The sequence below is a fragment of the Glycine soja genome, chromosome 15 (assembly GCF_004193775.1).
Source record: "Glycine soja cultivar W05 chromosome 15, ASM419377v2, whole genome shotgun sequence".
In the NCBI taxonomy this organism is placed as follows: Eukaryota; Viridiplantae; Streptophyta; class Magnoliopsida; order Fabales; family Fabaceae; genus Glycine; species Glycine soja.
In genome coordinates, this window is record NC_041016.1 from 44,276,281 (window position 1) to 44,420,459 (window position 144,179).

At 33.2% G+C, this 144,179-nt stretch overlaps 5 protein-coding genes, 1 long non-coding RNA gene and 1 pseudogene across 7 annotated transcripts in view; 3 read left to right on the forward strand and 4 right to left on the reverse strand.

Annotated features, from left to right (window-relative positions):
* Positions 1–2,104, forward strand: part of LOC114387916 (protein NRT1/ PTR FAMILY 5.4-like) — an 8,711-nt gene extending 6,607 nt beyond the window's left edge. The window contains exon 5 of the mRNA XM_028348182.1: positions 978–2,104. Within this exon, the coding sequence (XP_028203983.1) occupies positions 978–1,860 (883 nt within the window). The 3' untranslated portion in view covers positions 1,861–2,104. The remainder of the gene's footprint in view (positions 1–977) is intronic.
* A 16,131-nt stretch (positions 2,105–18,235) lies between these two features.
* On the forward strand, positions 18,236–20,410 carry LOC114387470 (annotated as a pseudogene).
* A 3,370-nt stretch (positions 20,411–23,780) lies between these two features.
* Positions 23,781–29,452, reverse strand: LOC114386341 (pentatricopeptide repeat-containing protein At5g38730-like). The gene is made up of 3 exons (XM_028346332.1): positions 29,299–29,452; positions 25,994–28,304; positions 23,781–24,170 (listed from the first exon to the last, which is right to left on the reverse strand). The coding sequence occupies exon 2, from the start codon at positions 28,176–28,178 to the stop codon at positions 26,415–26,417; it is 1,764 nt and encodes a 587-aa protein (XP_028202133.1). The 5' UTR covers positions 28,179–28,304; positions 29,299–29,452; the 3' UTR covers positions 23,781–24,170; positions 25,994–26,414.
* A 40,480-nt stretch (positions 29,453–69,932) lies between these two features.
* On the forward strand, positions 69,933–75,310 carry LOC114388313 (neurofilament medium polypeptide-like). Its single transcript, XM_028348732.1, has 5 exons — positions 69,933–70,127; positions 70,243–71,447; positions 71,955–72,027; positions 73,844–73,982; positions 74,511–75,310. The coding sequence occupies exons 1-5, from the start codon at positions 70,038–70,040 to the stop codon at positions 74,522–74,524; spliced, it is 1,521 nt and encodes a 506-aa protein (XP_028204533.1). The 5' UTR covers positions 69,933–70,037; the 3' UTR covers positions 74,525–75,310.
* Positions 75,311–79,193: 3,883 nt separating this feature from the next.
* Positions 79,194–92,512, reverse strand: LOC114386196 (the record flags this gene model as incomplete). Its single annotated transcript, XM_028346179.1, has 6 exons — positions 79,194–79,380; positions 82,811–82,875; positions 87,761–89,020; positions 89,342–89,398; positions 89,552–90,796; positions 91,952–92,512. Coding segments are annotated over 6 exons (3,375 nt in total), but the record flags the coding sequence as incomplete, so codon positions are not given.
* A 3,695-nt stretch (positions 92,513–96,207) lies between these two features.
* LOC114388310 (flowering time control protein FY-like) lies at positions 96,208–117,150 on the reverse strand. 2 transcript variants are annotated; one of them, XM_028348727.1, is made up of 18 exons: positions 116,740–117,150; positions 114,936–115,027; positions 114,749–114,817; positions 114,482–114,586; positions 113,639–113,734; positions 113,464–113,546; positions 113,263–113,334; positions 113,088–113,185; positions 111,342–111,401; positions 111,187–111,247; positions 111,022–111,109; positions 110,396–110,459; positions 108,782–108,860; positions 106,186–106,275; positions 105,456–105,541; positions 104,609–105,102; positions 102,870–103,106; positions 96,208–96,458 (listed from the first exon to the last, which is right to left on the reverse strand). In XM_028348727.1, exons 1-18 carry the CDS (start codon positions 116,957–116,959, stop codon positions 96,417–96,419), a joined length of 2,136 nt encoding a protein of 711 aa, XP_028204528.1. In that variant the 5' UTR covers positions 116,960–117,150; the 3' UTR covers positions 96,208–96,416. The 2 variants fall into 2 exon arrangements, with proteins under 2 accessions (XP_028204528.1, XP_028204529.1); XM_028348728.1 differs by having other exon boundaries at positions 114,745–114,817.
* Positions 117,151–128,507: 11,357 nt separating this feature from the next.
* LOC114386565 lies at positions 128,508–130,567 on the reverse strand. Its single transcript, XR_003661111.1, has 4 exons — positions 130,412–130,567; positions 130,186–130,316; positions 129,294–129,418; positions 128,508–129,217 (listed from the first exon to the last, which is right to left on the reverse strand). It is a non-coding gene; the product is annotated as an uncharacterized LOC114386565 (long non-coding RNA).
* Between the last annotated feature and the right edge of the window lie 13,612 nt (positions 130,568–144,179).

Here is a 144,179-nt window from a genome sequence, read left to right on the forward strand (position 1 = left end):
TGTTGAAATTGTGGTGGGAAGAGTAAAGTTTGTTGAATAGTTTTGATTAAATTTTTTATGCTTATATTTATAATATGCTTTTTAGTTAGTTTGATGATAAAGACATTGAGCAAATAAGTTAAATTTGAGTTTTTTTGTTAGGGAAGGAGAATAAATATAATGAACATATATATAATCAAAGTCAACTATCTTCTTAAAAGGAATAAGGAGGTTTTCCAAAAATTTCTGCTCTTCTGAACTGAAAAGGTGTGCTTTAGAAGATAACGCACATGTAATTATTGATTAAAAAAATAGCGATTAAAATTATAATAAATATTAAATGCATATATATAGTAAATTTGAAGTTAGTTGCAATCATGGTCATTAGTATACTTTATTAATTATCCGAAATACACTATTCTCACTTTAGAAAAGTGGAATCCTTTCTCATACTCACATGGTAAATGTTATTATATGCATGTAAGCATTTTTAATATCTCGTGTTAATAAGGAGGTCTCTCTTCCTCTTTTTCTTTGCATCCTTAACACAAGAACAACTTCTATGAACAACAGAGTATTTATACACAAACTAATCAAATGCATAGATCGAATAATATTAAAATAACCATAACATAGGTTTCAACATAAGGCTTTAACATAGACTTTACCACCACCTAAAAATAATAGACTTTCATCATTATTTAATACATTCTAAGTATCTAATTAGTTGTAGCACTCATACAAGAATTATTCCCACAACACTTAATTACTAATAATCCATTTGGAGAATTTTTCTAGATAGCTTTTACAATGGAGTCAACTCTGAAACATCAAAACTCATGGGGGCCACACTAGGGTTGGGTCTATGGTTTTGAGTTGATACCAACAACAATTCATTGTGGAACTACTAGACTCTCTTTTTTCCTGCCTTTTTGTTGCTTCAAAGTTGACACTTTCTATTACCACATCATTGCTAAAACGAAATTTAATTGCAACAGATTTTTGGACAAGGCAGCGATCATAGATGAAATTGATGCCAAGACGAAGACAAGAGACCCTTGGAGGCTATGTTCAGTGACACAAGTTGAGGAAGTGAAGCTTGTCCTTCGTTTGATTCCAATATGGCTAAGTTGCTTAATGTTCACTGTTGTACAAGCTCAAGTGCACACATTTTTCATCAAGCAAGGTGCCACAATGGTACGTACCATAGGACCACATTTCCAAGTCCCACCAGCATCGCTCCAAGGCCTAGTTGGAGTCACAATACTCTTTGCTGTGCCATTCTATGACCGTGTCTTTGTGCCACTAGCAAGGAAAATCACAGGGAAACCCACTGGGATAACAGTGCTACAAAGAATTGGGGTAGGACTTTTCTTGTCAATCCTTAACATGGTTGTGTCAGCACTTGTGGAGGCCAAAAGGGTTGGTGTTGCAAAAGAGAGTGGCCTAATTGATGACCCAAAAGCAGTGTTACCAATCAGCATTTGGTGGCTGCTTCCTCAGTACATGATCACTGGGATCTCTGATGCATTCACAATTGTGGGGCTACAAGAGTTGTTTTATGACCAAATGCCTGAGGCACTTAGGAGTTTGGGGGCTGCAGCATACATTAGCATTGTGGGGGTTGGGAGCTTTGTTGGCAACATTGTTATAGTTGTTGTGGAGGGTGTGACATCAAGGGCTGGTGAGAAGTGGCTAGGAAACAACCTCAATAGGGCACACCTTGATTACTTCTATTGGGTCTTGGCAGGGTTGAGTGCTGTTAATTTGTGTGTTTATGTGTGGCTTGCCATTGTTTATGTGTACAAAAAAGTTGATGAGGGTCATCAAACTAGTGACCAACAGGGTTCTAGCCACAAGAAATACAAACCTGGAGTGTGAGGGGAAAAAAAGTTACTGTTTGGCTTCTGATATATGCAGCGAATGCCAAACATACCAAGTCCAAGATGAGAGTTAAGTATAGATTAACATTGTAATTCCAATAAATAGTAATCTTAGTTGCATCTTAGAGAGAGAGGCTAATAGTTTAAAACTAGTTATATTTAGTTAAAACTATAAATATTTGAAGGCTTTCTTAAGCATTGTATAAAATCATTAGAGTTAATATATAATTTAATTCTGAAAATGACCATTTGTGATTGTTTAAGTTGACAACTTGAAAGGACTAATTTGTTAACAAATGGCATTTTGGGAAACCAATATTCATAGACTTACATTCTCAAGAACTGAGAAAATACAAATTGCTACTTTTGAAAAACCAAATTACACAACAATAATTTTAAAATGAAGTATATTGCAAAATTGGACTACATTAACATTAGTATTAGATATAATATTGTTATTCTTCAAGAGCTACGCCAATGAGTGTTTGAAAACAAGTCATTAAGATATGTTAACAATATTAATACTGGATATAATATTCTTCTTTTAAAAGTTATATTTATCAGTGTATTATTTAGACAAAATTATATTTTTGGTCCACTTAATTGTTTTTAATTTTAATTTTAGTCTCTCTTTAAATTTATTCACCAATTTAGTTCCTCAATTATGTTAAATGTGATTCCTAAGCTCATATTTAAATATTAATTATCATAAAAAAACGTTGATTGATTGAATATGAAAAGATACGTTCAAGAATTAATTCTAATATTTGTGTGTTCTCCTCCAATCAAAAATACTGCATGTTTATTAGTAACTTTAGACAACAAGAAATAGACAATAAATGGATTTGAAAAAGTTGAAATTAGATTATCAAAAAGTACATTAAAGCAACTCGATGCAACATATACTAAATGTGTGTGTTGTTCTCGTTTAAATTTGTGTTAAAATTGGACTACTTTAATCTCAATACTGATATTACATTCTTCTTCTGACAATTTTATTTTTTTTCAGAACTTAAATAAATGACTTGATCTAAGAAGACAATAAATAGACAATCAATATGTTTGGTATTAAATCACAATAAGGTGAAAACAATAAATGCGAGCACCCACTACCTAAATAACATACCTAATCTTAATATTTATTTCAAGAAGTAACATTAAAATAACATATTTGAGTTAGAGCTATAGTTATTAAAATTGGATAAGGCTCGATGAGTTGGGAAAGTTCCACCGGGACCCAATGTCTAGGGCGGTTGGTTAAGATGTAGGAACAAAAATATAAACAATTTGGTCGGGTTTGTTGAAATAATGACTCCAATTGAGTTTTCAGTTCCTATAACAAATTATTAACCGTTAATTATTGAATGATATATATAATATGTTTCTATAATATTTTTTATCTTGATAATAATATATAACTAATTATTATCATATTGATTATGATATAATATAATATTTATGTGTTTTATATTTTTATTAGAATTTTTATGGTTATTGGGAGACTTTTGTATTTAGTATTGGAAAACAATTTTTTTTAATGATAATACATATAAAATAATTATAGTAATAAATGATTATATAATATTTATAATTTGATCATGATAATAAATTTAATTTCTGAAGATAAAAATATGAATTGATTATATTTTATTAGATATATTATATTTTAATTTTTTAATGTGTATATCAAATCAATATAAATGATCCATCAATTAAATCTTTGACTCACTGATTTAATCCGTCCATGATGGGATCCATTTTCAGAATATAAAGGATATCTCAACCAAACTTGTTAGAGTAAGTAAAGGTATAGGCAACCAACCCAAGTTTAATTTTAAATTTTTATTATGAAACATGAGTATGAGAAGCTTTTGTATCTGCAAACTCACAATTTAAATAGTGTCGCGATAAAGAAGCATTTCACATAATGGCCTTTTTCAACCCTTTCTCACTAACTGTTGTTACTAATTATTGCATAGTGTCATATTAAACTTCACAAATTAACCTATATGTGACATTAGATAAAGCAAAAACCTAAAAGTTTTTGCGAAAACTGTCAATTATTACCCGCTCATGGTCTATGTTATTTTTTTTTTCTTTTACAGAATCTCTGTTAAAAGTTAAAACTATATTTTTCTCCTATTTTTTAATTTATATTGCAACCAATCACACAACTCTTTTCGCCATATATTCCGAACGAAACTTTTATCGTCAAAAGCTCTTTTATTTCACGAATTCAGATATTTTATGACAAACTAATTTCTTTTAATTCAATTTATAATCATACAAAAAAAAAACTCTAAAAAATATAAAGGAATCAAATCTGACATAGCTAAATTTAAAGCGTCCCTAGTAGGAGCATCTTTAACGGATACTTTAACGGGCAAAGCAAGTGATAATTGAGCAAAGAGACACGCCAACTTGGTTCCTACAGCTTTTTATGATTTTATCTATGTGCAGCTAAAAGCATAAAAAAGGGTGTGATATATATCACAATGGTTCTTAAAATTATAAACATTAATTAATTTCATTTCATTTCTGAAATTATCAAATGGCGATTATTTAAAAAGAGACTTTCATTGATTAATAACTTCATAAACTAAAATGGCTGTCACTTAATAATTTAAGAAATTAAAATAATATTTTTATAATCTTAAAATTAATTAATTTAGTTTCTGAACTAGTTGCAGATGTTTTATATTATTAAAAACTTCATAAACTTATCAACAAATCATTACTTCAACTAAAACTAGACTCAAATCCTTTAATTAAAAGAGAAAAAAAATTATACATTAATAATATAATTTTCTTTTACCAATTATCAATTAAAACACATTATGTAGGGTAAGTTTAAGTTCATTAATTCTTAAAATAATTTAAAAAAATATTTATAATAAATGAAAATATAAGATTGTTTTACATTATTCGTATGAGCATTAAGCTATAACTAAAATTCATTCTCAACTTTTTTTGATTTAAATAAATAATCGACAAAATCACGAAATGGTTCATATTAATAACATAGTTACCGAAAATACAAAAGATAATACATCATTATTCTTATTTTCTTCCTTCTTTATTTTATTTCCTTTCAACCATATATTATTCAGACCATACCTTCTCTCGCAGAATTTTGAAGAATTTCTTACCGTAGACCCTGGTTCTTCCTTCCTTTGGGCATGATAAAGGTTAGTGACGAACGGTTGAAGTAATTGGAAAGACACTCAAAGTCAAACAAAGGCTTAAATCAATGGTGACAGACTGACAGTGGCTGCCACAATTGTAAATGCCTCAAGGAACTTTGGAGCCATATTTATTCCAAGAAAGATTTGTTGGGAAAAATGTAAATATCACGTTATCTAAAAATAAAGTCAAAGCCAAATTAAGATATATAAATGAGGAGTAATTTATATCCTTCTAACTAATTTTTAGGGTTAAGTTAGATGTAAATCCACATTCGTAAGATTCTAAGAAGATTAATTAAACTCTCTACAATGGCTGCATATATAAAAAAATAAAAAATACACTCTATAATGACTTGCTCAGCTTGGTCCAATAATTTCTGAAATTAAAAAAAAAATGGCTTGCTATATTTAAAGTAATCAAATGACTACTATTATTTTAGAAATCTTAACCGTTATTTAGTAACTTCATTAATTAAATAATAATAATCCCTTAGAATGTATTTGAATGAAAATAATATTAAACAGAAATTTTGTACTTTTTAGTGGAATGTATATCTTTTAAATTTTATTTTAATTCAAAAAATTTGATTTTGTTTTCATTTCTAAATCAAACAACCATTAATATTTTAACTGAAAAATAGAAATATTTTGTACAATCTTTCAAAACTTCATCAGATATTCTAACAAGAAAATAGATTATGGGCTGATAACATTAATAAATTTTATATTTTCATTTATCTACATAGTTCTTTATATAAAGTGATGGATCAAGAAATTTTAAGTTGTGGAAACAATATCATGCATACAAATTTTCGGGAACAATAATTATATTATAAATTATTTTTTTAATTGCATTTCAAATTATAAGAACAATTATTTTTTTCAACTATGCATATATTTTATACTAAGAAAAAAAAATTATAATATTGTAAGAGATTGTTCTTTTCTATTACACCGGTTGACTTTTATCATAATTAATTTAAAAATTATATAAAAAATAAATTATAATTAAACGATGATATAAAATAATTTTATAATATTATAAAAGATTGTTCCTTTCTAATTTCTATTATACCCAAATCCGTTGACATATTTTTTCTCTGACAAGAAGCTAGGGCAAAAGTAAGGGGCAGTAGTACCCTCAATATAATGACTCCCACGTGGGTAATCTCACGTGCGGCGAACCATATTGGCACGTGCAGCTTCCTCCACAGAAGAAACAAACCACTCCATGCATCATGCACATGCACTCCTATAAAGGTGTCCCAATGTCTCTGAGTTTCTCTTGTCAACAGGATTCCCACCCCTATTTTAATTAATTTTTCATATTGCACAATATTTTATTTGCTATATTATTTTATTTATTTTTTGGCTTTCATAAAGTGGCACAGCTTTCTCCACCTTTCAGAAGCACATGGACAAAAGTGTCACCATCTATGTTGGTCACATGTCACTACACTAATCTTTGCACGGAGAATAATTTTTTAATCTTTTTCATAGTACAATGCATCCTCCTAAATCCTACTTATTACATAGGAAAAAAAGTATTAGATTATTGTTTATCTTATCAAAACATTAAACTTTATCTAGTGTATAATTTAATATTTCTCTAATGTTTTAGTGTTTGTAGTACATATGAAGTCAACTACCAATTCGGGATATCTAAGTCGGAAGTTAAGATTAATTCTTTATTGAAATTTATTTAATATATTGACATTTTTTCAAGATGTTTCTCTATACACACCTCATGGAATTGAATCCTTCAACATATATTCGGGAACAAAATATATCTTAGGAAAAACGTAATAAATTATTGTCAAGACATTAAACTATATCTAATTTATGTGTAGAATTATTTATTTAATATGAAAATTTGTATTTCATTTCCTTCCTGTGTAATTTTCTTATAGTTAGTGACGACGATCAGGGGTGAATCCATACTAAGAAGGTAGCAGGAACCAACAATTAAATACAATATAATAAATTTTATACCAAATTTTTATAATTATATATTTCAAAGCATATATTAAAATAATAAGATAAACTAAACATTTTAAAAAAATATGCATATCAAATATCAATTCCACATGCCATTAAGAACTTTCATAAATGTTATAATAAGAAATAATATTTACGTTAATCATATAATTTTAGGAAAAGGTTCTATTAATTTTGTTCAGAAAATTTATTAAATCAACTTAAATTATGTTATAAGATGGTCTTTTATGAGAATAATAATCAATATCTATAAGAAAATTTTTCTTATAAACCGTTGAATAATAATAAGAAAAGAAGAATGCTGCATGTGACAATAGTCATTCTGTGTTAGTAAATTTTGGCAAACCTACTGTACATCCAATATCTGATTTGCTTCTCCAAAAATTACATTAACCTTATCTAAACATGTGAACTAAAAAATATACAAAGAATAGTGTTAAATAAAAAAAGAATAATTTTTTTATTTGTGTCTCAGAACTCAAACTGTCAAATTCTTATATAATATTTATCAACATGTCCAATTGGTAAAAGTTAATAAATAATCTTTAATTTTCAAAATAAATTATCAAGGGAATGCTAATAAAATTGTTTGATATATTATTTCAAATAAAAATAATGAATTATAAAAATTAAAAAATATTAAAAGTGGAAAATTGTACTCAAATATTTTATCTAAAAAAAGAATATAATTATCTTCACAATGAAGATCATAAAAAGATATTGACTTAAATATATTTTTTATACTTATAATATATTTCTTTCTCAATTTGCTTTCCAAAAAATATTTTTTTATTTTTTTATCTGACAATTTTAAACTTTTATTTTTTATACCTACCATTAATTTAAGTCTATTAAATAATGACATTACACTTAGTTTATCATATCTTCATTTTTAACTTACTAGTCTAATGTTAGATACAAAAACAAAAGTTTGGAAATGTCATATATATATATATATATATATATATATATATATATATATATATATATATATATATATATATATATATATATATATAATATTATCTTCACAATAAAAATTATAAAATCGAATCAAACAATAATTTTTTAAATATAAGAGATAAAGACATTTAAATATTATATTCATTCCAAAATAAAATAATTGTTCTAATTTTAAAATAATATATACAATAAAAAAAATTAGAAAAAGTTAATGAGGAGGGAAGAGCAAGTCCCCCGGGACCAACGTAGGCTTGCCCCTAACTACAATCATGCAACATGAACAAGATCAATTTGTAATCCACGGGATTAGAGAGGATACCTATGATTTCTGATCCAAGCAAAAAATCATATCTAATATTATTGTATGATTCAATATTAGTAATCTATAAGAAGTTCAAAGTGTTTAATTTTTTCATGTATCTTTCGACCAAAATTTAAAAATTAGTCTCTTGAAGTATAAAGCTTCACCTAAGGGAATAATCTTTTTTAATATTTTCATACATACAAATTTGGAATCGAATTCAATAACTACATGGGAACTAAAATTATTTATCAATCATATCACACTTAGATTAAATTTGTTGAATTTAGAACTATATAGAATAATAAAAAATTATATGAAATGAAACAATAAAAAGCATAGAGAATAATCAGATGAGTCCAATCCAACTTCTTCAGGTGCTAGGATTAAGTGTGAACTTTTACATATTCAGTTGAGTTTGACAATGTAAGTCGATTTTTACTTAACATATGGTGACCACTTCCCCTTGCAGCTAGCCTAAGTAATCAATCTCATGAAATGTGAACACTTGTTGGAGATATTCGATGTTGCCTCCGAACAAGGTCCGAGATATTCTCGCAAGGTGGTCTTCTTTTTCAGGCAGAGCAGAGATTGGTGGCGAGCAGTTACTGAAGATTTCAGCGGAATGACCGTAAGATGTCATAAACGCATAGTGACACATTTATAAGGACATTCTGTGGTGGACTGAAGTAGGATCCGAAAATGAATTGCATCCAAATAGTGAACTCATTTAACTTGTGTAAAAACTCAAAAATGGGTTCAACTCATGATTAATCAACCACACTAACGAGTAAAGAGACTGGTTGGATTGATGCATTTGATTTTTTTTTTCGTTAAATGCTTTTATGCATTATTTGGTTAAATATAACTTTTTTGTTATTATGAATTTTTTTTATTTTGCACTACGTTTATTTAATTCGTGATAATAACTTGTAGAGAGCATTTGTGTCAAGGTTTAGTACCTTAATATTCTTGTGATTGTAACATTATGCTTTGGCTTAAATGATCTATATTTTATTTATTTATTTGACAAATTAACTTATAAGTTTTTATTTTTTTATTTTTAAAATTTTTAGTAAGTCAATCTAACCCAACCCAAAAATCGATTAAGGTTGGATTAAGGTTGGATTATTTAATTGATTCAATTCAAAATGAATTTAACTCAAAATGGATTCAACTCAATCCAATCTATTTTTTTTTTTACAAGAGTATGCATAGCATTTAGTGAGAGGGAGTGGTGTTGAGTCCAAAGTAAAAAAATTCCTCAAACTCAAAGAACACTTATTTAAATAAGAAGTTGAACCAAACCTATAAGATATGAAATTATATTTTATTCCATTCCATCAATCTTTCGAATTAATAGATTGAGTAAGATCAATTATTTTCACATCTCTAAAAGTGAATTGTGCAGGCTCAATGACCCTATTTGAAAGTGTTTACCTATTTTGAGAGTTTTATGCTATGAATTTATTCTTAATTGAGGTATGGTTTTGTGTTCTAGGATATATTTAATTCACCCTGCAACTGAGACACCTCCTACGAACTTCCACTCAATTACTTTTATGGGCCTTTGAGTTGACTTATATTCTGGGTCGAGGTGAATCAGCTCTGTGGATTGGGCTTACGTTGTCCAATCAAGAACAAAATCCACCTATTTGTATTACTCACGTTTAATGCTTTTGCGGTTATTGTATCTCCGTAGTAAGGAGCTGTTAAATATTTATAAAAATAAATAAATTAGTGTAAACATTGAAGTCACCGAGACATTTAGTTTCATGCTATGAAATACGAATACTTTCTCTTGGTGTTATTATGTTAGACATGTTTATAACATGACACATCTTAACATTTGTTTAACACTTGTGTGATACTTTTTATTAGATATTTAATTTAAAAATTATTTTTTGTTAGTTTAAATACTTAAGTTGTCACATTTACACTATTTATACACTTAATAAACATGGAAGATTGATTTAAAAAGATGAATATACCATTTATTCAAATATTTTGTTAATTGTTACTCATATTCATTTCATTAGAGTCTCTCTTATGTGTGTATGTGATGTCTCATGTCCTAGATTTTAAATATTAGTCATGTCAAAATGTTAGTATCAATGTCAAAATTCGTGCTTTATAGGTTCCATGACACTCAATATTTCTATATTTACCTATGACTCAACACCAATGTCACAGTTAAGAAAGGGGACTCAAATTGTTTGCTATCTCATTTTTCATTATAGTCGTTGATCTAATTCAATTATGTAACATTCATTTTAACGTTTCTCACCAAAATTTTAACTTTGTAATAGTTGTTGATATAATTCAATGTGATCTAATATTAATGAAGGATTATTAATTTTTAAAATTAAACTTATATATATATATATATATATATATATATTATAAAAGATAATTATGATTGAGTGTCTTTTGATTTACTCTTTTTATTAAATAGAAATAGATAAAACTAATAAAACAAAAGATAATGTAGTTACTCTAAAATAGTATTTGTTATGGCCTCTCCATTTGTATTGTTATACTGTCCCTTCTTAACAATAATAATAATAAATAATGATATACAATTTTGATTATTCTAAATGAGTGTTTAATTTATGATGTGGTAGATCAAATCAAATATTCAATATTATCACATAATTAAAATTAATACCTTAAAAATCTTTAAAAATATTACTTTAAATAATTAAGAACTATATCTATTTAATAAAAATTATACTATTTTAAAAAAAAATTAAAAATGTAATTTTGATAATAAATGTATTTAAAAATTATTACATATTAACATTATATCAACAATAAATAAAATAAATAGAAAATTTTAATAATTAATATAGTATTATATATTTATATTTATTATTTTGGATTCTTTTTTAATTTATACTTTTTATATAATAAAAATAGATTTGAAAATCAAAAATAAATGTTTGATTATGTTTTTTTTCCCTTCCTATTGATTATGTGAGTGAGAAATGATATAAGTGCCAAATTACTCACACCATTTTTAAGTTTTTTTCTTTCAGAACCATTATTATGATTATGTATTTTAAAAGACTCATATATTTAATGATTTTAGAATTAATTTAATTATTTTATTTTATATTTTATTTATACTATTTAAATTTTAATATATATGAAATATATAATTTATAAGGAAATATTTGATAAGTTACTTTAATAAGTGATAGTATTTGATATACTTTATTTATAATGATAACGGAAAAAATTGACAATCAATGTGCCTAATTTTAAAAAATACATATGATACTTAATTTTCATTTATAAGGAATTGCTTATACTAAATTATAAAATGATAACAACTTTATTTTTTTTAAAATATTTTTATAACACAAAGGATTAACAAATTTTAATTTAAATAATTATAAATTTATATTTATTATTTTTCTTTTGAATTTATATATTTAGGTATTACATCACTATTGTTACTTAGAGAAAAAGAACAAATCATGATAAATTTCAAAATACTTAGTGTTTTTAAAGATAATATCTGCCTTTTTTAAAAAATATAATTAATTTTTTACTCAATTTTAATGTAATTATATTTTATATGATACTATATATTTGAAAAATGATAAATTTATTTTTTACATATATATATTTAAATAATACTAAATACAAATAATACTAAGTACAAAAAATTTTAAAATTTGTAATTTAATTAAACATGTGTATGGCAGAAATATAAAATTTAGTAAATATGTAATATTTCCTTTTTAGGAGAAGAGTAAAACATTTGTAAATAAAAAGAAAAACAGAGAATTTGGGAATTGGTAACCATAACATTGACCATTGTTGTTTTCAATAGTTGAGTAGTACACATTAGTTAGGAGGTTGTCAAAGGTTGAGATTTAGTCATGCAATTAATTAGTTAGGCACATAACAATGATATAAATGGGTCTATCTTATCATCGGTGGTTATATTTTATTAGATTAATCAATACAATGACATACTTTTATAGTTAAAATCTAGTAAGATTATAATGTGTTATTTTTTCTTTGGCGGAGCCATGAGCTCATGGATGCCATCGCTCATCTATGCTCCTTGCTTGGAAAAACATGTCACCGCTAATACGGCTCCATTGATGCCTGCAAACTGAATCGTCCATGAGTCTAGTCCTCATTCGTCATTGGTTCAAATGTTACAAGGCTTTATTTGTTGATGATAATTGATATTCTATTGAGATGATGTAGATGATGATGTTGAGTTTTAGAATTCACAAAACTTCGTCTACTGCAAAAGTCGCAACCCCTTCTCTTGGCTATTTGAATTCACACAAATCTTCATTCACACAAATTTTGTTTATCGGCTTACAATACTAGTAGAGGTGTTAGAGACACTAAAAACTGATTTAACATTCACGCATTTTCATTTCTGGCTAATTTGTAAGTATTTTTTTTCTCTCACACACACAATCTCTCATGCTCCACATCTTGATTGAAGCTTTATCTTATTCTAGTCTAGGTTGTTGCCAAGAAAGTCATAATATTAATTTCATCAGTTAATGCACTAATGCTTGTAATAGGAAAGAAACATTTATAATGCAAGCTTTACTACAAATTTGTCTTGCTCATCTTGCCAAGGTTTGATTCCATCCTATAATATCATGCTTTGTTAAACTCATGCCTTTGTTTTACTCATGTTTAATGATATAAAAGCCAATTAAATGTCGATTGTCAACCCTCTTCCTTACAAAGCAAGGTAAAGATGATGAGAATTAAAAAGGTGCTACAGAAGGAAAACATTTGTCTAAAATAAGTTAAGATTGTGGGGAGACAGATGGGGTGGTCCAAATATAATTTCAATTTCAACTGGTGTTGCATAGCAATGAATAAGCCAAGAGATTATATACTTGTTATTTTAATATAGATTTATGAAATTGGCTTGACATCTTATGATTTTAATATTATTTCTACTATGAACTTAACTAGTCAACCTCAAGAGAATGCTTCCTATGAAGATGGTCAAGCAACAATGAAGTATTTTGTTACATTTATCCTCTATCTTCTATAATCTCAATTGGGATCTATTTTTTTACTAATTTAACCATTAGTTTCTATAACTTTACCATGTAAGCAAATTAATATATCTATATTTGATTTTGAACATTAATAATAGTATAATTTAATAGCATAATGTACTTCTTGAAAAAATATTTTGAAGAACATAGATAAACTTGCATGAGCTTCTACATTCGTATAAATTAAGAATGAAGTCTTCCACTTCAATCCTCTTTGTCAATTAATAGAGCAATGAACAATTAGATAATGTGAGAGTGGAGTAGGGATATTGCCCCCTAATTTGTATAGCACTAGTCTAGGTCCATCCATCATGAAAGATTATTAGACCCTACATCATAAGTTAGCGGGAGTGACTATTGAGCCATGCATACCTCCTTTGCTATTGGCTCTTACCTCTATGTGAAAAGATCCTTTTGCCCCCCTAATTCAAAATTCTTTGCCCTCCTTTTTCTTCATTCCTTTACCGGCACCCCACCTTCCTAGCATCCCTTTCCCTTGTGTCTCCCTCCAACGTCCTAAACACTCTCCCATCTCCTTCCCAACTCATTCCCTTCTCAACCTGCTCCCAAACCTTCACTTCTCCTTCCCTTCCCAAACCCTTTGTGCCCTTCTTCACATTCGCTTCTCCCTCTGGTATTTTTTTTCTCTATCTTCATTTTCTTTTTTTTGGCTGTTGAATGACACAATAGAATATTGATTTCATTGTGTGTTTTTGATAAAATATACAACAAAATCGTGATTCCATTGTGTATTTTTTTTACTTTTGAATGCCACAATGGAAACACGATTTCCATTGTGACTTTGTCCAGACACACAAAAGAATCGTGATTTCATTGTGTGTTTGGACGTACAAAGTCCATAGTAGAATCGTGATTTTGTTGTTTGTTGGAACAAATGCACAATGAAAACATGATTCTGTTATGCATTATGTTCATATATACAACAAAATCGTAATTTTGTTGTATATTTTGTCCAACAAGCTCACGATTTTGTCGTGTCTAGACAAAATACACAATAGAATCGTGAGCTTGCTAAACCTCAGAGTTGTGCCAAAAGGCATGAGTCATTATCAACTCTTACAACAAGCTTTGCAAGTATTGCACGAAGGGTTAGCAGTCGAGTGCAACTCAAACATACAGAGACCTAGGAAGAGGTTGCCAACAAGAAGGGTGGCAAAGGCGGTTGATCATGGTATTGAACATTTATTATTGTTGTTGTCTATTTATATTTGGATGTAGTGTCTATAGTTTTTTTTATGTTGGTTTCAAATATATATTTTTCTCAATTTATGTTGTGGTTGAATTACTTTTTTGTGTGTTCATCAACGGTTTAAATAACACACGTCTCATAATGTAACAACAATGGTCTCTTCATTTGATTCATAAAATAAACATCAACCACTAAAGAGACACTTATATTGACTTTTATTATAAAAAAAACAACTAACTTACGATTTTTATAAATTAAAAACATGACTACACAAATTTATCACACATCAGAGCAATGATCTCATCAATAGATCTTGGTTTTCCTAGTTTACATACCAGGATAAGGATTTCGTTTGGGGATCGAGCAAACATTGCATGCAACACAATTGGACCTTTGCTACTAACTTCCAAAGGGATGAAAAATATTTTTCCCACATCATTGTTGCATTTAAGCTCCATACACTCATATTCTATACAAGCATCACCTACATAAACAGGTTTGACGGTAAAAAAAAAAGGTTAAGTAAAATTATGCTACCTCCGATAACGTCCATAATTGTTTTTCTTATAGCATCAAGCGACATGTCCTTATTTATTCTAACGACTTTAGAACCACTAGCTAGGATATCAAACAATATCCCTTCAAATGATGAAATCATGTCACCATTGCAATACACAACAACAGATACATTCCATGTTTTCAACAATATGGTGAATATCAATCAAAGGTGTTGAGTTGCAACAAACTCCTATTGCTATTTATATTAGATGATCTATTGTTCTCTTATGACTCATAGAAACAATTGAGATCGAACCAACAAGATAAATAGTTTAGATTGTGTCTATATTTAATACAATTGGTATGCGCATAAAAAAATAGTGTTCGGTCAATCATTGCAATGTTGTAATGTTCAATCAATAAAAAAATACCAAATTCATTTTTAATTTTTTTTTTCAATTTAAAAAGAAAAATCTATTACAACAAAATCATGATTTTGTTGATCACAACACAACGAAATCGTGATTCTATTGTACTATTTAGGGTGACAAACAAAATAGCAATAGAATCATGATTCTATTGTGTTAAAGGGGTGCAACAAAACCATAAAATTGTGATTCCATTGCATTGTCTCGATAACAAAAAAATTGTGATTCTATTGTGTTGTGATTCCATTGCACTGCGACAAACAAAATAGCAATAGAATTATGATTCCACTGCAAGTATTGTCATACAACAAAATCAGGTTATGTTGTGCATGACCTACAACGGTACCATGATTTTATGGGAAGGATAGTTTGAGAATAAGAAAAGGGATCAGCCCCTTGATATGAACTAATAGCAATAGGAGTGAGGTCAATAACAACCCCAAAGTTAGCACATTAATTTACCATTGGGCCCAAACCCATGATGAATCACTACATTATATGAGTAAGAATATTCATGCTTCCGATTCAAACTGTTTTTCAAAAATAAATGAAAGAAAATGATTTTTTTTTAAAAGCACCAATCAATAGAAGCTTAACATTCTAACATACCACTAATAGCATGAAGGAGTATCTTAGGCACATCTAAAAGGACTTCTTGGATCAATAGATAGGGATGTCTCTAATGATTTCGTTGTGATTCAAGGTAAATTTATTTTGGTTTTCTTTTCAACATTTAAATTTCTATCTACATCCTGAAGTTGAAGATGAAAAATTCATTCTTTTGTCTTTTACAAAGTAATATGTTCAGTAAATATATAGGAGAGGTATAGGTTATATTTATAAAAATTCTTGTAGTATTCAAAAGACCTTTACAATAATGGAGAAAGAACTGAACTTGTAAAACTTAGGGTCATTTAGAGGTCTTTTAGTAGTCCAGATCATTAAATTCAATGCTGAAATTTTATATATGCGACTTAGAGCTTAGGGTCAGATTGCAAAACTTGAAGCAACTTGACTATTTTGGTTAAGAGTAAATACTGAAATTAGTTCTTGAAAGATTAGTGAGATATCAAGTCAGTACATTGGGGACAACAATTTAGTCCCTTAAAAGATAAAAAATAGACATTAATTTTAGGTGGGTAATTGTCTATCACAGGATTTCGAGCTAATGAGGATTGGAAGGCTATTAACAAGATGAAAAACACTTGCTTCACATGAAAACAAAAAACGAATAATACTCCTCAAACTTACGAGATAGTTATAGTTGGACTCAAATCGATTCCTGAGTCGTTTTCTTTTATCTGCCGAAGATATAGCATATCATCTCTTTATATATATATATATATATATATATATATATATATATATATATATATATATATATATATATATATATATATATATAGCATGTCTTATTTATTTTACTTTCTGATTTTCATAAAAAAAATAGAAAAACGAATCGCACTCAAATAACAATATTAGGATGGAAAATCATTGAGATAACATAGTTTTCCCCCAGTAAAGTTGTTAATGTTGACCCCTGAAGAGAATAAAAAAAATGGGGAAACAGATGAAGAGTTGGAAAGTCAAAATGAAAGAACTAACGCTGATTTTGACCCACATAAAATACTATGGTAATGCTCGGAGACTAAGCATAATTTAAATTTCAAAGAACAATAATTTATTGAAGTTTTATATTCAAAGTTTTAAATTGCCAATCACTATTGGTTGAGAGACTCTTGATATTGTGAAAAATCAATTATAAGTAGTAAATAATTTAGTGAAGTTATTATATTCAAAGTTTTAAATTGGAACTGTAATCACAATTCCTTAAAACTCTTGATATTGCAGAGAATTACATATAAATGGTAGTTAATTGTGGTGTTATCCAAAATTACACAAACCATTTTTTAAAACCACGATTATAATTAAAAAATAATTTAGTGAAGTTGTTATATTCAAAGTTTTGAATTGCATTGTAATCACGATTCGTTGTGACTCTTGATATTGCCAGAAATTATGTATAAATGGTAGTTAATGCGGCTGTAATTGTGGTCGTATCCAAAATTGTGCGAACCATTTTTTAAAACTTTGATTATAATTAAAGTTTAAAATCTTTGGTTAAATTTTCTCACTCGAAATATTCAACTGTACTTATAGGTACGTCGTTCAAGTACATGCCTAATTTTCCACCTTATTAAAGTTGTGTGTAAAGAAAATGTCCAAAAAAGTTAACCTTAAACGTATTGTGTATGTTTTCCATTTAAATAAGATTGTCTTTTGTAAAACCAACTGTGTTTCCAGATAAAAAAAAATTATTTAAAATGTGACCAGTAACCACCAAAAGAATAAGATAAAGAAAGTATATTACACAAAAAAGGAATGATATATGAATTAAAATAAGACAAATATAATAGAAAAGTAAAATAAGATGGAGGTATATGTTTCGAGGATTGGTTCTCCCTTGAAAAATTCTGTATGGTTTTGGTCCAAGACTCCTAGTTGTCCTTTAAAATTTGTAAAAGGACAAACAAGTCAATAGGAAATTATAATTCTTGCTAGTATTTCTAGTAAATGGGGTTAAGTGCAAAGCACTAAGCAGGTCATGCACATGCATGAATGATATATATAAAGATTTTTTTCTGTCTCTAAACAATGCCCTTTAGGTCTCATGAAAAGGCAAATGGAATGAAAATAGAAGTATTATCAATATTATAGTAAACCAACTCACCCCAACAGTTGCTTATCATTGGCAAAAGGGTCAAACAAAATAATAATGAACAAGTCCAATTTTTTAAATTTGGTAAAATTCCACCACCTCCTTTGCTTGTTGTTCAATTCAAAAATCAACCTAGAAGATCCTTGAGATTCTGGATGAAATCTGTGGGATATCGCTTTCCAAACTGTCAGATTTCCTATGAGGATTATGTATCTTCTTGATCATGATAGGTTCCCATTTAAAATATCACACTCTCATTCAACTCATTACATTATTCTTCATCTCTATCCCTCTTCCTTGTTCTCTTCTTTCATCCATTTTTCTTCTTCTGTTGTGGCTAGCTAGCACATAATATCTTCCAAGTTATTATGGCTATGACTGTAGAGGCTCAGTTCCATGTTTTGGCTGTTGATGACAGTATTATTGACCGAATGCTGATTGAGAGGCTCCTAAAAACCTCTTCCTTTCATGGTACTTTTTTTTTGTCCACTATTTACTTTATTTCTTTTAATATGCATTTTTATTGTTATACCGTCAAAGGTTTTGAAAAATGATCTGTCACCGTCACATTTATCTATAATTTTCCACAATAACAAAAAACGCAGCCAAAATGTGGCTGTGACCATGTTATAAAACCTTGATATTGCCATATTATCGAAGAAACATATGATATGAGCATGTTGTTTGTTTGTGTAATCATTTATGATATTTTTCCTTTTTCCTGAAGGTGGGATTTGGGGTAATGAATTTGATAACTGATATTTGATTCTTGTGAATATTTGTTGAAATCACAGTTACTACAGTGGACTCTGCCACTAAGGCCTTAAAATTTCTTGGTTTGGTTGAAGATGAGTTGAGGACTTTTGACACCACTGTTGCATCAGAAATTCATCAGGTTCAATTCTCTAACTAAATAATTACTCACACATATGCCCTAAAACATTTTTGTGGACAAGTTTGTATTAACCATTGGTTAAATTGTTCATGCAGGATGTAGATATAAACCTGATTATAACAGATTACTGCATGCCAGGAATGACTGGCTATGATCTGCTGAGAAAAATCAAGGTAGGCTTTCGTGCATTTACCAAGACTTTTTTAAGAAGCTTGTGTCACTTTTTTATTTGATTAATCTAGCTTCAATTTCGTTGAATCCTACCATACCATATGAATACATCACAGAACTTGGTCAAATTATGCACGATGGATTTGATTTTGCCTTTCCATCTTTTAGGAAACAATTTGAAAGGATATGATCTTATTTCTAAAATAAAAATTATGTGAATTTTTAGACAATTTTTTTTAAAAAAAAATTCCTTCTGACATCTTAGTTGGCATATTTTCCAAATTTCCAATATAACAAATCAAATTTGATCATGGCCATCATGGTATATCTTTGACAGCCTGTATATTCTTCTGCTTGATGATGTTAAAAAATAATATTAAGTTCCTTGATTTGCAGGAATCTAAATCTCTTAAAAACATACCAGTTGTGATTATGTCCTCAGAGAATGTACCATCAAGGATCAACAGGTGAGGAATCCTAAACTCCCAATCCAATACCAACTTAATTATTTTGAAATTTTCAAATTCACATATTATGGGGGCATCACATGGCTAAATTTGACTAACATGCCCTTTTTAAAATAAATAAAAAATCACATATTAGGGGTCATCACATGGCTTACATGACTTTTTTTTTTCTTTTCAAAATTTCAAATAAATTTTAGGGGGCATTACATGCCTAAATTTCATATTTGACTTACATGACATTTTTTTTTTTGTATCAGATGCTTGGAAGAGGGAGCAGAAGAGTTCTTTCTGAAACCAGTTCAACAGGCAGATGTGAACAAGCTGAAGCCACATTTGATGAAATCAAGAGCAAAGGAAGAGCAAGACCAACCCTTCAATAACAAAAGGAAGGACATGGAAGAAATCCATTCCCCAAATAAAACCAGAATAAAATGTAGCAGTTAAAATTGGTTTCAAATTAAAAATAAAAAAATTGATGAAACATAGGTAGTGCCTATAACATTTTCCTCTTCTCTCGCTTGCTTGGTAGTGAAAAGTTAGGCAGTCAATAATCATGCAAAAGGGATAAAGAGTACAAGTCATTTATGTAAATAGCCTGAGAAAGAATTCCATTCAATTTTGGTCATCAAATATCATTTCATTTTGACAAGTCTTTTTAATTTCCATTGTGTCCTTCATCAGTTTAACCTAAAACAGGCGCCTCAATTTTCTTCCTAGCTTCACTTTTATGTTTTTATTTTAATTAGAGTTTCTCCAGCATGTTCAAAATTAAAATTAAAGTCTATTTTGGATTGGATAATATTTACAATTAATTATAGATATAATCGACTATTGTTAATAAGTTTTATTTTTGGATATGTTACATACAAATAATTTTAAGATAATTTATTTGATTTTTTTTGGTAGATAGATAATTTATTTATTGATTACTTTTTTATTATAAAATATAAAAAAGGAATTAAATTATTTATAATAGTTGCTTTATATTTAAGTTAATCAATAGAGATAAAATAAGAAAACAAAAATCTTGTAAAAAATAATCTAGCTATTACCTTTTGATCAGAATTCTAAAATTTTGTTTTACTTAAAAAAAAAAACTATTTCCTTTTTTTGTTATAATCCAAAATACTAAACACATTGTAAACTGTAACAAAAAAATAAAAAACGCGTTGTAATGGTAAAAAACCTTTAAATGCAAATCTTTTAGCAGTTCTTTATTTTCTTTGGTTGGCGGTAAGAGAAACAACTCAAACAAGGAACGATATCACCACTAAAAATGCTTTAATAATTTGAGCAGTATTTTTATTTTTACTGTATTTACATAATAAAATAAGAAAAAAAAATACATATTCCGCAATATGTATTTGCACAATAAAATAAGAGATTTGTTCGTTACCACTAACGCCATAACAAATATCGAGCATTAGTGCAAAATAATAAATTCATAGAAGAAAAGAAGCATCAATTTTAAAAAAATAAAAAAAACTTTCTAAATAAGTTATCTTTTCAAAGAGTACAATAAAACAATGCTAATTTGAGATTATAGAGTAAATCAAAGTTTTCAAAATATAGAATGAAAAATATATCCTTAAAAATGCTAATCGGGAGTAGATCGATGTATGAGAAGCCAAGTAAAAATTAAATGCATATAATAGATAGGGAAGACATCAATGAGATAGGCATTGACGTAAATCACTAAGCTCTGGGATAACAAAGCAAAGAGGCATTATTTGATGGAGGTGAAATGAGATTTTGAACATAATGCGAAAAAAAGGACAGGTAAAAGTGAAATTGCATTATAATGCTAAGGATATAATATATGGTAAGAAAATATTAATTAATGATCTTTTATAAAAGTTATTAATTATGCTTGACATAAGTAATTAAAGATCTAAAATGAACTTTCACTTTTCTGATGTGGGTTTTAATCTCCTTAACATTACTTTTTCCATTTGCTGGACATCCCACCTTAGGAAGATCCTCTTATGCCTAGGGACTAATTGAGTGAAATTAGTTGTAGTTTGAACTTGTGTTCTAATCCTTTAAGGGGTCTCTGACTGATAAGTAAAAAAACAAAACCTAAGAAGCTTATAGTTTAAATACTTACAAGTAATAAGCTGGAAAAATAAACTAGTCTATGAAACACTTATAAACTAATCAAATAAGTTATAAATTAATTTGAATGTCATGTCAAGTACACTCGTAATTACAACTACAAGAATTAAATCCCACATAGTAAATTGCAATTAATAAAGAAAAGAAATTAGCAAAAAAGAAGGTTAAGGGTAAACCAAATAGTTAAAAAAATATTGAGAGTGTAAAGTCAAAGTTAGACTCAAAGTGAAGTAAAAAAATAATGAATGAATGAATGCTTTATAGTGCGGTGATATATAACCACGATCAAAGGAGTTACAAAAGAAGTGAAGAAAATTTAGATTTTACAAACGTAACTTAAAAATAAGAGATGAGGAAATTTAACTTGGTAATTTCATGTTTTTGCTTCTACATATGATAGATAATAGATATAGTGGGAAATTGGGAGACTGATATTTTGTTTTGGAGGAATTTTATAGTACTTACTTTTTATTGAAACATGATAATAAAAAGAAAGTGGCGTGCTTGACTTTATTTTAAATGCAAGTAATGAGTACTAGAAGGAAATGGTTCGATCGAAGCATGAGAGTCACAGCTAAATAAAAACGTTAAAACATACAAACTACATTAGTATGAGAAAATAAATTATGCATCCACATTGTAAAACAACCATACAATTATAAATTATTAAATATGATAAATTTATTAATTTTTATAATAATTATCTTAAAGATCATATTATTGATGATTTGTGATTAATTGATAATGTGAAATTACTTTATACATAATTACTAAACTTAATTACTAATATGTTTACAAAATAATTTACCTTTAGAAATTATATAAACTATATATTATAAATAAATTACGTGGCCTAAAATATGATTGAGTAAAAAAATCTTAACTGTGTTGAAGTTTTGAATTTTAACTATAAAATAATCTAAATTGAAATAAATCAAAAGGTAAAAGGATTTGAGTGTTATTACCAAACCAAATCAAACAACTTCAACTCACGAATTTGAATTGAAAAGTCATTTTTTTAGTTTATGACTTATTTAACTAGTTTGTAAAGAAACTTATCTAACTAGCCCATAGCATTTTTCTACATACTATTTGAACTTAAATCTTATTATAATTTTTTCATTTTTATTTTCAATATCTTAATAAAATTCTTCAATTACTGTTTCCTTTAATAAACTATAATTATCCAAAAATATATTTTTATCTACAAAATAAAAAATAGAAACAAATCATATTGTTATCTAAAATTGATATTTTTTTTATATAATTTCATGTTTATTAACTAATTAAATGTTTCTAATTCAATAACCTGGTTTAACTTTTAGTGAAAAACTAGTTTTCTATCTTTCAATAACCTAAATTAGTTTTATCAATTATTTTTAATAATAAAAAAATCATTCAAAAATTTTAAAGAACTAAAAAATGATGGTCAAATACAATGAAAGTAGAATCTAATTGGAGTTTAACCTTAAGTCGAACATGTTATTTGCTTTGAGAAAAGAGCTGTAGGCTCTCTTAACATGTTTTTTCTTTTTCGGGATAAACACAGTACTTCTTAGTTACGAGTCAAAGACTGATATTTTGAAGTAAAAAATCCATTTATGAAATTGATATCTCTCAACAAATGTTTCTTTATATGATGAGACCTGAAAATCAAATCCTTAACCTAGTACTTAAAGAACAAAATTATTTCTCATTCATGTCATGTTAGTCTCTAACATCTTCCTCTATTGATAGTTTTTCGTTTATTCAAATTATGCTAATTTTGCTTAAGCTGCCGTTATGTAACCCCCAAGGTGTCCTTCTAATCTGTGGTGGCCTTAACTTGAGGGGATTTCCAACATAAAACATAAAACATAAAACAAAATTAGGAATCATTTTTGCTTTTATGAACGATATTTCATAATAAGCATATTAAGACCAAAAAAAACTCGCACAGTTGTAATCATTGAATCTAATAAGCAACAATATTCAAAAGAAACTTTTCAAAATAGTGTTTACTATTGACAATTATATCACGCTTTGTTACATCACAATCAAATAGATGATGCAACACTCTGAGATACATTGAACGAAGGCAAAAGTGGCATACTGTTGATGCAAACTCTTTCAAGTTGAAATTCCGAAAAGCACAATATCTTGATTCTGAACGTGCGTTTGTCTCACCTCTGAAGTCCATATCATACTGGATGCTGCTTGATTTTGAGCGATCAACCACGTTCCACAGCATTTTAGGATGCAAAAATTGTATGATACTCAAGCCGATGTAACCTTCACAACTCGTTAAAATTCCTGCTGGTAAACCTGACAAAAATGTCTAATCTATAAATATTGTCCACATATTAAAACAATGTCTATGTGCATTGAAACCAACGTGCTTGATGTTTGTCACAATCACATTCAAACAAACATCTCTTTAACTTCATTTGTCGTTGTCAATACAGCATGTAATGTTGCAAGATCACAGACATAGTGGGAGTGTGCTCTTCTGTTGTTATCTTGCATTGCCTTCATTAACTCTTCCCTCTTTGCACTTAGTTTTCAATTGTTTTTCCCCAACAGTAACAAATAGAGAAGCCAACCTATAATAAATGGACTAAACCAACAACAACAACAACAAATTTTTTTATCTCACTAGATAAGGTCGGCTACATGGATCACACAATGCCATTCGGCATGGTTAAAAGTCAAAGTTTTAGAAAATTTAAGTCTGAGATCTCCATGATTTCTTCCAATGTCCTTTTTGGTCTCCCTCTTCTCCTAGTCCCTTTACAATCCAACATTCACTACCATATACTATAACTGAATAAATGGACTAAACCAAAGCAACAATATGAATTGAAAACACGGAGAAAGCTTCCTAGTAAACTATTCTTCCATTTCTTATTCATTCCCTAGTGTTATGCTATCAGCTTTAGTCCAAACACTTAAGGAGATTTGTTTTAATGTACTTATCGAGAAATTACATAAGTGGGCCCAACACCACGTCTTAACCCACACCCTTTGTATAAACCTTTTCTGAATATTTAACAGCAAGGACTTTTCCCCAGTACACCAATCTCTCTTTGTAAATTGAAACATATCTACCAATGTGTTAACACTCTTCACTAGACTCAGCCACATCTTGACCACTATGTTAGTGTTTTACTAGTTGTCACTTGGATCAGGCCATGTACCAAGCTTACTTTTTCCAAGAACCAATTCATGTGTTACTCACTGCTCCCCAGTCATCACTGGGCTGCGTGATCTGCTTGTACTATAATTGTCCAATCAATTCAAATCATCAACTCCGATACCATTTCTTGAATAATTGTCCAATCAATTCAAATCATCAACTCCGATACCACTTGTTCTACCATTAGGAGTCCAAAAGACGATCATCAGTCCTTCCACTTTATATGGTCCTAACTAACAATGTCCTCACATTCTCCCCTTGCCTGAATTCCCAACACCCAAAGGGAAAGTGATTCCTTCTTGAAAAGACTCTAATATAAATCCAAAGTCTGTGCTAAAGTTTTCTTGTATGATAGAGACTTAATACAAATGAACTATTGCAGATTTAGTGTCATAAAAAATTCTGTTGATATGTGTGCCAAGTGGCTGTCCGACTAAGAAATAACTGCACATTTATTTTTATGACACCATTAATCCACTTACAAATGAAGTAGGATTTCAAACATGTTGGGCGAATCTTGGGAGTGCCCTTAAAACGTGGACCAATTTCTTTCATAAATTTATTTAGGCGTGATCTAGGATGGCAAATTTTGATGGCAGCATCATATCTATGAAGATTTTGGTTTGTTTGTTGGAGTGGAACACTCAGACTTTAAAGAGAATATCTAAACTTATCTTTCACTAGATATGTTTGTAGAGAGATTGAGTACCTATTCTATTTTTCATGTCTTTTCTTTTACTTTTTGTTAAATTAGACTGTCTTTTGTGTACCCTTTCTCTCTCCCTCTTCCCACCCCAACAATAAAAACCAGAGAAGGAAACTATCGATATTGCAGTTCATAAGATAAGCTAACATTAAAATATAAAAAGTATAGAAATTATTGACACAACACGCATTATCATAGCAAGTAAAAATTGAAGTCCTATAATTATCCAAATCAAAAGGAAAATACCTGCTCAAGCACCTGCTTGATGATCATGATGACTTAGTCGCATATAAATAGAAGATGTGTTATCATCCCAATAAGCTAAAAATGCAGGGAGGGAGAACTTGGTGAAGTTCTTCAATGATATAGCCCTTTAGAAGAAAAGCTACAGTGATTGTTTCCAGTCACTTACCGTAAAGAGTCATATCTGTTATAAACAAAATGATGCATAAATATGTTTTAAAACAAGATGATTTATGATAGTTAACATGTAAGGTTTGTAAAAGGTCCCTATCATATATTTTCGCAAATCTCGATGATTTTCCAAATTCTAATGAAAAGTGAAAACACGAAGGAAGACACTGATAACCAGAAGCAATGCATTGGCCCTTGCAAACAAGTCTAGAAAGAATCTTCTAGATGTGAGGGTTCTTTCATAAGCATATCATCATATCAGCTTCTGCTGTATTTTATTCATTGTATTTCTCGACATCAGACCCCTATCCATCACATGATTCCAGAAGATCTGTGACACTTTGTTTTCATTAGCATCAGATGTGCTAAAGCATCTATAAAGTTTGACTGTTATCATCAACCTTCTCCTAGCCATCTCTTCTAGCATACTTGAGGCAGCACTTACATTCCCCACATTCCAATAAGCATATGCAATACTGGTGTAGATAACACTTTCACCTGATATACCCTTTCCTTCCATATGATAGAATAACCTTTCAGCACATTGAATCCTTTCTACCTTGCATGACCTTCTTATCAATGCCCTGTATACTGAAACATCAAGACAAATTCCTCTACTCAGAAACTCGTCTGGAAGGGCTAAAACTGCATCCATATTGTCTTTCTTATTGTAGCCATCTACAATCCATGAATACGTACAATAACTGGGGGTAAATCCAGCATCAAGCATGCTGAACATTAACTCCGTTGCACTTTCCAGCTCATTTGTCTTGCAGAACCCATGAATCAGTGCCTTATATGTAAATGGATCAGGTTTTAGACCAGCTTCTAACATCTTGTTCTTAAATTTCAAAGCTGACTTCAAATCTCCAATCTTGCAGTAAGCATTAATTAGTGTGTTGCATGTGATATTGTCAGCTTGAAGTTTCCTTTCACTCATTTCATTCAACAGTTTGTTTGCATCCCTTATCCTGCCATCTCGACACAGCTTGCGCAGAATTGAATTATAAGTAACAACTCCAGGGTACAATCCCTTAGCCTCCATCAGTTTGCACATTTTCAGAGCTTCTTCCAGTTCGTTTGTTTTACAATAACCATCAATCAATGTAGTATATGTCACATGATTGGGAGTTGCATTTTTTATTTCACTAAACATCCTCATAGCTTCTCTCATCCTGCCTTCTTTACAAAATCCATAAATAAGAGAGTTATAACTAACAATATCAAGGTTTATCCCCTCTCTTTCCATTCTGTTCTGGATGGATAAAGCCTCATAGTGCATACCTTTCTTGCAATACAACGATAACAAAGTATTGTATGTGAAGATATCCTGAAGCACACCCTTAACATCCATCTCATTTAATAACTGTTCTGCCCTTTCCACATCTCCTGATTTTGAACAAGCATGGAATAAACAATTGTAAATGTAAATATTGGGAACAACCCCAACTTGAACCATCCTCTTGTAAATTTTCCACACCATGTGAGTAACCCCATCCTTCAACAAGGAATTCAAAAGAACAGTACAAGCATGCAAATGAGGTTTGACTTCATGTAACCTCATCTGCTCAAAAACTTGAATTGCATCCTGTGTCATCTTTGACTTGGCATAATGTATGACAAGCCAGCTCAAAACTTGAGAATTAACTTCCTGGTTGTCATGAGTCCTCACCAAAGTGCTCAAAACTGAAGGAGATGAAAGAAAATCCTTGTGGGCAATTTTTTCAAGCACATGTTGTGCAGTTTTGAAATGCTTATGTTTGGTGAGGATGTGAATCGTGGCCCATGAACATTGCAAGGAATGGCTATAATGTGGGATGGAGTCAAGCCATTTGAAGAATGGGAAGGAATGAGAGAGCCCATAACCATAGAGTGAGAGCTGTAATAGAACCTTGTGAATGGTAGAGGAAGTGAGAGCAGAGGCATTCTTCACCTTCAACAGATTGCCCCAGTGACCCTTGACCACAATTGAACACACACTATCAACAAATTGGTTATGACTCCCAATCAAAACCATGTCTATTAATAATATGACCGATATGGCCCATTATTTTCATTTCACAACCATACTTTGGTGCTATGCTTGGTTTTCTTCAATTTGTTTTTCTTGCTCATGTGTTGCTTTTCACATTCTTTGATAACCCTGAAGAAGTGGAATGTCTCATTAAAATATTACCCAATAAGAAAGAATTAAATTAGCAAATCTTTATAATAAATTGAATGTTTAAATAGGTTGCTAAAATATTCTAATGGACTCTGAAATTAGTAAAAAAAATTAATATGTCTATACTAGTTGATGGTCGTTTGAATTCTGTTAATTGAGATAAATCTTTTAGCTATTTGTAAACAAAGCATTTACATTGTTATCTTTCAAACAAAAATGAAAAATCAGGCCTGAAAATGAGCTAAGATGAACAACTCATAGCTATTTAGCTTATATTGATACATCTTTGGTGTTAACTTTTCAAAAATAGCAGGCCCAAAAATATGGTAATCTTAGATACTTTCTCAGTTGCCAACCAAATGACACCGGACACAACGACAACTACAACAACTAAAGCCTTAACCCACTAGGTGAAGTCAGCTACATAAATCGTACTATGTTATTCAGCACAGTTAAGGACCAAACGAAACTGACACACTGCAAAAATAAAAAATAAAATACTACAATTTCCACTCTATCTTCGACTACCCTAATTATGTCTCAAGTTTGAGGTAAATCACAGTCTAAATCAATAGACAACACCATTCAAATACCCAAGATCCTCTATCAATTCATAAACGTCAAGACAAATTATCATTAAAACAACAACAAACAAAAAATTAGCCCCTGAAATTGCTTAGTGTAGTTCACACGGATGGAAAAGAGAATGCGTGGGAGTGGGAATGAAAAGCTAATAATTATGCAGGGAAGGGTAGTGACAGAAGTACACACATACTATACCATGCATCAGACAAACGTCATCTCATTTATCTCAGAACATTAATCAAACACAAGGTATGCATCTTATTCCATGTTTAAATCTCAACACAAAAGAGTGAACAGAAGCCTAAGAGTTCTTGCATTGCATTCATTACATCAATCAGCTACTACTACTAGCCAAGCAAACAACGAAACAGCGAAATTTGAAGATTACCTGTTTACTGAACGATTCAAAGCAGAGAGATGATTTGAATTGAAGAACGAGTAGAGATAAGGGAAAAGTAAAAGTAAAACCCAGGTAAGGGTAATGGCCGTTTGATGCGGTTTTGGTCGTAAAATTATCAGTCTAGCTTGTTATTGTTTTTCATGTGTTTATTTTAGTTTTTATAAATAATCAGAAATTGAAAACTATTTTAAATAGAATTCCTAAATTAAAATTAAAATTAGAAATCATTTTAAATATTTTGTTTATAAAATCAACTACTTCTTCTAAAATAAAGTAATTTTTATGATTGTAACTAAAATACAAATTAACTTTTATGTTTTAATCTTTAAAATATAGACTCAGTTTGTTTTCAGGTGGTGAAGATTATCAAGGATTTCATTGTTAGATGTTGCATCTATGTTTGGAGTCATATTTATCGTGAAGCCAATGAAGTGGTGGATGTGCTTGCCAAATATGATTTATCTTTAGATGGGGAGAGTAGAGTTTTTTCCATTCCCCAGGTTTTATTTATTTACAAGTTTCAGCTGGTGAATATATATTCTTTTTCTGGTGGGTTTTAATTTTTAGTTGGTGTTCCGGGGCTTTGCCCCTTCATTCCACCAAAAATATAATTATTAGATTATTTTTCATCAAAATTACTATTTTTTAAATACATAACAAACTAATTTATATTAATCTTTAACTTTAATTTTGAAAAACAAAAGATTTAAATAACTTCTGGTCCTTTTTGGTTTAAGTCCTAGATTTTTATTTTAATTTGTGTCTTTTAAAGATATTTTTGGCATGGTTAAAGAAAATTACAACAAAGTGAGTCAAGTGACCTTGAAAGGAGAAAACATCAATTTAGATGCCAATTGGTTCTCATATTCCACGAACTTTAAATTTTCTATGAATATGAATCCAGTTTAGCATAGTTTAGCAAAATCTTATCTTTTGCAGCATAAGTAAATTAAAAATAATCATGCTAACAAGTTTATTTAATTAATCACCAATGCAAAAGCCCACCACCACTTAGCCAAGTCCTAGGCTTAGAGAGAACCATATATTTTCCTAAGACTTGCCTAAAACTTGGGATCTTGACCAGCAGACACAGAACACTTTTGGGGCAAAGTAGTTCAACAAAGGAACTATTAAGGCATTTAACAAGTCTATTGGTTTGGTATATCTCCTAAAAAAATGTTTTAAGACCAAGTTCAGACTGCTCAAGAATGCCACTAAAGCCAAGCTTAAAGGTATTGCATGAAAGCAAGGTTTTAATAAAACAGTACAGAACGTGATTCCAGCTAATAATAAGTCAAGGTTTTTTGTGGTTTTATGATTGCAATTGTGACCACATTAACCAGATTTATCTGCAATTTCCCACAAATCAAGGATCCCAATGAAACCACAATTGTGACCGCAATATAATGATGCGGGACAGTAACACAATAACAAAACAACATACAATGAAAGTCTATCCCTCAAACTTACAAGAATCTGTGATGAGTAATACAAATATATGACAATAATGATAACGCTGCAAGTAGACAACAAACACTTGATTTTTTACGTGGAAAACCCCCTGTATGTGGGAGGTAAAAACCACTGGCACAAGCCAGTCAATCAAGCTCCATTATGATCAAAATAGGAGTACAAAAGAGTCTGGAACAAATACACAAATTGTGTTTGACAACCAGCCAAACAACCAAAACAACAAAATTACAAATAGAGAATGAAAAATCAGAAAATTTGTACACAGTACAAACTGCATATCTCCCACCACAAGCACTGAATCAAAGATCCAACATTCAGATTGAAAAATAACATGTCTTGAACTAGCTGAAAAAATTTCAGCCCAAATCCAACGGTTAACAAAGTCGCAAATGCGATTTTATGATGACTGTCCCGTGAAACTGTAAGATTGGCTTTTCCTTTTCTCTCTTGAAAGGTGTATTGTGCTCGAATGCTATCACACATACTTTCATTCAACTGATATTAAGACAAGTTGAAGGAGCACAAGTAAGAAAGCTCTGTCGATTTCTGTGTGACCCACGATGTTATACCTGGAAAGATCAATGCATTCTATTCAACCCATTGGAAAAAACTACTCACACAATACCAGCAACAGTATTTTGCTCAGCATGTCCTGGCAAATGAACATATTCAAACTAATGTCAGATATTTTATTATTGTCTTTCTTTATAGGCAATGTTTCTAACTATACCAAGTACCATCCTAAATTCTTATCAGCCACGAAAGAGCCTTCAAATATTGCAATCTCTAGCTCTAGTTTAAAGCAAAAGTTTAATACTAAAACAGTGCATTTATATGGATTTATATTATTGAGAAATTGAATAAGGAAAGGAAACTGAGCCCATAAAACCTTACAGTTCAATAATTAATGAGAATAATTGACGTTGAATGATTTTAAGATCCTATATCGAGGAACACATGATAACATGCAACTTCATTTGCCTTTGTGGAATTGAACAAACCTTGCATGTCAGCATTAAATCTGTCACGAGCAGTGTCTCCTGACTGTTTCCGCAGCAAAACTTTGTTGTGTGCTTACTGCATAAGAAAATATGAAAGTCCAGTAACTTAAAATTCTCTGTCACTTTCTTCAGATAAACACTACTGATTAATTATAATATACAACATGCCTACTTAAAACTTGAAAAAATTTATATAATTGCTAAGTGTTTTATTGTAAGAGCTAAGAACTAAGCTCCTCACAAAAGAAAAATAAAACTAAGAACTTAGATGCTGCATTAGTAAATAATAAAATCATTTATGTGACGAAGAGATTGTATAACATGAAAGGGATTCTCAAACAACTTGAGGTCCACCAGAGTTTTAACAAATTGATATTTCATCCTAAATTTCCTTCAGAAGATAGTGTTTTAGAAGATGGAGAACATTTGAAAGGCAGGAAGCTACACAGTATACCGTTCGCAGAAAGATAGCTATGATGAATAGTAGCTTCAGAACGTTCACTGGCAAAACAGAGAGACTGAGAATGAAACCCAGCAAGCACTGTAGATAGCTATTGCAGAGAGCAAGATTAAGTTCACCAGCACAAAAGGTACCCAATATATGATACCATGCAAGTTCCTGCACATTATCATTAGAAATTTCAGTTTGTGGAGTTTCATGCTTGTAAATTACAATATATGTAATAATCAATCACAATAAGCAACAAGTACCTGAAAAACATATCCAAATTACGAGAGAATATATTTATTAATTTATACAACATGGACATAGGAAAATAAGAGTTAGTCAAGGAATTACAAAGTCATTAATTTAAAAGGCAAGTCAAGGAATTGTTTGTTAGCACTTGCTTATTCATTGATGTATGAGCTCCTGCACATTGACATAGGAAAATAAGAGTTAGAGGCAGAATAATTATTGGTAATCAGTTTCAAGAATACCAATAGGTGAAGAGTAATGATTTACAGCTATTCATTTCTAAAACTATTGATATATTGTTGCTAGCAATTATTAATTTAACCCAAACATACTACCAACTTTCATGTTGACAGGTATTCTAAATTTCTGATGTAGCATGCAATGAGAATTTGAAAAAACAATCCTCATGGCCGCTTCTAAGCTTGTGATTCAGGTTTTATATATAGAAGATATATATGTATATAGATAGATAATTATGTAAAGAAAAATGCGGATGTGAGAACAAAGGGAATGGAAATACTACTTTAATGTAAATTTATCAAGTCCTGAGTTGAAATATACCAAAAACATATATCGAACTTGGTAGAATAATACTACTCAAAGTCATACGTTTGTGTTGAACCATTCTCCTTTAGCAAATATTACTCAGTTTAGGTGTAACTTCTGCCAGTGTTGATTGTTATCTAGAGTGAAATACTACCAATAAACAAGATTCTAATAGGGACAAAATAATAAATTTAAAGCCAAGTATTGCAAAAGCTCCAAATATGGATTTGAAATTCAAACACGTGATAGAGTAAGTACCTGATGAAACGTGAGACAAATATGAAAATCGTAGAGTGCCTCATAGAGAACTTCTGAACTTGTAGTTCATGTTATGTTATTATGTCATCAACAATACATACACATTTAATGTGTGCAATCTTCCCCCAATCTTTGCCTTTTGTTTTCTCGCAACACTTTATGAGTAATGAACAATTGCCTTCAATTACTAGAGTTGAAATGGATTTTGGCATACCCCCCTCTGGTAGGCATGGGAAACTGGGGCAGTCACTAAGACACAAATTTTGAAGAGAGGAGAGGTGGCATGAAAAATATATACAGGTACTGATCTAAACATGCAAATGAATTTAAATGTCATATTCAGATCAAACAGTGAAAGCTAAATAGCACAAGCGTACCTCCAGTCATTGCAGATCAAACACAAAGCGACGCAAACACGAACCCGTAGTCAGCTTTATTTTTTTCCTACATATGAGCCTTTGTTATATTATATATATATATATATATATATATATATATATATATATATATATATATAAGTTTCCGTATACGTTGTTCATCTTCTTCTTTCACCCCTCTGTTTCTCTCTCCTCCAACAGCATCGTGCTTCTCACTTTAAAGTCCTCCATGGATGCCTTTGGCGCTGCCACTTTCTCCGACTAGAATGACAGCGACGCCACGCCATGCTAGTGGTCTGGCGTCACGGGTGCAGACATCCCTGGCATGGTGTGGCGTTGCTGTCATTCCAGTCGGAGAAAGCGGCGGCGCCGAAGACATCCACGGCGGACTTTAAAGTGAGAAGCGCGATGCTATCAAAGGAGAGAAGAGGGATGAAAAAAGAAGATGAACAGTGTATATGGAAACTTTTACATATATATATATATATATATATATATATATATATATATATATATATATATATATATATATATATATATATATAACAAAGGCTCATCGGAAAAAGCATACGCTGGAACTTTTATATTTATAATATAACAAAGGGTCATATGTAGGAAGAAAATAAAGCTGACTACGGGTTCGTGCTTGCGCCGCTTCGTGTTTGATCTGCAATGGCTGGAGGTACACTTGTGCTATTTAGCTTCCGCTGTTTGATCTGAATATGACATTTAAATTCATTTTCATGTTTAGATCAGTACCTGCATATATTTTTCATTTGGTATCAAAGCATGGGTTTGAGGATAGGGACGTAAGTTTGTTAATGAACGTGGCAGAGATAAGGTTGAGCGTGGGAGGAAAATGGACCAGTTTCAGAAAACAAATTCCCAAAAAAATTGCAACCGGAAAAACAGTTGAAACAGAACGTGGGTCATCCGAAAATTCCATCCAAAAATTCCATCATTCTCCCACTTGGTCCATTTAACTCAACATCAACCGTAACAAGAAACATAATATATGAGTCATGGCGATAGGTCCTCTGATGATGAGTAATATCTTCCATGTACCACAATATATCAAGTCTCTCAATACTAGCTCTCAACTTAATGAATAAACCATATGTTTATTCTATATCTAAACCGAATGATTTTTCTCGAAATAAATAAATATATGCACAAATCCATAAGAGAAAATATCTAACTGAATAAAAGTTTCATTGAAAATAACAAATGTACATACAATGAAATTACATCATGGAACCAAGTCTCATTCGTACTACATGATCCTTAAAATTCTTTGGTGGCATGCCTTTAGTTAAAGGATCAGCAATCATCAACTCAGTGCTGACGTGTTCAATGACCACTTTCTTCTCTTTAACACGTTCTCTTATAGCTAAGTACTTGATGTCGATGTGCTTACTTCGACTTCCACTTTTGTTGTTTTTAGCCATAAACACCGCAGCAGAGTTGTCACAATACAACTTTAATGGCCTGGAAATAGAGTCCACAACTCTAAGGCCAGACATGAAACTCTTCAACTATACACCATGCGAGATAGCCTCAAAACAGGAAACGAACTCAGCCTCCATAGTGGAAGTAGCAGTTAAGGTTTGCTTGGCACTTCTCCAAGATACAGCTTCATCGGCTAACATAAAAATATACCTGGATGTTGATTTTCGTGAATCAACGCAACCACCAAAGTCTGAATCGGAGTAGCCAATCACTTCTAGACAATCAGTTCATCTGTACATGAACATGTAATCCTTTGTCCCTTGAAGATATCTCATCACTTTCTTTGCAGCTTTCCAGTGATCAATACCTGGATTACTCTGATATCTTCCCAAAACTCCAACAGCATATGCAATGTCAGGTCTGGTGCAAATCTGAGCATAAATAAGGCTTCCAACAGCTGAAGCATATGGAGTATTCTTCATGTGTTCCCGCTCAAAATCATTTTTTGGGCACTGACTCAAAGTGAGTTTGTCATCCTTCACAATGGGAGCTATACTTGGCGAACAATCTTTCATATTAAATCTCTCTAGAACTTTGTTAATATAAGTCTCTTGAGACAAACCCAAAATGCCTCGAGATCTTTCCCTATAGATCTTAATGCCAATGACATAAGATGTCTCTCCCATATCCTTCATATCAAAGTTCTTTGAGAGAAATTGTTTCACCTCATATAGCAAACCCTTATCATTAGTTGCAAACAAAATGTCATCCACGTATAACACAAGAAAACAAATCTTACTCCCACTGACCTTTTGGTATATACATTGATCCATAATGTTCTCTTCAAAGCCAAATGAAGTGATGACATCATGAAACTTCAGATACCATTGGCGGGAGGCTTGTTTCAAGCCATAGATTGATTTATTAAGCTTGCAAACTAAGTGTTCACTGTTAGTAGAGGAGAATCCTTCAGGCTGTTTCATGTAAACCTCTTCCTCTAGATGACCATTAAGGAATTCCGTTTTCACATCCATTTGATGTTACTCAAAGTCAAAATGAGCTACTAATATCATAATTACTCGAAAGGAATCTTTCTTAGATACAGGAGAAAAGGTCTTTGTGTAATCAATTCCTTCTCTTTGAGTGAACCCTTTGGAAACAAGTCTTGCCTTATGTCTCTCATTGTTGCCTTGTGAGTCTTTCTTGGTTTTAAAAACCCATCTACATCCAATGGCTTTTACACCACTAGGCAATTGTACGAGATCCTAGACTTGGTTAAACGCCATAGAATCCATCTCATCTTTCATGGCATTGTACCACAAGTTTGATTCTTTAGAACTCATGGCCTGTGAAAACGTTTCGGGATCATTTACAGCTCCAATGTTGTAGTCTGATTCTTGCCTATACACTACATAATCACTAGGAATCGATGTCCTTTTGACTCTAGTAGATCTTTTTAATGTTACCTCATCACTTTTCTTAAGGAACTTGTTGCTCAACCGGCTGTTCAATAGGTTGTTCAACATTATCTTGATATTCATCATCAATAACTTGATTGTTTCTAATAATTTGTGGATTTTCAATCATTGGTTGTCTAACACTTGTTTGTACTTGAGGGGTGTGAATGACAACCAATCTATCACTTGAGCTAGAGGGTTGAGCTTCATAGTGATCTTTTTCAAAAGCAATGTCCTAAAATTGATCACTCCTACTAATCAAGTCATTCTCAAGAAATTTTGCGTTTCTTGATTCCACAATCCTAGTGCTATGTGATGGAAAATAGAATATATACCCTTTGGACTTTTCAGCATATCCAATGAAATACCCACTAATAGTCCTTGGGTCTAGTTTCTTCTCTTGTGGGTTATAAACTCTCACTTCAGATGGGCATCCCCAAACGCGTATATGTCGCAAACTCGGTTTCCAACCTTTGAATAACTCGAAAGGTGTCTTTAAGACAACCTTGGTTAGAACTCGGTTTAATATATACACAGTTGTCTTTAATGCTTCAATCCACAAGAATTGAGGAAATTTTCTATTACTTCTCATACTTCTTACCATGTCCATTAAAATTCGGTTTCTTCTTTCTGCCACACCATTCTGATCCGGAGAACCAGACATAGTGTACTAGGCAACAATCCTATGTTCCTGAAGAAACTTCGCAAACAGACCAGGTGCTTGTCCATTCTCCGTGTATCTACCATAATACTCTCCTCCTCGATTAGATCTCACAATCTTAATTTGCTTTCCACATTGTTTCTCGATTTCAGCCTTAAAAATTTGAAAGGCATCCAAAGCTTCGTCCTTTGTACGAAGTAAGTAGAGATACATATATCGTGAATAATCATCTATAAAGGTGATAAAGTATTTTGGACTACTTGCATCCATATCTGGACAACAAATATCTGTATGTATGATTTCTAATAGGTTTGAGCTCCTCTTTGCATCGTTTTTAGACTTGTTAGTTTGCTTACCCTTAATGCAATTCACACAAGTGTCGAAATCAGCAAAATCCAAAGTACTAAGTACTCCTTCATTTACCAATCTCTTAATTCTCTCGATAGAGATGTGTCCTAATCTATGGTGCCACAACATAGAGGATTCCTCATTCACAACACATTGTTTAACCCTGGCAGTAAAATGCATAGAATTATAAGAAGCATCATTTTGCAATTCAATATAGTAAAGACCATCGAATAATGCACCAGAACCAATAATTCCAGATTTATTAATTAAACTAAAACCAGAATCCAAAAAATTAAAAGAAAAACCCAATGGCGCAAGTCTAGATACAGAAATCAAATTCTTAGAAAAACTTGAAACATAAAAAGTTTTTTCTAAACGTAAAATGAAACCGCTGCTTAAAACCAAATTGCATGTCCCAATGGACTCCACATGTGAGCTCATCTTGCCTCCTGAATAGATGTGCTGCTCACTTCCCACTAGCCTCCTTAGGTTTTCCATACCCTGCAAGGTATTAGAAACATGGATTGTAGAACTAGAATCAATCCACCATGTGTTATGATTAATACTAACCATATTAGATTCATAACAAACAAAAGCAAATGGAGTACCTTTCTTGTCCATCCAGCTCTTAAACTTTAAGCAGTCTTTCTTCATGTGCCTTTTCTTCTTGCAAAAGAAACACTTGGACTCTTTCTTTATGACTGGCTGAGCAGGAATCTTGTCTTTGTTTTTGGGTTGATCCCCTTTCTTCTTTCCATAAACAGTTAAGTTCACCCTTTCGCCCTCTTTCATAATTAACCTTTCCTCTTCTTGAACACACATGGTCATCAACTCATTAATTGACAATTTGTCTTTATGTGTGTTATAAGAGATTTTGAAGGGAGCATATTGCAAGGGCAGAGTACACCAAATATAGTGTACTAGGAAAGAATCAGACATGGTAACCTTCAAGGCTTTTAGTTGAGCCACTATATCCCTCATGCGCATGATGTGATCACGTACACCCTTATCCCTTGGAGCTTTAAGGATGAGAACTGCATTATAAGGGTGGTGGAAGGGCCTTATCAGATGTAATAAACTGATAATCAATGGCCTTCAAAAGATCCTTGACTTTTTCATGATAGACGGAACTACGGATACTAGCAGATATATTAGTCTTTATGAACATTACGAACAGATGATTATATCTCTCCCACTTTTCATAAAGATTGATAGCGTTTGGAGTGCTAGTTTCAATAATGTCTGGTGGCTCGTCTTTCCTAATAGCATAGTCAATATCCATCCAGCCTAAATGAAGGAGAATTCTTTCCCTCCAAACCTTATAATTGTCCCCTTTCAATTCGGGAATATCACACTTAATATCAGAAATGTTTGCAAATTGATTAACTACAAAGTTCAAGAATACATTCTCATTATTCATAATTTGAGACTCAATAAATTGTCATGTTTTACCAATGTAAAATATGTATTATTTCATGAACCTAGTGCAACTTGCCTGTGGGCCAAAGTCCTACTCAATTAGATTCGTACTTATGATAAAACTATCAAATTATGCTCCTTTTTCTCAATTCTTGTGGGTAAATTAAGAAATATAACCTGATATTTTATCCTAATTAATCATACAAACATAACAAAATTCCCGTGGGTATATTTTATCACATTAAATATGATTAATCACAACCAATGTTTTTTAAAATGTGATTTTTTTACACTTAATATATAAACCTAATCAATTAAAGATGCTCTAGCTATTCTTTAATTAATTAAATCATATTAATCACTTAACATTAATTCTTAATAAGAGCTAAATATTTACATAATATTCTAAATAATGTATACAAATTGAATAACATTGCATAAAAATATTCAAGATAACTTCGCATGTATAAAATCATAAAATCATACACACAAAACTTCAAAAGTAAATAAATAATATATGCATATGATTATCCAATATTTAAAACATATAAGCTCTTAACCGTTAAATTTAATGCATAAATTATTTAGCTTAATATTGCATGCTTAAATACCAAAATAAACATACAATTAATCTTAATAAATAAATAATTCAAACACACTAAAAGGCACTTAACAACTCATATTCAGAGACCCTTGTAGTCTAGTTTTTTAAGATTTGGAAACATTGCAATTGTTAGAGAAGTAAGAGAGATCAGCAGCAACCCTTGATCGAGAAAAGAATCCACTTCCACTTGTTTAACAATCAATGTAACGAGAGAGTTGTTGGTTCCCAATGCCTATTTCAATGAGGGCATAAGTTTGGAGCAATTGGAGAGATCTACAGATTTTAGGTTTGATGGCAAACTTCCATCAAAGAATGACTCCAACTATGGACAATCAACTATACATAGCTTAGCAAGAGATGGAAGGAGGACATGCATGCACGCAGGCAATGATTATAAATTCTCCAATTTCTCAATTTTAAAATAATCTAGCCTGGGTGCAGACAATCCTACACTAGGAAATGATACAAATCTAGGGCACTTCCTATAGCGTTTCAAGCCAAAAAATAAGGTGCATGCATATTGAAAATTTGATTTTTATCATTAAGGTTTAGGTGATTTAAATGCAAAGTGGAAGATTGCATTTTACTAGATGAAACTTAGTTGAATGGATGCATTGGAAGTTACTTTTGTTTCAAATTCCAAGAGAACTTATTTATTATAGTTGGTGGTAATCTTTAGTATAAATAAAGAAGAGATTTAGTGGAGAAACAACACATGAAGAGAGAGTGTGTGAGTAGAGAGATTGTGAAACAAAGTCACTTTGTTGAGAGAAAAGTGTCTTTGTGTGGGAGTGTTATCATTTCTTGTAACCATTGAGTGGGATACTCGAGTTTGTAGAGTGATACACTATTTGGGGTGGGTTAGAATCTTGTAATCATTTTTTTTACAGTGAAATACTTTTGAGACAGTTCCGTGGACGTAGGCAAGAGGTATCAAACCACGTTAAATTCTTGTTTTTGTTATTTGAAACCGTTTCACTAAAGGTACAATATCATAATATTAAAATAACAAAAGTTAAAATAACAAAACCCACTCCCCCCTAAACTTAAAACTCCTGAGACCTCCCCCCCCCCATTTTCCCAAAACTTATTTTTCTTCTTGTAGCAGCCACACCTCTCAACCCTAACTCATTTTCCCCAAAAATTTAATCTTTCGTTTTTTCACTCATCTCCTCCCATGGTTCTGAAATTTGCAAGCTTTTTACATCTTTGGGTTTTTCCAAGCACGAGGTGACAGGAAAAAGGGGAAAACACTATGCATTTCCTAGGTTTTTCTATTTGATCTCTTTAAGGTAAATGATCATCACCCATTGTGTTAGTTGAGTATTTACAATACTAATTAGTCATGGGTTGTGAGAAAAAGAGTTAGAAACTAAGTATTATAGATTATTGTGATTTTCTCAAAACCCTAGGTTTGCTAAAATTGGGGATTTTGTCTGATCCCTTGTTCTATTATTTAAATGTTTAGGTCCTATGGAAAATATAGTGGTTAACCTTCCCAACAACAGTGGAAAACGTTGATTGCGTTGTTTAGGTGAGTAGCTAATATACTTAGCGATATTTTTGAATTTCATTTTGGAGAATCAAGTGTACTTCAGATTATATATATATATATATCTTCGGTGAGCTTTGAAATTTATTTTGAGATTTTGATAATATATACACGGATGAATGTTGAACTATTTGTTTAATTTTATTTATGGTGAGTTCATGAATGATATTGTCGTTTGCTACAACGAAGAGATAATGTAGCCTATGATTTAAATTTTCATAGTATAATTATATTGACGTTTGCTACAACGAAGAGATAATGTAGCCTATGAGTTAAATTTTCATAGTATAATTATATTGTTGTTTGCTACAACGAAGAGATAATGTAGCCTATGAGTTGATTTCTCATAGTATAATGATATATGTCGTTTGCTACAACAAAGAGATAATGTAGCCTATGAGTCAATTACTCATAGTATATTTATATGTTCCGTTCGCTGCAACGAAGAGATAATGCAGCCTATGAGTTAAATGTCGTAGTTATATAATTACCGTTCACCACAACGAAGAGATAATGTGGTTTATGTTCACATGGTAGAATGAATGCTTGAGTTTAAAGTAATTATTTTGGATATCAGGTTATAAGAAGTTCTGAAATTTATATTCTTTGCGTACATTGATTTCCAAAAGCAAGTGTATTTTTGTTCATTATTTATTTAATGTCATTATAACATCTCTTGGGATGAAAAGACTCATGTAAATGGTGCTCTCTTTCTTGTCCGCTTTGTATATTATGCTCTCACTAAGTCCTTGTGACTTACCCCTCATTTTATTTCTTTTTCTCACATAAACAATAGTGGAGTAACTAACTTCCTGAGATTTGCTGACATACCCAGGAATTTGATTATCTTTTGGTAGGTCTCCATTGCGTTTGATGGATATTTTGTTTGTAACTCTAGTATAATGCAACTATAGGGGCTAGGGTAGTAATAGATTTAGAGAGAATTCCTTTATTCTAAAATTTAAATGATTCTATCTTATAGACATGATGAAGATGTACTTATGATCTTTTGAGACACTTGATGATTAGTAGTTATAATCAACTTTTTTATTGAATGGATGGAATGAGATATATGTATATGGATTTGTGGGAGAAACACAACTTCTATAAATGAAATCGAGTGGACTAAGATCCAAAAGAGGGTTGTGCGCACGATTCGGTTAGCCCTTGCTCCCGAGATAAAACACAACGTGTTGAAGGAGACAACACCGAAGGCCTTGTGGGAGAAACTCAAGAATATCTATGCGCCAAAGTCGCTAACCAATCGCCTTTGTTTGAAGATGGAGTTGTATCAACTCAAAATGGAGATGGGAGGAGATCTCCATGACCACATCAACAAGTTCAATCAGCTAGTAAGTCAATTGTTGAATGCAGATGATAAACTTTCTAATAAGGAGCAGGCACTATTGTTGTTGGCCTCACTACCAAGGTCCTTCAAAGTTTTGGTTCAAACGTTGCTTGTGGGAAGATCAACTTTGAATTTGGATGAGGTGACTGTCACTCTTAGAGAAAATGAGAGAATGATGAGAACTGAAAATGTTGATGATGAACACAATGCAATAGTTGTGGTGGTGCTTCTATTTATGTTAAAGAAGGAAGTTGCTATGGCAATGGTAAGTACTTTTTTTAGCTTGGTACAATTTACTATGGAAAGCCTTCTAAGACGTGGAAAATTACTTGTCACAATTTTACCCCATTCTCCCATATCCATGAAATTCAAGGTTTTTAGGGATGAAAATGAAAAAGAGCTACTCCCATAAAACTCATCACCAATAATAACTATTCCATCTAGCCTTATTATTGACAATTACTTGAGAGACGACAAGAGTCTAAGGGAAGGAAACAATGCACAATTTTTATAGTTTCTCAACTTTAAGTGTGTCAACATGGATAATGAATTATCTCCAAACCAATCTCGAAATTGTGTACCACCATAGTTGTAGATTGACAAATTTATCAAGTGTTTGGAAGGCTATAGCTTCTCAGGTACTTCCCTTTGCTTCTTGGATTCATCAAGGTTCACACCCCATTTTAACTTTAGCCCATGAAGAGTGCTTTGGTTTTAACATTTGTTGATAATGCATCTAAGGGATTCTCAATATTCTGCAGCCCTGAAATTGATAATTCCCCACGAAGGTTGAGGTCACCTAACTGCTGAATATTAGACTCCCTATCCTATCCCACATAGAATGAACTCATCGGTTGAAGATTGTTAAATTTTCCAACCATTGGAGTCTTTCTCACCCTAGTTCCACTAAAATCAAGATAATGCAAATTAATAAGTTCATGCAAATCCATGGGCAACTCTTCCAAAAATTGACATTTCCTCAACTTCAGGACTTGTAAATTGTAGGGAAAACATATTGAATCATGTAGTTTTTTTATGCTAGTATGAGAAAGATCAATATAACGAATATGTTTAAGACTGCCTATAGTGCCAGGCAACTCACTTATATTAGAATAACCAAACATAGAAAAGACACATATGTATTTTGTAGAAACAAGCTTCATGATGATGAATCAAGTTGATTCAAGTAGTTTTGATAATGACAAAGATGATGACAAAAAGCCCAAGAGAATGATTTCAAGATTGAGTCAACAAGTTCAAGATCAAGATTAATTTCAAGTTTCATGAGAAGAAATCAAGAAGATTCAAGAATCAAGAGAAGTTTGATTTCAAGATTCAAGAGAAGATCAATTCAAGATTCAAGAGAAGAAATCAAGAAGACTTCACAAGGGAAGTATTGAAAAGATTTTTCAAAAAACAAACATAGCACAGTTTTGTTTTTCAAAAGAGTTTTTCTCAAAATTTTCTAAGTTACAAGAGTTTTTACTCTCTGGTAATCAATTACCAGTTTCCTGTAATCGATTACCAGTGGCAAAGTTTGATTTCAAAAGCTTTTAACTAAATTTGCAACGTTCCAATTGATTTTGAAATGGTGTAATCGATTACAATATATTGGTAATCGATTACTAGTGTATCTGAACGTTGAAATTCAAATTCAATTGTGAAGAGTCACATCTTTTCATAAAATGCTTTGTGTAATCGATTACATGGTTTTGGTAATCGATTACCAGTGACAAGTTTTGAATAAAAAGTCAAGAGATGTAACTCTTCCAATGGTTTTCAGTTTTTTCTCAAGGTTATAACTCTTCCAATGGTTTACTTGACCAAACATGAAGAGTCTATAAAAGCAAGACCTTGACTAGCATTTTAATAACACTTACAACTCTTACAAAACTTTTGAACATCTCTTTGAACTTCTTCTTCTTCTTCATTTGCCAAAAGCTTTCTAAGTTTTTTGGTTTCCAAACCTTGTTCTTTCAAAACAAACAAAAGTGTGCTATATCTTTTCATTCTCTTCTCCCTTTGCCAAAAAGAATTCGACAAGGACTAACCGCCTGAATTCTTTTTGTGTCTCTCTTCTCCCTTTTCCAAAAGAACGAAGGACTAACCACCTAAATTCTTTTGTGTCTCTCTTCTTCCTTTGCCAAAAAGAATTCGACAAGGACTAACCGCCTGAATTCTTTCTGTGTCTCTCTTCTCCCTTTTCCAAAAGAACGAAGGACTAACCGCCTGAATTCTTTTGTGTCTCTCTTCTTCCTTTGCCAAAAAGAATTCGACAAGGACTAACCGCCTGAATTCTTTTTGTGTCTCTCTTCTCCCTTTTCCAAAAGAACAAAGGACTAACCGCCTAAATTCTTTTGTGTCTCCCTTCTCCCTTTTCAAAGAATTCAAAACGACACAGTCTGAGAATTCTTTTGATTCTTCCCTTTCCCTTAAACAAAAGATTTCAAAGGACTAACCGCCTGAGAACTTTGTCTTAACACATTGGAGGGTACATCCTTTGTGGTACAAGTAGAGGGTACATCTACTTGGGTTGTTGTAACTCCATCTCTTATGGATCAGTTCAAGTGGAGGGTACATCCACTTGGTTGTTCAAAGAGAACAAGGGAGGGTACATCCCTTGTGGATCATTGCTTGTAAAGGATTTTACAAGGTTGAAAGAAATCTCAAGGACCGCAGGTCGCTTGGGAACTGGATGTAGGCATGGGTTGTTGTCGAACCAGTATAAAACTCTTGTATTTGTCTTCTTCTTCCCTACACTCTTTAATTTCCGTTGTGCACTTTAATTATCGCTTTTACTTTTGGTTAAGTTTATATTTTTGTTCTTTACTTTCTTAACATTATAGTAAAAGCCTAATTGAATCTAGTAACATTAAGAAGGATAGATTTTTAATTAGTCAAGGTACCTTAATAATTAATTTAACCCCCCCTTCTTAATTATTCCGAGGCCACTTGATCCAACATATTTAAACTTGGAAATTAATTCATACATCAACATGCTAGACATCCACCTTTCGACATATTTTTGTTTTCTATCTAATGGTAGAAATGTGAGGATTGTTTTAGCATCATGTAAGCCTTCTAACCTGTTAAAAGAATCAAAGCCAGCTTTTACAATTGAAAAATGACGAGTCATTTTTTTATATATTTTGTGCTTCTTCATTTTCCATCTTGAAACAAAAATCCCCAGATACATATTTTATCAAGTCATTGAGGAGGTCATGCATGATAAAATGGTCTTTGAGCTCCCTTGATTGTTGAAAGAAAGACCTAGATAATAGATCATTGAAATATTGTTCTCCAACTTTTACCACACACTTACTCTGTTGAGGGCATTGCAAAACAATTTCAGCCATCCATAATAGGCATAGATGATTCTTTGCAAATGGAAAACCTTTTAGGATAATGGAACAATATGTCAGGCATCTCTTAAGATGAGAAGGAAGGTGGTGATAGCTCAATCTTAAAGCTAGGATAATATCGCTATCCTCTTTTGGTAAGTCCCATATCTCACTTGTCAATATACTTTCCCATTCCAAAATGGATGATTTTGTGTATAAAAGGCACCCAATTGTTTTCAATGCTAGTGGGAATCCAGTACATTTTTCAACTATCTTTGTACCAATCTCTTTGAACTTGTGATTTGTTTGAGGATTTTCATCTTGGAATGCATGTCTAGAAAATAATTGCCAACAATGATCATCTTGTAATTGCTCTAGGTGATGTATATTATTTGCTTGCATGGTTGAAGAAACTTTCATACTACACATTGTGACAAGAATTTTGCTTCCCCGAGCCCCATAAATAAAAGGAGTTTGTAGAGCTTCCCATTGCATATGATTTTCGTTCCAAGCATCATCCAAAACAAGAAGAAACTTAGTCCTGAACAATTTTTCCTTCAATTCAACCTGAAGCATTTTTATGTCTCTACCATCATTAGTTGATCCAGTAATTGCCTCGAGAATTGCTCTAGTTACCTTAAACACATCCAATTCATTTGGAATGCAGACCCATGCTTTGTTATCAAATAAACCTTCCATCCTTGGGTCATTATATAAATGTTGGGCAAGCATGGTTTTACCTATCCCTCCCATACCTACCGCAAAAATTATTGATAACGGCTTATCGTTCTCTGGTTCACAGATAAGCCAATTAAAAATAATTTCTTTATCATCATCTCTACCATATATAATAGTTTCATCCACCAAAGATGATGTTGGCAATTTTCGTGACAATTGCCTACCCAACCCAACAGCCGAACCACGTGTCTTTCAAACCTAGTATATACGTTTTGTTTGCAAGAGATTCTAAGTTGTCAAGGACTTATTTCATCTTTGATTCAATTTCTTTGTCAAATGAACTAACAGAAGCATTGAAGAAACCCCATACCTTACAAGTGCATGTCTAAGTCTGATTCTAATTAGATTCAGCTTCCAGTTGCATTTGGAGACTTGAGTGTCAATCTCATCCAAGAGATCCTCTACATCGTAAACTGCATTTTTTACCTCATCAAGCCACACCTTCACATATCAGTTAGTGATTTGCTTTTGCTCTGCATCATCAACCACTGCATTGATGGATAGCAGCATGATATTCAACCTCTTCAACAGTGTCTCATCGGGTTTTCTTCCATGAAAATAGTCCCAAATATCATTAGGAGCCAGCCTTTCAAATGCCATCCGAAGGAAAGAATAGAGAAAAGCACTACTAACACCAATTTAGTTGCCATATTAGTAACAAAAATTCAGAAAACAAGAAAGGATTGCTTTAATTATTTAAATATTTTGTTTTCTTTTCTTTTAAATATTTTTAAAATATTTTTTTTTCTACACGATTTTGGTTGTAATGATTTTATGATATAAATAGTAACTTATTCCACTCACAACTTTAATTGTAATTTTTTTAATTTTTTAATGAAAAAGTCGTAAGTTGTTCATGACTTTGGGTCTTTAAAAAAATTATTGCTTTAATTATTTTAATATTAAACAAAAAAAATTATTAAAAAATAAAATAACATGTTAAAATAAAAACAACACAATACATAAATATAAGTTGAACAATACAAATTAAGCATAAAAACAACACAACACATAAATTAACCACAACATGAAATTGAAATTTTACACAACATTAGATATTAAGTTAATTAAATGGAAAATTAACATAATTATGTCCTTCAGTTCTACACAATGAGTATTTCTTAGGATTATTTGGAATTGGTCCGTCAATCTCATTATATATACGACTAGTGGATGACCTTCTTGATGTGCCTCATCACTTTAAAGGATCAGGTATATTAATTTGGACTTGAATATCGAGGCCAATATTCTTCGCTTGCAAGGGAATGAAACTCATGCTGATAAACTTTATAAATGTTTTATTCAAGGTCAACATAGTCATGCCATTCTAAATTGCAAGAGACACATGATGCAATTGCATAAGATAAAGGAATTTGTAGTGCTTGAAATTCCCCAAAATCGCACCACCATTCTTTCAATCTAATAATGCATGTCATTGCTCGTTGCCCAGCTTGGGTATCTAACATCTCTTGAACCTCAAACTTTCTTGTCTCCTAAGTGTACATTTGAATGTAATGTGAGCTTGCAATGCGTCGATTTTCTTGTATCATCACAAATACCTCTTCAGAGTACCTATGTCTTACCTTTATCATATTAAGTATGTGCATCCCATTAGTAACAAAAAAATCATTTATTTTATGAAATGTTTCCTTCACTTTGGCAGTAATAGGTAATGCTCGTTCTCCTTTCAAAACAAAATTCATACACTCGACAAGGTTGGTAGTCATATGCTCATACTGTTTTCCTTCATTTATAGGCTTGAGTCCATTTACTTTTGGAATTTGCCTTAACTAATATGTTGCTCGTCAAAAATCTTATTGCAGTGTGAGCTACTTTGCCTCAAATCGTGATTTCCTCATCTCATATCCTGTTCCAAAAAATTAAACATAATAACTTGAAGCTAAATTGAACATTAAATAAATAAATAGAGGCATTAGGTACTTAAAAATTTACCCATATTGATCCCTTGTTTTTTTAACTCAACATTTTTGAACTCTCTATTAAAATTTAATGCAATGTGACGAATGCAGTACACAAAAGGTACATCCAGTCTTGTCCACCTAGCTTGTTCTAATTGCAAAGCTGCTAGCAAACTTGTTCCCCTATTTGATATAATGCATAAATTTGGCTAAGGTGTAACATATATCCTAAAATCATGCAAGAACCACGTCTAAGCTTCTTTTGTCTCACTCTCAACAATTGCAAAAGTGACAGGAAATATGTTTCAACAACCGTCTTGTGAAATGGCAGTCAATAAAGTACCATGGTATTTTCCTGTAAAAAAATGTGTCATCAACTTGCATAATCGGCTTACAATATGGAAAGCCTTTAATGCATGACTTGAAAGACCAAAACACACTATTAAGAACAAAAGTAAAGGAGTCATCATGGCTATCCTGAATTATACTTGATGTTTTGTATATGAAAATTGTACCGGGTAGAAAGAGTTGAACAACATTCATCCATCTTAGTAGATAACTATATGATTCATCCCAACCTCAAAATTATTTTTCAAGTGCTTTTTGTTTTGCTTTCCATGCCTTTTTGTAACTCACAAAATAACCAAAATGAGTTTGCCCGTGTGCAATTAAGGTTTTGATTGAGATACCAAGATCTGCCTTCACTATGTCAATAATATTATGAACAATTACAAATGAATCTAACCTAACATGATATTAAGAAATGAGTGAACATGTGCAAGTGTGAATACCATTTAGTTTCTTTATCTCCCACCTCTTTTGTATTTTGCTAAAGGATTCTCTCACCCTCCATTGACATCCATTACCATATTGTATACACTTAGTAACATACTTGTCACCCTTGTCCTCTTTTACATCATAATTAAATGAATGTAGAAAGTGAAATTTCTTAATGGCATGGATATTTGCGTCTTTTGATTCGAATGTCATGCTCTTGTAAAGTTCGATTCTAGCATCCATATTGTCACTCCTACTTTGATAAGGATTTGAAAATTGTAGATCTTCTGAGTTGACTATGAATAGTTTCAAAATATGGAGATGTTATAAATTGAGTTTGATTACTTGGTTCTCCACTATTGCGAACTTCGCTGTCCTCATCCTCATCAATAAAGTTACTAACATTATCCCTTATTATTGGAACTTCTTCAGCCATCTGTGAATAAAAACAATGTCTATTTAACATCAAATTATATTAACTAATTGATTAATATTTTTGAATTGCTAATTGACATTAAATAAAAACATACCTTCTAGGAAAAATGAGTGTGGATGATAGATTGTATGAAGAGAAAATGAGGCAAAGTAAACATGCAGAGAAAATAGGGCACACATACAGTGTATAAAGAGAGATTAAGGCACGCAACAGGTGATGAAATAGAAGAAGGCAAAGTCGTGTATGATGTCACGACTTTAAAGTCATGTGGCATGGCACGACTTTCTTTTTACAAAAGTCTATAATAGGTCACAACTTCAAAGTTGTGTGTGCAGGAAGGTCATATAATGGGTCATGAATTCAAAGTTTTGTGGCATGGCATGACTTTCGTTCAAGTGTGGCATAGGAAAGTGTATAATAGAGCACGATTTCAGTATCGTGGGGCACGACACAACTTTCATTCAAGACAAGTTGTGTGGCAGGGCACAACTTCCATTCGCAGACTGTGGTGTTGTATGCGGTTTACAGCAGCTCATGAAGAATCTTAAACTTGAAGAATCTTTGCAGGTTGCTAACACTCCTACTCGTGAAGCACCTTGAAGACCATATGTGATATGAATTATGTGTGAAGCACCTTGAAGAATCTCTGCAAGTTACTATTTGAAGACTAATCTCTATCTTTCTCCATTGAAGCACCTTCATTTTGCACACGTGAATCTTACTTCATTTTGTATTGTCTAATAAATTGAAACACCTATAAGCTATGAGAATCTGTCCATGCATAAGAATATTATACACATGAGAATCTTATATTGTGACTATAACATGTGGCATATACTATAAGAATCTTATGCATGTGATGATTGAATCATTAATCATTTTCTCTTATGAATCTAGTCACTGCCAATGTCAGTACATGAAGCCAAAACACTCACTAAGACAATGATCCATACACTATCAATGCCAATACTTGAGGAACTTCACGAGATCATTCTTTCTTTCTTACGACAACTTTCTTTCTCGCCTTTTTCACTGGCATATTAAGGTGAGTGACTTTATATTTTAAGTTTCTTACTACATCCTTCTTTCTCACCTTTGTCGCCTTTTTCGAGTACCTTGTGCACTTCTTTACTTTTTCTCATTAATTTGTGCAACAATGGAATATCCACAGCCTGAACCCATTGATGGATCGTTATTGAGCTTACAAGACAATCATATTTCCAATATAGTGTGGGATGACACATATAGAATGATTGGTCCAAGGTGTCTTTTTGTTTGGACTTTTAACAATCTAGAGCGGATAGACAATCGTGCCTGACACTTAATAAATGAAGCCGGTTTTGGTAATGTTATAACTATTGGAAAGATGGAAATTAATCATCATTTGGTAACTACCTTAGTTGAACATTGGAGGAGTGAAACACACATATTTCATTTCCCAAATGAAGAGGCAACCATAACATTAAAAGATGTGACTTTGTAGCTAGGCCTCAAGATTGACAGACTACCTGTCATCGGTGTCACTACTGGTGATGTATGTCTTGCTTGTCAGGCCTTATTAGGAGACATTCCGCCTGATAAGTATATCAAAAGAAACATGATTTCTTTAACATGATTGACAAAAAATTCCAAGAACTTTCTGCTGATGTCGTTGATGTTATGATTGCTCAACACACTAGGCCTCATATCATGATGCTTATAGGTGGATTTTTTATGTCGAATACATCAAGAGCCAAAGTTCAATTTATGTATATCTTTTTGTTACAAAATTTGCAAGCTGTAAGAAATTATAATTGTGGTGTAGTAGTATTAGCATCCCTTTATCATGGTCTAGATCAAGCAATAAAATCTATCCAAATTGATATTGGAGGATGTTTGTTTCTTTTACAATCATAGACGTGGGACTGCATTAAATGCATTGTCCCATGTATAGATGACTTGTCTGACAAAGAAGTTGAAAATGGACTTGAATTTCCTCTTGCAAGAAGGTATGGCTTATAATGTTTGTAAACTTGCTTAATTAGTTATCTTGTCATATTTACAATGACACATGTTTTGTTTCCATATAAAATAGTCTTTGTCGTTGAGCCACACAAACATTCTCACTCATGCAGTTTATTTGAGTCATATTTGATTGACTACATATGAATGAGGTTCATTTTTTATTATTAATAATAAATACTTATTTATGTTTTTTAAAATAATAATTAATAATATATTTCTTGCAGTTTTTGTTGAAACCTCACGACCAACCTCAAATAAGGCGATGGATTAATAATGTTGAGTTATATGCGATTGTTGGTGCAAAAGTCCCTCTATGTTTTCAATTATGGAATGACATGCAGTAGATAGGGTCTTGCGACAATTTACGCTACAACAAAATATTCCAAGTGACCCACCAAATCCAGATAAACTCCACGACATAGATATGAGAGGGAAAACAAATATGTTTTGGCCTAACCATCATCATAAGTTGTTTAACAAATGAAATAATTTGGATGATTATATAGTTCAAGGTCAACTTCATGGTGGTATTTTGCATGAAATTCATAATACATGTAGTGGTATATACATCAAACTAGACAATATATATCACACGGGGGGCACCACTTATCACACAAGTTTACTTTACAATTTTCCAAAATTACCATCGTATTGTTATTCATTAATATTTCTAACTTCATAATCCTTATTTTTTATTATTATCATGCCCATCACCACCATCAATAACATATGGAACCCAATGTACCTCTAGTATAGGTTTTTGGATGTATGCCTCAACATCACCAATCATATGCACAATCTAGTTATCAACCACCTAGCTTCTCTAATATATGCCTCAACATTCTGAACATATTTTTAAATTACCAGGATTCTTATCATATATGCTTCAATACCCATTTCAAGTTCCTTCCACTTTGAATGTTTTTTAAGGATGCTCGCAAATGTTTGCTATGATTTTCAATACTCCATCATCTGCATACAACCTGCCACCATCCATAAAGTTTGATTGTCCAACATTTGCAACTCAGATGGGTGCCATGTGCCATAGGGATGATGATGATGATGGTGGTGGTGGTGATGGTGATGGTGATAATCAAGAACTCGTGTCTTCACTCCAGCAACAAATGCTTACACATGTTCATCTTAGAACAAGAGGAGGAAGATGTCCTAGAACAAGAGGATAACAACCATCAGTAAATCAAGTGCAACAAGATGAAAGACCACTATTAACTGCTAAATATGAGTTATTTTTTATAATAAAAATATATTGAAAATATTTTTAAAAATATTTATTTAGCAATTATTTTTGTCTTAACTGATAGAAATTGATATTTTTATTATTTATGGCTTGCAGATATGAAAAGGAGGATTAAAAGAGAAAAAGATCGAGAAAATATCAAAAATATGAATAAGGAAGATTTTTAGCATCAGGCCCAAGTCCATTCTATGGAAGCAATGTCTTCCAAGGTTATTTTGATGATGCCAAAGAATCAAGAGTTAAGCAAATTCCAAAGATTCAAGAATTAAGAGAAGACTCAATCAAGATAAGTCCTAAAAAAGTTTTTCAAAAACATTGAGTAGCACAAGAAGTTTTCAAAAAATCATTACCAAAGAGTTTTACTCTCTGGTAATCGATTACCAGAATGTAGTAATCGATTACCAGTGTTTTAAAACGTTAAGATTTCAAATTTCAAGAGTTACAACTTGTATTTAAATAGTTTTAAATCATTGTAAACTTGTGTAATCAATTACACAATACTTCTAATCGATTACCAGAGCTTCTAAATGTTTTAATTTTCAAAATTTAAAATGAAGAGTCACATCTGTTCATGTGTAATCGATTACACCTTAATGGTAATCGATTACCAGTGACTGATTTCGAAAAATAAGTTTCCAAAAGTCACAATTCTTCAAGTGACTTATTTCTGAAGATTTTTTCAAAAGTCACAACTTTTTAAGTGATTAGTTTTTTAAAGAGTCACAATTTTTGAAGGGTGACTAGTTTTAAAGAAATTGCCAAGAGTCACAAACTTTAACTTGAGTCATCAAGAGATTATAAATATGTGACCATGGGATGAATCTTTTAATCTATCTTTACATCATCTCTCAACATCTTTCAACTCTTTCTACAGAGTTTTCTGATTTATTTCTCTTCATCTTTCTAAAACGTTTTTGTTCAAACACTTTCTTTTCCAAGAAAAGTTCTTTGTTCAAAAACTTGTGCTATTCATCTTTTTCATTCTTTCTCCCTTTGCCAAAAGAACATAAGGACTAACTGCTTGAATTCTTTTGTGTCTCTCTTCTCCTTTACAAAGTATTCAAAGGACTAACCGCCTGAGAATTCTTTTGATTCTTCCTTTCCCCTTAAGCAAAAGATTTAAAAGGACTAATCGCCTGAGATATCTTTTGTTTCCCCTTTACAAAGATTCAAAGGACTAGCCGCCTGAGAATTTTTTGTCCCAACACATTAGAGGGTACATCCTTTGTGGTACAAGTAGAGGGTACATCTACTTGGGAATTGTTATATTGAGAACAAAAGAGGGTCATCTCTTGTGGATCAGTTCAAGTGGAGGGTACATCCACTTGGTTTTTCAAATAGAACAAGGGAGGGTACATCCCTTATGGATCTTTGGCTTGTAAAGGATTTTACAAGGTTGAAAGAAATCTCAAGAATCGCAGGTTGCTTGGGGACTGGATGTAGGCACGGTTTGTGGCCGAACCAGTATAAATCTTGTGTTTGTCTTCTTCTTCCCTACACTCTTTAATTTCCGCTGTGTACTTTTAATTATCGCTTTTACTTTTGGTTAAGTTTCTATTTATGTTCTTTACTTTCTTAACTTAGTAGTAAAAGCCTAATTTAATCTAGTAATATTAAGAAGGATAATTTTTAATTAGTCAAGACACATTAATAATTAATTCAACCCCCCTTTCTTAATTATTTCGAGGCCACTTGATCCAACAAGTGGTATCAGAGCAGGTTTCTTGTAGAAAGTTTCACAACTTCAAGATTCATGGCCTCCTCAAATTCTCTGTTTCCTGAAAGAAACTTCATCCATAGGCCACCTATCTTTAATGGTGAGGGTTATCACTATTGGAAAACCCGAATGCAAATCTTTATTGAAGCCATAGATTTAAACATTTGGGAAGCAATAGAGATAGGACCTTACATACCCACCATAGTATATGCAAGCACTAGTACAACAACACAAAAACCTAGAGATAAGTGGACTGATGAGGATAGAAGAAGAATCCAATATAATGTTAAAGCAAAAAACATTATCACTTCAGACCTAGGAATTGATGAATATTTTAGAGTGTCAAAATTTTCAAATGCAAAGGAGATGTGGGATACTCTCCAACTTACACATGAAGGCACCACTGATGTGAAAAGATCTAGAGTCAATACCCTTACACATGAATATGAATTATTTAGGATGAACCCTAATGAGAACATCCAAAGTATGCAAAAAAGATTCACACATATAGTCAACCATCTTGCCTCCTTAGGAAAAATCTTTCCTAATGAAGATTTAATAAATAAAGTTTTAAGATGCTTAAGTAGGGAATGACAGCCCAAGGTAACTGCCATTTCTGAAAGTAAAGATCTTTCCTCTATGTCTCTTGCCACTTTGTTTGGCAAATTGCAGGAACATGAAATGGAACTCCAACGTCTCAACCAAAATGAAGAAACCGACAAAAGGAAAAGAAGCATAGCACTCAAAGCCTCCTCCTCAATGCAAGAAGAAGAAGAAGAATCAGATGATGAAGAGGACTTCTCACTCTTTGTGAAGAAGTTTCATAAATTTGTCAAAAATAGAAGAATGGAGAGAAGTCATAACTTCAACAATGAGAAAAGATCCCAAGAAGTTTCTCCTACACGTAAATGCTACAAGTGTAATCAACCTGGTCACATAAAGGCATATTGTCCCTCAAATGAGTCATGGCCTGAGAAGAATGAGAAGAAAAGCTATAAAGAAAGAAGATCCAAGAAGGCTTATATTGCTTGGGATGACAATGACTCATTCGATGGTTCGGAGAAGGAGATCAGCCTTTTATCAAGGACTATGAAAGCGATGAGAACATCTCTCAAGAAGATTAAGCAAAAAGCAAAAAGTCTGACTTCCATCTTTAAAGATCTAGACACTTGAATCATGAAAAACACTTGAATCATGAAAAAAGGTAACATCAAAATCATTCTCTTTTAAATTTAGTTGATTGAAATTTTTTTTCTTTCAATTAACTTGTTTATATGATGACTAACAATTTTTTTTCTTGATTGATTGCTATGTGCTTATATGTTTGATTGAGTTAATTTCTTGCTTGAAGCATGAAGATGATTGGAAGTTCAATTTTTCTGTACATGATGCCCGTCGGTTGGTTTGCACCAACCAAGCGGATATGATAGAAAGGTTGCTTGCCGGTTCATTGGCTCTTGAAAGCTACAACCTTCACTATCTTATTATTCGTATCTTACTCCCAAGATCTTCAAACCTTGCACAGGTTTCTGAAGAAGATCTTATAGTCATGTGGGCCTTTCATACCGGGCGACAAACTGATTGGGCACATTTAGTCTGGTATCCCATGCATAAGGCATTGTGATTAAATGCTCCTTTACCATATCCACATTTAGTCACTCTTTTCCTTCAACATTTTAACACCCCTCTTGATTCTGAACCTTATGTTCCAATCAAGAGATCTTTCTTGATCGGTGCTGCTGTGGTTGCGTCCTTTGGTTACCGCAAAGAGCGTGATGGCTCTTGGGTAAAAAAGGGTACTCAACCAAATGATGATGAAGGACAATTACCAGTTGAAGGGGACTCTTCTCTCCTTCAAAGTATTTTGGACAGGTTTGATGGACTCCAAACCTATGTTGGTGAGAGGTTTGATGCTTTGGAACAACAAGTGGGCATGCGATTCGATGCAATGGACTCAAGGATCACAAAGGTTGAAGAAGATGTCACCATCATTCACGACTGCCTTGATTTACCTCCACCACCACCAGTTTAGACTTTATTATTATAATTATATTTTGTTTCTAAAGCCATGTATTTGGCTATATGCGTATGACATTTGAACACTTAGTATTTTTAATATTTGCTTAGTATGACTGAATATTTATGGATTGTGATATATGACTATGTGGTTTAAATTTTAATTTGGTTTATGCCCTGCTTTATGAATGGTTTAAAATCTTTTATGTTTATTTTATAAAATATGCTTTGTGTATGTTTTAAATTATGTATGTTTTACGCACTTTGGATTCGACACTCGAACTTTCGAGTACTTTACTACTTGTGACAAATTGGTGCACTTGCCAACGAGTTAACAAGTTTTTGGCACCATTGTTGGGGACTTTGTTTTTCGTACTTGATTATTTGCATATTCCAATTTTAAAGCAATTATTTTTCACTTTTTTATTTCTTAATTTTTTTTACTTTCTTTTTTTCTATAAAAAAACTTTTTCTTGTGAGTCTATGCTTGCAGGGTGGAACCACAGAAGAACTTGATCCATGGGAGATCTTTTAAAGATGAAAGATATTTTCAAGAGGTGGACTGAATATCTTGACAACACACAATCAAGGGTCAATAACCTACTACCGGTAAATTGTGTTTTTTGTGGAGGAGAGCATGTCAATGACGACTGTCATCTCTACTCCATGAAAAATTCTTGGTGGGAACAGGAGTTACTCCCTTACAATCAATATGAAGAAGAAAGAACTCCTACTCTTGAAAGTGTGCTCACGGAATTCACGGCATACCATCCTAGCTCTACAGCCAATCAAAACCCAATGCAAAATCAGGAAATTCAGGTTGGCAAGAGCTACTCCATGGAAAATTATCAGTGGGAGCAAGAGTTACAACCCTACAATCAATATGAAGAAGAAAAAATTTCTCACAACACATATCTAGAAGAACTTGGTGTAAGACATCATCACACTATTAATTCCTTTTTTTTAAAAAATCCACTTGTAAGGTACTTTTAATTTAAATTTATTGTCGTTATGTTTATATTAAAAAGAAGTAATTTGTTTACATAAATTAAACAAAAACAAAAACAATTAATAATTGATAATATTACAAATAAAAAATAATTCACCACTTTTTTAAAATTAATTAAATATACCATTATAACTATTTTTTTTAATAATATTTAAGACAAAAAAACAATTTCCTATGGAAGTCATGGATTGAGTCACGACTTTGTTTTTCAATTATAAAAAAATTGAATTCACAAGGTTTATACGACTTTGTTTTTATTTTTGAAAAAAAAACTAAAGTCATAACTATTGAAGTGACTTCTTAAAAATTTGTGAGAGTGGCAAAAACAATTACAAATTCTTTTTTACAAAATTAGAACATCAAGAGTCGTTGGTGATTGGTTGACTTCAGCCAAAGAGTCGTGCATGATAATCACAACTTACCTCTGATCGGTTAAATTTTCAAAAAGTACCCCCAGATTAGTAATTTCTAAAAAAAAATTACCCCTATGTAATAAAAAGCCATAAAAGTGTTGTCAATAGTGTTAGAGAAAACAATAAAGTATCTATGAAAATATTTATTGATAAGATAAAAAAATTTACAATGTAATAATTACTAGTTAGGTAAGACGTAATCATTATTATGAGCAACTAATAGTATTGTAGAATTTAACTTTTGACTTCTTATTTATTTAAGAAATTAAAAAGAGTGGGAATGATGGTCTACCAGGGAATATAGATCTTTACATTTTATAGAATTAAAAAACCTTTTAGTTAGTCTCACATTCTAGTGGTATAGTCTTTCAAAAATTAAAATATAGCAATGAAAAACTTGTAATATTCAATCTTCATCCCCATATATGTGTGCTCTTGATGCTGGGATACATGAAAGATATAATCCAATGGTATTTTCAGACATTATGTTTTTTCTATTTCTGGCTAGGTGTATATAATTTGAACCTTATAGCTGATTCACATATGAACCGAGTAATACACAATTTATCAAGACACAATGTATAGAAATAGGAAGAAGCTAGAAGACAAGGAATAGCTAAAAAAGGAGAAAAAAATCCTTTTTTTTTCTATTGAGGGTGTGATGCAGGACCTAGTAGTGGACATAGAATGATTTCTTGACTGCATTAAATTCAACACAAGAATTAGCTTCCCTTCAAAGTTAACATAGCACACCCCCACAAATTGATCTATCTATTCATTAAAAATCTAAAACAACAACAGAAAACCAATTAGGGTAACTAGACACCACAATTATTCTTTTTTAGAAGAATAATGCAATCTCTCCTAAGAAACCTTGTGGTAGAATACCAATTATTCTTTTTTGGAAGAATAATGTAATCTCTCTCAAGAAACCTTGTGGTAGAATATGTCTACACAAAAATGATAGAAAAATTGTAAAAGATGTCAAAGTTAGATTAATGTTGAAAAGGTGAAATACTACTCTTTTCTTTTCTTTGGGAATGAGATTCCATCATGTTTTGATATCAAACCATCTCTTAGTTCTCTCAATACTAAAGTATATTTTTAACATCTTAAATTACCTAATCCATTTGAACCAGTTAACAAAAAATATGGGACGTGGCTCTTGGTTCTCTTTTTTCACACTTGAGACTCATAATTTAGTGTTTTCATTGGAGTTTAAATCCTTAACACACCAAAAATATCAATGATAGTTATAGTAGTGTTTGACATGCTCGTCGCTTAAGTGAGATATTTTTTGTAAAATTTTATCTTCTCCTCTGTTTGAACTAGTTTGAGCGGCCTATACCTCACATGAGCGAGGCTACATTGTAAAATTGTCTTATTTTTCTATAAAAGCTCACAAAATCATATTAAAAACCTCTAAAATCATAATTTCTATCTAAAATATATTAAAAAATGAAAACATAATGAATTTTATTCAAAACAAGGCCTAAAGTATACTAAAGTATCAAATAAGCATCTCAAATTACATATAAAAATACAATAAATTTGACATTTATCACACACCCCATAGATTATCCATCTACCTGTGGAATTGAACAAACCTTGCATGTAAGCATTAAATCTATCAAAAGCAATGTCTCCTAAGATTATTTCTTCAGCAAAAAATGTTGTGATCACTACTACCACTGCACAAGAAAATATGAAAATCCAATAACTTGTGTTCTCTTCTCCATCACTTTCTTCAGATAGCCATAAATCGATTATGGGTTACAATTACAATAGGCTTACTTAGAACTCGATAAATTTTATGTATTTGCAAAATGTTTTTGTAAGAACTAAGAAAAAAGATTGTATTAGTAAATAGCAATGTCATGTATATGAGAAAGCAATTGCATAACATGGAAATAGGAACATGAAAGGGATTTTCAAACAAATTGAAGTCCACTAGAGTTTCATCCTAAATTTCCTTTAAAAGATACATAATTATAAAATTTTGTATATAAGTAATACTTATAATTTATAACATATTGTAATTTTTGTAATTAGCCCTCCAATTTTTAATTTAGTCTCCATACTAACTCATTGGCTTTAAAATATGCCTAAAAACAAACTCAATTCATATGAATACATAGGTATTAAACTAGTTTTAATTAAGGTGTGGGGCAATCACTATAGTACCTAGGTGGGTACTATAGTACCCATCACCCATCCCCATTGAATTTTTAGGAGTAAATATTTGCCATGGACCCATTCCTAATAAACAAATATTTATCTTACCATTTGAGGATATTTTTACTAGTACTCATAAGGTTCGAGTATACTTTATCATTCCTAATAATGATGGATTTCCAAATAAGGGAGTGGGTTAGAAAAAAATGAAGGGAATTTCATTAGAATGACACAAAAATACATTGATATGTTCATTAGAATGACTAGAAATCAAAAGTAGTTTATAGACAGTGAAACAAATCCCAAGGGCAATCACTTCACAATTCCTCAAGTATGAAAAAGAAAACAAAAAAAAAGTTCATTGTCCTAAAATGGATTGGGATACATAAGCACGAGAGAGGCTTTTTTACCCATTTGGTGTAATTTTCTTTTCAAAATTACCATAATGAGTATTTTTTTGAATTAATTATAAGAATGGGTAAGTTGTTAATCGATGGACGATTTCACATACACATAAATCTTGCTTGAAAACATGATTTTGGTTTAGTCTGCTTTTATAATGAAGAAATAGTGCATATATTCACTATTCGTTATTTAGAATTTTTTTTTTACATAATTAAATTAAAATTTCCCTTCCATTGGTGAATTCACTTTATTTTTTAATATTAAACCAAAACTGTCTTTGCAATGACAATTTTGGTTGTCTTTTTTCAAAAAAAAAATTCATAAATTTATTATGGGTTTTTATTTTAGCATAAAGTTATAAATGATTAAGGAATTGTTGAATTAAAAAATAAGAAAAAGAAATGTTAATAATGAAAATGATAAATGAGCACAATTTAATACAACTCAACAGGGTACACGTACTAATTAAGCATGAAAAGAAAATAAAATATTACAAGGTATTTTACATATTTCATTGCCTAAATGGTCAATTACCTCAATGATGTCCTTCATTGCAGCATATTGAACATTTCTTATGCTTAAATGATTCTTTTTGTTGCATTTTATGGATGGGAACAAATTTTGGACCCGTATATTGAGACTAGTAGTCCTTACTTCCAAGGGAGTGGAACTGAAGTTCATAAGCCTCAAATGTTTTCCAATTTGTACGCAGGGTCAACAAATGTGTCGATCCATAAATGGGAAGAGGAATATGTTGTAATAACATGAGAGCAAGTAAGTCGTAATGCTTGAAATTCTCCACAGTGGGCACCATTCATTCGATTCTACATTGGCATTTGCTAGCCCTTGCTTGCACCTCAAGCTCACATGTTTCTTGATTGTACCTTTGCAAATGATGCATCCCAACACGATGTTGATTTTCTTACAACATAACAACTACCTCTTTGAGGTAGTCGTGTCTTGCCTATAACATGCATTGTGTGTGCATTCCTTTTTCAACAAACCATAATTTTATTCTTTCAAATGTTGTATTCACCAAGGCACATATAGGCAAGGCTTGTGCTCATTTTAAAACAAAATTCTTGGACTTCGAGAGGTTGGTTGTTGTATGCCAATATCTTTTGCCACAATCATAGGCTTGGGTCCATTTTTCCAATGGAATGATTTCCAACCATTCCATAGCTTGTGGAAACTCCCTTTTCATAGAAGACAATTTTGCTTTGAGTCTTGGTCCCTTCATTTCATATCTTATGAAAAAAAACATGAAATCAATTGAGTAAATAGGTCATTAAAATAAATAAATACATTAGTAAATGTTGGATTTCCCCTACAGTTAATTTTTGGTCCACTTTTTCTTTATACAAATATGTTCAAGGGAAATCCGGTTTTCCGGAAAGCGCACCGAATCGTCAAGTATTTAAAATTAAAACAGATGAATCCGAGTATCGAACTCAAGGAACTAGTCTAAGATAGGATTAAATTTAGAAATAAGGCATTGTTGAAAGAAACATTGATAATTGATGATTTAGAATAGGGTTAAACTAAGTCTAGGCTAAAAACAGTAAAAATGCAAGTAAGTAAAATTAACAACAGTAGGTAGAAGTGTTGGGTCTTTCTAAGAGACCAGCTGATGTATATAAAGATATTTTTCTAATCAATCATGATTTTGTGTTCTATGTTGTAGCCTAAATTACTAAACCTCAATCCCTTGTTACACTAAATCAATCCAAGCTTCGTCCTCAGATCCCTCTTGTTGGACTAGGCTCAATTTAGACAACCTTCCTAGGTTTAGACTAACTTAAACTAAGCTTCATCCTCAGATCCCTCTTATTAGAATAGACTTAGCTTAAATAGCTTACGAAAGTTTAGACTAATTTAGCCCAAGCTTTGTCCTCAGATCCCTCTTGTTGGACTAGACTTAGACCAAACAACATTATTGTAACAGCATATTTAAAACCAAAACTTAATCTGCAGATCCATCTTGTAAGACTAAGTTCCAATTCTGCTTCATTCAAGTTCTAAGGCAACAATACATTTCCCAATGCTAAGTCACCTAACTAAGCACACAAATGGGTGATTAGACCAAGAGCATACGAAATTTAAGCACTGAAAGAAGCATTGAACACAAGAAACACAATTAATTAGTTATTAAAATAATTACATCAGTTGTTCTTTAGAAATCCCCAACAAGGGTGTTTAGCCAGCCATTACAGAAGAAACCCTAGCAATAATGAGCTTACAAAACCTAGCTATCTCTGCAAAAGTTGCTCCTCTTGCTGCCTCCAGAGCTTTTTTCCCAAAATAGGCATTGTAGTGTGCTCTGGAATTTTGTGCCCTGGGTATTATAAAAGTTGTGTACCCTAATTCTGCACAAGACAGGCTTTAAATAGGCTCTGAATTCGCGACGTTGCGCTTAGCGCCACCCTCGCGCTTAGCGCGAGTAATTGGATTTGAGCTTAGCGCTAATCGTGCGCTTAGCCTGGCTAAAGACAACTGCTGCGCTTAGCACACTGATCTCGCGCTTTGCGCGCGGCCTTGATATTGATGCTCTGCCAGATTCTTTTGTTGCGCTAAGCACGTTGAAGCTATGCTTAGCAGTGGATGCGCGCTTAGTCCACTGATGAGCTAAGCTCAACTCTCACTTTTAGCACTTCATGACTTAGCCTCTTTTTCACCAAAAATTGCACATTTTTCATCATTAAATTTAATGGACATATTCTAGAGACAGCTTTAACAATAAAACAAAAATGTTTTCTATACAAGTTTTGAAAAATGTTTTCTATACAAAAGTTAGTCGTATAAAATGACTAACAGTAAACAACAACAAAAATTATCCATATTAATGACTTGTCTTTTCAAGTCAACATTATGAAACCTTTTGTTAAAATTTGAAGTAATATGTCAAATGTAGGACACTAATTTTAAACGTGATGCTTTCCATCTAATTTCTTGTGATCGTAATGCTAATAAAAAATTGGATCTTATGTCTGATATGATGCATAAATTTTGTTAAGGTGTGACATATGTTCACAAAATATGGAAAAACCACATCCAAGTTTCCTTTGTCTCACCTTTAACAACTGCAAATGCAAGTGGAAACATGTTTTGATTCTCATCTTGTGCAATGGAAGTCAATAAAGTAGCATGATATTTCCCTATTAAAAATGTGTCGTCGACTTACACAACAAGCTTGCAATATTTAAAACCTTCAATACATGGCTTAAAAGACCAAAACACATGATCAGGTTTGCACAAGATGCATGAGCTCATATAATGACATTGATATGAAGATTTTTTGTGCCAAATACATCAAGCTCAAGAGTTAATTTGATGTATCTATTACTATTGCATGATTTAACAACTATAAGAAACTATAGTTAGGGTTTAGCTATATTGACTTGTCTTTCTTGAGCTTTAGATAATAGGGTTGACTTTAAGCAAGAAAATATTGGAGGATGCACGTTGCTTCTCCAATCATGGGTGTAGGACTGGATTACATGCATTTCTCCATATGTGTAGGTATGCAAAATTGTATTTTTGTGGTTGATTTGTTTCTTTTATATAGAAACTAAAATTGTGTCATTATTAGTGTTACAAATGAATTGCTTTCTTTGATATATGGTCTTGCCCTATGCAAAAAACCACCAATAGCACCTATGTAGTACATCTCATACATTACACGTTTGATCAATTACGACCAAAGGAGGTTATTTGATTATTAATAGTTATGTTGAATATCTTTGATCATCATTATATATACTAATGTAATTTTGTTTGTGGTTTTTATAGATTCCTTATTTCAAAGATGCAATAAGCCAATTAATAAATGTTAATCTTTCTCTCATTGCCCAAGTTATCGTACCTCTCATATGTTTCAAAATTGTGGAGTTTCATCAAACAAATTGGGTCATCAGACAATTTGGCTTTCTCCAAACTATTTCACCTAACTTGTTAAATCTAGATCAACTCCACCGAGAAGATATAAGAGGAAGAACAAACAAATATTGGCCTTAATATCACCAAAGATGGATTGCTATGTGCAATGATCGTCACAATCGTATGTTTGAAGTTCAATAGTATGATGGACATGAATATTTTCATGAAGATTCATAATACATGCAATGGTATTCCGGGAACTATACAATACATATCACCTCAAGAGTTACCACCTACAAAGGAAGTAAGTATACATATACCCGATAAAAATACCCATTATGGTAATTGATTAAAAAAATACCCATTATGAGAAATCATCCTTCAATTGGCAACTTATCCCTTCTCGTAATTAATTAAAAAAAATACCCATTATGGTAATTTTGAAAAAAAAAATACACCAAATAGATGAAAAAGTCGCTCGAGAGAAGCATAGAATAAATTGTTATTCAAACTTCCAAGTCTAAATATTCAATCAATTTTTTCGTTTGAAAGGTGCCCCTTGTACAAGTCATTAGAATTACTTTTCGTCCAGAAGGACATATCTTGACAAGTCATCAAAGTAAGGATGTTCCATGTCTTTCTTTGCAGAAATCACTTTGAAGGATCATATTTTAACATTTTTTGAAAGAAAAAAGAGAAAAAACAATGAAATTAAAAATTAAAAAAAAACAAGAGATCATAGAAAGAGTAAGTTGAGGAGCAACTTACAGAAAGCAGATGGAATCCATGCCCATCCAAAAGTCCAACAACTAATGACAAAGTTAGAGGTTACAATTTGAGGTATTTATCAGAATCCATTAGTTACTCTCTCTTGGAAATTCATCTTCATTAGGAGGACCCAATATCCTGCACAAATAGAGTAGAATTAATTGGTTTACTCCACACACACATACACATATCTCATTGCTAAACGCATCACCTGAATATACTTTCGAGTAGTTGCAGATTGGAATCACCCTTAAAAAGTGTTTGTTTGGTAACAAGTTTAGCTACAATTAAATGAAAATAAGATTGGAAAACCCTCTGTTTGACATACAAATATAAAATAGCATCGCAGTTGAACAATATGTTATCCTTACCAAATATGCAACCAATTGACCACATGTACACCCCTTCTGAGTAACAAGTAGCTCCCAAAAGAACTTCAGGAGCTCTATAGGAAATATTCTAAAAAAAATAGATATGTTATACAAAGGTATTAATTAAAGTAAAGGAAATGAAATAGGGAAAAAAGAAAAAAAAAAGACTATTCTCATTTCTTTTTACCTCGTGTATATTCCTTTGAGTTATGAATCCTCAACCATCGAGTATAAGATCAATTACTTTAAGTAACATAGTTTTCAGGTCCAACAAGATATTGTGAATATTCAAGTCCCTTAATATATTGAATTTAGATGTGAAGGGTGTAAAACTATATATGTGCAAGAGAAACGAATTGAAAGGAAACAAGGCACAAAGTTAACTATCTGAGGAAGACTCCATAAGCATGGATGTATGTGAAGGCCTTGCACAATTGGAATGCCAATTTCCATAACAAATTTCACAGCCAAATTTTTGTCAAGGAAATCTACTTTTTTGGCATCATCAATTGATCTAGTATTTTCCTTAAGAATAACTCTTGTTACCCTTATCAAACTCATACGAAACACACGCCCAAGCCTTGAAATCAAATTCACCTTCGATCCTTGGCCCTTTGTATAAATGTTGGCTAAGTAAGGTCTCACCCATACCCAGTAAGAAAATCTTACTTATTAGCCAATTAAAGTTGATTCCTTTGTTGTTGTGTCTACCATAGACAACAGTTTCACCCACCATTGTTGAGAAGTATTGTGACAATGATATAACACCAGAACCACTAGCTTTTTTCAAACCTAGCATACCCTTGATTCAATTTCCTTGCCTAATGAACTTTCACAAGAAATTGAAGAAATTTCATACCTTGCTAGCATTGGTTTAAGATTAGGGTTCCAACTTGCATTTGGCACGTGAGTGGACTCAGAAGTGAGAAACGATTGGCTCAATAAGAAACAATGATGATATGTCATAGCCTCATAAGAGAAGACTAGTGTTTACATACTTGGAATTGACTTAAGTAGCCCTGTTAGGGGTTATGTATGGTTTTCGCTACCTATGACAAATTTCCCACTCTCCATCAACCACACCATGTACCACCTAAAGGACATGCAAACAAAGGGCTATGAGTGGTGTTGATGGAGGGGTTAACAATGCCCTTAGAAACGAGAAGTTGAGAAGGACTAAAGGATGGTCTCGAAGATAATAAGCCCGCAAAGACTCATGTGATAGTAAAAATACATACAAAGTCTTATGTCTAAGGCTAGGAGTGACCAGATTAATGATGCAGTTGTTGTGAAGGCCCAAACTACAAAGACCACCAGGCCCAAAAGGAATGTAGTAACACTAAGGAAATGGATTGATTATGCGTCTTACAAGTAGAGATACTATTGACTTGGTTCTAGAAGGGAGTTTTGTTAGGAAGGATCTAGATATGATTATGTTAGGACATCATGTGCACATGGTTGTATATTATTGTAAAGGCATTTTTGTTAATTAATGAGAATTAAGTCTATTCTTATCCAATTACTCTTTCTTCTTTAGGAGGCTTATGTTGTCCTCAAATTCAGAATCTATCTTACATCATTGGTGCTTTCATTGAGAGTACCACCCACACCTCTACCATAGAAGATAACACCAGATCTAAAACCAATAGTATCAATAATGCCCAGTTCGATGAGCTCTTACAACAAACGGCAAGCCTCTAGTCTACTTTCTCTGACAAAATTGAGGATGTTGTTAATCGTGTAGCAACATTGGAAAGTAGACCACCCATCCATTCCTCCACTTCCAACTACAACACTGCCAATTATTATCATCACAAACATTTCTTCAAGCTAGATATCCCAAGTTTTGATGGATATGACCCTCATGGGTGGATTTTCAAAATAACCCAATTCTTTGATTATCATGAAACCCCTAAGAAAGAGAGGATTACGATTGCCCTATTTTACCTGGATGGAGTCGCATTAGCTTGGTACCAATGGATGCATTGCAATGGGAAAATCCATTCGTGGTCACATTTCTTGCAAGCTTTGGAGATGCGATTTGCACCCACGACTTACAATGATCCACGAGGTAAGCTTTTGAAGCTCCTTCAGACCTCTTTCGTTGCTTCTTATCTAAGTGAGCTTGAAGCTCTTGTTAATCGGATTGTAAGGTTAAACTCATCCTTCTTGTTGAGTTATTTCATATTTGGCCTCAAACCAGAGCTTAAACAAGAGTTTCTAACCCAACAACCCACCTTTTCATTATAGGTTGTCGGCCTTGCTAAACTCCATGAGAACAAATTCTAGGACTTGCTCCATTTGTCTCGTCCTTGCTTAGAAGGTCAACATTCAGCTCCAACAATGTCGTGTGCCATCACTCTCCTACCACCTCAGTTTTCATCAAATTTATCCTCACAGAAGCAGCTTCCACCATTGTTGCCTACCCCAGCTTCGCGAACCCGCTACAAATGTCTCTTCTCGGAAGAAATCGCCAAGCGCCGTGAGAAGGGGCTTTGTTATGGTTGTGATCAAAAGTGGTTGAAGAGCCACCATTGCTCGACATGATTATTTGTGTTGATGGCAGAGGAAGTCCAAAAGGCTTATCCAGATGACTAGGGGGATCCTTTACTGTTGGAGGAAGGTGACAATACAAGTCTGATTTCAAACCAAGAAGCTCATTCGGCTCAACTGAGTCTCAATGCTTTGGCAGGGACTTGTGTTTCAGAAACTTTGTGCATCTTGGGCCAAATTGATTCACATACAATCCAAATACTTGTGGATAGTGGTAGTACCCATAATTTCATACAATTGAGGGTGTTAAAAAAAATTGGGTCTTATTAGCAGTCCAACTACTCTACTAAAGGTTATTGTGGAGTAATAGAGATGAATTAATTTGTAATCAAGTTTGTAAAGGGGTACATTTAGTCATTCAAGGGCACCAATTTGTTGTAGACCTCTGTGTGTTGGATCTGAATGAATCAGATGTGGTCTTAGGAGCTCATTGGCTCAAACATTTGGGCTCAATTTAATGGACTTCTAGGCCCTCACTATGTGGTTTCACTAAGAGTCTCATTATGTTGAGTTAAAGGGTGAGATTAGCAATCTCCCTACTTCAATTAGCTACAGTCACTTGAGAAAGTTGGCCCAGAATGATCACACTGTCCAATTCTTCTCATTATAAGCCTTAGATCCTATGGACATGGAACCACCAACTCTATCTTCTCCTACCATGCAAAACCAGGAGGTACAACAACTCTTGTCTTAGTTTGCCCTTCTTTTTAATTAACCCAATTGTATGCCTCCCCCACAACCTACATACCACTCCATTCCCTTGCTATCGATTGGCATTACCCCCCACATCTAAAATTCATAATGTCTTTCATTACTCCTTGCTTGAGCTTCATGAGGATCATGTACCATCTCAGATTGCTAATACCCCTCCTCTTTCCATTGGCAATGACCCTCTCATCACTCCATTGACAATCTTGGACTTCAAGACATCCACAATTGATGGCACTCCCACTCGTTATGCTTTAGTTTAGTGGCTTGGTCTCTTTCCCGATGTTATTTTTTATGGGGATGGTATTGTTACGTCTGAGGCTAGGAGTGATTAGATTGATGATGGAACTGTTGTGAAAGGTCCAAGCTGCAGAGACCAATAAACCCAAAAGGAATGTAGTAGTACCAAACAAATGGATTGATTATGCGTCTTACAAGTAGAGATATTATTGAGTTGGTTCTAGAAGGGAATTTTGTTAGGAAGGATCTAGATATTATTATGTTATAACAACATGCGCACATGGCTACGCACATGGCTAAATATATTCTTGTAAAGACATTTTTTTTCAATTAATGAGAATTAAATCTATCCAAGTAGTTTTTCTTGTTTAGGAGGCCTATTCTCTCCTCAAATTCAAAATCTATCTCACATCACAAAGTGTGGCTAAAAGGACTTTTCAAATATTATTTATTTATTATAAATTTTAATTATAATATAATTGATATTTTTAAAAATACATTTTATTATAAATTTTAATCATAAAAAAATATATATTCATGTCAATACCAGTAATATGGAAAAAAAAAGTTCTATTTTAAAAAATATTTCAAAATAATCATATTTAAATAATTTATTCTAGACTCCTTGTATCCATCCCTACATAATACATATGCAATTTTCTTCTTAATTTAACAAAAAAAATGAATAGCACTAAATCGTGTAATAATCCCGAATCAGCTGACAATTTCTCTTCGTGGTGTAGTATGCACTTGGATTTAGGTAGTTTGAGGAAGTGAACCTTTTTAGCTTTTCCCTTAAAAAAAAAAAAAAGAATGAGAAGAAAGAGTAAGGGCAAACGCAGGCGTGCGGCACCTGCAACAACTCTCACTTCTCCTTCCCTCTCCGCCATTCCCATTCTATCGGTATCTCTCCCTCTTCTTCTTTCTTTCCTTCTTCCTTTCTCACACTTTCTCCTTTTCTTTTCCCCTAATTTTGCGTTATCTTAACCGTTTCAATTTCTCTCATAATCTTAACCAGGATGAACACAACAACAACGCACCAACTGCGTTTGATACCGACTGCGACGATGACAATAATGCCCTTCATCACCGCGGCTCCGAACCCGAACCCGAACCCGAACTCGAACCTGTGGATATATTTGACAAAACTATCTGCATTCACTGCGATAACAAACGCGAAGAGGCGGAGGGAGTTTTAATCTGCGGCGGAAGGGGCTGCCCCGTCGCGGTCCACGCCACCTGCCTCGGCTTCGAACCTGAATTCGACGATTCCGGTAACTTTTGCTGCCCCTATTGCTGGTATAAGCGCGCCGTGGACACGTGTCGACGGTTGAGGGAGAAGGCCATGAAGGCGAAGGGAGAATTGTCACGCTTTTTTGGACAATCACGTGCGGGTGCAACAGATTATAGTGCTGCTGCACGTGTGGATCCGGCTGTTCAGGATAGTGAAGAACTCATGGAGGAAACAGAAACAGAAGAACAATCTGAAGAGAATAAAGATGAGGAGGGAATGGTTGAGGAAAGTGAAAAACTCGTGGAGGGAAAAGAAACAGAAGCTGAAGAGAATAAAGAGGAGGTAGAGGGTAAGGTTCGGGATAGTGAAGAACTCGTGGAGGAAATGCAAACAGAAACAGAAGGACAAACTGAAGAGAATAAAGATGAGGAGGGAGAGGCACGTGTGGGTGCAGATTCCAGTGCTGCTGCACGTAAGAATCCGGTTCAGGATGGGGAAGAAATTGTGGAGGGGATGGAGACAGAACTAGAAGCACAATCTGGAGAGAATAAAGATGAGGAGGGAAAGGTTCGGGACAGCGAAGAACTCGTGGAGGAAATGGAAATGGAAATGGAAATGGAAACAGAAACAGGAGCAGAAGTGCAACCTGAAGAGAATAAAGATGAGGGTAAGGTTCAGGATAGTGAAGAACTCGCAGAGGAAACGGAAACAGAAACAGAAGGACAATCTGAAGAGAAGAAAGATGAGGAGGGAAAGGTGGCTGTGATGAGTAGTTCTGTGAGTGAGACCAATGATTCGGAATCTGTGGCCGAAGCAGTGAAGAAAAGGAAGGATCAGAAGAAGAAGAAGGTTGCTTCATCGAGGAAATCTTTGTCGCGACAACAAGAGCATAAGAATAAGCATTATAAGACTAGAGGGAAATTTGCCAACAAGGACGAGGAGGAAGTTACCAGCTTCAAAAGTATCAGTTTGAGGCAGCAACCACAGAGGTGAGGTTGACTGTGAAAGTGTGAGTCGTTTGTAGAAATCGAATCATCTATCAAGTTGCTGGCAGGCCCTGATTATCAAAATTGCGGGCAATTGCAGCATATGGCTGTGATGAGGTTTTGGATCTCCAAAACCACAATCAAGGTTTTAAAAAATGACCCACAACCATGATTTTGACCACAATGTCAAGGTTTTTGGGGTGTCTGTGACGAAACTGCAACCATGACTGCAATTTGAAACCTTGACCGCAATGTTGCAGCTGCAATTGTGGTTTTAAAACTATGGTACTATTGAGGTTTGAATTGCAGTAGTGGTTGGGTTACAGTCATTGGCTATTATGGCCAATGCAGTCCTCGATTGCAGCAGTTTAAAACCTTGGATGTATAATTGAATGAGTGTTTTATTTTGATTCATTGAAAAAAAAATTCTGGTGAGATGGAGACTTGCCTTCTCTAAAGCGAATTAAAGGGGTCAAGTCAAATCTTTAGTGTATTGTTTCTTGATTGCAGAATGAAGCAGAGTTCACTGACTGCAAAGCGAAGGAGATTACTTTGGACAGCTGAAGAAGAAAAAGTTCTCAAGGTATAAGTTTCATAAAATATCATATTTTTCTAGAACATACTGAATTATTATTTATATCAAGCTCTAACAATGTCAAATGGGTTAAAACTTCAAACAAAAGTTTTGATTTCAAATATATAACCATAGTTGGAAAACATATAATGTACCTCTGTTTAAGTATATGGGTCTGAATTTGTGAGAAGTAGACATGTCTGCATTCCATGATTCAACCAAGAACATTATATCGTAGGCAGTGGGGTTGGGACTGAAAGAACCTTAATTTTCATATCTACCACAACCTTGAAGAATGGTTTTACTTGGGCTGTTCATCAATGTAATAAAAAGGAGGGGTGATCTTAAGCTATCTTAAGGATTTGAATTTTCTTGGGTAAAGTAATGGTACAAAATAGGTGATCGAAAGTCCATTTGGTGTATTGGAAGGTACAGGTGAAATGAACAAAAAGAGAGGGGATATTAGTGTCATGTCGGTTGCTGTCTGTGTGCTGTGAACATTGCCTGTGAAGTTAAGGTACGTGGTTTGATAGGTTTAGCTAAAATTGAATCAGGGGTATGGTGGGAGTGGGATGGAAGTTTTAATTATGTCTGCATGAGACATCAGACCAGAGTAGCATAGAAAAGTTAAAGATATAAATGAAGAAGAGAGAAGAAGAAAGATAAGACCAAGGGTCTGGTTGCATGATTGGCATCACAAAACCTAAGAGACAGCAATATGCTCCGATAATTCAAAAATCTGATAATTCCATCTTGGAAATTAAAAAATTACTAAAAAAAAATACTTCTATGATTAAATGTGATATTAACTAAATAAATTGTCTTTGAATTCCATGCTCCAAATAATTGTGATAAATTATGTCTTCATAACATTACAACCAACCCAGCTATCATTGCTAAACAATTATCTGTAGACTAGAATATTGTAAAGTGTATATATATATATATATAGAGAGAGAGAGAGAGAGAATCAGGACTTGTATTATTGAAGATGAAAAAAATACAAAGCCACTGAAATCTCTTACAAGAGCAGTATTTATACTGCTGAGATTCAGTTATAACTGACAACTAACCAAGGCTAACTGTTAACTGACTACAGTTGAAAAACTAACCAGAGTTAGTTACCAGGATTTGCAGAAAGCCATGAAAAAGGATCAAATAGCTCTGATACCGTGTAGAGAAGATAGAGAGAGAGAGAATTAGGTATTGAAGATGAAGAAAATACAAAGCCACTGAAATCTCTTACAAGAACAGTTTTTATACAGCTGAGATTCAGTTATAACTGCCATCTAACTAAGGCTAACTGTTAACTGACTACAGTTGAAAAACTAACCAGAGTTAGTTATTCATATACACTTACAAATGTTGAGGCAACTTTCGTGCTTTTCTTTGTGCTTGTGTTTCCAGCATTATGGTGCAATGTTCATAATAAGATGCTGTAGGGTTATGGCTATCTTTTGCATTAAATCCAATCTAACATCTCTACTTCCTGATTGATATGGATGTCATATGGGTCTTGTTATGGACAGAACAATGAAAAATCTATTTCTTTTCATTCATTCCATGCATTAAGGATTTTATATTATTTTCTTTTTATAATGCCCTGTGTATTTAGGATTTGTTTGGACAGTTTCCAACATCCTGGTAAACATTTTATGTTCTCATAAGTTATTATTGGACTTTAAAGTTGTAAAACATATATAATCAATTATGGAGCCTTTTGCCGTTGGACAAGGTATATTATACAATATTCATCTAAGATATTATAGATGCACAAGGCTTTTATTTCTCAACTATAGCATTAGCTTTGGTTCTCACATTTCAGGAAGGTGTATCGAAGTTCTCCACAGAAAATCAGAATATCCCTTGGAGGAAAATTTTGGAATTTGGCTGTCGTGTATTTGATAAGACTCGTACTCCTGTTGATCTCAAGGATAAATGGAAGAATATTATCTCCAAGAAAGGTAGAATTACGTATTGTAGTTATAGTTTTGATTTATAAGAAGTGATATATAGGTAATTATTTTATTATTTGTTGTTCTATCTTTTATGCTCTTGCAATTTTGGGGTTTTAGCTGGCAAGTGCATGTATAAACTACATGAAAGAATTCTTAAAGATGGAATTCGTAAACCATCTTTTGTTACATTGTAGAGGATATATTTTTTATTAAAAAAATGGATGTTTGATAAAGTGATAATGTAAAAATAAAAATGATATTCATCTTGTGTGTGTTTTAAGTACTGGGTTGAGCTTTGTTGATAGGAGTTAGGTGATTTCTTTTACTACAAATATTTTCACAACAATACGTAAATCATTTATGTTGTGTTATGTTCTGAAATTTATGTTTCTTAATTGTTTTTTACGTAATTTTCCTTTTTAAGATTTTAATTTCTTATGTGTGTGTGTGTATAGATTTTGTAATTTATGTTGACTGAACATTTGATTGGCTGCCCATTGCAATCTTCATACTCACATGTCTGCAATTATTTAGGTTGGAAGAATTAAACATAAGAAGGGGTATGAAGACCAGTGGCCTTGGAATATAACAATATACCATGATAAAGGAAACAACAAGCCTGTGTTGCCTATGAACTATGAAGACCTCTCTGCAGCAAATTCTGCTGGTGGTTTTTACAATAGTACTTGATCTAACTACTGCTACCCTCCTATTTTCAAGACACCTATAGTTTGTCTTATAAATGACAGAAAAACCTGCACCAAGAGCTCCACCTTCATATAACCATGGCTATTTCATTAGTTTTCATTTTCACTTTGACGCTGTCTGTGTTTATTTTGCCATTGAAAATGAATGCTCTTGAAATATTTAGTTGTAAAGCAGTATCAGTATGTAAATGCTGTGAGGTAGTTATTTCAGACCTTCGGACGGTGTATTCTAGGTTCTGATTTCCTCTATTAATGAAGTCATAGTTGTACTGGTGGTAGGCAACACCCACCCCCTCCACCATATTTGTTGGCTATGTCTATTTTGTCCTGGAGGTCCTCTGCTTCAAATACAGCATCCTTGACATCAAGCCGGGCTTTCAGATATCGATTTCTGATTTTGTGAACTTCTAGGGAAGACTCACCATATTTTGTGCATATCTTTTTTTTATTCGTAGGAATTTAAGACAGATGCTATGAGATTTTGTCCATATATTTTTTTTATTTGTAGTAATCTAAGATTTTGTGCATATTTTAGACAATTTCGTGGACGGTGTGCATATATTATGCGTTGACACATTTATTTGTTATTTAGAGGCTTCAAAAATGTTGGAATAATGCATTTTTTTTAATTATATGTTGATTATTAAGTGTTTTTAATATTTATGAGTATTACAATTCAGCTTTTAAATTAAGATAACAAACTAGAATCGGTCTAGTAATAGAGGAGTTTGAGTAATTTGTATTAAGTTTTCGATTCTATCTTCAATTCCCATCTTTGTATACACACACACACGCACAAATCAAATTAAGTTCAAATTTCATTTTTGGTTGACATGCACTTTGAATCTCTATATTTTAGTTTATGCATAATTTTGGTTGTTCAAATTAAGTTTTTACAATTTTAATTGCTAGCATTTAGTTATTTTAATTTTTCAAATTAAGTTCCTCAATTCAAAACGTCATCTAATAATACAAATGTGATAAAGGTGTGATGTATCATTAATTTATATAGATTAGTATAGAAAAACTTGTATATAACATTTTTTTCTGTTGTGTTTTTATTAATTCTATAAAATTTTAGAGCAAAAGTATTAATTTAAATAATTAAAGTATAAAGACTAAATGTTTAAGCCATTAATACGAGGAAACGATCTATTTAATTCGTAATCTCTAACTCAAATAAAAAATAAATTAAGAGGATAAATACAACTTACATTTTTCTTATTACGAAAAATAGATCAGTTCTTGATATCTCCACACTTAATCGCGCCCAAAACTAAACATGATCTTAACATGTTTCTCAACTTTTTTATGCAGAAGTGACACTGCTAAGTTCTAATCAAAACATTATTATTCTATTAAAAACAAGTTAAATTGCCATGTTTATTGTTTCTTAAATTTTAAATTAGTTAACTTTATACTTTTTAAAAAGAAAAAATCGAAAATGGGTTACTAGTATAACTTAAACGCAAATCTAGATTTTTAATTCACAAGTTGCCATGAAGTCATGAAGATCAATCTCACGTTCTTCGCTTAACGAGCTATATTATGTTATTACAATCAGCAAATAAAAAAAAATACCACTATGGAAAACAGAATCCAATCATAACCCTTTCTCCAACCTTTTCTTAATTTCATTTATATTAATGCATCTCAAAAGCTTAGAAGAAAAATACTTAAAATACGAGCATGACAAATAAACCATAAATAGTTCCCTGGTAAAAATACTTTTCTATAGATTAATGTATCTCAACCTTTTTTCAATATAATATTATTTGCTATCATGATCAAAGTTCTAGCTAGTACGAAAGACTAAGGTAAAATAGCTTACACATCTTATCTATTTTGAAATAAGAGAAATGCTAATAGCATTCTCACTTATATTCTTTTCAAGAAAATGTGTTTATATTCTTTTTAAGAGAAATATGTTTAAAAGAATGTGATGAGATGTGTTGCTAGCATTTTTCTTGAAAAGAAAAACAACAAAAATAGTCCCCAAGAAAGTGATAATCTGACAATAGAAAATATCTATTTTCTGCTAGATTCAAAGCTCTAGCTAGTGTTACAAATGCAGATAGAGAAAAAACAAAATAAGAAAAATATGGGAAATTCAAAGAGAGATCCAATCATGGGATTTAACACATTTCAAGGTCAAATTCTTTTCCATTGTTTTTCTTGTCTTCGGAAGAGAGTAAAGTTCAATGGTTTCGGAACTGTAAAATGATTTTTTTTTACCTTCAATGCAAATCCAGATATTTTATATACATAACAGGATAATATGAAAACTTATCTTCCTTTCTTATCACAAGAGAATCTAATAGCTCAGTGTTTTCATTGGAATTTAAAGCATTACATCACCAAAATGTCGACGATAGTAATGGCAATGGTAGTGCTTAATTTTAAGGTTGGAATCAGTAGGAAACCATCTCCAATGCTCCTTCATTACCCTTATTTCATAAAGCTACAAATGCAAGGTATTTTATCTAGTATATATCAACATGGTTCAGACTAGAGTTGAGATGAAAGTAAAATTGCTATTTGATTGAATGAGTAAAAGTAATTACATCAGGCCATAATTATAGGCATTATATATCCAACTAGTAACTGACTATCAACTACTAACTATATCTCTAACTGGGCCCCTACATAACCCTACAATTTGGTAAAGCCAATAGCTGAAGCATTTGGAACAGAAGCTACAAGCTGTTGCCAATTGTAAATAATTAGTTCTTTAAACATCAAAGTTGCTCTGGCAACTGTATAGAAAGCTGTCTTAGGCAAGAGAAAATACCCTTCACATGTTTATATTCCCATTCTTCCCATCATAGAATTCCAAGGAAGCTTATGAAAAAGTAGAAGAACATAAAACATGGCAATCAATACCCACTGTCTCAGGGAGAACAAGTCATACATCAGGAAGAGAGACATGAACCAAAACTCATATTTCTAACAATTTTCTTCATGTAACTGTTCTAGTTGACTTGCTTTATTTGACTGCACGATTGAAGCAACTCTCTTACTACATGTAGTGAAGACAACCTTGATTTCTTGAGTCTTGTAATTAACAGGAGTTTTCAAAACTTCCCATTTGATGGCATTAGAGGGTGACTCCGATTGTGGACAATTGAGTATATCTTATCGGAGAAAGAGAAGGGAGGAGGGTCTGCATACAATTAGGCAATGATTTTAAGTTCTTCAATATCTGAATTTGAAGCAACTCTTGCCTAGGTGCCCAAGTCCTCCTTGGGAAAATGATACAAATTTAGGACAGCTCCAAATAAACAAACTATCAAAGAGATGCAATTATGATTTATGAGCATGCTCCTACCAAATCATTTCAAGATCAAGATTGTCTTTAGTGTCACTATACTAGGTCACATTCCAATCATCCGCCAACGATAGACTTAATCTTGGAGGACAGTCATACATCAATGAGCATGACAAATGACAAAATCCATACATACAAAGGCCTCAAACCTTTTAGAAACTTCATATCTATCTCAATGGTAGAAACATAAGCAAGCTGTTAGCCTTATGTAAGGCATCAAACCTTTTAGAAACATCATATCTATCGTCTAGAAATGACAAATTCTGTCCAAAAACTCTTGTGCTTCTTTGACTTCCAACATAAACAAAAGTCCCCCAAACATATTTTGCCAAATCATTGAGAAGGTCATGCATGACTAAACACATTTGTCTCTGCTTGATTGTTTAACAACGTACCCACATAATATATCATCTAAATACTCTCATGAGGGCATTGTATAAAATTTTCAGCCATTCACAACAAAATTAAAAGCTCTCTTACAAACATATGTAAATCTCTTGGGAATATGGCACAATAAGCAAAGCATCTCTTGAGATGAGAAGGAATGTGGTGATAAATTAAAGCAGAGACAATATTGCTATCCTCTCTTGAAAATTCTCAAATCTTGTTTCTCAATACACTTTCTCATTCCAAAACATCTCAAACATGTGTTCTTTTTGTTTCTCTTTTAGAAAGACAACCTTCTGGTCCTCTTTTAGATCCTCCTCCTCGTCGGCAGTATGTAAAGATTCTTGTTACATTCTATTCTCATTCCAAACATCGTCCAAACCATGAGGAAACTTCTTCCCCGAATTTTTCTAGAATGAAATCTAATTCTTTTGTATCATTAGTTGATCTAGTAATATCCTTAAAACATCAAACTCATGCGAAACAAAGACACAGGCATTGAGAACAAATTCACCTTCCATCCTTGGCTCCTTGTATAAATGTTGGGCAAGTAAGGTCTCATCCCATCCATACCCACAAATAAATATCACTTATCAGCCAATTAAAGATGATTTCTTTGTCATTCTCTCTACCATATACGGTTTCGCCCACAAATGTTGTTGTTAACAACTTTGATGACAATGATATAACACTGGAACCATTAGCTTCTTTCAAACTTAGCCATAAGCTCATACCCTTGATTCAAATTCCTTGCCAAATGAACTTTTACAAGAATTGAAGAAATTCCATACCTTGCTAGCACCGGTTTGAGATCTGGCTTCCAGCTTGCATTTTGGAGACTTGAAAGCAAATATCATGCAAGAGATCCATCACAGCATCATGCATGCTTGAACATGTGTGAGGTTTCTGATCTGCATCCTCAGCCACGGCAGCATGATGGTTGAACCTCTTCTTCAGAAGTGCCTCGTTGAGTTTTCTTCCTCTAAAAAATCACACCAAGGAAAGAAAAAAGAAGCAAGTATCCAACTTTAGCTAGTGAAGATTATTATGTTATTGACTCAGTCTGAAGAAAGACACAGAAGAAAACCTGAATCTCTTACCCTAATATTTATATTCTCATCCCACCTTAAAATTTTTAATAAAATATAAGAAGAAGAAAATTGCAGCCATTGGATTATAAGTGTTTGGACTGCGTGCAGAGTGGACTCACAAGCCAGAAAAGATTCGCCCATAAAAAACAAGGGGAATTTCTATGTGCATCCCCCGTTTTATTTGTACACTCAACACTTTTTCATTTTTTTTTTCTCAAAATTACTCCTAATAATAAAAGAATTTGCAATCTATAAGAGACTTATGAATTCGTAATATGTAAGAGTAAATTTATGAATTTGTAATCCATAAACTTACGGGTTCATAATTAGTTTATGAATTCTGTAAACATACAAATTCATAATTAGTTTATGGATTACAAACCCGTAAGCTTATCGATTTGTAATCCATAAGATGTAATCCGTATGTTTATACGGATTGACAATTCGTATGTATGGATTACATATTACACTTTAACCAAGTGACTTAATAAGTCAATCATGTTATAAAATAATTAATGTTTCTATATATAGCATTAAAGTTTTTAATGTATATTTAATGAACATGTAAATTTATATAATAAATTTTTTGAAAATTAATTTTAATCTAATAATTAATTTTTGTACATATATAATTTTTTTATGAAACCTATGATTTTTATTTAAAATTTATATATGTAAAAAAAATACATTATTAGATCAAAATTAATTGTCAAAAAATTTATTGGTCTTATTACAATTAATTTTGATCTAATAATGTATTTTTTTATATATATAAATTTTAAATAAAAATAATAGATTTCATAAAAATTTATATATGTAAACAAAGTAATTATTAGATCAAAATTAATTGTCATAAAATTTATTATGTAAATTTCAATGTGCATTAAATATATATTAGAAATTTTAGTGTTATATAGTGACATTAATTATTTTATAACATAATTAATCTATTAGTTGAGTTGGTTAGAGCGTCATGATAATAGCTTGAAAGTCAATCCTACATGGACCATTAATTTTAAATTAATTTGTAAAATATTTTAAAAAAATAAAAATAAAAATTTGTAATCCGTACGGATTGACAATCCATATACGAATTATATCTTATGGATTACGAATACATTTATTACCAGGGATAATTTTGAAAACAACGAAAAAGTGTTGGGTATATAAGTAAAATGCTAAGTGCACAAAGAAAAGCCCAAAAACAGGAATGATTTTTATTTGGACATTTTTTTACCAAATTTTTATTTGGACTGTTATTTTGTTGCTAAGAAAATGTTATTAATAATTTTATAACACATTTTTAAATGTATTTTTAGTATTAAATAAAATTTATTAAAAATAGAATATTTTTTAATTTCTTATTTAATTAATCTCATTCATAATTTTATAATTTTTAATAAATTTTAACTAATAATACAATACATACTATTATATAGTGTCATTAATAATTGTAATTTGTTGTTTTTAGAGATTTTATGAATTAACTATACGTAATCTTTTATAAGGTTGGCATTTAGAGGGTAAACCTAAAACCTTGTTACTATAAAATATTTGGTAGTTATATTTAATAAGATTTGACTACTTCGGCTAGTTAATCAAATATAATAATTTGTTTGGGTACATTTTGTTTTTTTATTCTGTAAGTACAGCTTGTTTGGTCAATAGGTACTTTGTCTAGTTAATTAAGGGTTTTGCTTGGGGCACCAACAGATTTGTTGGTACACCCATCAAAATTTCAAAAATACCCATTATACCCATGTGTTATAAGTAGCCCTTTTCTTCTTTATTTTTCATCCGAGCTTGTTTTTATTTTTCCTTCACTGTCATTCATTCTATTTGTTCCGTGAGAGGTTATTCGTGAGAGTTTGTTGTTCATTCTTGTGTCCTCTTTGGTGGTTGGTCTGCAAGTAGCGGTTGTGGCAGTGGCTAGTATGGTCATTAACGATAGAGGTAAGGTGTTCATTTTATTTCGTAATACATACGGATTGGTAATCCGTAAGTTAAATTAATTTTACGAATTGATAATCCGTAAATTTAATTTAACTTACAGATTGAGAATCTATATGGATTGTCCATCTATATGCTTCTTACGAATTACTAATCCGTATGAAACATACGGATTCTCAATTCATATGCTTCATACGGATTGTTTTGAATTTTTTTTAATTTATGTTTTTTTAAAATTTATTTACTTGTTTAATTAGAAAAAATTACAATTGATAATTATAGAACTTTTAAATAGATATAATCAAAATATTCATTTGATAGTTATAGTTTGTATAGTAAGAAAGTAATATTTAGGGTTAAAAAATTTATACAAAAAAATTATTTTTTTCGTTTTTAATTTAGTTTAATGTGTTATATTAATAAATGTAGTAAAAAATGCAAAAATTACATGATAGTATAATTATGGTGTGGTTAGGGGTTTCTTGTTTGTCATTGAAATTTTTTAATGTTTTGTTAAGATAGACGAAGATTAGTGGATATATGATAGTGTAATGTCTGAAAAAGTTTATATGAATGACCAAAATGAAGACGAAGGTGGTGTGAATGAAGAACATGTTGATTGTTCTGATGCATTCAATACTTGTCAGTCATTAATATGATTTATTGTTATTAAAGTAATTAAATGAATGTTCTTTGAAGACTAAACTTGTATGGATTGCATTGTAGCAATGAGCTCGATCTGTTACTTATGAAATTGGATTTGTGGCGGTGATTATGAGGCTAGACACAAATAATGGTATTAGAGGAAGGACCTCATTTGTTTTAATTGGTTGTGGAAGGAGTGGTCAATATAAGGTCAAGAATAAGGATTTGGTAAGAACGTGTATTGATGATAGAAAATGTGGGTATCCCTTTAAGCTGAATGCAAAACCAGTTGTGAGAGGCGAAGGATTGATGATGAATTTAATTTGTGGGAGTCATAATCATGAATTGGCGAAGTCTTTAGTGGGATAGCCATATGTTGGTCAACTGACTAAGGATGAGAAGATCATTGTTGCTGATATGACAAAGTCAATGGTGAAACCAAGAAATATTCTTCTAACATTGAAGGAGCACAATATCACTAGTTATACAATAATCAAACAAATATACAATGCAAGAAATGTTTATCGTTCTTCCATAAGAGGAAGTAATACTGAAATGCAACAACTAATGAAGCTTCTTGAACGAGATCAGTATATTCATTGACATAGATTAAAGGATGAAGATTTTGTGCGTGACATATTTTGGGGTCATCCTGATGCAGTCAAATTAATCAATGCATATAATTTGGTATTTTTGATAGACAATACCTACAAAACAAAAAGGTACAGGCTGTCGTTACTTGATATCATTGGTGTGACACCAACATAAATGACATTCTCTACTTCCTTTACCTATTTGGAGAGAAAACGTCTGAATAATGTTGTTTGGGCTCTACAAAGGTTTTGAAGTCTTTTCCTCAGACGTGATGCACTCCCTGGAGTTATTGTACCGACAGAGATCTAACATTGATGAATGCAATGAAAAATGTATTCCCTGAGGTGACGGATTTGTTGTGTCGGTTTCACATTGATAAGAATGTGAAGGCAAAGTGTAAAACCCTTGTTGGTAAAAAAAATGCATGGAATTATGTAATGGAAACCTAGGAGAGTCTGGTGGATTGCCCTTCTGAGCAACAATTTGATGAGTGCCTTAAGAAGTTTGAAATTGTTTGCTTACCATGTCCAATGTTTGTTGACTATGTCAACCAAACATGGGTGATTCCTCATAAAGAAAGATTTGTTAAAGCTTGGACAAATAAGGTGATGCACCTAGGAAACACAACAACTAACAGGTATGAAATTTTTAAATTTATGTAGTTGTCAAGTTTTACGATTGAATGGATTAAAAAATAATGTGTTTCTTCTCTTGGTTGTGTATTTCATATGCAGGGTTGAGTCTGCTCATTGGGCCTTAAAAAGACTACTACAAAATAGCCTTGGAGACCTATGTAGTGTTTGGGAAGCCATGAACAACATGATCACGCTGCAACACACTAAAATTAAGACATCTTTTGAGACAAGTACACATGTGGTTGGACATATTTTTAAAGTTACCTTATACAAGAGACTACTTGGCATGGTATCAAGGTATGCTTTAAATTAGATTGCTGCTGAGTTTGAGCGCGTACATTATGCTGGCAAAAACCCTTCTCGTTGTGGATGTGTGATGAAAACTACTCACTGTCTTCCATGTGCATGTGAGCTATCCAAATATGTTGTCGGTACCATACCACTTGAGACAATTCATATGTTTTGGCGAAGGCTAAGTTTTTCAAACCAAGGGTTATCTGAGCCCCAAGTGAGCATAACCAAAGAGATGGAAATCATATCCAAGTGATTTGAAGAGCTTGATGTTTGTGGCAAAGTTACTTTGAAGAGTAAACTTCGGGAAATTGTTTACCCTAATCTAAACTCTATGTGTGTTCCTCCAGAAAAGGTGAAAACAAAAGGTGCTCAGAAGACACTGATAAACAAGCAACAAAGATCTACAAAGCGTGATTCATCTTACTGAGAGTATGTTGATGCATTATACTCTGTGCAAAATAGTAATTCTTCAATCAAACATAGTGCATCATCATCTGAGCAACCAATTCAAAGAAGGACCATGCCGATGTTGGATCAATTTCATCCATGCACTCACGATTCCATTGTAAACATTGTTGATGTCAAAGTTGAAATTGTGGATATTGTGAAATTGCTGCCCTATTAGGTATGGGTGAAGATTCATAGTCATTGGTGCACAACCATTTGCTTAAAGAACTTACAAAATGGTTTGATGAGTATATGAACTTGGTTGGTAGCATAGACCAATTTGAGGAATTAAAGCGGTCCCTACTTGTTGATGGATTATCCATGGTATATAACTTTGTTGTTATGTTATGTTCGATTAAATTTGCTTTAAATAAATTCAATTTGTTGACTGTTACATGCAGGTTACCATGGACAATTGGATGAATATAACTGACATGAGATATGTCATTGCATCTGTTAGACAAGTGGCCTCAGATATCTTAAGAAGGGGGGGTTGAATTAAGATATTCGAAACTGTTTCCCCTAATTAAAAATCTATTTCACTTTTTACTCAAGTTATGAATTCCCTTAATGACAATCTTCTTAAATATTAATTCAAATGAAACAATTTGAATATGAATATAAAGAAATAATAAATAAAGGAGATTAAGGGAAGAGAAAATGCAAACTCAGTTTTATACTGGTTCGGCCACACCCTTGTGCCTACGTCCAGTCCCCAAGCAACCTGCTTGAGAGTTTCACTATCTTGTAAATTCCTTTTACAAGTTCTAAACACACAAGGACAATCCTTCCTTTGTGTTTAGAGATCCTTTACAACAAGAGACTCACAGTCTCTTAATCCCTTAGAGAATGAGAAGAAGAAGAAGAACAAATCTCTCTAGGAAGAGATGGATTTTACAGATTGAGCACTCAAATAATTCCTTAATGAATTGCAATTGAATTGGCCAAGGAATTCTTAAGAGGATAAAATGAATTTGCTCTTTGAGAGGATAAACACTTTGTTGTTCTGAAAATCTCTGTGCAATTTCGTGTTTAAGTCACATATATATAGACCATTGGTGGTCATGAGTAAAGCCTTTGAAAAGTTGTGACTCTTGAAATTATTTTTCTGAAAATCCTGTCTGGTAATCGATTACAGTAATTGTGTAATCGATTACAGCTTTTAAAATTTGAATTAAAACGTTTACTAACTGCTGGTAATCGATTACCAAAATTGTGTAATCGATTACACAGTCTAAAATTTCGAATTCAAATTTTTGTAGCTGTTATAAAACGTATTTGGCCACTGGTAATCGATTACCAGAGAGTAAAACCTTTGAGAAACACTTTTTAATATAAATCACTTGGCCAAACCTTTGCTAATTCAATTAGGAATTCCCTTCCTAATATTCTAGTGATCATCTTGATGTTGTGACTTGTAATCTTGAAGTATTGTCTTGAATTTTAATCTTGAAAAGCCCATTTGCATCAATTGCAACACATCATCATGATCATCATCAAAACATCAAAGCCAATTGCATCTACAATCTCCCCTTTTTTGATGATGACAATACAATACCTGAAATCAAGATTCAAGCAAGCAACAAACAATTGTATATAGATAAAATGTGCATGCGTTTACTCCCCCTATATTTCGGAATTCATGATCACTTGATTTCTAAGTTTGTTAAGCTTTTTCTTAAGCTTTTTCTACAACCTTTTCTCCCCCTTTGGCAACATCAAAAAGCCAAAGAACTCGGAAATCAACACAGATATAACAATGGAGTTGCAAGATATAAATATCAGAGTATTAAACACAATAAGCCAAACTCACAAACAAGAAATAATCAAACTAGAATTCAAATAACATAAAATGTCAACAACCACAAAATATCCAAGACTGAAATTTAAAAACCAAAAGATAAATAATCAAAGTACTTAGCATAATAATGTAAATTCTAAGAAACTAAAAGCCAAAATACACGGCTTATAAAAAGACATATAATCAGAAACTAAAATCTAAGAAGACGGAGGTGGTGGAGGAAGATCAAAACTCTGACAAATGTATCCGACATCCTCTTCAAGTTGTGTAAGGCGAATGTCCATACCGGCAAAGCGTGAATCTAACGAGTCGAAGCGGTCACCAACATAAGAACGAAGACCCCGTAATTCAGAGAGGACTTCATTCATGAGTGCGGAATCTTCACGTTGAGGGGGAGGTGAAGGAGTACGTTCATCTTGAGGAGGGAGTGCATCCTTCTTCAGCCATTGTCCATTCCGATCTTTACGATACCCAAAGGAGGTCACTGCACCAGCACCAATTGCAAAGGAACGCTTGACTTGAACAAAGGGTTCATCATCAAGCGGAATTTGAAAATGACGCAAAAACAGAGTAATCAAATGTGGATAAGGAAGAGGTGCATTGGCCCGTAATGCCTTATGCATTCGGTACCGAACCAAATGGGCCCAGTCGATCTGACGACCGGTTAGAAAAGCCCACATAAGAATCAAATCCTCCTCAGAGGCTTGTGCTAAATTTGAAGACCGAGGAAGCAAAATTCTAACAATGATATAATGCATGATGCGATTATCAAAAGTTAATGACCCGGCCAACAATCTACCGGTTATTTCAGCTTGATCATTGCAGACCATGCGACGAGCATCATGACTCGAATAATCGAATTTCCAGTCATCAACAATGGTGCCCTCAAAAGGTGCACCTTGACTGGGTAAATGAGTCAAAGAAAAGAAAAGTGACTGATCAATGACCATAGAAGTACCATGCACCTCAGACATAATAATACCATCCTGAATTTTTAAATTGCAGTAGAAGACCTTTACAAGTTCAGGATAATATGGCAATTTTAATGACATGAAATCAACAAGACCAGAATTTTGAAACACTTGATAGCAATCAAACGTTTCATCATTAAAAAACTCTACGTCTAGGTACTTAGGGTCTAAGATTATTCTAGAAGAAAACTGAGAAAGGTACCGTAGACGTTGATCATCGGATGAAAACAGTGTTGATGATCTTGGAGATGACAAAGAAGGAGGAATAGGTGTTGTGGGTGCTCCGGATGGGCCGTGACGGCGATGGGCAGCAGCGGTAGCGGTGGAGGATGATCCCTTTCTCTTCTTTGATGGCTCTGCCATTTGATGAAGTTTTTCTGGATTTTGATTGGTGGAAGTGAAAGAGGAGTGAGAAAGAGGAAGATTGGGCTTTACGGGACGTGATTTGGTGAAGAATTGAGTGAGAATCGAAGGTTTGAAGTTCTAGGTATGGAGGAAAACGTGGAGGATGCTTTGGCTGCGCAGCAGCTCTGATTTCGTGAGTATTAATAGAAGATGACGCATTGTAATCGATTACAGGTATTGGTAATCGATTACAGGCCCAATAAGCCTTCTGGTAATCGATTACAGGATGTTGTAATCGATTACAGGCTGCCTATTCATGTGTAATCGATTACACTGGATGGTAATCGATTACCAGAGCCTATCCTAGGCTATTTTCTTAAGAGAATATCTATATTTATGCTCAAATACATCCTATATGACTAATTTTCACTATTAATACACTAAATTCAATCATTCAATTATTATATACACAAGAAATCATAAATTCTATCATAAAAACAAGAATTCAAACAAGATCAAACAAAATAATCTACAATCAAAAAGTAGAAGTAAATCAACCAATCAATCCCTATTTTTCTAAATCTCTTACATCTAAGAGACCTAATTCTCTTCTAATAGAGAAGAACACTTCCTTGGGGAGAGGTTTAGTGAAAATATCAGCAAGTTGATTCTTAGTATCAACAAATTCTAATACACAATCTCCCTTTAAGACATGATCTCTAAGAAAGTGGTGTCTAATCTCTATATGTTTAGTTCTTGAATGTTGAACTGGGTTTTTGGATAGATTTATGGCACTAGTATTATCACACTTAATAGGTATGCGATCAAGAATGATGCCATAGTCAGATAATTGTTGCTTCATCCATAAAATTTGTGCACAACAACTACCGGCAGAGATATACTCCGCTTCAGCAGTAGATAAAGCAACACTGTTTTGTTTCTTACTATGCCATGAGACAAGAGCCGATCCAATAAATTGACAAGTTCCACTTGTACTTTTTCTATCAGTTTTAGATCCGGCAAAATCAGAATCAGAATATCCTATTAAGTTACATGTTGAATTCTTAGGATACCATAATCCTAAATTGATTGTTCCTAATAGATATCTCATGATTCTCTTTACTGCACTTAAATGTGATTGTTTGGGGTTGGATTGAAACCTAGCACACATGCATACACTAAACATAATATCAGGTCTACTAGTAGATAAATAAAGAAGAGATCCGATCATACCTCGATATTGTTTTATGTCTATAGACGGACCAGATTCATCTTTATCTAAGTAACAATTAGTGCTCATCGGTGTAGACATGTGTTTTGCACTATCCATCCCAAATCTTTTGATCAATTCCTTGCAGTATTTGGATTGATTGATGAATATACCTTCTTGAGTTTGCTTGATTTGTAATCCCAGAAAGTACTTTAGTTCTCCCATCATTGACATTTCAAATTCACTTTGCATATCAAGGGAAAACTCCTTGCACAATGAATCATTAGTGGATCCAAAAATTATATCATCAACATATATTTGAACCAACAAAATATCATTATGCTTTCTCTTTATGAACAATGTGGTATCCACTTTACCTCTGGAGAAATCTTTTTCTAGAAGAAAATTGCTTAATCGTTCATACCATGCCCTAGGGGCTTGTTTCAAACCATAAAGAGCCTTTTGTAATTTATAAACATGGTTTGGTTTATCAGGAATTTCAAAACCAGGGGGTTGTTCAACATATACCTCTTCTTGAATTAAGCCATTTAGAAAGGCACTCTTAACATCCATTTGATAAAGTTTAAAATTCATTATGGATGCATATGCCAATAGCATTCTAATGGCTTCTAATCTTGCAACAGGAGCATATGTTTCTTCATAGTCTATTCCTTCTTCTTGATTATACCCTTTTGCTACTAACCTGGCTTTATTTCTAATAATTATACCATGTTCATCTAATTTATTTCTAAAAACCCATTTTGTACCTATGATAGGATAATTTTCAGGTTTTTCTACTAATTTCCACACATTATTTCTTTCAAATTGGTTTAATTCTTCTTGCATGGCAATGATCCAATTATCATCTATTATGGCTTCTTTTATATTTTTAGGTTCAATCATGGATACAAAAGCCATATTATTGCATAAATCTTTAAGAGAGTGTCTAGTTGTTACCCCTTTTGAGATATCACCAATAATGTTGTCGAGGGGATGATCTCTTGAAGTTTTCCATTCTCTTGGGAGTGCATCATTGGATTTGCCTTCTTCTGGAGGATCTTCATTGTTTCCTTTGTCATTTCCTTTGGAATCTTGTTCATGAATGTTCATATGTTCTAAAGAATCTGCAATGTCATCTAGCATATTCTTTCTTGACAATATAGCATTAGATTCATCAAAGGTAACATGAATGGATTCCTCTATATTCATAGTTCTCTTATTATATATTCTATATGCTTTGCTTTGTAATGAATATCCAAGAAAAATGCCTTCATCAGATTTTGCATCGAATTTTCCTAGATTATCTTTACCATTATTAAGTACAAAGCACTTGCAACCAAAAACATGTAGATGAGAAATATTAGGTTTTCTACCATTAAATAACTCATATGGGATTTTCTTTAAAATAGGTCTTATCAAGGCTCTATTCATGATGTAACATGCAGTATTGACAGCTTCAGCCCAAAAATACTTTGGAAGAGAAGTATCATTTAATAAAGTTCTTGCAATTTCTTCCAATGACCTATTTTTCCTCTCAACAACTCCATTTTGTTGAGGGGTTCTTGGTGCAGAAAAATTATGTTCAATACCATGTTCATCACAAAATAATTCAAAATCTTTATTTTCAAATTCACCCCCATGATCACTTCTAATGGATGCAATCTTGAGATTTTTCTTGTTTTGTATGACTTTAGCAAGTTTCCTAAATGCTTGGAATGAATCACTTTTATGTGTAATAAATAATGTCCAAGTATATCTAGAGAAATCATCAACTATAACTAAAGCATAGTAATTTCCTCCAAAACTCATGGTTCTAGATGGACCAAATAGATCCATATGCAATAACTGTAATGGTCGAGTGGTTGAAACAACATTTTTAGATTTGAATGAGACTCTTGTTTGTTTGCCCTTTTGACATGCATCACATAGTTTATCTTTTTCAAATTTCAATTTAGGCAAACCAACTACTAAATCTTTTGAAATTAATTTATTTAAGTGATCCATGTTTATGTGAGCAATTCTTTTATGCCATAACCATGGATCATCATCTTTACTAAGAAAGCAATGATTGTTTTCTTGTTTTATGCTTAAGTCTATCATGTAAACATTATTGACTCTATGTCCTACATGCTTTATATTAATGTCATGCTTATGTTCTATAAGACATTTCTGAGAATCAAATGATACTAGATAGCCTTTGTCACATAGTTGACTAACGCTAAGCAGGCTGTGCTTAAGGCCTTCAACAAGTAGAACATTTTCAATGGAGTTTGAAGAATTTGTACCTATTTTACCCACTCCAAGAATTCTACCTTTGTTGTTGTCACCATATGTTACATGCCCGCTTTTCTTTCGAGATATATGTGTAAAATTTGATGCATCTCCAGTCATATGTTTTGAGCATCCGCTATCTATGTACCACTTCTTTCTCAAAGATACCTGCATAATCAAGTTTTTGACTTAGGTACCCAAATTTTATTGGGTCCTTGCATGTTAGTATAAACTGAGGATCCTTTTGGGACCCATATCATTTTAATGTTACTGTAATTTTTCTTGAAGTAGCAAGTTGATATGTCATGTCCTCTTCTTCCACAGTAAAAACAAGTGATAGAATTAGAATTACATTTTTGTGTGGAAGTGGAAAAGTTTTTATGAACCTTTTGTAGTTTTTCAGATTTATACCCAAGTCCATTTTTATTAGACACATATCTTTGTTTACTTAATATAACATCTAAATTATTTCTACTATATGAAAATTTTGCAAGTGAATTTTTTAACTCTTTAATTTCTTTTACATATTTATCACAGCAACTACAAGAATCTGTTATTTTCTTGTCATTAATAGTGGAGATATTAACTTTTTCATTTGTTTTAGAGATTGAGACTTCATTTCTAAGAAGATCTAATTCTTTGTTTAATTTCGAAATTTAATTTTCTAAATTTGAAATTGTTTTCTTTGATGATGAAACTAATTTTGCAAGTTTAATTGATTCTTTATGCAAATCAGCAAATGCATCTTGCAATTCATCAAAAGAAATAGATAAGTTGTTTGAAGATGTTACCTCTTCATCACTTTCGTAACTTTTGGCCATAAGGCAAAGATTTATCTCTTCATTTTCAGAATCTTCAGAGGATTCCAAATCATTTTCATCCCATGTGATGTATGCTTTCTTTAGTTTCTTCTCACTATGATTTTTCTTTTCAGATTTTTCCATCTTTTTTCTTGAAGATGTGACAATCAACCCTCAGATGTCCAGGTTGATTGCATTCAAAGCATTTTAGAGTAGAGGATGAATTTTCTGTCCTTCTCTTTGATTTAAAATTTGGTCGCCTCTGATTTCCTCTTACTTTAAGAAACTTGTTGAATCTTTTTACAAAGAGACTTAGATCATCATCATCATCTGGATCATTATCCTGATCACTTTCTTCTTGAATTGAGGATGATGCTTTAAGAGCAATTCCTTTCTTTTTCTTGTCATTTTCTTCATTTTGGTGCAATCTCAATAGTTCCATCTCGTGTTCCTGCAACTTACCAAATAAAGTGGCAAGAGACATGTTAGACAAATCTCTTGATTCAGAAATAGCCGTTACTTTGGGTTGCCATTCTCTACTTAAACATCTTAGCACCTTGTTTATAAGATCTTCATTTTGAAATTCTTTGCCTAAGGCTGCTAGATGATTTACTATATGTGTAAATCTCTTTTGCATACTCTGAATATTTTCATTTGCATGCATTCTAAATAATTCATACTCATGAGTTAGTGCATTTATCCTAGATCTTTTAACATCTGTAGTTCCTTCATGTGTTAATCGAAGAGTGTCCCACATTTCCTTAGCACTCTTACAATTTGAAACCCTGAAATATTCATCCATTCCTAGGGCAAATGTTATTATGTTTTTGGCTTTTAGGTTGTATTGTACTCGTTTTCTATCCTCTTCAGACCATCTATCTCTAGGTTTTTCTATGGTTATGCTTTCACTTGATGAACTACCATCTATTGAAACTCTTTCTACTGTGGTGGGTATATAAGGCCCTATTTCTATGGCTTCCCAGATATTTAGATCTATTGCCTCGATAAAAATTTGCATTCGGGTTTTCCAGTAGTGGTAACCCTCTCCATTAAAGATTGGAGGTCTATTGATAGAATTCCCTTCTAGAAATAAGGAATTTGCTGAGGCCATCTTTTTCTTGAAGCTTCTAAACTTTGTACAAGAATGAAGCTCTGATACCACTTGTTAGACAAGTGGCCTCAGATATCTTAAGAAGGGGGGGGGTTGAATTAAGATATTCGAAACTGTTTCCCCTAATTAAAAATCTATTTCACTTTTTACTCAAGTTATGAATTCCCTTAATGACAATCTTCTTAAATATTAATTCAAATGAAACAATTTGAATATGAATATAAAGCAATAATAAATAAAGGAGATTAAGGGAAGAGAAAATGCAAACTCAGTTTTATACTGGTTCGGCCACACCCTTGTGCCTACGTCCAGTCCCCAAGCAACCCGCTTGAGAGTTCCACTATCTTGTAAATTCCTTTTACAAGTTCTAAACACACAAGGACAATCCTTCCTTTGTGTTTAGAGATCCTTTACAACAAGAGAATCACAGTCTCTTAATCCCTTAGAGAATGAGAAGAAGAAGAAGAACAAATCTCTCTAGGAAGAGATGGATTTTACAGATTGAGCACTCAAATAATTCCTTAATGAATTGCAATTGAATTGGCCAAGGAATTCTTAAGAGGATAAAATGAATTTGCTCTTTGAGAGGATAAACACTTTGTTGTTCTAAAAATCTCTGTGCAATTTCGTGTTTAAGTCACATATATATAGACCATTGGTGGTCATGAGTAAAGCCTTTGAAAAGTTGTGACTCTTGAAATTATTTTTCTGAAAATCCTGTCTGGTAATCGATTACAGTAATTGTGTAATCGATTACAGCTTTTAAAATTTGAATTAAAACGTTTACTAACTGCTAGTAATCGATTACCAAAATTGTGTAATCGATTACACAGTCTAAAATTTCGAATTCAAATTTTTGTAGCTGTTATAAAACGTATTTGGCCACTGGTAATCGATTACATCCTCTGGTAATCGATTACCAGAGAGTAAAACCTTTGAGAAACACTTTTTAATATAAATCACTTGGCCAAACCTTTGCTAATTCAATTAGGAATTCCCTTCCTAATATTCTAGTGATCATCTTGATGTTGTGACTTGTAATCTTGAAGTATTGTCTTGAATTTTAATCTTGAAAAGCCCATTTGCATCAATTGCAACACATCATCATGATCATCATCAAAACATCAAAGCCAATTGCATCTACAACATCAAGGTATAATGTGATCCTTCTTTCTCTTTCACTCTGACAAAGCATGACATTTTCTCTCTTAGAAGTCAACCATCAAGAGATACGCTCGAGCTGCTAAAGTCCACTGTGTTGCATCACATTTGCTCTGATATACTTCTCGCAACTAGGATAGTTAAACATATGTCACATGACATTGTACTATCTCAACTCTTGCCTCTTCAGCACTTACTTCAAGCAATTCAACTAAGAGCAAGACGACATCGTCCACATGAAGAGGCTCAAAAGTATGGAACACGCCTATAATGGGAAAATGCAGCAACGATACCACATCATCCAAGGTGATAGTCACTTCTCCTACCGGCAGATGGAAACTACTGTTTCCTTATGCCACCTCTCCACGAAAGCAAACATAAGTCCTCTATCACCAGTGTCCAACAAACATGTGATTAGAGGACTTAATCCCATGGCAACCACTAAGCCTTCGATCTTTGGGACAGGTCCCCGATCACCAATGTCCAACGAACATGTGATCAAAGGACTTTCTTCCATGGAAGGATAATTTCAACTCAGGACATTCCTGAAAATGATCATTTAAATCATTTTAGCAAAAATAACAATTACTTACGAAAATGATATTTATTTAAAATTATAAATGCCTCTCCATTCCAAACTTTCGCGACCACATGATAAACATAATCTTGCAACACTGGTGTGTCGTGGGATCCACCTAGAAAACCCGCAGCATCAGTCGCCACATCACTGGTGTGTCGTGGGATCCACCTAGAAAACCCGCAGCATCAGTCGCCACATCATCAGCAGTTGTTTCTTCAAGCTATTCATGGACCTCGTCATTTGCATGATCCATATTGCCCAGAGGCTCTTCGCTATGCGAAGGTATGGGGGAGGGATATTGTATGCAGCCTTACCCTTGCATATGCAAAGAGGCTGTTTCCGGATTCGAACCCATGACCAACAAGTCACCAAGGCACAACTTTACCGCTGCACCAAGGCTCGCCCTCTAATCAATCCCAATTTAATAATTCATAAAAAAATATTATTTTTTCATTAACTTTTTTTTTACTTTAATATATTGATAAATGCATATATAATTTTTTTTTCAAATATATAGAATCGACAACACTAGTTCTAATAAAAACTTAAAGTAATGACCAAAATAAAACTACAATTTTGATTTTTATTTCTAACAAATAACTATTTCATTTTTCAACAAATTACTATCTCAATAACTTTAAATTTTTTATACTAATGAAATTTTTTTATTTATATAGTTCCGTATGAATATTTAATACTAAATTTTCAAATATATACTAATAAACATTTAAAATTTATCATATCTAACAAATTTATAAAACACTTTTTAAAATATCAAATATAACAAAATTACTAAACTTCTTAATGAAAAATTACAATAACTATGTAATTAAAATAACAAATATAACAAATTGTAATTTACTAATACTTTTTAAAAATAATTAAATCACAATAATATATATATATATATATATATATATATATATATATATATATATATACACATTTGTTTCAAAATAAACAAATTACTTCAGTTCTTAATAAAAATCAACTACAAAAAATAATATAATTAATTAAAATTACACAAAAAAATTTACAACAATATTTACTTATTACAAAAGCAAATTTTAAACAAAAATATTATTGTATTTAAAATTTTGAAATAATTATAAAATTATTTTTTTTAACTCAATTTGAAAAAATAAATTAAAGTAAATATATAAATTAGTAATCCGTATAAAACATACAGATTGACCATCCATATAAAACATACCAATTTAAACGGATTATCAATTCGTATAAGACATACATATTGTCAAGTTGTATACCTTATCCAGATCTTTAATCCCACCACCGTGAATGTAAAAAAAAGGAGAAAGCTACTAACAATGACAACGACAGACAACAACAAGGCAACCAAGGTGGTGGCGTGACAACAGCACAAACAACAGTGGCAGAGGCTCAATGGAGAAAACAACGCAAACAGAGAAGATGAGCATCAATTTTTACCACTTTACTTAGGTAATTCCCATTAATTAAATATAACAATTTTCCAGTTAATTAAATATAACAATTTTCCATTTCCGGCCCGTTTGTTTAAATTCAATTTTTTTTTAGAAAAAATGCATCTTTAATAAAATAACTTTTTTTTTTTACTTTTTTGATGTTTGTCTAAATTATTTATTAAAAAAAAGCAGTTTTAAGATTATTTTTTTTAAAACAAATCTTATTTGCTTTAGAAACACTTTTCTTAGAATCACGTTTTTAAAAGTTTAAACAAGCTAGTCAATATCAACGCTGAAATCTTATCAAAGAAAACTTAATTTGATTAAGCAGAAAATTATGAAACAAGAAAATTAGAAAATTTGATAGGGAATTGAAAAAAATAGAAAAATTTAGTGGTAATTAATAATTTGAGAATTTAAAATGCTGTTAATAGTCAAACAAATATGTAGAATGTAAATTACGTCTTGCTAACCTAACTGTAAACCTTAATTAAAATATGAAATCATTCACATCAAAAGGGGTAAAGTACAAATCATTGAGATAAGAAAAGAGAAACAATTTATTTATGTGAAGCTTCAGCATCAGATCAAAACATGAATTATACAGAAAGGGACCGAAATCACGAGATAAAGTTACACCTATGAAGGAAGAAAGCAATTTCCTATTCTATGGTTGTGCGTTTGGAGGCATCCCAGATTGATTACCAGACTGCAAAAAATAAAACAAGAATTAATTTCCCTTCAGAATTGGACCGTCCACTTCACAAAACAAATTAATTAGGAATATGATCATATAACCACTGGCATCACACATCCAACAAATTTAATTTATGTACTAAGCAATGGCATGTCTCAGGAAAATTAGATAATGGTCCTATTTGGTACAATGTAATGTCACTAGAAAAATCATCACGGTAAATTAAGATCTCATAGCACGTCAACACCAAGATGAGGAAAAAATGGTAAAAGATGTCAGGATTGAGTGTAATTCATAAAAGCTGGAATCATTCTCCTTTGAGAATGGAACTTTTTCCAAGTTTCAATCCTTGTCTTCACAACTAATTTCATGCCATCAGGAAGGACATCTACTGACAAAGAATGAATCAATAGGGGTCCTGGTTGTCTCATAAGGCGGGGCTGGTGGCTTTATTGCTTTTATGACAGTTTAAAGCATTAACAGCACCAAATGAAACATCAGCAGTGTTAGAAGTTAAAATATGAACTGAGAATGATATCACTGTCAAAGGAAGTCACAAAGAAGAAACGGCCTTTGGAATGCTGAGGACGTGTGATAATGTTCCTATTTCCTTGTGCCCTGCCTCATCAGATACAACCCATGTGCCCTAATGTCGTATGCAGACATGGCCATTGCCCGCCAGCCCAAGCAACATCAAGTGGACCATCTATTGGCATTTACCACATTTCTCAGCCCCCCTCCCCCTCTCAAACGGATAAGCAACAAGCATTTCTAGGCACTTGATTGTGTATAAATATTTAATCAAGGGACCAGAGAGAAATAAAAAGACATGGATTTATCATTGACAGATCTTGAATAAATTCTATGATCAAGTGTTAGGAAGTGAGAAGATAAAGGACACACAAGCCTAGCTTCGAGGGCTAGTATTGGAGTATGTAAATACATAACTGTGTAAACAGTTCTATTTCATAATTGTAAGGGCAGTTAGCAAGAGCTAATTGCACCCATCTAGTATTAGAGAGCAGTGTATATGTTGTAAGAGCTGTGAGTTTTCACTAAACTACACCCAAGTAGTTACATTCTGTTAGAAGTAGTTAAAGTTAGTTTTGGTTAGTTTCTCAAGTCAGAACTCTCTAAATACCTCTGTTGTATCTAACTCATTGAGTCTTTTCTTCTGAGCAATAATATCAGCTTTATCTTTTTCATTTTCTCTCCCACTTTCACTCAGTTTATCGAAAATGGTATCTAGAGCCATTTTTTCGAGCACTTGTGCTTCTGCGAAGCTTCCTACAGTGCGTCCATGGCTTCCGCTCCTTCCAATTCTGTTTTAGTCATTTCCCAATTCGGTTGCAGAGAAACTCGATGACTCCAATTATCTGCACTGGCATCAACACATAGAGCCAGAGATCAAATTGCACAAGCTACAACGATTTGTGGTTAATCCCATCGTTCCTCTGCGTTACCTCACCAAAGATGATCGCTGATCGAGTTAATCTAGGATATGAAACTTGGGAGGTTCAAGACCAAACGCTTCTTGTTTGGCTACAATCTACACTTTTGAAGTCCGTATTATCGAGAGTTCTTGGTTCCAATCACTCGTACCAAGTTTGGGACAAAATCCATGAGTACTTTAGCCTCCACACCAAATCTCATGCGCAACAACTTCGATTTGTCATGCGCGCGGTCAGTCTTGATGGAAAATCAGTTTTGGAATACTTGCGCAAAATCAAAGGCTACGTTGATGAATTAGCTAGCGTGGGCATTTCGGTTCGTCACGAGGAGTATGTTGATGCGCTCCTCGAAGGATTACCATCAAATTACGCGCCAGTCATCTCTGTTATCGAGAGTAAGAAGCGTACTCCCTGTGAGACTCGTCTTAAACGCTACAATCGAGATGCTCAAACAACCAGTTCTGCATTGCTAAACTACACTTAAGGCTACTCGCATCCAAACACCTACAAAACTGGTGGTTATCGAGCGTCTTGCCGCAGCGGTGGCCATGGTACCTTTTTTGATTGAGGTACTGGACGTGGGGGTGGTGGCTCTAGCAGAAGCCGCAGTGGTGGTCGTTTTGCTTACTTCCAATGCCAAATTTTTCATTTCAGGACAGATGTTAGTTTTCAACCACATGAGTCCCTCACTCTTTTTGATTTTACTACGATGCAGCCCATTCCTTATTCAGCTGGTCCACCTAGAACCTCCAACACTTGGGTTAATCCCAATTCTAAGTTAACAAGCTCAGCTCATAATCAGCCCAGTGTTATGCTCACAAACTCAGCCTCTGATGGGACTGCTTCAGCTGGCTCCACTTGGATACCAGATTCTGGAGTTAGTTTTCATGTTACTAGTGATTATCAAAACATTAAGCAGTTCACCCATTTTGATGACCCAGATCAGATCTTTATAGGCAATGGTAAAGGTTTAAGTATCTCTAAAACTGGTTCCTCAACCTTTATTTCTCCTATTGATACTAGTATAACTTTTAAACTTCACAAATTGTTACATCCTTCTATTTCGAAAAATCTTTTAACTGAGTCAATTTGCCAAAGATAACTCAGTGTTTTTTGAGTTTCATCCTCATGTTTGTCTTGTCAAATCTCAGGAGACACATAAGGTCCTCCTTCAAGGATTTGTGGGTGTTGATGACCTCTATACTTTTAACAATCTTCAACTTCAAGGCAGTCCATCCCTGCTGATGTCCACTCTGTTCCAGTTACAAATGCTGACCTCTCTCATTCAACTGCAAATGTCAATAGTAGCTCTAATATAGGCTCAAAATCTGTTGTTTCTTCTACCAATGTTGCCAACTTTTGGCATGCTAGGTTAGGTCATTCAAATGATCATGTTATGAAAATTGTTCTTAATCATTGTAACATTTCCCATTTGAATAAAAACTTCACAAAATTATGTTCCTCTTGTCATATGGGTAAAGCTCATAGACTACCTTCTCACAATTCCACTTTTTTATATTCCCCTTTAGAGCTTATTTTCACTGACTTGTGGGGACCTTCACATGTCCCCTCATATGCTAGTTATACATATCATGTTTCCTTCATTGATGCTTTCTCTAGGTACACATGGATTTTTCCTATAAAGTCCAAAGCTGAAACCATTGTTTTCAAAAATTTCAAATCTATGGTTGAGTTACATCTTAATACCAAGATAAAGAGTATTTACTCAGATTGAGGAGGTGAATACAGACCATTCTCTAATTTCCTAGCCTCATTTGGCATCTCCCATAGACTAATTTGTCCTCACACTCATCATCAAAATGGTATTGTTGAGCGAAAACACAGACACATAGTTGATTTGGGTTTAACTGTGTTGCATCATGCTTCTTTACCTCTACAGTTTTGGGACTATGCTTTCACAACAGTTGTTTACCTAATTAACAGGCTACCTACCACTACTCTTAAATTTGTTGTTCCTTTTGTTGCCTTGTTCAATAAAGAGCCTGATTATCACTTTCTCAAAACCTTTGGGTGTGCATGTTTTCCTTTGCTAAGACCATATCATACACAAAAACTTAATTTTAGGTCTCGAGAGTGCTTGTTTCTGGGTTACTCTTCTTCTCACAAAGGCTACAAGTGGTTGTCACCTTCTGGAAGGATTTACATCTCTAAGGATGTCGTGTTTAATGAGTTAAGATTTTCTTACTCTGATCTTTTTTCTTCCTCCTCTAATTCCACAAAAAGTCTGGATTCCTACTTTAGTCTCAGTCCTAATCTATCTCCACCTTGTGTTGCAACTATACCACCCACTGATTTAGGTTCTGTTCTTCTCATTCCTCCTGGTTTTTCACCTTTGCCCACTCATTCTCCCATCACTACTATCTTTGTACCTCCAACATCTACTTCTTCTACATCCATTTCTGCTGAACATTGAAATTCTGAGTTCACTACCATTCCTACATCCACTTCAGACATTGTTACTCCATCTACCTCTCTTCCAATTAACACTCACCCCATGCAAAAAAGATCTAAATCTGGTATTCACAATCCTAGACTCCACCCTTCACTATTTCTCACTCATTATAAGCCTAAGACTGTGAAACAAGCTCTAGCAGATGATGATTGGCTCTGCTATGCAGCAAGAATATGATGCCTTGATGAAGATCAATACTTGGGAATTGGTATCATTACCTCCTAATAGGCAGGCTATTGGCTTAAATGGGTGTACAGGGTTAAGGAAAATGCTAATGGTTCTGTTAACAGATTCAAAGCAAGGTTAGTAGTTAAGGGGTTCCATCAAGTTCATGGCTTTGATTTTCATGAAAAATTTTCACCTATGATCAAGCCTGTCACCATTAGAATTATCCTTACTCTTGGTCTGTCCTATGGGTGGAAATTGTTTCAGCTTGATGTGAATAATGCCTTTTTAAATGGGACTCTTGTTTTTACAAAACAACCTTCTGGATTTGTAAGTTACTGACAGGTCATTAGTCTGTAAACTCAATAAAGCCATCTATGGTTTAAAACAGGATCCCAGACAGTGGTTTGATAGACTTAAGTCCACTTTACTACAACTTGGTTTTGTTGGAAGCAAGAGTGATTCCTCTTTGTTTATCTATCGGCATCAATTGCATACTGTTTATTTGCTGGTTTATGTGGATGATATAATTTTGACAGGCAGCTCAACCTCTTTGATTCAGCAGCTTAGAGACAAACTTAATACTGTTTTTTTTCTTAAACAGCTTGGTCATTTAGACTACTTCTTGGGCCTAGAAATCAAGTATCTGTCCAATAAGTCTATCTTGATGACTCAGAGCAAATACATTCAAGATTTACTCCGTAAAACTAATATGACTGAGGCTCACTCCATTTCTTCTCCAATGGTCTCTAATTGCAAACTATCTAAACATAGGGCTGATGCTTTTCATGATCCTACTCTATACAGGTCTGTGGTTGGTGCATTGCAATACGCTACCCTTACTAGAGCTGAAATCAGTTTTGTTGTCAATAAAGTTTGTCAATTTATGGCTGCTCCTCTAGATTCTCACTGGACAGTGGTGAAAAGAATCTTACGATACCTCAAAGGGACCTTGTCTCATGGTCTGCTACTTCAGCCAACCTCTATTGCAAAGCCCTTGAATATTAGAGCATTTTGTGATGCTGATTGGACGTCTGATGTGCATGATAGGCGCTCAACCTCAGGAGCTGCCATCTTTCTCGATCCAAAATTTATTATCTTGGTGGTCTCACAAACAGAAAGTTACTGTTAGGTCCAGCACAGAAGCTGAATATCGCAGCATAGCTCAAACTTCCACTGAGTTAACCTGGATTTATACTTTGCTGACAGAGTTGCAAGTCTCTTTCACTACTCCTGTTATTTTTTGTGATAATCAGAGTGCAGTCTCCATTGCTCATAATCCAGTCTTTCATAGCAGAACTAAACACATGGAAATTGATGTGTTCTTAAGAGAAAAAAATTTGGCCTAGCAGCTCAGTATTGTTCATGTTCCAGCTCAGGATCAGTGGGCTGACCTGACTAAGCCTCTCTCTGCCTCAAGGTTTGAAGTTCTTCGAGGCAAACTCAATGTGAAGAGTGTTTCTTCTGAAAACTTTTCCCCTTGAGTTTGAGGGGGGGTATTGGAGTATGTAAATACATAACTGTGTAAACAGTTCTGTTTCATAATTGTAAGGGCAGTTAGCACTTGCTAACTGCACCCATCTAGTATTAGACAGCAGTGTATATGTTGTAAGAGCTGAGTTTTCACTAAATTGCACCCAAGTAGTGACATTCTGTTAGAGGTAGTTAGAGTTAGTTTACATTTTGTTAAAAGTTAGTTAGAGGTGGTTGTGGTTAGTTTCTCAAGTCAGAACTCTTTAAATACCTGTGTTGTATCTAACTCATTGAGTTTTTTCTTCTGAGCAATAACCTCCAGAGCAAAAGGAAAAGGAAAGCATTTTGTATTTTTCATATCTGCCTTCCACCAACAACCTACTTACATAGCAAGATAGCCTTGCTGATTTACACCAAAACAGAATAAAGAAAAGGATATAACAGAAAGGGACAAGATAACAGCAATATAACAGAAAGGAATTGGCAGACAGCATGTTCCTACAATCCAATCCTATTTCGCCAGCTCAACACCTCTAGTGGAATTTGTTATACGAAATCCACTGCAATGCTTCATTCCTATCATCAAGCAACATCTCTTATTTGTGAAATACATAAAATGAGAAAGTACGCAACATCTCTTATTGTTGAGAATGTAAACAGAAATAATTTATACTGACATGTGCACTACTTTCTTTCTTTGAGACAGACATGTGCACTACTTAATAGCTATCAAAACACAACTCCAGTAACCATATAATTTACGATAAGGGAAGAGGATAAAAAACAAAAGTTTCAACTTTTGAACAAACTGACTAGCATGATGTAACAATTAGTAGTTCATGAAGCAGCATACTATCTTACCTGGTAAGGACTATACCCTTGCATCAGAGGCATTTGGCCACCTTGAGGTCTGTTAAATGAAGCACCTTGAGGATAATTGGCATTTGATGGCCCTTGCATATTTGGCAAGTTGCCTGGAAAACCACCAAGAGGTGGCCCTCCACTTGTAGGCAAGGATCCTGAATGCATTTGATTCATGCCTACATAAGGACCTTGTGGCATTGGAGTACCCATCTGATTCATCGCCCCTTGCATTCCCTGAAGGAAAAAAAAAATCAAATGGTGCTGTTAAATGTGCATCAAACTTGATTACAGAGATCTTATCCACCCTAATCTATTAAATTAGAGTACAATTTCTTAAATGGTTTAATTTTTTATTATAGTCTTTAGTCTTCCTCAAAGAATGATGTTGTACCAGCTAGCATCCATAAATATTATTCTCGACTGATTAACTCATTTAATCATTTCCTTATCACACAAATGCCCTCCAAATAATTAGAAACTCTTAATTCGTTACAGAGAGGTCTGAATGTGGCAAAATATGATTATTGCAGTGCAGGCACGTGAGACAAGTACAGAAAGATGGCTTCTATGTCCTATTTGTGCAATGAGAATGCATCTTTCTATTCGAGTAAGATAAAACCTTTCTATTTTTATTTTAAAGAAAAGCTGGGGGGTAATATCATAGGCTCAAATTAATGAGCTAAGGCACGCAGGAAAACATAAGGCCCTAATTTGGTTAAGAAAACATGTTCTGTTTTCATTTGTTTATTTAACAAATAAATAAAATGCCACATTGCTTTTCCAAGTTCTCTGTTTTCAAAGATTTGTACAGAAAGCAATGCAAGCAACAATACTCCTGTTTACACCTATGAAGCCCAAATACTCCAAATGCAAAATTGTCGGTGTCCAACACATATTCAACACTGATAAGCATCCAATACATCCTGATACATACCCAAAAAGTATCCATTATTTTTTTATATTTTTTAAAAATAAATTACCCGATATAACTCCATTTTAGCTAAGATACAGCTCAGGATACAACTTCGTTCTGAAGTTTTTTGTTGTCATATTTATTGTTAAAAAGGTTTTTTTGTGATATGCCAACTTCAACTTGGGCAGGGAAATTGTATATTTTGACATGTTCATAGTAGAAAAAATTATATCCTAAGATGGATGGGGGAAAGATATGCAACTATGCTTACTACAATCTATTTTGTAAATTATGATCATATATTGAATATTGATGTTTATGTACTAATGAGTAATTGGTAACTTAATAACAAATATTGTGTGTGTGTGTGTGTAAACGTATGTTGGACATGTATCTTGAATTTTTAAAATTTTCCTTATCCACATCCACACATGTGTATCATATCATACTAGGTATCAGGCTTCCTAAGTGAATAAAAGATAGCACATTTGTAATTATTTATGAAACAAAAAGTGATTTCTCAAACTGAAAGGGCCCTAAGAATCACCAAAATAAGGGGAAGTTTGAGCTTCTTAGAAGTGTACAAACGTTTTCCAACTATTGTCCACAAGATTTCCAATTACATCCCTCACAGATTATGAAAAGAAACATTTTATCATGCTAATGAAAGATCAACAAAAACACCAAACATCCAGCCCCCAACAGCCACCACCAATACAACACTCAAACAATACACCACTTCAGGAAGAAGCTAAATCCACATAGCTTTACTATATTTTATAGGAAAAATCAGAATAAGAGAAAAGTTCCAAAGAACTCGTACCATTGGACCTGGCATTGGCATTGGATGTGATGTAGGCACTGATGAAATCCCTGGTATAGATCCTGGCATGCCAATAGGCATTTGGGGTGGAGGGCGAGGCATATTAGGGAAGGGAGAATGGGAAGGGTGCTGTAGTTGTTGCATATTTGGAGGCATAGGCAAAGGACCCATCTGTTGTGGTAGAGCCTGGTGTTGATGTTGTGGGATCTGCTGAGGATTCTGTTGGTATGGTTGCTGTTGGTTGGCATTAAGAAGGGAGGGATGTGGACCGGGGGGAAGAGGAGGAGCACCCATTGAAACAGGATGGGGTTGCTTCTGCTCCCCTTGAGGCATGTCAAGAGAAGGAATAGATAAGGGCATTGCAACTCCAACACCTGGAATGGTACCCTCATTTCGAGTCAACCCAGGGGCAAATGGTCCTGGAGTTGTTGGGCCTTCAGCTATTGTAAAATTACCACCCATCCGACCAACAACAGGATTTTGGTCAGCATATCCTGACAGATGAACGAATTCAAACTAATGTCAGACATTTGACCAGTTGTCTTTCATAACAGGAAGTGTTTCTAACTATAAGAATTACCACCCACAATTATCTTCATCCTACAACAAAGGGCCTTCAAATATTGCAACCTCTACCTCAAGTTTAAAGCAAATGTTCAACACTAACAGAGTGCATTTATAAGGATTCACATTATCATGAAATGTTGAGAGGAAAACAATCTGAGCCCATCAAACAATATAGTCCAATAACTAAATGAAAATTGGCATCAAAAGGGTTAATGATTTAGTTTTGAAGAAGACATGAAATAATATGCTGCTTAATTTGCCTTTAAGGAAATCAAATAACCTGGCATGCCAGTGTTAAATCTATCACGGGCAGGGTCTCCTGGCCTATTTCTGCACCAAAACTTTGTTGTATGATCACTGCTGCCACTGCACAAGAAAATATGATACTCCAGTAAGTTAGAATTAGCCATTATTATTACTTTCTTTAGATATCAACAGATCAATTAGAGGATTACAAAATGTCTACCAAAAAAGCTTTCAGGAACATTTATGTATCTGCAAAATATGTGATTGTAAGAACTAAGAACTAACGTGTTGTAAATGGCAGATGGAAGAAGGAATAAGGCCAAAATTATGCCATATAAACATGCCATTGCGGCCTATGGCACAGCCATAGTGGGTCTCCCATTTAAAATTGCCATGGCAGCCACAGCACCACCATTTAACAACACTGCAACTAAGATGTCACTATTTTGGGTACAGAAATTGTATAACATGTTAACATTAAAACAAAAGATTCAAAAGTATATGAAAATTCAATTCTCTATCCTTATACTGGAAAAAACTTATGGCCATCAGAGTTTCTTTCCAATTTCCTTCAGAATATAGTATTTTGGAATTTGGAAAACATTTGAAAAACAGACGGTTACATGATTTAGTATTAACAGAAAGACAGGTATGTGGAAATGGAACACTAGCTTTAGAACATTGGGCATCCAAAAAGCTAAGAGACAGAAAGAAATCCATTATGGATCATAAGATGCTATAGCAGAGAGCAAGATAAAGTTCACCTGCACAGAAGGTATCCAATAGGATGCCATGCAAGATCCCACACATTATTATCATGAGCATTGGAAATTTCAATTTGTGGAGTTTCATGCCTGTTTATACATTAAATGTAATAATCAGAATAATGAACACCTACCATCCATATTTCTTTGGGGTGGGGGGAATTTGAACAGACAACGAATTACACAAAATTACAAGTAATTAACTTTACAGATAATGTTAAGAAAAACTATCCGGTGTGAGAACTAAGAAACATCTGTTTTACCTAGAAATAAAAAAATAGACCTGCCTACTTAAGCAATCTCTCTAAATACATACAAACAGAAAGACAAAAAACAGAAAACAACCAACTACTTCAGAAACTGTTATAAAATATTGTGAAAACTCAACTCACTGGTGCCGCAACTAGAAATAAAAAATAGCTGATATTTTCTACCTAATTCCCATCTGTCAAGCATTAGCTCATATTCAGCAGAGATCTTTAATGGTGCAAACCTCAACATATTTTAATTGTATAAGATTGAAAGTAATATGACAGTCATTAGGAGACAAAAATGATGAAGAACCAGTGTTGGAAATGCTCAAACCTTTGGCATTTCCTATAAAGATTCGGTCAGGTCCATCAAAATGTGACAGCTGTTTGATATGTTGTGATTCACCAGTTACATGGAAACTAGCTCCTGAATCTAGAATCCATGTTGAGCTAGCTTGACCATTACCCTGAGGTGTCGAATTGGTAAGCATCACACTAGGCTGGCAGGAGGACTGAGCAACTGGTTTGGAGTTAGGATTAACCCAAGTGTTAGAGGTCCTACCCGAGGCAATCGAATAAGGAATTGGTTGGAGTGTAGTTGGATCAACAAAGGTGAGTGACTCATGAGGTTGAAAATTCATATCAGAACGAAAGTGGCACACATTAGCAGTGTGACCATACTTGAGGCAGATTTGACACTGGAAGTTAGCAAACCTACCTCCACCGCGGCCTCTTCCAGAACCACCGCGACCACCACCTCGATCAAACAATGTATTGCAGCCACCATTACCTCTGCCATAACTTCCTCTAAAACCACTGGAATCATTAGCTTTGAACTAACTTCCATATGAATGGCCTTGAGTGTAATTAACAGAGGAGATACAAGCATTTGGGTGTCGTGATTGTATCGAACCAGGCGAGTTTCATGGCCATAAAGGAGAGCCTCAATCTCTGCAATAGATGGCATATGTTTTTTGCTTTCAATCACGGAAACCACTGGTGCATAATCTGAAGGTAAACCTTCAAGAATAGCATCAACATGCTCCTCATGGCGAACCGGAACTCCAACACTGGCGAGCTCGTCCACATAGTTTTTGATTTTGTGAAGGTACTCATCCATCGTTTTCCCTTCGAGTGAGACAGCACGCATTGCCGTTTGCAATTGACGTGCCCTAGACTTGGTGTGAAGACTGAAATGCTCGTGAATCTTCTCCCATACCTGATAGGAGTGATTCGAGCCTAGCACGCAAGAAAGGACAGACTTCGAGAGTGTCAACTGAAGCCAAACAAGCAACGTTTGGTCCTGCACTTCCCAGGCTTCGTATTCAGGATTAGTGTGATCCATGATCCGGTCATCCTCTGTGAGAAATTGAGGTGGAACGATCAGATTAACCACGAACCTCTGCAGTTTATACGATTTGATGACTGGCTAAACATATTGTCGCCAATGTAGATAATTGGAATCATCCAATTTTTCTGCTATTGTCGTCGGAAATGAATGTGAATTAAAACCTTGAGATGCAGAAGCCATGATTGTGAAGATGAAGCTTGATAAACTGAGGAAAGTGAATTTTACGTGAAAACAAGCTCTGATACCATATCAGAGTTTCAGAACAGGGAAAAGAACAAAACAGAGAATAGTAAAACTGATCTTATTGATTCAGAAAAGTTAATTTTTAATACAGTTACAAAAGAGGTATTTATAAACCTCTAGACCTTGAAGCTAATCACAAACTAACTAACAACTAACTAACAAAATTATGTTAGTGAAAGAAAAGTAGCTAGCTTATACTAACTGTCCTAACAGTCCTACAATAACTGTTTGTAACAGTTATTTTTATACATTCATTCTAATAGTATGACACAGTCATTGATAGTTTGTACCTATTTTGATTTAATTTAAAAACTTGTATTTGGACTAAGATTGAGGCTCCATTATATCTACAACTTATTTGGACTTATCTCATGACATAAGCACTTATATAAGTGTTTGGGGGGAGCTTATGATACATCCATAACCTGTTTTCCACTTATTCCAATAAGCTCTCCATAATAACTTGTGAAAACAGCTTAAAACTTTTACAAAAATAATTTAACCTTATTTTCTCTTCAATTATAAAAACTTACACAAAAGTGCTTACATGATAAGTAATTATTTAATAAGTGCTTAATGAAGTTGTTCACCAAAACAAACCCCAAGTCCAATTGAATTCATAAATAACAAATAAATACAACCAAATAAAAGAAACTTCATAAGAAAACTGATAAAAACAGGAATGTTGTATAAAATAATTTTATGAACTGCAGAGAGAGAAGGAAGACAGCAAATGAGAAAACAAATTTACCCAACAAGCCAATGGAAGATGGAACCATCATAACTCCCACTGACAAAGTACTCTTCATGGAACGGATGCCATGCCAAAGCTAACAAAAGTGTCAAAAGTCAGAAATTATTTTCCATTTTATCACAGTTGCAGAAGCATTAGAGAAAATACTCATTTACCCTACAGTCCTGGTAACAATACACCACCCAGTAAACCAATCAAACATTAACTGTGTAATCAACAATTTAAGTAACTTTGTGCATGCATACATAGCATGACCTTGTGCTAGTGCCATTGAGAATATTATAAACACCATAATATGGAACTGTTTGATTTTCTTGTTTGGGGATTCAAAAGGTTGCATATCAATATGCACACTCCTACATACAGCAGCCAATACATAATGACGTTATGGAAAACAGTATAATTAATCAATACAGATATAGAACAGATTTCAAATTTGAGGGGCTGCTGCAAACAAAGTAGAACAAAAAAGGTGACCACAAAGTGCTCCTACGATGGATAAAAATGTAATCAGGAGTCAAGACTAACGTGCTGCATCATTTAACCATTTTTAGTTCAAGTTCTCAAAAAGATCCTTTTGTTGACAGCAATTTAACCATGGTAACTGTCAGTCTGTCACTAACAAGTTTAGACATAGGCAAGGCATATATGCAAAGTAAAGATGGTAGCCAACAAAACAGTTATTAAGTTCAGGAATATGATGCCATAATCTTAATAAAAGAACAAACATGTAATACTTTAACTAAATAACTCAAAGCCGTAACTTGTTAAGATTATTAACTAGACTAGAAATCCAGGCCATACAATTATCCACACCTAGCAAGTAGCAACATTATTACCAGACAGCACTAGGAATACCGATGTGAATTGAATTGGAGGTCATTTTCCACCAATTAACATCATCATTTCAATCAAATTTGAATCAAAACTTAAAGCAGAATCAAGTAAATTGTATGTCACATAATTCATTCAGACTCAACTTCAGTTTTACTACAACCTGATAAAATTTCATTCCATTGCCAAGTAATGAATCAAAATTCCAGATTTACTAATCTAATATCAGCTACAGAACATTGATTTTTGAAAATTTATGAAAAAGCATACATAATGAACTTTTTCCTATATCAGAAGTAAAATTATGACATCTCAAAGCAGTGTTTCAAAGTCACTGTTATGTTGTTTTGGCTGAAAAGTTTATGGTGATGCATGCTGTTTTTATCTTCATATACCTCTGAGGATCCATCATATATTTATTTGCAGAATATATTAATTTCAAGAAAAATTATAAGCATCCCACTGAAAACATCCACCCAGCATCTAACCAGCGCAATTAACCACTATTAGACATTTCAATAACTTCATGACACTATTAACCATTAGTGAGGCATATGTAACCATTAGTACCACAAGTACAGATCAATAATTGTATACAATCACATTCATCTACTCTAAACTACTTGTAAGACAAAGTTAATCATATTTACACATGTGATTAACCATGTGTAATGGGTGGATGCTGGGTGGAGAATTCCCAGCGGTATGTTAATCACAACACTAATTTCAATGAAATATCCTTCCATTCCGATTCCAAGAGAAAGACATGTCACTTACTAGTAACATCCTTGCGATGCCCACGGAACGATTCAAGTTCCTTCATTGCTCTTATGTCATAAAGCTGCAAATACAAGGTACATAAATACAAGGCACATATGAATATTAATACTCAGGGATTAGGAAATGTATATGTTGGGAGTAACAATTTATAAACAACTTAATTACTACCTCACTTTGCAATTAGCTTTAGTCATTGTAATTTAGGAAATTGAGATAGTTTGACTGTTTAATTACCCTTCTTCCGAACTGTATTCTGTATTAATTAAATAACTCTGTGTATATATCATTTAACTGAGTATGAACTGTGCACTCAAAAATATTCACTCAAAATCACTCGTTTGTTATTTTTATCTTCACTTGTATATAATAGGCCAAAAGGGAAAAAGAAATAACAAAGCAGGACTAAAAGAAGAAAAAAATGGGGAATGATGAGCAAAAAACAGAAAGTCTCAAAGAAGAAATAAACCAAAGGGAAGTGCTGAATGGAAAAATGACAAATATTTATTGGCAGAAAAAATAAAACTCAAAATCCTCAAAGGTTTAGATAATAATCCAAAATAGAAAAGACGGGCGAATCCCTATTAAGGATCCATCAATTTATATAATGAAGATTGTTTACCGACCTTTATTATTTGATCCTTTGAAGCCGTTAACACCCAGTTGCCATTTTGATTCCATTTTACACACAGCACAGTGTTTTTGTGGCCATGACTGCATGACACAAGAATAAATCTATAAACACAAACAAACACATGAAACAGTAGATATCAGCAGATATTTACACTCACAATGAACAAAGCTCTCTCCCTGTTTTAGCATCCCAAAGTTTCACTAGATTGTCCTTCCCACCTGCATTGTGAAAATCAAATAAAGGATATGTAATCACATTATTGAATTTCACAAGCTCAAGAAATTTCATAAAAGAAATGTTTAAAACATCTACCTGATACTAATAGAGATTTTGTAGGATGCCAGTCAACACTCTTCACATCCCAACCATGGCCTGGCTGAGTTCAAATGCCACAATCATAAATCTAAGTTTAGGTCTCATACAGACAAAAAATAATATAAAGCATAAGCACATAACAGATTCTAAGACTAGAAAAACCTAAATCCAGGAACTAATTGGGTAATCACATAAATTTGATTGATTTTAAAATAAAAGTAATGGAAAATATAAAACTCTAGAGGAATAATTGTGAGTCCAAGAAAATTCAAAGATGCAAACCAACCTTTGCACAATAAACTAAGTATCTAGAACAAACATAAAAATAAGTAGAAATGATAGATTGGCCCCATTTTATTTGGAACTGTGAAAGTTTCCCCATGCAGTTAGTGTTGGACATTAATGACCATACTGGTATTTTGCATATGATTAAAAAAAAAGTTTTTCTAACAGATTACACAACAAAGTGTTCTTTATGATGTTCCAGTTATATAAAAAATTGTTAAAAATTGAAATTTAGAAATACATTCTTCATCAATGACCCTTCATGACACAAAAGAAAGGCACCAGCGCTCTTCAATCATTATGATAACACAGTTTAAAAATGACAAAGGGGCCTTAATGCTAAAACATCAAGCAAGGTAACCAGATCTAAAATGTGATAGGAACCAGCATTGGAATGATAAACCTGAAGTACTATTGATACTGAATTATAGCTAAATTAGAGGGGTAACCTCTGTTTCCAATGTAAAATATAGGAGAAGAATAAAAGAAACTACAACAATGAATGGAGCAGAGCTCCTAGCAAGATGGGACATAAGACACTAGAGACTATAGCACACTTATCCTGAGGAAAAACCAGCGTCACTATTCAGCCTAGCCAAATAGATTTTTACTCATGAATTGTCTAATGCCCCTCTTCAGTTACTCCCCCCTCCAAAATCCAAATTACCATTCTCCATCTCCTCCTTTTGCATGATTCTCGCATCCCCCTCTCCATCCTTCTTTCTTAGGCACATTTATATCCTCTTCTATTCCCGCAGCCCCTCTTCTCCCACTCCTTCTATATACTTGTATTATGAGCCCATCAAAATACTTGACTCCACAGGTTATAGGATGAATCAAACCAAATAATAAATCTTAAAAGAAAAAAAAGGGAGAGAAAGCAAACATCAACCCCAAAGGGTAAATCACACACATGGACCAAGCTGTCACTCCAAATAAATCAACTAAATCATTAATACCAACCCTAAAAGACAAAAATGGTCAATTAGATAGCATTCAACCCACAGCAGTAGACAAGCCTCCCCATCAAAATAGTCATTCACAAGAACTTATTAACAGCACAACAAATAAGATGAGGTTGTAATTAAAGAGAATGAGAATAATTTAGCAACATGCCAGAACAAACTGATAAAGTCGACCGATGTCATGAATAACTCTCAAAATTAAACAGATCATCTATTTCTAAAATTTACAATTCCTCTACTATCAACTACCCAACATACAGAAACACAAAAGGTTATTTAACATAAAGAGAATCCAATTTCAAGTGCATAAGTAATGCAATGTGATTACCAATTAGGAAGCTTAAAATAAAGCAAAGATTAACAAAATATTATTGGTATTAAGACCCCAACAAATATATTAAACACAATACTATTAAGATTCAGTTTTCAGGACATGGACAAGATTAGAGACAGGATACGAATTTTCAGATATGGTTCGTCCAAAGCACATTACCAGATAATGAACACTCTTCTTGACAGCGTGCAAAATCCCAAACTTTAACTGTGGTATCATCAGAGCATGAACAGAACTTCAAATCTGTCCTACAGAAACTGTTTATAAAAGAGTTAAAGAACCTTTCCCCTTCAGCATGTTACAATTTCTTTTTTTTTTCAAATAAAACATCTACCTTAAATCACGGACTGATTCTTTATGAGCAGATTTGTTGGCTTTAACATTGTTCATGTTGTTCTGCCAATACCTAGAAAAATGCAACACACATACAAATATAATTACATATGTGCATTTAACCACCAAAATCTGCATAAATAAATACATGCAATATATAGTTTATAAGAAACCACACAAATATATTAAAATATGTATCTACTTTATTGCGCCTCCATCATCACCAGAGACCATCCAATTGTCATTGTGACTCCAGACCATGGATCTGATTGCTTGATCATGCGCCTGCATGTGTTTGAAAATCCACCTTTGACTTGTACTTTTAAACTACTGATGACTACAATAATAATGTAAAGACAATAATTAAAGTCGTGTACCTGAAGAATCATTTCAAAATTAAAAGATTGTCCATTCCAAAGAGTAAATTCCCCAGTCTGTGAACCAGTAATAAGTCGCCGGCCTGTTGGAGTCCACTGTTTTTGAAAATTAAACAGTGATGCAGCATCACAAAGTCAAATGCAATCCAGTGGCACATTCAAAAAATTAAAAATGTATAAGTAATATATTTTTAAACTAATCGAAAGACATTATAGAAACATGTGTCTACCTGCAACCCGACATAATAAATCATTGTGTACAAAAATCTCACAATAAGAAAATTCAATAAAACAACACAACTGATATGTCAGATTATTTAGTGTATAAAGCAGTCAAACAATTTGCTAAAAGAAGCAGGAAGGCAGCAATCTGTAATGACAGCCTAAATCATGCAATTGTAGAGGTAAGCCATTTTCATATAACAAGACAGTCAAAGAACCAAAAGGAAATATGTAAATGGCAACTATTGAATTGAACAGGAACCACATTTAACATGTAATTGACTTGTTTTACTAATTAAGTGAAACTAACCAAACAAAATTCTTAGCTATTCTATCCAATCTAGGGTATAAGTTAACTGAATACCTATTTTGTTCCGTACATAAACATTTGAAAAGAATTGACAGCAAATTTTACCATTGATATACATAGTTGAAAACATTGTAAATCAAAAACTACTCTAGAACCCAAAAATAACAAAATCAATTTAAATGAGAAGCAAGCAGCTTCTGTTCAGAAATGTTTGAATGCAGCAGAAAAACATACAGCTGATACATCTGTAACTGATATTCCGCATAACATATACTACATCATGCCATTCACAACATTTCCATCTAACTTACAAGAACGCGATTAATGGGGCAACGATTTTTATTTAGAGATGTATGAACAAATTTAGCAGCAAAGCTTGTGGATGGATTGTCTGGATAGCCAACTGCTGGCAACATCTGCATGAAAAGTAACATAAGGTTATGATCTAAGGATACATATAGATCATTGCAATAAAAAAATCCTTTAAAGTTATCAAGTTAATTTATTTGAATGAAGAGAAAGAGTATACAAACTTAAAACAAATAAAAGTGTACAAAATCAAACCGAAGCTTACTGACATCAATTGCTGCTGCCGGGGTGGGTTGCAGTACAGTCCTATCCCTTGAATCCCGCTGCGACATACGAATCTGAAGGCAGATTCAGATTACCCAAAAATTTTCAATAGAAATAGCCACAGATGGAAATGAGCAAGTCAAAAAGTTTTACAATACAGCTCCAAGCGTTTTACAAAGCAAAAATCGTTACCTGCATATAACGCACAACTGTGCTTGTATAATCAACTGCTTTCCTTTGAGTAAGCTTTCGTATTCTTTTTGCACCATGGCTATCACTGTGAGCTGCAAAAACCATTCACTGTCAAATTAGAAGAGTCACCAAAAACCTAATCCCAAAATTTCCACAAGATATATAAATTTAACGCCTTGAACTAATTAAAACAAGACAAGGATAGAAATTTTTCTAGCACCTCAATCGTCATCTCCTACATGCAATGCAATATTAACACAGTTTTCGTTAAGAAATAAAATAAAAGAAAAATTATTCATGGTGAAGGAACAACATAATCACTCAAGTATTAAACAGAAGTAAACATATATGGAGAGAAGCACAGAGAAACAAATGATTCATTCCATCAAAAGAAAATAAGGTTACAAAGAGTGAATCATATCAAACCAAGTAAATCAAATTATGACAAACATTTCACAAGTCGCGTCTTCAGAAGATTCCAGAGCTTTTAAAAGTTGAAACTCAAACCTTAGTTGTTTATCTCCTAACTTGTACCTTAGGCAAGTTTATATCATTTTCTCCTCAGCAAATGCCACCCAACTTTCTCCCTAACACATCTGTTCCCAATGTCAATTTTTTGTTTTATGCAAATTGAACATCCCGAGGCACATAGAACGTGAAACTCTCACATTAGATTCACGTTCAACATTTTTTTTTTATCGGCAAAGATAATATTTTATAGATATGTAAAGAAGTACCAGAGGTACTATATTACAGCAGTATGGGTACCATAGAAATGGTTCCAAACTCAGACAAAACAGGTCTGAGAGGGAACCAGTATATGGGTACAGTAAATATACATCTATTAGTCAAAAAGATCTATCCTCTACTGATCACTGCTGCAATAGAAACGGAATAGAAAACACACCACTTATCTTTCTCTCCAGTGAATAAACCACCTCAGCATTCTCAATTTCTCATCACTGCTGCACTTGTCTTCTAGTCTTGTCACTACTTTACTGCCAAACATTTCCCTCCCACCCTCAAGCATAACAGTCATATAATTTGTCTGTTACAACTTTCTTTTGTGTTCAGTACACACATTATCACATATTACACCTAAAGCATTTCTCAATTTCACCCATCCAGCTCAAATCATATGCAATACATTCCCTTAATCACCCGACTCATAAGCACCACCTCTAAAACATTGCTAACTCAAGTCATACCAAACTCACATCCACACACCTAATTAACCCAAAACCCTTTAACCCCAAAGTTCCTGTCCACAACTCAAGTTCACAATCCACTCCTTCATTCCACTTTCCAACTACGACAATATCATCCACAAAACAAATAATAGAAAAAGAGCATTGAGACACCCCAAGGCATGCATTATTTAACCAATCAAACACTTCTTTAATTACATTTTAAAAGAAATATCTCCCTCTCTTAAACTCTCTTCTGGAATCTCTATCTCTAAAAACTCTCTCCCTCTCTAAATCCTTCTCTAGAAACTCTCTCTCACAAAACTCTTTCTCTCTCTAAAAACTCTCAAAATTCCTTCCCTCTCTCTAAAAACTCTCTCCATCTCTTAAAACTCTCCCTCGCTAAAATATCTCTACTTCTCTAGAAACTCTCTCCCTCTCTGAAAGCTCTCTCTCACACACACCCAACACCACCATATAACAGGGTTTATCCACCAATACAAAAAATCACAACAACAGCGAACACGCGTTCACGTTCAATTAAATCCCCTTCGTTCGTCAACAGTCGTAATCACAAGAATGAGAAGCAATTGGAGGAAGAGGAAGCGAAACCGAACCATCGTAATGAGGAGGCGGGGGCCCTCCGGGGCCGGGATGGTGAAACTCGGGGGCGAGGTTCGTCGACGAGGCGGAGCCTTGCCGCATCATCGGCGGCGGATGCGACGGCGGCGGCGGTCCGCGGTGGAACTCCGGACCCGGCGGCTGGTGGAAAGGCTGCTGCTGTTGTTGCTGGTACTGGTGCTGCTGGTGCTGATGCTGCTGATCATTGTACATCATTGTCACTGGATTGTGGAGAGAGAGTGAGGGAGAAATTGGATATTGCAGAGGAGAGAGAAAAACCCTAAACCCCAAAATGTGGTTGGGAATGAGGAAGAACGAAGAGCAGAGTATGCGGAGCGGGAAACCGAGAGAAGAAGGGAACGGAACAAGGAACGACGGCGTTTTACTCAAATCATGTGTTTAGAACTTGAAACATTTTATTTTGGATGTATTTGGTTCATAATGACTTTTGATTCAATTGTCTTTTGAAGGTCTCTATGGTAAATCAAACACACATAATGTTTGATAATTGGTAAGGCAGAATGAAATGTAATGAAAGTCAATTAAGATAAAAGTTTTGAATTAAAGTATAAAGTTTTATTTCATTTCACTTATTTTTTTAATATTTTTCACCTTAATCAAATATAGGATAAATGTCAATTTTGATCTATTATTTTTTTATTGATAAATATTAGTTGTTAATTTTTGTTAAAATATTATTGGGAAGGATTTGAACTTATGATATCTCTCTCCCCTTTTTTCATTCAATCATCAAGTTAATCTTATATCTCTACTTTAGATCCATTATGTTAGTGATTTCTCATTTAGGTACATCAAGGAGGTGTTCGATGGGGGAAAAGTTTTCTCATGTGCAGAAATGATGATTCCTAGGAATCATGATACCTTGTAATTAAAATAAATGTTTGGTTGTCCATAAATACTTTTTGAAAAGTTTTCTGAGAATAAAAAGTTATGTGATACGTTATCAAAAAAGAAATACGTGATATTACTATCTGTTACTATAATTATTTATCACATTAAATAATCTAATAAGAATAATATTATATTTTTACTTATAGAAAAAAAATTAACTTAGAAAATTAAGATTCTCATCTCTTCCACATGAAAGTTTTCATCACAAACCACTTAGAAAACATTCTTGAGAAACTAGGAATCTTACTTTTTAAAATAGACACCAAACATGGAAAGTCAAGATCTCAATCTAAGGTTATCAGATATCAAAGTGAAGAATGAAAACAGATTGAATTAATTGGTGAATGTGCCACAAGAAATGATTTATATACAAAGGATTCAATAAAAATAGAAAGAGTAACTAACTAACTGCAAATCTGTCATAACAGTTTGACACCTAATTATAACTAACTAAAGCTATATTTACAATAGAATCGTAATACCCCCCCCCCCCCTCTCAAGTTGGCGAATAGATGTTAATCATTCCCAACTTGGCGATGAATTTATCAAAAACTGGTCTTGGAAAAGCTTTTGTAAAGACATCAGCAACTTGGTGTTGGCTCTTGACATGGACAAGGCCTGATGACATTGGATTGAACAAACTCCTTGATGAAATGGTGGTCTATGTCAATGTGTTTGGACCGCTCGTGGTGTGCAGAGTTGAAGGCAAGGCTTATAGCAAATTTATTATCACAAAATAGCATCACAAAGGGAATATCAATTTCAAAGTGAAGAAGTAACCTTCTCAACCAAACAACTTCAATAGTAACAGAAGACAAACACAATATTCAACCTCAATTGACGATTTAGAAACAGTTGGTTGTTTCTTAGAATGCCAAGAAAGAAGGTTGTTCCCTAAAAACACACAAAAGCCAGAAGTAGACCTTCTGGTATCAACACAATTAGCCCAATCAGCATCAGCAAAGGCAGTGAGTTTGAGAGAGTTCTGAGTAGGGAAAAATAAGCCTTCTCCTGGAGCAGATTTGAGATACTACAGAAGATGATGGACAACATTTAGGTGAGGAACTCTAGGTTCTTTCATAAATTGACTCAAGCGATTCACTGCAAATGTTATATTAGGACGTGAAATGGTCAGATAAATCAATCTACCAATTAACCTTTTATACACTGAGGGATCAGGTAGTAAGTCTCTATCATGAAGATTGAGCTTCAGGTTGGGATTCATTGAAAGGTTTGCATGCCAAGAAACATGCATCTTCTAAAAGAGATAGAGTGTATTTTCTCTGGGAGAGTGAGATACCACTGTTGGATTTAGCTATTTCTAAGCCAAGAAAATATTTCAAAGTGCCAAGGATCTTCAATTGAAACATAGATTGCAATTGGGTCTGAATAGCTTGCATAGAGGCAAAATTTGGTCCTGACAGGATGATGTCATCTACATACACTAGTAGAATGACTAAGGAACACCCTTAACCAATGGTGAATAGGGTAGTGGAGAACTTGCAAAACCATTGTTTAGAAGCTTGTCTAAGTCCATACACTGATTTGTTCAATTTGCATACCAAGGAAGAATTTTCTGACTTGTAACCTTTGGGAAGTTCCATATAAACTTCTTCAAACAAATCTCCATTCAAAAAGGCATTATTAACATCTAATTGGAGAAGGCACCAGTTTCTTGTAGCAACAACACAGAGTAAAACTCTCACAGTTGTAAGCTTGGCCACTGGAGAAAAAGTGATGTAGCTCCATGTGGAACTTGTAGGCCTTGAATCTTCTTTATCAATGGAGTCCTTTACTTCTTGAAGATCAATGGCGGCGGAATGGAGAAGGAAGAAAGATGATTGGAGACGCCACTTCAAGGAGAAGATGAGTCAAGAACAAGCTCACCACCATAGGAAGCCATGGATAAGAGTTTGAAGGTAGGAGAAGATGAATGGAGGGAGAAGGAGAGAAGGAGCACGAAATTTTATGCCTCAAATGAGGTCTGAACTTTGAAGTGTAATTCTCAAATGATCAAAGTTGAAAAAAAATGCACACACAAGGCCTCTATATATAGCTTAAGTGTCACACAAAATTGGAGGGAAATTTAAATTCTATTCAAATTTCACTTGAATTTGAATTTGTGGAGCCAAATTTGGATCCAAAATTTCACTAATTATGATTAGTGAATTTTAGCTATGGTTCTTCCCGCTAATCCAAGATCAAGTCTAAGATTCTCCACTAAGTGTGCTTAGGTGTCATGAGGCATGTAAAGCATGAAGGACATGCACAAAATGTGACTATATGATGTGAGAATGTGGTGTAGCAAGTAAATGCTCACCTCCCCCTCTAAAATTTAATTGGATTGGACTTCTCCCAATTCAATTAAATTTATCTCCCAACAGACACATCAAATATTCACTTAATGTATGTGAAATTACAAAACTACCCCTAATACAAAAACTAGTCTAGGTGCCCTAAAATACAAGAGCTGAAAAATCATACATTACTAGAATACCCTACCTACATTATGGAACCCTAAATAAAAGACCCAAAAATAATGAAATCCTAATATAATATGTACAAAGATAAGTGGGTTCATACTTAGCCCATGGAACCAAAATCTACCCTAAGGCTCATGAAAACCTTAAGGTCTTCTCTTGCCTCTCTGGCCCAATCTTATTAGAATCTTTTATCCAATGCCATTGGGGGGTAGGGTTGTATCAAAAAGTATCAGAGAAATTGATTCCAGTTTGTTGAGTATACCCTTTGGCAACCAATCAAGCTTTGTATCTATCCACAGAACCATCCATTTTATATTTAACCTTATACACTTATCTACAACCTATACAATGCTTTTTAGGTGGTAAGGGAACAAGTGTCCAGGTGGAATTTGCCTCAAGAGATTTGATTTCCTCATTCATTGCTTGACGCCATTCTAGATAGGGGGCAACTTTTTGATAAAATTGAGGTTCATATACAGCTGAAATCTGGTTAATGAGAGCTCTGTAAGGGGAGTTAAGAGCCAACAAGGAACAATGATGTTGGATCAGATATGCAGTCTTTGATTTTAGTGTAACATAGTTAGACAAGTATAAAGGGGGCTTAGTGTGGCATGTACTCCTTCTTAAAGTGACAGAAGGCAAAGGGTTAGGTTGATATGGGCTAGGGACTAAGGGTGGATCACTTAGATCTTGGATAGAGCTAACAAATGTCTGTGTTGGTTGGCTAGTATTTTGGTCAGGGTTAGGTAATGTATTAGTGAAAAGGATGGGGATAGCCAAATCAAGTAAGGAATCAGGAATGACTTGGTTCTGTGAAATGGTTTGAAAGGGAAAAATTGATTCATGGAAGACAACATCTCTAGACACAAAAAACTTCTTAGTGTCTAAGCTATACAATTTGTATCCTTTACAACCTATTGGATAGCCAACAAATACTGTAGGTACTACTTTAGGTGAGAACTTGTTCCTTGATGATGGAAGAGTGGAGGCAAAGGCCAAACAACCAAAACTCCTCAAGTCATGATAATTTGGTTCCTTCTTAAATAGAATGTTGAAGGGTGAGTTGTGTATCAGTAGTGGTGAAGGAGTTCTGTTGATGAGAAAGGTTGTAGTGGTAACACAATCTTCCCAAAATGATATAGGGACTTTAGATTTGAAAGTACAAAGCTCTGGCTACATTGAGCAAGTGTTGATGCTTCCTTTCCACTACTGAATTTTGTTATGGTCTCTCAACACAAGAAAATTGATGAAGAGTGCCTATGGAAGCCAAAACTCAATGAAAGCAAGTTCTTTAGCATTATCAGATCTGAGGCACTTGATGGAAACACCAAACTAAGTCTGAACCATGGTGAAAAATTGTTTCACATAGATTGAAGCTTCATATTTGTGTTTAAGCAGAAATAACCAAGTGAATCTTGAGCAGTCATCTACCAATGTAAGGAAAAATCTCTTCCCCTCATATGTAGGGTGGGCATAGGGACCCTATATATCACAATGGAGTAATTCAAAAGGTAAATCAGATAAATTGTTAGAGTTAGGAAATGATAATCTTCTAAATTTAGCAAGTGGACAAACAAAATAATTAGAAGAACATAAATTAGGAGAGAATTGTAAACCAATTTTATTATTCAAATGATTGAAAACTTTGTCTGATATATGACCAAACCTAGAATGCCAAATATGAGTATTTTTACAAAGAGTGGAATTTACATGTGAATTGATAATAGAAAAAGTAAATTTGCAATCATGAGTGTCCTTGAGGTCTAGGACATAAGGGCCTTGGATGAGATCCCCTCTACCAATCCTCTTGCAAGCTTGCTTTTCCTAAATATCAAATTCATCTTGGGAAAAAGAAATGGACAAATTAGGATTAGTTAGTAGGGCACTAACTGAAATTAAATTGAATTTAAATATAGGAATGTAAGCAACACTATGCAAGAATAAGGTGTTGGTTAAGCAAATTGAACCAATGGCAAGAATGGGTATAATGTCACTATTAGGCAAAGTTACAGTTTTATCATAAACAAGCTGATAAGATCTAAAATTATGAAGAGAGCAAGTAATATGAATGCTTGCACCAGAATCTAAAAGTCAACAATCATGAAGAAAATTGGAAGTGGAAGTAGAAAGAATCATACCACTTGAGGAAGAAACACCGTGAGGAATGACAACATTGGTAGCATGACTTTATAAAAGATTCATCAATTGGCTATATTGTTGAGCAGTAAGTTGAAACTGTGAACCCAAGTCAACAAAAGAGGGTTGTGATTGAGGCATATCAACAAACACTTGGTGAGCAACCTTGTGTGATGGTTCAGAGGAGGAAGAAGATTGCTTCTTGACCTCTGAGGAATATGCATTCTTCTTATAATTTGGAGGCTAGCCATGCAACTTGAAACAATGATCCTGAGTATGACCCAACATACCACAATGAGCACACAAGGGGCAGTTATGGAAGAGCCTTTGGAGCGATTATCAGAATTATTTCTTGCATCAGAAGAATTCTTGAATGCAAAAGCATGTGAAACCTCACTAGCAGAAGTTCTAGACGTGGATGCACCAACCTCTTTTTGCTTTTCTTCTTGAACAATTAAGGCAAAAACCTTAGTAATTAGGGGAAAGGGATCCATGGAAAGAATTTGACCTCTGATAGTAGAGAAAGATTTGTTCAGCCCCATCAAGAATTGCATAGCATACTTCAGCTGCTCAAAATCGCACCATGGTTTAATTCCTCCACAGGTGCAACTATGTTATGGTTTCAGTTCTGATAGCGACTCCTAAAGAGAACGGAGCTTGGAGTAGAAGGAAGAAACAAACATGGACCCTTGTTGCAGAATGATCAATTCATGCTTAAGTTGAAAAATCAGATGACCATTATGTTGTTCAAAACGTTCTTTGAGATCATCCCAAATTGCTTTGGTAGAAGAACAATGTAAGATACTCACTTGCATCTCCTTTGATGACGAATTAAGGAGCCAGGATGAGACAATACTATCATTGCGATGTCACAAAGCATGTGTGGAGTAACCTAAAGCAGGTTCAGGAATTGAACCATCGACAAACCCATATTTGTTCTTCCCGTGAAGAGCCATGCAGATTGCTTTCTTCCAAGAATTGTAGTTTTCACTTGTGAGGGGGTGTGAAACTAGAGCAATGCCAGGATTATTGGATGAATGAAGAATTAAGGGGTTAGAATCATCAATGGTAGCCATGACCAAGGAGAGAATGAAAGAAACAATTTAGAAGAAAACAATCATGAAGAAGAAGGTAATACACAGATAGAAGCTTTAAGAGGAAGCAATAGGCACGAAAGGAGTAACATCTGACCATATCAGATATCAAAGTGAAGAATGAAAACAGATTGAATTAATTGGTGAATGTGCTACAAGAAATGGTTTATATACAAAGGATTCAATAAAAATAGAAAAAGAGGAACTAACTAACCACATATCTGTCATAACAGTTTGACAACTAATTATAACTAATTAAAGCTATATTTACAATAGAATCGTAATAAAAGTTTCCAAGAAATTGAAAATTTCTCCCCTACTAAACACCTCCTAAGTTTTAAAAGCTTTATTTTATTCTTTTATGTTTTCGAAAGGGTTTCATTTTGGTCATTTTTTCAATTTCCCGTTTAAAACACTAGTGTTTTGTTAACTTTTAATTTTGAAATAATTAACTAAACATACTGGCCACTAAAAATCGTCATTATGTGTAATAATATTTTTTGACAGTAGTGTTCCACCTTCTTTTTTCTTTCCCCTCATCTTCTCGTGTCATTGCCTCATTATTCCTTCTTGTCCAGATCTGCATCAAACCCAACAACCTACACACAATAACAATACAAACATATATGCATCAAGCTAAAAAACAAGGCGCGATGGAGAAGGAGAACGGGGACCACCATCGATGCACCATCACCTTCAACCCCATGAACCCAGATGCACATCTTTATCATGGAATTCCTCCAATCCTTCATCTCACGCGAGAACTGAAGCCAAGTTTTGACTGTAATAGCTTGAACCAAAAATAGGGCTTCATTCCACATTGAGGTTTTCCTTAAATTTGTTGAGGGGAAATGAAGAGGAGGCCAAGAGGAACACTTTAGGGTCAATTTGTTTAAACTTATTTATTGAAATAAGTTTTAATTTTGATAAAAATAAGAAACTTTATAAATTTTTAGTTGTTTGTCTAAATTGTTTCTACTTAAAAAAATATGATTATTTTAAAAAGCAAATCATATTTGCTTTAAAAATGGTTTTAAAAAGTGCTTATTTTAAAACTAACTTTTTTAAAGTTTAAACAAACTAGCCTTTAATTAGTTGGTTTTGTGTAATATGAAACAATTTTGCCAAAATCAAGGGTAGAACTTGCTAGTTTTGGAGAGAAGGACGAAAGAGAGAGAAGAAAGGGAAATGAGGTCTGAAGATGAAAGGGGCTTTAAGGGTTTTAGTCTATGATACAACGGCTCATATCAACCAACTGTGAAAATTTAAATAAGGGCCATTGGATTCGATTTTGAATAATCAAAATGGTACATGCTTCTTTTTTGTGACACTTTTTAGTCACCACTATTTTTGCTTAATTATTTTAAAATTTAAAAGTTAACATAAACACTAACATTTTAAATTGAAAAATGACCAAAATGAAACCCTTCCAAAACATAAAAAACCAAAATGAAACTTTTAAAACTTAATGTGCCAAAATAAAAATAAAAATACTAAAACATAATGGACCAAAAATGTCATTTAGCCTTTTATTTTTTGGTGAACCAAGTGTTAACACCCAAATTATGTTGCAAGCAACAAAATTCAGTTGTTGGGGATTTAGCATAATGGTTGTCGGCTAACTTTTATGTTAGTTGAATGAAGAGTAAGCTAGTCCGGTTGAATGTGGAATTGACGATTTTCATGAAATAGCCAAACAAGAAGATCGACTGAATATGGATAAGGTCAATACAACTACATAAATGTTAGTTGAATGGTTGAATTCGGCTAATTTTAAGGTTAATTGAATAAGTAAAAGGTCAATTCGGCTATGTTCAATGTTAATTGTAAGAGAGAATTCAGCTAACTTTAGTGTTATGTGAACATGAATAACGTTAATACGGCTACATACAATGTTAGTTGAATGATAGAAGTTGACTAATTTTAAGGTTAGTTGAATGAGTAGCAAGTCAATTAGGTTACATTCAATATTAACTAAATGGGAGAATTTGGCTCACTTTAGTGTTAGTTGAATGTAAATGAAATCAATTCGGCTACCTACAATGTTAGTCAAATGACAGATTTTGACTAACTTTAAGCATAAAAAATTATATGAATTAAGTTAGATTTGATTTACTAAAGATAAGGGGAGATTTTCCATGGCTTTTTGATATTCAAATGGCTTATAGTAGTTAAAACTTATCAATGATAGTGTTCCTTAAAAAATAGGAAGTGGTTGCCATCTTCAAAATTTGAAATAATTGCCAAAAGATAAATCAGTCTTAGTTAGCTGAATGCAATTGTTGTTATTCGAATTCAACTACCAATATTACCCAAATCAATGTAAAACTAGTCGAATGACTCCCAAACCTAGTTGTATGATTCCCAAACCACATTCTAGGAAATTATCAAGTAGAAAAATGTGGTTTATTAGAGGATTTAGCTTTGTAGCCTATAAATGGGTCTTGTACATAATTTTAGAAAGGACAATCAATCCATAATCAAGTTTATTTTACTCAATATTTTATCTTTTTGTCTTTTATCTTTTACATTACAGTTTTCCTTAACTGCTTTCGTTTACAACCCTTTGTTTATAACTTTCAACCTTTATTTTCACGCAAGCTTTCATTTTTGTTCACCTACACTAAACACTCTTTTGAGAAGCTTAGGAACCCATAGACAATGAGCAAATTCCCTTTCTTCACATAAATTATTTTATCATTAAAGATAACTTTACATCCAATAAGATTTGACTACTTTAAAACATCATTTTATTCATTAATATAATGTGACGATAAGGTAGATTCCTATTAGGGTCTTGGGTAAAAATACTCACATCGGCGATATATATAAATTATAGTATGAAAATAATATTGATGGTAGGGGTCTCAGATTGAGAACTAGCTAGTCCTTCATTATTATAACGTGTTGGGATAAAGTAATCCAAGAGGGGAAAGTATTTTTTTTAAAAGGGATATAGAATTTTTTTTACATTAATATAATAATAGTATAAAAATAATATTAATTAGTTAACTTTATAAAATAAAAAATTAAAATATTAAAACATAAGATATATTTGTTTTCATGCATCACATTAGCTAGTACCAAGTCTAGCCAGAAACCAAATATCTTAAGAAACATGCTGATGTTTGAAAACAACCTTGAAACATATTAGAAGTGTTCATGCCAGAGGACACCATTGCCTACGTAAGAGACCTCAAGTGTCAATGTCTCAAGAGAAACCTCTTAGTAAGCCTATACAATAATATGAACCTTGAGGAGAATGTGGATACTCCTCCTCTATTTATAGGGGTTTTTTACCAAATAGGGGTAAAATTTTATCCATTTTTTCAATTGGGGATATATTTTAAAAAGTTATCCAAAACGGGATAAATCGTAACAGGTGTTACGACTTCTAACTTAGAAGTGGTAACACCTGTTACGACTTTTTTTTAACTGAAGTCGTAAAATTATTTACGACTTCAATTCAAATATTTTTTTTACAACTTCAATTCAAATTTTTTTTTACGACTTTAAAGTCGTAAAATTATTTATGACTTCAATAATTTACGATTTTTTTTTTGTTTTACAACTTTAAAGCCATAAAACCTTTTTTTAATTTTTTAAAAGTCGTAAACCTTTTTTTTTAGTTTTTGTTTTAAATTTACAATTTTTTATGATTTATTTTTATTTTAAATAAAAAAATAAAAAATATATTTAAATATACAATAAATAATATTAAGTTAACTTATTTATTAGTATATTTTTTTATGATTTCATTTGATATATTATTAATTTATTTTAATGTTTTATTATTTAAACACATGTTATATATATTTTTAATATAGTTTAATTTAAATCTCACTACTACAAAATGATCATTCTACATCGGTTTAAACCCCCCTTTTACATTGATTATAACGCGATGTCGTAGTCCTTGAAAGACCAAGACCCTACTACGACGATTGTTTGACCGATGTAGAAGCACTTCATTCAAAGACGGGTCTGGAGCTAAGCCCGTCTTAGTTTCATTGGCAATCTACATCGGTTGTGTCAAACAACCCGTCGTAGAATCAAGCCAATCTACACTAGTTTTGTTGCTACCCGTTGTAGATTCATGGGCAATCTACATTGGCTCTCCATATGAACCCATTGTTATATCATCATCATTCTACATCGGTTATCATCATAACCATTGTAAACTTTCGACAATTCTACATTGGTTATCATAATAACCAATGTAGAACTGTAATTTTTTTTTTTTGCTTTTTGTTCATGAATAAAGCAATGAAAAAAGTAATCTTAATGTGCACATCATTAAAACAAGTTAGCTTATGATTTAATAGGTAGCAATATAGTAAAAAAGCATAATTAAATATTTTCAATTTGTATCATTGACACAAAGAAGCTATACATATAGTTATGATCTAATGGCTACATTCAACAATTTTATTACCTTTTTGTCCGCATCTATATATACTTAATTCCCTACTGACACTCAAATATTATAAATGATATATGCAACTCATATACCATAAGGGATATGATGTAGATACACTGCAAGCCATCCAAATTTAGTAGCTAGGACATCCCCTGGTGTACCATAGTCTATTGATGTTGTGGTGTGAGTGGAGATCAAACATGGCCCAGGTAATTAAGAGTTGCACACAATAGGTCCAAGTGTTTCAAATCAATACTAAAGATTATACAATTTGTTTGGATAAAAAAAACAACCCTAGTTCCTACAATTGATCTATATAAGTATATAAGAAAGAGTTTTGAGTCAAAGTAAACAAAATAAAACTAACAATCAAGAGAGAAAATCAATACTAAAGATTATGTATACCTGCAACTAAAATTGTTATTTTCATAAGAAAACCACATCATAAGCAATCCACATAGTCAGTGTTATAGTCTGTTTCTTACTTTCTTACCAGTTACCACCAATCTTTTTCTTAATTTTTCAAGGACCTCCACAAGTACAACAAACTATATTTAAAAAGATACTAAAAAATACATGTTCATATAAGAAGCCTCGTTGCAAAGGTATGAACAAATGAATTGGTGTAGTCAAATTTTTGAAGCTTTGATATGCTAATTCATGTTAAAACAGACTTAGAAAAAGGAATAAAAAGTATAGTGGGTTCAAAGAAATAGCAGTTAGGTGGCAATTCAAAGTGAAGCTACTAGATAAATGTCAAATCACCTAATTTAGAATAGCTCCATCCGATGGGAAGGATAGACACACGAAGGCAAATTGACACTCAACTCTAACCTATGACTAGAAATCTCAAATTTTGTCTTCTTGTATACTTACAAAATCAAATTGTTCCATTAAACATCTTATGTAATTCGCATGTCAAACCTCAAACAATATTTGGCTCAAATGTCTTGAAAAACAGCTTAGTTGTCATGCCAAAATAACTAAAGCAATCATAAGAATTACCAACACAAACCACATCATGCAAAGATGAGGCTTACCAACACTGAGACACTGCAATATGATGATGAAGATTTAGAATTAACAAGCTGCTCTTTATCAACATCCCATAGCATAATAGATCTCACCCGATGCATATTGGTATATGTATAAATGTAACAAGGAACACAATAAAAAAATCATTAACATCACAATATGAGGAAACAATTAGTGACTATTTTAGGACATTGGGGTAGAGGGAGATATCCCACATTCCCAAAAATAATCAAAGAACAACCACATACTAGATAGCCACATTGTTGTTACCAATCAACAACTGCATTCAGACTCCTTACACCAGGTTTATGACCATGAATTGAAGAGAATGCAATGACAAGTTTTTGTTTACCCTTCAGAGTATAGTCCTTCCAAATCCAAATGTTTCCATCAGCTGCATCATAAGAGTCGCTAATATTAAATACTCTTACAATAATTCGAGAATAAAATGAATTAATAGCGAAAAGTACATGAAGCAGCAAGAAGCAAGCTATCATCAAGCTCATTTACAACGCAGAGCTTAGAAATTCCTTTGTCGGGAAAATCATGATTATCAAAACTGTTAAGCAGTGTAGCCTCCTCATGGTTCCATATCCTGTGAAAAACTCCAAAGAACATTAGCTAACAAAATTCCAAATTGGGCAATACAAAGACTAACATCAACAACATTCATCAAGACCAGAAAAATATTTTGACTTGGTCAAAACAAATAATTCATTTTATATAAACATGATTGTCTATAAATTTATGCTAAAAATTATGGTAATTAATTGTCAAAGTCAATAAAACTAACAAATGTCATCATTATTTTCTGCTTTGTTCGTGAAAATATCAAAGGTAAAAAGGAGAGAGACAATACAAAAAATAATAAATAGGGACCACAAAATTAGAGAGATATGACTGCCCAAAGAAAAGGAAGCCCCTTCCAATTATTTCTTCCTAATAATAGGTTCCCCAAAAAAAGTGAACTCAAATATTGCCGCCAAGAAGGAATCCTAAATAGGTAGGAGACTAAGAGACCATTGAAGGGTTTTACATCTAACCAAAAGAGTAAAAAGCTAAAGACCGCCCATTCACATTGATACTTGCCCGTTGCCAAACCATAATGAGAAAGATGCTTTAACCTATAAATAATTCCAAACCAAAGAATCACAAGAGAATTCAAAAAAGAATCAGCATTCAACTCAAAACAAGATAGTGCCATCTATAAAATGAAGGTATGGAATCAAAACATCCATGGAGCCCACTTTAGTATATTTTATAAAGACATTCTTTAACTTCTCTAGACCCCTTGACCACTTTAGTATATTTTTTTTCCTTAAACCAATAGCACTAACTCATGATAAACCAAAAAGACTTTACCTCAGGCATGCGAGTGTGACGAATTAGAAATTTGATACACATGTTATTATCCTTATCAGAGCATTAGAACCACCCTATCAACTACTTCTCCTCCATTATCATTGAATGATTGTGCATTGGACCGATATGCACTGTTTAAAAGAAAAACATTAGAAAAAATGTGAACCAACATATATTCAACAATAACCTTCCTACATTTAAACCAAAATTAAAAAAAAATGCAAACCTATCGGGCAAATTTGCTGCAGATCCTGTTTTTGGAGTACGTGTATCAATTGGTGATTGTTTATTGATATGGATGTCATATGGCCTAAGAATTTCCCCTGGAGCAGCAATACCATCATCATCAAGTATCTACAGGAAGCAAGAAAACATCCAATGGCATAAGAAACAATTTTATTTACCCTAGAGCAACAATACCATCATCTCAAATATGGTAAATCTGTATTTTAGGGATTTATTGTAGAAATTTATCCTGCTAATTATAGCCTTGCAAATTTCTCTCTAGTATTGGGATAGAATTTAATTTTATTTCCTTTTTTTAAGGATCCTAATTAATGTACCCAATTGATTCATGGAATTAAATGAAATCACCTTTTTCCCAAATATTTCATAGATCATGTATAAAAAAATTTACATACCAACGTGTTTATGATCCTGAGCAATAATAATGATATATTTCTAAATTTCATGCCAAATTCTTAAACGTAAAACAATATGGACAAAGAGTAGTGTCTACTTTTGGAGTTTTCAACATGTTTCACTTTATAGTTGATACCATATAACAAGAATTTTAATTGTCATCGTGACTCTAAATTTGTTTTAATCCTTAATATTATAGAGAATTATAGACAAATATAGTCAATGTAATTATTCACAAAGATTCCAAAAAAATAATGTTGTGACTGAAATAATGATTGGAACAAATTTAGAGTTACCTAAAATCATAGACCTTTGAGTAGAAAACTCCAAAAGTAGACCTTTGAATAGAAAACCCAGAGTGCAGCACCCAAACACTTTTTTATAGTTACCTAAAATCATAGACCTTTGAACAGAAAACCCAGAGTGCAGCACCCATCAACTGCCAAGTAAATAATATCTAGAAGGGGTTTGGGATGTGGGGGCATATTGGAAAGTGATTAACTTTGAGTGATGCCAGTACAGGGTCAATGGTGGTTTCCATTTGCCATGCTTGGCTCTTGGATTGCAAGCTTGTGACAGAAATTTTGATGGGGTGAAAAAAATAAATAGCATGCAAGTTAATGAGGTAATTAGCTTATGCATTCAACCACTAAAAACATATCTAATTCCATATCATGCAAGTTAATGTGAATAAAATAAATAGCATATTGGAAGGAAGTTTCAAAAAAAGGGAGGAATCAGAAGACTCTATAGTGTTACAAACTATAACAGAAGAAATTGTTGATAAAAAAACTGCAAGGGGAACAAAGTTTCAGAAAACTGCTTCACCTGCAACTCGACATATCAGTCCTTTTACAATTAAGAAGAGAAAGAAGGTAATACCAAATTTGACAAAGATTTTTAGGGGCAAGAAAAACACTAGGGATAGATAGTGAATTCAAAATAGAAAAAGTGATAATTATGGCTCTTTATCACTGCTAAAATTTAGAAGCAGGGAAGAGTGTGTGTGAGGCAACATATCTATTAGTGATTGCCATGTAATTCTCATCACAAAATCCTTGCATAATTCAAAATGATATTCGTAAACATTGGCCAAAATAATGCATATACATCATCTTTGATATTAACACTATATTTCATTTCAGCTTATATTGTGTGTTAATGATAACCCATACCAATTAGCATTTTAAGCCATGCATCATGTTTGGAAGAATTCAAGGAAAAAAAGTGCAAGCTATAAATGAGAGCTTCCATCTGGATATTAAAAAAAAAACATGTTGATGATGCAATACCAAATACATACATTTAGACTTTTCAGAGCAATTAAAAAAAACTGAAAGTTCAAAACAGTTTTCCACAGCAGGAATTTGAACCTGGTAATTCATCTCTAGAAACTAGAATTATCCAAGGTATGCTACTGCAGAAGTTGTAACGTCTATTGCAAAGTATATTTAAAATTTTTAACAATTGATAACATAGCAAATTAAATAAGCAGTCCATTTCGTCCCAAAAGAATTACTTAATCAAATTTGGCTTTTGAATAAAAAGTTACTAAATATTCTTTCAATATAACAAATACAAGATAATAGTGCTGGTATGCATCTCTAACCAAATAAGTGCTGCAGACACAACACAAACAAGTTTTTATATACAAAATTTAAGATCTTTACTCTTGTTTTCAAATAGCATATGCACAGGGTAGCTAGCCTGATTGCTCATGTAAAGCAAAAGATAGGAATGTACTAGCTAGTCCTGATACTACTCTTCGAAAATTTTTAAAAAATTATGTTTCCGTATATATATATATATATATATATATATATATATATATATATATATATATATATATATATATATATACTTGTGAGAGAAAAGCAAAAACTAGTGTATAAATAGGAACATATAATTAATCTAACCTTACGCTCATGAACAACCTTGGCGGCCTTGTCCATTTCTTCCTCAAGGAGCTTGAGATCTTCCATGCCCAGCTCATTCAGACAATCTCCCATTCTCTGCCTAAGCCATGAACAAACACCAGTAGTAAACAAATTAAATAAAACATGTGCATGTGCATATATATATATATATATATATATATATATATATATATATATATATATATATATATATATATCAAGAAAAAAACATTACCAAAGAGATCGATCGATCTGGGGCAGCGATTTCAATTAATGAGGAAAGAGGAGGTGCATTTGCATTGCCGCAAATAGGAGGCCTCTTTGCCAAATTAGCGAAAGCTATTGCATGCTTTGTCATAAACGTCTTGTGCTCTTTCTCGTTTCATCGTCAACACCAGCTCCCATGTGCACTGTGGGGACCCTTACTTTCCATCCTACTCCATCACGGAAATGTAAATCATTCTGTAATCGAGCCGTGGCGGCGCCTTTGTGTTTGCCGCTGCTATGCATTTTCTGTAAATTAGTTAACAACGAAATTCTCAGATTCAGACCGAATTTGAAGAGTGAAAAATAGGGTTATGAAGAGAATGTTGAAAGTAGAAATAGCTTGGTCGAAGGCATTGATGAGAGATGAATCGTCCCATAGATCTCCTTCCTTCCTCATGCTCGCTCCTTCTTCAACTTTAAACCTAAACCCCTCATAAGTTTTCTTATTGTGATGTTGATGAGTGATGTTAATGATTTTCTTATTGTGTTCCTTGTTAATGATCTTCTTCAACTCTCATAAGTTTTATTCCCTTGTTACACAATTCTAAATATCACCCTCGTTCTTAAGAATAGCAACCAATACTCATTTGGCATTTTCTTATATATCAATCTCATAAAATAGATTAATGATCCAAATGATACCTTGTTCACCCACACACTTCCAAACTTCAATAGAAACACCATCAAGACCAATAACTTTAACATTACCCATCCTCTTAAGAGCTTCTTTAACCTCTCAACCTGAATGCTATTGTAAGACTTTGTTCATCCTCTTGGAATTATAGTCCTTCCATGTTACAAGTCAATAGTTGTCCTTAATTGAAAAACTAATAAAAATAATTCTCTTCTTTGATATCCTAATTTATAACCAAAACTTTCTCTTCTTAATCCTTAATACATCTTACTTTATACAAGTATTTAGGGCGTGCCTCCCTCATGGCTTTCTTTGTTCCCTTTCTCCATTTTTAGCAACCTTGTATATCATATGGTCTCTATTCTTGTCCCAAGATCGGAAAACTCTTTAAAAGGGTTGCATCTTGCCTCACTCATAGCTTTCATTGTCTCATTTCTAGCATTCTGATATAGTGCCCAAATTCTTAGCATTATTGCATTCATATAAGGTCTTAAATAAGGAAACAAAACCACCATAAGAATCACCATAAGAGTAGTTAAAATTAGTTCTTTAAACTGAATCACCACAGGAAAGAAAATATCTACAATGGAACATTAAAAAATTAGAGATAAAAAAGGAACCCCACTATAAAGTCAAGAAAATGCACCAATTCAAAAGCATCGAAATCCATAATTGAAATTGCATAAAGGCAAATAAATCATTTCTATTCCAAATTCCAAATCTAATACGATCTAGAAAGAATTACAAGTAAGCACCAATTCATGGATTTAAGTCACAAATTAACCATTCCACAACAAGATCAAACACATTAACTCTAAATGGTCCTTTTATGCTGGATTTGTATTCTAGTTCTCCATGTAATCCATAAAAAATTTGGAATGCTTATTACCTGTACCTCGGATGAAGATAAAGATGGATCCAATTTTTGAAGTAGCATAAGCCTTCCTTGCTCACAAGCAGTTTTCATTTTTTCTTCCCAAGGCTGAAAATGATATCAAATCATCCCTAACATGTCAAAGCTTTCACTTTATCTCAGTCAAATTAATTGTGAGGCTAAGTAAGTAATTAAGTGACTAACGTATCGTAGAGAAAGCCCTGATCTTCACGAAGTGCCACTCCTTGATTCAAATTAACTGTGAGCCAGGAAGAGTCGTCCACGTCGTTGGGTTGAATGGAAGAACAACGAAGTGGGGCTACGTGGTTTCAAATGTTCACCAATTACAACGAAAAGGGGCTAGGGTTCGAAGAGGGGGTACGAGGTTTCAAATGACTAATTCTTCAGTCAATTACCACAAACAGTTGCTAGGGTTCAAATTGTAACGATGAAGGGCTTCAATGCAAGGTGGGAGCTGAGGTTCTGCAATTCGCACGTGCTTGTTTTTTTTCCCCAATTACAACGGTCTTTAACTTAAACCTGTCGTAAAATTTATTGCATATAACATTCTAAGGCGGTTTTTAATAACAGTCTTAGAATGATAGTCGTAAAATGCAATTTTTTTACAATAATTACAAAAATGTCACCGCACCACCTTTTAAATCGGGTCTATAATAACCGTCGTAGATCATGCGTAGTAAAAAGTGTTTTTTTTAGTAGTGTGTTTTTTATTTAAAGTTTAAATAATCTATCAATAAAAATTAAAAACAACATAATTAATACATTAATATAAAACACACAATACAAATGAAAGGAAAACATAAAAATTACAAGTTATTTTAGTCATGTACTTGTTTGTATGGATAATTAGTATGATTATGTCCTTCACTTCTACATTATGAGCATTTCTTGGGCCTATTTGGAATTGATTTGTCCATCTCATTATGTATTCGAGTAGTGACCGGTCTGCCTGATGTCTGTCGTCGTTTTGAAGGACCAGACATAAAATGCGGACCTAAATATTGAGGCCATGTGTCTTCACTTCTAAGGGAATGAAAATGATGTTGATAAACTTTGAAAATATTTTCCAAATTGTTTACAGGATCAACAAAGTCATCATAATTTAAATTGCAAAAAGCACACGCTGTAATTGCATGCAAGCAAGGTAGTCGAAGTGCTTGAAATTGTCCAGAATCACACAACCATTCATTCAATTTGATAGTGCATGCCATTGCTCGTCAACCAAGTCGCGTATTTGCAATTTCTTGAACCTCAAACTCCCTTGTTTCTCGAACATACATGCGAACATAATGCGAGGTAACAGTTTGTTGATTTTCTTACATCATGACATATACATCTTCGGAGTACCTATGTCCTTCCTTTATCGTATTCATGATTTTGAAGCCGTTAGTAACAAATGAATCATTTATTTTATTAAATGTTTCATTGACTAAGGCAGTAATAGGTAATGCTCGGGCTCCTTTCAAAATAGAATTCATACATTCAGCAAGGTTGGTAGTCATATGGCCATACCGTTTTCCTTCATTGTAGGCCTAAGTCCATTTACTCTTAGGAATTTGATCCAACCAATCTGCTCCTTGTGGATGTAACATCCCAATTTTTTCGTAAATAAATTTAAAAAGCTTTTTAGTAATAAATAAATAAATAAATAAATAAATATAGAGCAAATAATAGGCTGAGTACCCTAGGTATAAATAGTTATGTTAAGTCAGCTGCCTCCTTTTGGCCTCATTTTCGTTTTTTCCCTTCTCCTCTCAAAACCCTTTCTTTTTCCCGCAGCCCACCAAACCAGTCTCAGAAAAACGACGATCTCGAACCCGTTCACCGTTGGATCATCGTGAAATTTGAGTATCATGTTCGCAACACAATTTCGAGAATTCTCACCGTTGGGAATTTCGATATCATGTCTGAACTGAGAGAAAAACCCTTTGCATTGTAGCCTTTTTCTTTCCCGCAGAAACCCAAAGCTGTCTTGGTAAAACTACGATCCCGGTTTCGTTAACCGTTGGATTATTGTGAAATTTGGATATGTTGTTCGAAATTCAATTCCGCACGCTTCCACCATTGGGATTTGCGAGATAATATACGTGGAGGGAGAAAAAGGAATCGTATGAAGACAGTACAAGTGGAGGTTTCAATCTCTTCTCCGTCTCTCTGACGTTTGGGAATTCTATCGGAGCAGTCGGATGAATAATTGAAAGAATTTCTGGGAACCGCTAGAGATGTTGCTATCGCTGACTGAAGACACGTGAGCCCGTTAGAGGTAAGGGATGAGTTATTCACAGTTGGGGATTAGTGAGAACATGTGTAGGGATCCTTAGAGGATTAAATTGGGATTTTATTTTGGGATGTTTGTTAAATTGCAATTTTTCCTTTATGATTATAAATAAAATATTGATGTCCTGATGAAAATTGCTTGATAAATTGTGCTCTTGATATTTGTATATTTGGACCTATGATTTGGATATAATTGTGTAATATTATTTGAGGGGTTTTAGTCCTCATGTTGTGATAGTCTTTTATATAAATTGTTATATTGAAGATATGAAATGATAATTCAAATTGTGAGTATGTGATGAATTGTAGAATAACATGTTGCTTTGAGATTATAATATTGTTATTGAGATTGAGTATAAGTGTAAAGTTGAACATGTGTTAATTTGTGAGATACGTGTAAACATGTGATGATGGATTGTGACACTATGAGATGTGAAATTGTGAATGAGTTCTAGTTGTGGATAAGTGTGTAGTTAATACTTGATGTGAAATTACTTGTGTTGTAAGCTATGAATTGTACAATACTCGACCAGCGTTATCTTGAGAAAAGCGTTGATGCGCAGTGTTAAAGAGAAAATGTAGGTTTCCTATTTAGGAACCAGTGTTAAATCGTAGCGCAATTGGGTTGAACGTGTTTAAAACACGAGTGTAAGGTCGTGGGTATTGTATAATTCATGAGCAGTGTCTGCATGTAAAAAAAATTATTTTAGGGGTTGGACCTGAATCAGGAGGGAGAGGCCCTGACGGACTCTTCGGAGTGTAGGCCTTGGGGGTCACCGGGTTTGAGTGCTCCTTTAAGCCTATGCTGATCTCATATGGTTGGAGCATTCTCGCAAAACATCGTGACCCTGACTGGTCTCCCTATGATCTTACTTAGTGAGAGTGACCTGACAAACCCATTGTGTGGTGTGTCTTGTTATGTACTCCTAAGCGCCCCAGGGTGGTGTTTCACTGACATGGTACCACATTGCATATAGAATTGAGTCTTAGCATAACTATTGCATATGCTTGCTAATTGATGTGTTATTATATCTTGATCGAAGTGTAGGATTCTTGTGTAATGTGATTGATAATTGAAAAGTGAATTTTGAATGACGAAGTGGTGAAGTTACGTGAGCTATGTTTAAGCAAGTGGTATCTCATTTATATAATATGTATATTTAATTGTCTTGTTTCTCTATTAGCTAGGAATGTGATAACTCACTCCCTGTGTGTTGTTTTGTTTGGATCCTGTGATGATCTTGAACTTGTGTTCGGGGGAGCAGATGAATAGGTAGATGACTATGAAGAACCTCATGCTAGAGGACACGGGAACACCACGCTCTGATAGGATGTGACATTAGGATATAGGTTCTATATTAATTGTATGAGACTTATATGACTTTCTTTGAGTCGAGATGACTTTATTATTTATTTGGACAAGTTTGAATATGATGTAGAAGAAAGTGAATGTGAGCCTTTTACCCATTTGAAAAGCTTGTATTTAAAAATGTTTTAAAAATACTTTTAATTAATATTTGAATTTTTATTCCTTTATTAATATATATGTGAGGGGTAGAGGGTGTCATAGTGGAAACTCTGCTCGCATAGCGAGCAACTTAGCCTCAAATTGTGGTTTCCTCATCTCATACCCTATGCGAAAAGATAGAACAATGAGTAATACATTTAGTGAACATGTAATAAAGCAAGAATATGATACATGAAATAGGAAGAAACATACCCATATTGATGACTTGTTTTTTTAAGTCAACATTTTTAAACTGTTTGTTGAAATTTGATGCAATGTGGCGAATGCAATACACAGACGAAACATTTGGTCCATTCCAACCAACGTGTTCGGATTGTAAAGCTGCTAGCAAACCGGTTTCCCTATCTGATATAATACACAAATTTGGTTGCAATGTAACATATCTTCGCAAATAATGCAATAACCACATCCAAGCTTCTTTAGTCTCGCTCTCAACAATTGCAAAAGCAAGTGGAAAATTGTTCCTACTACCATCTTGTCCGATGACAGTCAACAAGTACCACGATATTTCCCAGTTAAAAATACCCCATCTACTTGCACAAGTGACTTGCAACATTTGAAGCCTTCAATGCATGGATTAAATGTCTAAAATACACGATTAAGAATCACCCTAGGAGGGTCATCGTCACCTTCCTCCATTGAAGATGAAGTTTTGTATTTTATCATGGTACCTGGTACAAAGTGTTGAGGAGCTATCAACCATATAGGCAGGTAACTATATGATTGTTCCCAACTTCCAAATGTCATTTCAAGGGCTTTTTGTTTAGTTGTCCATGCTTTTTTCTATGAAACAGTGTAACCAAATCGTTGATGCATGTCTGCAATCAAGGTTTTGATTTCGATACCTGGATTCGTTTTCACTAAATGCACAATATTATGGGCAATTACAAAAGAATCTGACCTAACATGATCATGTGATATGATTGAATTTATGCAGGTGGGAATATCGTTTAATTTCTTCAACTCCCACCTTTTGCGTATTTTGTTGAACGATACTCAGGCCCTCCAATAACATTCATTACCATATTGATTACACATGATAACGTTCTTGTCACTCTTGTTCTCGATCACATCAAAATTAAATGAATGCATAAAATGAAATTATTTAATGGCATTCACAGCTGCTTGTTTTGATTCAAATGTCAACCTTTCATAAAGGTCATTTGTACTAACACTTCCTGTCCTTTGATAAGGATTTGAGTACTCTTAATTTTCATAAATTTGGCTACTAATAGTTTCAAAATATGAAGATGACTCACTTTGATTGCTTGGTTCACCATGTTCATCAAAATCACGTTGTTGTTTGTCATCACTGAAGTCGCTAACATTATCTCTTATTATGGGTTATTCACTAGCCATCTGTAAAAAAAAAGTTATTTATTAGTAAAATGAAATCATTGGATTGTATGTAACGTAAAAAAAAAACTTATTAAATACCTTTTCGTGTATGTAACACTAAAAAAATTATGCTAGTATGACTCTAAGAAACACGTCAAAATCAGAGAGCCAATTGATTGTTTGGATGCAACAGATGCACCGAAGTGAGAATGAACCCTCCTTTTATAAGTTACACCGAAGTGAACAGTGGTTGTTGAACAGTTCATGCTACATGTATCCACCAATATACTAAAACATAAAATAATAATTTAACAAAATTAATTTAACATGTATAATAATTTATCTAACTAAACTGTAAATTAATAATAACTAAACACTAATATACTAAAACATAAAATAATAATTTAACATGTATAATAATTTATCTAACTAAACTGTAAATTAATAATAACTAAACACTAATATACTAAAACATAAAATAATAATTTAACAAAATTAATTTAACATGTATAATAATTTATCTAACAAAATCCTAAATTAATAATAACTAAACACTAATTTATGTTACATACAAAATATATGCTGAAAATATAATATTTATGAGAAAGCTTAAGAATGCAAACTGTAAATTCATTAGGATATATATATATATATATATATATATATATATATATATATATATATATATATTAATGAATTGCATGAATAGTGAAGTCGTGTGGTATTCCACAACTTCAACAATTCAACAAATGTCTCGTGCTTCAATCCGCGCCATTCAATGATTCAATCTTGGCCGTTAACTCCAATAGTGAAGTCGTAGGAAGGACAACAACTTTAAAGTCGTTTGTTTCTTCACGCCTTTGTCAATCGTTAAAGTGCTGCAAAATGCAGCAGAAAATTGCACCATTTTTGTTTTACTTCAAGCTTGTTTAATGCAGTGTGTTGTTCACTCAATGTGCAACAAAGAAAAAGCCGAAAACAATAGTATTTTAATCTTGTGAACCTACCACATGGCTTCCATTTATGATTCCTGAACCTACCAAGGAAATAGCTAGGACTAAAAAAGCATATGAGCATGCAGTGTTTTAGTGTTTGCACATGGTAGCTTTAGAACAATATGCTGAAAACAAGCTTTGTAGGCTCCAATAATTTTCACCCGTGAAGGTTGCACATGCATCAATAGTATAAAAGTAAATTGGTGCGTAAGAAGCATGCACATGCTACTCACAGTTGGTATATCATGAAGCATGCTTATAGGTACATGAAATGATATATGAGACCGTGAATTGTTGTCATTCACAGTACCTATCTCGTGAAGGTATCTCATGAAGCATGCTTATACGGTCGTTTATGGTGAAATGATTTATGATACCATGGAATCTTGCCAGAAATAAAGTAGTCAATAATAACTTATGTTGTCAACAATAATGGTACTCAAATAACTTGAATCATGGACCAACATGCTTTAAGTTGTGTATATTAGACTTCAACAAGTATGCAACAATAGTATGCAAGTTAACATATTAGAAGGTTTTACTTTTGCAAAAAAACATTGTGTCCACGAGTACCTTACACCATCCTACTTTCATACCTCCCTCCTTTCATTGTTATTTTCATCCTTCTATCCATTTACCAATGACATATGCACAACCCAGACCAGTTGATGGCTCCTTGTTGCGCTTACAAGACAACCATATTTCAAATCAAGTGTGGGAAGGCCAAAAGAGAATCATCCGTCCGAGGTATACTTTTGTTTGGGCTTTTACCCATTTGGATCAAATAGATAATTGGGTAAAAAATCTAATCACGTTAGCTGGTTTCGGTCATGTTATAAATGTTGGAAAAGTTGATATTAACCAGCATTTGGTTAGCGTGTTGGTTGAACGTTGGAGAACGGATACGCACACATTTCATTTTCCACATGGAGAGGCAATCATTACTTTACAGGATGTGGCCTTACAGTTGGGCTTGAAGATTGATGGATTGTTGGTAACCAGTTTTATCACTGGTGATGTACGTGTTGCTTGTCAGACATTACTAGGGGAAACTCCACCTGATAAGTATGTAAAGGGTAAAATGATTTACCTAACTTGGTTGCGGCAAAATTTTCAGCAATTTTTCATTGATGCTGGTAATGTTGTCATTGCACAACATGCTAGAACTCATATCATGATGATTATAGGCAGTTGTTTGATGCCAGATACATCAGGTGCAAGCATGGTTGTCAAACTCTAGAGTCAACTCGTAGACTCTTACGATCGTAAGAGTCTACGAGTTGACTCTAGAGTTTGACAACCATGCATAAGTGTTCAAAATTAAAGCATTTAAATAATTAAAAAAGCACAAATATCTTCAAAGAAGCATGTCTAATCCTCTAATAGGATCATCTCCATGAATATCATCACTTTCATCATCATCTCCATCTCCATCATCATCATCAAGGTCTTCCTCAGATTGTGCATCATCATTAAGTTCCACGAAAATTAAATTATCTAGATCAAAAGCTTAAAATAGATATCAAATATGCTATATTAGAAATAGTTAAAACTTAAAATAATACACAAGCAAATTTTAAATCTGAGAAAATTCAGAAATTATACATTTTCTTGGTGTTATTAAAGTTTCATTTTATTTTCTCTTTTGCATTTTCCATCTCCTCACATATGAAAAGTATAATTCTATTGAATTTCAGTAACAAGATTGATCCAACTCCAACATTGTAGGGTCATTTGTGTTTTGTAATAGACTAATATGAAGTATAAACTATGAACTTATTGTCATTTGTTTGCAAATTGGTGCATTTTGAATATATTTACTTATTATCCACATTTTTTTTACGAAGTAGACTCTTACGAGTCTACGAGTCAACTCTACGAGTTGACTCGTAGAAGCTCTCACGAGTCTGCGTAGACTCTCGATATTGATAACCTTGGGTGCAAGAGTTCATTTTATGTATCTTCTTTTATTATCAAATTTAACTGAGACAAGTCATTATAGTTGGGGTGCAACAGTATTAGCATCCCTTTTCTGAGCTCTAGATCGGGATGTGAAGCCGGACCAAACAGAAATTGATGGATGTTTGTTGTTGCTACAGTCATGGGCGTGGGACCGCATTAAATGTATTACCCCAAAGATAGATCACCTATCCATGGAAGAAGTACAAGAATGACTCGGATTTCCTCTTACACAAAGGTGGTATCGTCCAAGGACCGAAACAAATATTCCCACCAATTCAGTGAGATTGATATGCATCATATTTGATAGACTACATATTAATGATGTTCATTTTTTAATTTTCATGAATTAACTATTTTTTCTGGTTTCCTATTCGATTATAAATATGTTACAATAATAATGTATGTGTTGTAGTTCTTGTGGACTCCTTATGACACACCAGAAATAAGGCCATTAATTAATGATGTAGAGGTATTAATGATTGTTCAGGAAAAAGTACCTCTCATATGTTTTGCAATTGTGTAATGGCATCCAATAGACAAGGTCATGAGATAATTTGGACTGCGACAAATTATTCCAAATGACCCACCAAACCTAGATCAACTCCACGACATAGATATGAGAGGGAGAACAAATTTTTTTGGCCTCACCATCTTCGTCACTGGATTGTCAAATGGAATCATTGGAATAATTATATTGTTCATGGTGAAATGGACCAAGGTCTTTTACATGAAAATTCAGAATACATGCAATGGTATATACGTCGAATTAGTATATATATATCGTGTGAAGGAGCAGTATCTACTGAGGTTGTAAATCTACTTTACAATTTTAATCATTCTTGATATTATTATTCATTGTTATTTCTAACTTTGTAAATTTGAATCACAGTATTATCCTAGTCATCACCAACATCAATCATATGCAGAACCCAATGTACCTTTAGTGCATATTCCTGGATTTATGTCCCAACATCATCCATCACAAGCACGGTATCAATCAACAAGTTTTTCTGGTCACGCGTCTCAAGGATGTTAACAAAGTTTTCAACCACTAGGGTTCTCATCATATATACCTCAATACTCATTTCAAGTGCCTTCTACCTCAAATGTTTTTTATGACTCCTCACAAATGTTTGCCACCACTTTCAACACTCCACCATCTGCATATAATCTAACACCATCGAGTTCTTGTTATCGTTCATCATTACCTACTCAAATACGTGACATGGGTCACGGAGATGAGGAGGAGGATGAGGATAACAACGATGATGATGGTGATGATGATGATGATGATGATGATGATGATGACGGTGGTGATCATGTTCCTCAACAACAACAACATACAATTACACATGAGCATCCTAGAACAAGAAGAGGTAGAGGTCGTAGACCAAGAGGACAACAAACACAGACAAATTCAAATTCAATCCAACAAGATGAGAGACTGAGACACATATCTAGAAGAACTCATTGTGGGATATCGTCTCATTATTAGTTTAACAAATATGTAATTTTTATTTAAATATAATCAATTTTTAAA

Coding starts and splice junctions, on each gene's coding strand:
- LOC114388313 (XM_028348732.1), top strand. CDS start 70,038: ATGAGAAGAAAGAGTAAGGGCAAACGCAGGCGTGCGGCACCTGCAACA. Junction 70,128..70,242: donor CCGCCATTCCCATTCTATCG/GTATCTCTCCCT, acceptor AATCTTAACCAG/GATGAACACAACAACAACGC. Junction 71,448..71,954: donor TTGAGGCAGCAACCACAGAG/GTGAGGTTGACT, acceptor TCTTGATTGCAG/AATGAAGCAGAGTTCACTGA.
- LOC114388310 (XM_028348727.1), bottom strand. CDS start 116,959: ATGATGTACAATGATCAGCAGCATCAGCACCAGCAGCACCAGTACCAG. Junction 114,587..114,748: donor CCCCGGCAGCAGCAATTGAT/GTCAGTAAGCTT, acceptor CTTTTCATGCAG/ATGTTGCCAGCAGTTGGCTA. Junction 103,107..104,608: donor TGCCAATGCCAGGTCCAATG/GTACGAGTTCTT, acceptor TTTTTCCTTCAG/GGAATGCAAGGGGCGATGAA.
- LOC114386341 (XM_028346332.1), bottom strand. CDS start 28,178: ATGGTTTTGATTGGGAGTCATAACCAATTTGTTGATAGTGTGTGTTCA.